General features: G+C 48.0%; 1 protein-coding gene across 1 annotated transcript; it reads left to right on the top strand.

Annotated features, from left to right (window-relative positions):
* Positions 1-23513: 23513 nt before the first annotated feature.
* Positions 23514-87587, top strand: cfap161 (cilia and flagella associated protein 161). Its single transcript, XM_041175236.1, has 7 exons — positions 23514-23601; positions 67583-67672; positions 73000-73238; positions 82484-82565; positions 82739-82897; positions 84165-84238; positions 87034-87587. Exons 1-7 carry the CDS (start codon positions 23533-23535, stop codon positions 87251-87253), a joined length of 933 nt encoding a protein of 310 aa, XP_041031170.1. The 5' UTR covers positions 23514-23532; the 3' UTR covers positions 87254-87587.
* The last annotated feature ends 56592 nt before the right edge of the window (positions 87588-144179 follow it).

The following is a 144179-nucleotide window of genomic DNA, read 5'->3' on the forward strand; positions in this document are numbered from 1 at the left end:
GCCATCCTTCTTCCCCTTCCACTCCCTCTCTACCTGCCCTCTCTCCCCTCCATCTTGCCCCTTCCTCCCTCTCTCCCCCATATCCCTCCCTAGCCCTGTTCCCTTTCTCTCCCTCTTCCCTACTACCTAGTCCCCATCCCTCTCAACCTTTCCTCACCCGCATGCTCTCTCCTCCTTTGCCCCTCCACATTCCCTCTCTCTCCCTCCATCTACCGCCATCCCTCTACCCCTCCCCACCCTTCCTCCCACCCCTCCCCTCTCTAGCCCTCCGTCTCCCCTCTATCCCTCACTCACTCCAATCTCTATCCCTCCCTCGCCCCCACCCCTCTCCATCCCTCCATCTCCCCCTCCTCTTTCTATTCTTCTCCCCCACCTCTCAACCCTCCCTATTCCTGCCTTGCTCTCCCCATCCCTCTCAACATCATTCTCCCCCAATCCCTCTTCCCCTTCCCCCTTCATTTTCCCCTGCCCCCCTCCCTCTCCCCATTCCCTCTCCCACTTCCGTCTCTCCTTCATCCCCCTTCTGTCTCCCCCCACCTCCGTCGGTCCTTCTCCCCCCTGCTTCCCCACTCTTCCCTCTCCTTCTGCCCCTCCACTCTCTCCCTCTTCTCCTTCTACCTCCTCCACCTCCCCCTCCATTTTCTCTTCCTCTCTCCCATCCCTCTCCCCTCCACCCGCTCCCTCGGCCCCTCCTCTCTCTCTCTCCACCTCGCTCTCCCTCTCGTCCTCCCCCCACATCCCTCTCCATGCTCCCTCTCCCCGTGCCTCCCTCCCTCTCTTCTCTGTCTATCCCTCTCCCCCCCACCTCGCTCTTCCCCGTCACACTCCGACCATCCCTCTGCCTCTACTTCTCCACCCTCTGTCTCTCCCCTCCACCATTCCTTCTCCCCCCTCCATCTCCCTCTCCCTGTCAATCCCGCTCCTCCCTCCCTCACCCCTCCCTCTGCCCCACCCCCCTCTCCCTGTGCCCCCTCTTCCTCTCTCGCCCCCCTCCCCCCTCCTCGCTCCCCTTCCGCACTCCTTCTTCTCCCTCTCGCCCCCTTCCACCTCCTTCGCCCACTCCCTCTCGTCCCCTTCCCTCTCCCACTTCCCCTCTCGCCACTCCCTCTTTCCCCATTCCCCTCTTCCCCCACGCCCTCCCTCTCCCCCCTCTCTCCCTCTCCCCCTCCCTCTCTCTCCCTCTCCCCGACCCCTCCTCTTCCCCTCTCTATGCTCCGTCTCCCCTCTCTCACTCTCTCCTCCCCTTTCTCACTCCCAACACTCCCTTTCCTCCTCCCCTCTCTCCCTCTACACCCTGCCCCTCCCCTCCCCTTCCTTCTCCCCCCCATCTCACTCTTGCTCCTCACCTCACTTCTCCCCCTCCCTTCCCTTCTCTACCCCTCCCCTCTCTCTGTCTCCCCCCTCTACCTCTACCCTCCGCTCTCACTCTCCCTCTCTCCCCGTCCACTCTCTCCCTGTCCCCCTAGCCCTCTTCCATTCCCCTCTACTCCTCTCCCCATCCCCACAATCCCCTCCTCCTCCATCTCCCCCCTCCCGCTCCCCTCTCTGCCCTCTGTCTCCCCTCCCTCTGCCCTCCCTCCCCCTTGCCTCTCCCCTACCTGCCTCCTTCTCTCACCCCCTTCCCCCCACCCTCTCTCTCTCCTTGTTGCTCCCTTCCCCTCTCACCCCACTACATTTCCCCCCTTCCCCACTCCCCTCTTTTGACTCCCTCTCTCCCCATCCCTCCTCCCCTCCCCCTCTCCCCCCTCTATCCATTATGCCATCTCCCTTCCCCCTTCCTCTCTCCCCATCCCTCCTACATTCTCCCCTCTTCCTTCCTATCCCCCATTCCTCTTCCTCTCCCTTCCTTCACCTCCTCCCTCTCACTCCTCCTTCTTTCCCGCTCTCCCCCCCCTCTCTTTCCTTCTCCATCTCTCCCACACCTCCCTCCCCTACACTCCCCCTCTCTCACCCTCCTTCTCTCTTCCCTCCCTCTTCCTCCCCCTCCCTCTGCACCTACCGCCACCCCTATTCCCCTCCCCTCTCTATTCCTCTACGTGCTCCCTCTCCAACCATCAGTCTCCTCCTTCCTCCACCCACTCTCCTCTCTCTCCCCTACCCTCTCCCCGACTGTCTTTCCTTCTCCCCCCTCCCTGTCTGTCCCACTCCCCTTCCCTCCCCTCTGTCTCTTCCCGCTCCCTCCTCTCTCTATCCCTCTCCCCCTCCCGTCTCTTTCCCCTTCCCCTCTCTCTCACCCCTCCCCACTTTCACCCTTCCCCTTTCTCACCCACACCTTCCTCTCTATCCCCCCTCCCCATTCTCCCGCTTCCAAAACTCCCCCTCCCATCTCTCTCTAATCCTTCCTCTCCCCCACCTCTCCTCCCTCCATCTCCCCTTCGCCGCTCAACCCTGCCCCTCTCCCCATCTCACCCCCTTTGCCTCCCTATCCCCCGCCTCTTCTCCCCCTCCCTCCCTCAGCCTCTCCTCCCTCTGTCTCCCCCTTACTCTCACCCGTCCCTCCATCTCCCCTCAACCCCACCCCTCTCTCCCCGTCCCCTCTCTTTCCAGCTAACGCTCTCCCCCTCCCTCCAATCTCCCCCAATTCCCCTACTTCTCATCACTGCCTCGCCCCTCACCTGCCCCTCGCTCCCTCCTCCCACTCCCCCTGTTCCACTCACTCTCTCCCTCCCTCTCACTGGCCTCCTCTCCACTCCCCCTCCCTCTCAGCATCTCCACCCTCCGTCTCCCCCTCCCTCTCCTCCCAAACCCACCGCTCTCCCCCGATCACGTCCCTCCCCCTCCTCCGATCTCTCCCTCCACCGTCGCTCCCATCACCCCCGCTCCCCCACTCTCATCTCTCCCTCCCTGCCTCCCAACTCTCATAGCTACCCCGTCCCTCCCATTTCACCCTCTCTCCAATCTCACCCTCCCTACGTCCCATATCTCTCCCCCTCCCATCTCTCTCTCTCTCTCCCGCTCCCTCCATCCCTCCCATCTCTCTCTCCCCCTCCCTCTCCTCACCCCCCTCCCCCTCTCTTCCCCCTCCCCCTCTCTACACCTCTCCCTCTCTCCCCCCTCTCCCCCTTCCCTCTCGCTCCCCTCTCCCCTCCCCCTCTCCTGCCTCCCCCTCCATCTCTCCCCTCCCTCTCTTTACCCCTCTCCCTCTCTCTACCCCTCTCCCTCACCTCCCTCCCCCTCCCTTTCTCTCACCCCCTCCCCCTCCCTCTCTCCCACCCCCTCTCTCAACCCCCTCCCTCTCTCCCCCACCTCTCCCCCCTCTACCCCCTCCCTCTCTCTCCCCCGCCTCCCTCGGCCCCTCCTCTCCCTCTCCCTGTCCCCTTCCTCCACCCTCCCTCTCCACCTCCCTCCCTCCTTCTCCCACCCTCTCCACTCCCTCTGCCTTCCCTCTCCCCCTCCCTCTCTCTCCCCCTCCCCCTATATCCCCCTCCATCTGTCTCCCCCCTCCCTCCCGCTCCAACCTTCCCTCCCTCCGCCTCCCTCTCCACCTCCCCCTCCCCTCTCCCCCCTCTCTCCCTCTCTCTCCCCCTCCCCTCCCTCTCCCCACCACCCCCCGCCCTCTCCCTGTCCCCACTTCCCCTCTCCCCTGCCCTCCCCCTATTTCTACCCCCCATATCCCCCTCGCTCTTCCCCTATATCTCCCCCCATCTCCCCCTCGCTCTACCCCCATCTCCCCATCCCTTCCCCATCACCCCCTCCCCCTCACCCCACTCTCCCCTTCCCCACATCTTCTCCCCGCCATCTTCCCCCTCCTCACCTTCGCCCCACCCTCCCACCCTCCCATCTTCCTCCCCCCTCCCCCTCTCCCCCCATCTTCCTCCCCCCTCCCCCGTCTTCCTCCCTCCTCCCCCATCTTCCTCCCCCCTCCCCCCATCTTCTGCCCCCCATCTTCCTCCGCCCTCCCCCGTCTTCCCCCCATCTTCCTCCCCCCTCCCCCTATCTTCCTCCCCACATCTCACTCCCCCCATCTGGCCCCCCTCAATCCTCCTCACCCTCCCGCCCCATCTTCCTCCTCATCCCCCATCTTCCTCCCCCTCCCACCCCCATCTTCCTACCCCCTCCCCCCATCTTTCTCCCCGCCTCCGCCATCTTCCTCCTCCATCTTCCTCCCCCATCTTCTTCCCCCTCCCCCCATCTTCCTCCTGCCCCATCTTCCTCCCCCACATCTTCCTCCCCCTCTCAACATCTTCCTCGCCCCTTCCCCATCTTACTAACCCCCATCTTCCTCCCCCTCCCCACATTTTCCTCCCCCCTCCCCCATCTTCCTCCCCACCATCTTCCTCCCCCTCCCCCCCAACTTCCTCTTCCCCCTCCCCCATCTTCCCCTCCTCCCCCATCTTCCTCTCCCCCATCTTCCTCTTCCCCCTCCCCCATCTTCCTGTCGCCCCTCCCTCCATCTTCCTCCCACGTCCCCCCAACTTCCTCCGCCCTCCCCCATCATTCTGCTCCCTCCCCACATCTTCCACCCCTCCCCCATTTTCCTCCCCCCTCCCCACATCTTCCTCCCCACCATCTTCCTCCCCCTCCCATCATCCTCCCCCTCCCCTCATCTTCCTCCCCACCATAATCCTCCCCCTCCCCCATCATCCTCCCCCTCCCCTCATCTTCCTCCCCACCATCTTCCTCCCCCTCCCCCCATCATCCTCCCCCTCTCCTCATCTTCCTCCCCACCATCTTCCTCCCCCACCCAACCAACTACCTCTCCCTAGCTTCCTCTCACCCCCTCCCTCACATCTTCCTCTCCCCCCCTACCTTCCTCTCCCCCCATCTTCCTTCCTCCCACGCACCATCCTCCACCCCTCCCCCCATCTTACTCCCCCCTCCCCCCATCTTACTCCCCCCTCCCCACACCTTCCTCTCCGCTCCCCCCATCTTCCTCTCCCCCATCTTCCTCTCCCTCCTCACCACATCTTCCTCTCCCCCTCCCTCCATCTTCCTCTCCCCCTCCCATCTTCCTCTCCCCCTCCCCCTATCTTCCTCTCCCCTCCCCCCATATTCCTCTACCCCCTCCCCCTATCTTCCTCTCCACCTCCCCCTATCTTCCTCTCCCCCTCCCCCCATCTTCCTCTCCCCCTCCCCCTATCTTCCTCTCCCCCTCCCGCCATCTTCCTCTCCCACTCCCACATCTTCCACTCCCTGTTTTCCTCTCCCTCTCCCCCTCCCCCCCATCTTCCTCTCCCCCATCTTCCTCTCCCCCTCCCCCATCTTCCCCTCCCCTCATCTTCCTCTCCCCTCCCCCCATCTTCCTCTCCCCCCTCCCCCATCTACCCCTCCCCCATCTTCCGCTCCCTCACTCCATCTTCCTCCCCCACCCAATCACCTACCTCTCCCCATCTTCCTCTCCCCCCTCACCTCATCTTCCTCTCCCCCTCACCTCATCTTCCTCTCCCCCCTCACCTCATCTTCCTCTCCCCCTCCCCACCATCTTCCTCTCCCCCCTCACCTCATCTTCCTCTCCCCCTCCCCACCATCTTCCTCTCCCCCCTCACCTCATCTTCCTCTCCCCTCCCCCATCTTCCCCTCCCCCATATTCCTCTCCCATTTTCCTCTCCCCCAATCCGCATCTTCCTCTCCCCCCATCTTCCTATCCCCCTCCCCCAATGTTCCTCTCACCCTCCCCCATCTTCCTCTTCCCACTCCCCACACCTTCCTCCCCCCCTCACCCCATCTTCCTCTCCCCCCCATCTGCCTCTCCCCCTCCCCCCATCTTCCTTCCTCCCCTCTCCCCCCATCTTCCTTCCTCCCCCCTCCCATCTTCCTTCCTCCTACTCCCCCCATCTTCCTTCCTCCCCCTCCCCCATCTTCCTTCTTCCCCCTCCCCCATCTTCCTTCCTCCTCCCTCCCCCCATCTTCCTTTCCCCCTCCCCCATCTTCCTTTCCCCTCCCCCATCTTCCTCTCCTCCCTCCCCCCATCTTCCTCTCCCCCTCCCCCCAACTTCCTCTCACCTCTCCCCCCATCTTCCTCTCCCCACTCTCCCCCACATCTTTCTCTCCCACCTCCCCCCCAACTTGCTCCCCACCTCAGCTTCCTCAACCCCTCCCCCATCTTCCTCTCCCTCTCCCCCCATCTTCCTCCCACCCGTCCACCCCCATCTTCCTTCCACTTCCCAACCCCATCTTCCACCCCAACAACGTCCTCCCCCCTCCGCCCACATCTTCTTCCCCCACATCCCCTAATCTTCTGCTTCCCCCAACTACCTCCCCCTCCCCATTTTCCTCTCCCTCCCCCATCTTCCTCCACCCTTCCCATCTTCCTCCCTCTCCCATTTCCTCTCCCTCCCCCCATCTTCCTCCACCCTACGCCCATCTTCCACCCCCATCTTTCTCACCCCTCCTCCCATCTTCCTCCCCCTCCCCCATCTTCCTTGCCCTCCTCCCATCTTCCCCTCCCCCTATCTTCCTCTCCCTCCCCCCATCTTCCTCTCCCCCTCTCCCCCCTCCTACCTCAACCCCGCATCTTCCTCTCCCCCTCCCCCCATCTTCCTCCCCATCTTCCTCTCCATCCTACCCCCATCTTCCTCTCCCCCTCCCCCATCCCCCTCCCCCCATCTTCCTCTCCCCTCCCCCCCATGTTCCTCTCCTTCCTTCCACCATCTTCCTCTCCCCCTCCCCCCAACTTCCTCTCACCTCTCCCCCATCTTCCTTTCCCCACTACCCCCATCTTTCTCTCCCCACTCTCTCCCACATCTTTCTCTCCCACCTCCCCCCCAACTTCCTCCCCCCCCAGCTTCCTCCCCCACTCCCCCCATCTTCCTCTCCCCCTCCCCCGTCTTCCTCTCTCCCCCCGTCTTCCTCCCCCTTCCCCTCTCCCCATCTGCTTCCCCATCCTCTCCCCCCATCTTCCTCCCACCCGTCCACCCCCATCTTCCTTCCCCTTCCCAAACCCATCTTCCTACCCCCCATCGTCCTCCCCCCTCCACCCACATCTTCTTCCCCCACATCCTCTAATCTTCCTCTTCCCCCAACTTTCCCCCCCTCCCCATTTTCCTCTCCCTCCCCCATCTTCCTCCCCCTCCTCCCATCTTCCTTCCCCTTCCCCCATCTTCCTCCCCCTCCCCCCATCTTCCTCCACCCTACGCCCATCTTCCTCCCCCCATCTTTCTCACCTCTCCCCCCATCTTCCTCCCCCTCCCCCCATTTCCTCTCCCTCCCCCCATCTTCCTCCTCCCTACGCCCATCTTCCTCCCCTCTTCCTCCCCCTCCCGCCATCTTCCTCTCGCACCCCCCATCTTCCTCACCTCCCCCTTCTTACGCCCCCCCCATCTTCCACCCTCCCCTTCTTGCTCCCCCTCCATCTTCCTCGCCCTCCCATCTTCCCTTCTCCCTATCTTCCTCTCTCTCCCCCCATCTACCTCTCCCCCTCCCTCATCTTACTCTCCCCCCAAGTGCCTCTCTACCCTCATCCCCATCTCCCTCTCCACCCTCATTCCCATCTTCGTCTACCCCCTCACCCCCATCTTCCTCTCCCCCTACCCCCATCTTCCTCTCCCCCTCTCCCCCCACCTTCCTCTCCCAATCCCCCCAACTTCCTCTCCTCCCTCCCTCCATCTTCCTCTCCCGCTCCCCCCATCTTCCTATCTCCCCTCCCCCCATCTTCCTCCCCCATCTTCCTCTCCTTCTCCCCCAGCTTCCTCTCCTCCCTCCGCCCATCTTCCTCTCCCCCTCCCCTGTCTTCCTCCCCCTCCCCCTATCTGCCTCCCCATCCTCTCCCCCACATCTTCCTTCCCCCCAACTTCCTCCGCCCTCCCCCATCATTCTGCCCCCTCCCCACATCTTCCTCCCCCTTCCCCCATCATCCTCCCCCTCCCCCCATCTTACTCCCCCCATCTTACTCCCCCCATCTTCCTCCCCCCTCCCCACAGCTTCCTCACATCTCCCCTCATCTTCCTCCCCCACCCAACCAACTACCTGTCCCTAGCTTCCTCTCACCCCCTTCCACACATCTTCCTCTCCCCCTATCTTCCTCTCCCCCTGCCCCTCCCCCCATCTTCCTCTGCCCCTCCTCCCATCTTCCTTCCTCCCTCCTCCCCCATCCTCCTCCCCATCCCATCATCCTCCCCCCTCCCCGCATCTTTTCCGCCCTCCCCCCATCAACCTCGCCCACATCTTCCTACCCCCTCCCCCATCTTCCTCTCCACCATCCTCCCCCCTCCCCATACCTTCCTCCCCTCTCCCCCCATCTTCCTACCCACCATCTTCCTCCCCCACCCCACCACCTACCGCTCCCCCCATCTTCCTCTCCTCCCTCCCCGCATCTTCCTCTCCCCCCTCACCTCATCTTCCTCTCCCCCTCCCCACCATCTTCCTCTCCCCCTCCCCCGCATATTCCTCTCCCCCTCCCACCCATATTGCTCTCCACCCTCCCCCCATCTTCCTCTTCACCCTCTCCCCCCATCTTCCTCTCCCCCTCCCCCCTTCTTCCTTCCTCCACCTCTCCCCCATCTTCCGTCTTCCCCCCATCCTCCTGCCTCCCCCCTCCCCCCATCTTCCTCTACCCCCGCCCCATCATCCTCTCCCCCCTCCCCCCATCTTCCTATCCCCTCTCCCCCAATCTTCCTCTCCCACCATCCCCCATCTTCCTCTCCCCCCCATTGTCCTCTCCCCCTCCCCCATGTTCCTCTCCCCCTCCCCCCAAATTCCTCTCCCCCACCCCCCCCATCTTCCTCTCTCACCTCCTCATCTTCCTCTCTCCCATCCTCCTCTCCCCCGCCCCCCATCTTCCTCTCCCCCTCCCCCCATCTTCCTCTACCCCCTCCCCCCATCATCCTCTACCCCCTCCCCCCATCATCCTCTCCCCCCTCCCCTCATCTTCCTCGGCACCTTCCGCCCATCTTCCTCTCCCCCTCCCCCCATCTTTCTTCCTTTACCCCTCCCCCTCCCCTTATCTTCCTCTCCCCTCCCCCCATCTTCCTCTTGCCCTCCCCCAAATTCCTCTCCCCCCGATCCCCCAACTTCCTCTCCCCCCTCCCCCATCTTCCTCTCCCCCCATCTTCCTCTCCCCTATCACAACCCTCTTCCCCTCCCTCCTCTCCCCCCCCCATCTTTCTCAACCCCGCATCTTCCTCTCCCCACTCCCCCCATCTTCCTCCCCACCCATCTTTCTTTCGCCCCTCCTCCCCATATTCCTCTCCATTCTCCCCCATCCCTCTCTTGCCCCTCCCCCCATCTTCCTCTCCATCATACTCTCCCCTTCCCCCATCTTCCTCCCCCCTCCCCACAGTTTCCTCACACCCTATCTACCTCTGCCCCTCTCCATCTTCCTCTCGCCCCTCCTGCCATATTCCTCTCCCCTCCCCCCATCTTCCTCTCCCCCCTCCCCCCAAATTCTTCTCCCCCACCCCCCATCTTCCTCTCTCACCTCCTCATCTTCCTCTCTCCCATCCTCCTCGCCCCACCCCCATCTTCCTCTCCCCCTCCCCCCATCTTCCTCTACCCCCTCCCCCCATCATCCTCTAGCCCCTCCCCCCATCATCCTCTCCCCCCTCCCCTCATCTTCCTCGGCACCTTCCGCCCATCTTCCTCTCCCCTTCCCCCACATCTTCCTTCCGCTCCCCCTCCCCCCATCATTCTTCCTTTACCCCTCCCCCTATCTTCCTATCCCCCCTCCCCATCTTCCTCTTGCCCTCCCCCAACTTCCTCTCCCCCCGACCCCCCAACTTCCTCTCCCCCCTCCCCCATCTTCCTCTACCCCATCTTCCTCTCCCCCCCTCTTCCCCATCTTCCTCTCCCCTATCACACCCCTCTTCCCCCCAATCTTTCTCAACCCCGCATCTTTCTCTCCCCACTCCCCCCATCTTCCTCCCCACCCATCTTTCTTTCGCCCCTCCTCCCCATATTCCTCTCCATTCTCCCCCCATCCCTCTCTCGCCCCTCCCCCATCTTCCTCTCCACCATCTTCCTCTCCATCATACTCTCCCCACCCCCCATCTTCCTCCCCCCTCCCCCACAGTTTCCTCACACCCTATCTACCTCTGCCCCTCCCCATCTTCCTCTCGCCTCTCCTCCCATATTCCTCTCCCCTCCCCCCAACTTCCTCTACCCCCTCCCCCTCATCCTCTCATTCCTCCCCATCTTCCTATCCCCCCTCCCCAATCTTCCTCTCCCTCCTCCCCCCATCTTCCTCTCCCCCTCCTCCCATCTTCCTTCCTTCCACCCTCTCCCCATCATCGTCACCCCTCCCCTTGTCTTCCTTCCACTGCCCCCCATCTTCCTTCCTCCCACCTCCCCCCATCTTCCTCTCCCCCACCCCCTCCCCCATCTTCTTTTCTCCCCCTCCTCCCATCTTCCTCCCCCTCCTCCCATCATCCTCTCCCCCCTCCCCCACATCTTCCTCTCCCCCCATCTACCACTGCCCCTCCCCCCATCTTCCACTCCCCATCTTCCTCACCACCTCCCCAGCCCCCCATCTTCCTCTGCCCCCTCCACCTCATCTTCCTCACAACCCTCCCCCCATCTTCCTCTCCCCCTCCCCCCATCGTCCTCCTCCCACCCCCCATCTTCCTTCCTCCCCCCTCCCCCCATCTTCCTCTCCCCCTCCCCGCCATCTTCCATTCCCCCCTCCCCCCATCTTCTTCTCCCCCTCCCCCATCTTCCTCTCCCCCCACCATCTTCCTTCCTCTCCCCCACCCCCCAACTTCCTTTCTCCCCCCTCCCCCCATCTTCCTTCCTCCCCCTCTCCCCCATCTTCCTCTCCCCACCATTTCCCTCTCCCCCACCCATCTTCCTCTCCCCCTCCCCTCATCTTCCTTCCTCCCATCTTCCATTTCCCCTCCCCGCATCTTCCTTCCACACCCCTTCCCCCCATCCTTCCTCCCCACTCCCCCCATCTTCGTCTCCCCCTCCCTATCTTCCTCCCCCTCCCCCCATTTTCTTCCGCCCTCCCCCCATCTTCCTCTCCCCCTCCCCCCATATTCCTCTCCCCTCCACCCATATTCCTCTACCCCCTCCCCCTCATCATCCTCTACCCCCTCCTCATCCTCTCACTCCTCCCCATCTTCCTATCCCCCTCCCCAATCTTCCTCTCCCTCCTCCCCCCATCTTCCTCTCCCCCTCCTCCCATCTTCCTTCCTCTCCATCCTCTCCCGATCATCGTCACCCCCTCCCCTTTTCTTCCTTCCTCCGCCCCCCATCTTCCTTCCTCCCCCCTCCCCCAATCTTCCTTTGTCCCCCATCTTCCTTCCTCCCCCTCCCCCCATCTTCCTCTCCCCCCACCCCCTCCCCATCTTCCTTCCTCCCCCCTCCTCCCATCTTCCTCTCCCTCCTCCCATCATCCTCTCCCCCCTCCCCCACATCTTCCTCTCCCTCCTCCCCCCATCTTCCTCTCCCCCTCCTCCCATCTTCCTTCCTTCCACCCTCTCCCCATCATCGTCACCCCTCCCCTTGTCTTCCTTCCTCTGCCCCCCATCTTCCTTCCTCCCACCTCCCCCTATCTTCCTCTCCCCCACCCCCTCCCCCATCTTCTTTTCTCCCCCTCCTCCCATCTTCCTCCCCCTCCTCCCATCATCCTCTCCCCCCTCCCCCACATCTTCCTCTCCCCCCATCTACCACTGCCCCTCCCCCATCTTTCTCTCCCCTCTCCCCCCATCATCCACTCTCCCTCGCCCCATCTTCCGCTCCCCATCTTCCTCACCACCTCCCCAGCCCCCCATCTTCCTCTGCCCCCTCCACCCCATCTTCCTCACAACCCTCCCCCATCTTCCTCTCCCCCTCCCCCCCATCGTCCTCCCCCCCCATCTTCCTCTCACCCACCCCCATCTTCCTTCTTCCCCCCTCCCCCCATCTTCCTCTCCCCCCTCCCCCATCTTCCTCTCCCCCTCCCCCATCTTCCTTCTCTCCCCCACCCCCAACTTCCTTTCTCCCCCTCCTCTCATCTTCCTTCCTCCCCCTCCCCCCCAGCTTCCTCTCCTCCTCCCCCCATCTTCCTCTCCCTTCTCCCCCCATCATCGTCACCCCCTCCCCCTATCTTCCTTCCTCACCCACTCCCCATCTTCCTTCCTCCCCCCATCTTCCTTCATTTCCCCTCCCCCCCATCTTCCTCTCCCCATTTTCCTCTCCCCGACCCATCTTCCTCTCCCCCTCCCCCATCTTCCTTCCTCCCCCCATCTTCCTTCATTTCCCCTCCCCACATCTTCCTTCCACACCCCTTCCCCCCATCCTCCTTCCTCCCCACTCCTCCCATCTTCCTCTCCCCCTCCCCATCTTCCTCCCCCTCCCATTTTCTTCCCCCTCCTCTCCCCCTCCCCCATCTGCCTCTCCCCATCTTCCTCTGCCCCCTCCCCACCATATTGCTATACCCCCTCCCCCCATCTTCCTTCCTCGCCCCTTACCCCCATCTTCCTTCCTCCAGCTCCCCTCATCTTCCTTCTCCCCCCTCCATCTTCCTCTCCCCTCCCCATCTTCCTCCCCCCTCCCCGCCCATCTTCCTCTCCCCGCTCCCCGCCCCCCTCCAGCCCCATCTTCCTCTCCCCCTCCCTCCAATCTTACTCTCCCCCTCCCCCCATTTTGCTCTCCCTACTCCCCGCCCCATCTTCCCTGTCCCGCTCCCACCACATCTGCCTCTCTCCCCTCCCGCCCCATCTTCCTCTCCACCCTCCCCCCCAGTTCCCTCTGCCCCCTCCCCCCCATCTTCCTCTCCCCCCTCCCCACATCTTCCCCTCCCCCCATCTTCCTTCCTCCCCCCCATCTTCATTCCTCCACCTCCCCACATCTTCCTCTCTCCCTCCCCCTCCCCCCATCACTGTCACCCCACTCCCCTATCTTCCTTCATCCCGCCCCCATCTTCCTTCCTCCCCCCTCCCCCATCTTCCTCTTCCCCTCCCCCCATCTTCCTCTCCCACCTCCCCATCTTCCTCTCCCCCATCCTCCTCTTCCCCTCCCCCCATCTTCCACTCCCCCTCCCCCCATTTTCCTCTACCCCCTCCCCCATCATCCTCTCACCCCTCCTCCCATCTTCCTATCCCCCCTCCCCAATCTTCCTCTCCACCCTCTGCCCATTTTCCTCTCCCCCTCCACCCATCTACCTTCCTCTCCCCCTCCCCCCATCTACCTTCCTCTCCCCCTCCCCCCATCTACCTTCCTCTCCCCCTCCCCCATCTTCGTTCCTCTCCCTCTCGGCCCAACTTCCTCTCCCCCATCTTCCTCTCCCCCCCATCACCTTCTCCCCCTCCCCCCAATCTTCCTCTGCCCCTCCCCCCATCTTCCACTCCCCCTCCCCCCATCTTCCTCTACCCCCTCCCCCATCATCCTCTCACCCCTCCTCCCATCTTCCTCTCCCCCTCCACCTCATCTTCCTCTCCCAACTCCCCTCCCCATCTTCCTCACCCACCCCCCCATCTTCCTTCCTCCCCCACCCCCCCATCTTCCTCCGCGCCTCCTCCCCAATCTTCCTCCCCCCTCCCCCCATCTTCCTCACCCCCTCCCCACCACCCCCACATCTTCCTCTTCCCCTCCCCCATCTCCCTCTCCCCCCTCCCCATCTTCCTCACCCCCTCCCCACCCCCCCATCTTCCTCACCCACCCCCCCCCATCTTCCTTCCTCCCCCACCCCCCCATCTTCCTCCGTGCCTCCTCCCCAATCTTCCTCCCCCCTCCCCCCATCTTCCTCACCCCCTCCCCACCACCCCCACATCTTCCTCTTCCCCCCCCCATCTCCCTCTCCACCCTCCCCATCTTCCTCACCCCCTCCCCACCCCCCATCTTCCTCACCCCCTCCCCACACCACCTTCCTCACCGCCTCCCCACCCCCCCACATCTTCCTCTCCCCCCTCCCCATCTTCCTCACCCCCTCCCCACTCCCCATCTTCCTCACCCCCTCCCCACACCATCTTCCTCACCGCCTCCCCAGCCCCCACATCTTCCTCTCCCCCCTCCCGCACAATCTTACTCTCCCCCCTCCCGCACAATCTTACTCTCCCCCCTCCTGCCCCATCTTACTCTCCTCCCTCCCCCCCAACTTCCTCTGCCCCCTTGCCCCATCTTCCTCCCCCCTCCCCCCATCTTCCTCGCCCCCTCCCCACATCTTCCTCTCCCCCTCCCCACATCTTCCTCTCACCCTCCCCACATCTTCCTCTCCCCCTCCCCCCGAACTTGCTTCCTCCCCCCTGCCCCCGATCTTCCTCCCCCCCAATCTTCCTCTCCCCCCTCACTCCATCGTCCTCTGCCCCCTCCCCCAATTTTCCTCTCCACCTCCCCCTCCCCCCAGCTTCCTCTGGCCCCCACCCCTATCTTCTTCATCCCGCCCCCATCTTCCTTCCACCCCCCCATCTTCCTTCCAACCCCCCATCTTCCTTCTCTCCTCTCCTCCCCCCATCTTCCTCTCCCCCTGCCCCCATCTCCCTTCTTCCCCCCTCATCACCCATCTGCTCTCCCCCCTACCCGCATTTTCCTCTCCCACCACCCCCATTTTCCGCTCCCACCACCCACCTTCCTGCCTCCCCCTCCCCCCATCTTCCTTCCTCCCCCTCCCCCCATCATCCTCTCTCCCCTCCCCCTATCTTCCTATCCCCCCCCTCCGCCCATCTTCCTCTACAACCCTCTGCCCATCGTCCTCTCCCCCTCCCCCAATCTTCCTTCCTCTCCCCCTCCCCTATCTTCGTTCCTCTCCCCCTCCCCCCATCTTCCTCTCCCCCATCTTCCTCTCCCCCACCTCCATCTTCTCTCCCCCTCCCCCCATCTTCCTCTCCCCCCCAATCTTCCTCTCCCCCTCCCCCCTTTGTCCTCTCCCCCCTCCCGCCCCATCTTCCTCTCCCCCCTCCCCCCAGCTTCCTCTGCCCCCACCCCTATCTTCCTTCATCCCGCCCCCATCTTCCTTCCACCCCCCCATCTTCCTTCCAACCCCCCATCTTCCTTCCTCCCCTCTCCCCCCATCTTCCTCTCCCCCTGCCCCCATCTCCCTTCCTCCCCCCTCATACCCATCTGCCTCTCCCCCCTACCCGCATTTTCCTCTCCCCCCACCCCCATTTTCCTCTCCCCCACCCACCTTCCTGCCTCCCCCTCCCCCCATCTTCCTTCCTCCCCCTCCCCCCATCATCCTCTCTCCCCTCCCCCTATCTTCCTATCCCCCCCTCCGCCCATCTTCCTCTACACCCTCTGCCCATCTTCCTCTCCCCCTCCCCCAATCTTCCTTCCTCTCCCCCTCCCCTATCTTCGTTCCTCTCCCCCTCCCCCCATCTTCCTCTCCCCCATCTTCCTCTCCCCCACCTCCATCTTTCTCTCCCCCTCCCCCCATCTTCCTCTCCCCCTCCCTCCATCTTCCTCTCCCCCTCCCCCCATCTTCCTCTCCCCAATCCACCTCTCCCCCTCCCCCCATCTTCCTCTCTCCCTCCCCCCATCTTCCTCTCCCCCTCCCCCATCTTCCTCTAACCCTTCCCCCCATCATCCGCTCCCCCCTCCCCCTATCTTCCTATCTCCCCCTCCCCCATCTTCCTCTCCCCCACCCCCCAAATTCCTATCCCCCTCCCCCCCATCTTCCTCTCCCAACACCCCATCTTCCTCTCCCCCATCCTCCTCTCCCCCTCCCCACATCTTCCTCTCCCCCTCCCCACATCTTCCTCTCCCCATCCCCCAATCTTCCTCTACCCCCTCCCCCCATCATCATCTCCTCCCTCCCTCTAACTTCCTATCCCCCCTCCCCAATCTTCCTCTCCACCCTCCACCCATCTTTCTCTCCCCCGCCTTCCATCGTCCTTCCTCTCCCCCTTCCCCATCTTCCTTACTCTCCCCTCCCCCATCTTCCTTCCTCTCCCCCTCCCCCCATCTTCCTTCCTCCCCCCTCCTCCCATCTTCCTTCCTCCCCCTCCCCCATGTTTTTTCCAACTCCATCGCCCCATCTTCCTTCCTCCCACCTCCTCCCATCTTCCTTCCTCTCCCCCAATCTTCCTCTCCCCCTCCCCTCATTGTCCTCTCCCCCTCCCGCCCCATCTCCCCTCATCAGCGTCATCCCCTCCCCTATCTTCCTTCCTCCCCCTCCCCATCTTCCTTCCTCACCCTCCCCCCATCTTCCTCTCCCCCTCCCTCCATCTTCCTCTCCCGGTCCCCACCATCTTCCTCCCCATCCCCCATCTTCCTTCCTCCCAAACCCCCCATCTTCCTCCGCCCCTCCCCCCAATCTTCCTCTCCCCCCCCCATCTTTCTTCCTCCCATCTCCCCCCATCTTCCTCTCCCCCCTCCCCCCATTTTCCTCTCCCCCTCCCCCATCTTCCTCTACCCCCTCCCCATCATCCTCTCCCCCCACCCCCCATCTTCCTCAACCCCCCATCTTCCTCTCCCCCTCCCGTCTTCCTCTCCCCCCTCCCCCCAAATTCCTCTCCCCCTCCCCCCATCTTCCTCTCCCCAATCCACCTCTCCCCCTCCCCCCATCTTCCTCTCTCCCTCCCCCCATCTTCCTCTCCCCCTCCCCCATCTTCCTCTAACCCTTCCCCCCATCATCCGCTCCCCCTCCCCCTATCTTCCTATCTCCCCCTCCCCCATCTTCCTCTCCCCACCCCCCAAATTCCTCTCCCCCTCCCCCCCATCTTCCTCTCCCAACACCCCATCTTCCTCTCCCCCATCCTCCTCTCCCCCTCCCCACATCTTCCTCTCCCCCTCCCCACATCTTCCTCTCCCCATCCCCCCATCTTCCTCTACCCCCTCCCCCATCATCATCTCCCCCCTCCCTCTAACTTCCCATCCCCCCTCCCCAATCTTCCTCTCCACCCTCCACCCATCTTTCTCTCCCCCGCCTTCCATCTTCCTTCCTCTCCCCCTTCCCCCATCTTCCTTCCTCTCCCCCTCCCCCCATCTTCCTTACTCTCCCCCTCCTCCCATCTTCCTTCCTCCCCCTCCCCCATGTTTTTTCCAACTCCATCGCCCCATCTTCCTTCCTCCCACGTCCTCCCATCTTCCTTCCTCCCCCCTCCCCCATCTTCCTTCCTCTCTCCCTCTCCCCCAATCTTCCTCTCAACCTCCCCTCATTGTCCTCTCCCCCCATCCCGTCCCATCTTCCTCTCCCCCCACCCCCCAGCTTCCTCTGCCCCCTCCCCTATCTTCCTTCATCCCGCCCCCATCTTCCTTCTTCGGCCCTCCCCATCTTCCTTCCTCCCCCTCCCCGCATCTTCCTCTCCCCCTGGCCCCATCTCCCTTCCTCTCCCCCACCTCCATCTTTCTCTCCCCCTCCCACCATCTTCCTCTCCCCCTCCCCACCATCTTCCTCCCCATCCCCCATCTTCCTTCCTCCCCCACCCCCCATCTTCCTCCGCCCCTCCCCCAATCTTCCTCTCCCCTCCCCATCTTCCTTCCTCCCACCTCCCCCCATCATCCTCTCTCCCCTCCCTATCCCCCCCTCCGCCCATCTTCCTCTCCCCCTCCCCCCATCTTCCTTCCTCTCCCCCTCCCCCTCCCCCCATTTTCCTTCCTCCCCCCCCACCCATCTTCCTTCCTCCACCTCCCCCCATCTTCCTCTCCCCCTCCCCTGTTTTCCTCTCCCCCTCCCCCCAAATTCCTCTCCCCCTCCCCCCATCTTCCTCTCTCCCTCCCCCCATCTTCCTCTCCCCCTCCCCCATCTTCCTCTAACCCTTCCCCCCATCATCCGCTCCCCCTCCCCCTATCTTCCTATCTCCCCCTCCCCCATCTTCCTCTCCCCCACCCCCCAAATTCCTCTCCCCCTCCCCCCCATCTTCCTCTCCCAACACCCCATCTTCCTCTCCCCCATCCTCCTCTCCCCCTCCCCACATCTTCCTCTCCCCCTCCCCACATCTTCCTCTCCCCATCCCCCAATCTTCCTCTACCCCCTCCCCCCATCATCATCTCCCCCCTCCCCCCATCATCATCTCCCCCCTCCCCCCATCATCATCTCCCCCCTCCCTCTAACTTCCTATCCCCCCTCCCCAATCTTCCTCTCCACCCTCCACCCATCTTTCTCTCCCCCGCCTTCCATCTTCCTTCCTCTCCCCCTTCCCCCATCTTCCTTACTCTCCCCCTCCCCCCATCTTCCTTCCTCTCCCCCTCCCCCCATCTTCCTTCCTCCCCCCTACTCCCATCTTCCTTCCTCCCCCTCCCCCATGTTTTTTCCAACTCCATCGCCCCATCTTCCTTCCTCCCACCTCCTCCCATCTTCCTTCCTCTCCCCCAATCTTCCTCTCCCCCTCCCCTCATTGTCCTCTCCCCCCTCCCGCCCCATCTTCCTCTCCCCCCACCCCCCAGCTTCCTCTGCCCCCTCCCCTATCTTCCTTCATCCCACCCCCATCTTCCTTCATCCCCCCTCCCCATCTTCCTTCCTCCCCCTCCCCGCATCTTCCTCTCCCCCTGGCCCCATCTCCCTTCCTCTCCCCTCACACCCATCATTCTCTCCCCCCTCCCCCCATCTTCCTCTCCACATCCCCCCATCAGTGTCATCCCCTCCCCTATCTTCCTTCATTCCCATCTTCCTCTCCCCCACCTTCATATTTCTCTCCCCCTCCCACCATCTTCCTCTCCCCCTCCTCACCATCTTCCTCCCCATCCCCCATCTTCCTTCCTCCCCCACCCCCCATCTTCCTCCGCCCCTCCCCCCAATCTTCCTCTCCCCTCCCCCCATCTTCCTTCCTCCCACCTCCCCCCATCATCCTCTCTCCCCTCCCCCTATCTTCCTATCCCCCCCTCTGCCCATCTTCCTCTCCCCCTCCCCCCATCTTCCTTCCTCTCCCCCTCCCCCCATTTTCTTTCCTCCCACCTCCCCCATCTTCCTTCCTCCACCTCCCCCCATCTTCCTCTCCCCCTCCCCTTCCCCCGATCTTCCTCTCCCCAATCCACCTCTCCCCCTCCCCCCATCTTCCTCTCTCCCTCCCCCCATCTTCCTCTCCCCCTCCCCCCATCTTCCTCTACCCCTTCTCCCCATCATCCTCTCCCCCTCCCCCTATCTTCCTATCTCCCCCTCCCCCCACCTTCCTCTCCCCCTCCCCCCAAATTCCTCTCCCCCTCCCCCCATCTTCCTCTACCCCTTCTCCCCATCATCCTCTCCCCCTCCCCCTATCTTCCTATCTCCCCCTCCCCCCACATTCCTCTCCCCCTCCCCCCAAATTCCTCTCCCCCCCCCATCTTCCTCTCCCACCTCCCCACCTTCCTCTCCCCCATCCTCCTCTCCCGCTCCCCACATCTTCCTCTCCCCCTCCCCACATCTTCCTCTCCCCATCCCCCCATCTTCCTCTACTCCCTCCCCCCATCATCATCTCCCCCCTCCCCCTAACTTCCTATCCCCCCTCCCCCAATCTTCCTCTCCACCCTCCGCCCATCTTTCTCTCCCCCTCCCCCCATCTTCCTTCCTCCCCCCTCCTCCCATCTTCCTTCCTCCCCCTCCCCCATGTTCCTTCCACCCCCATCGCCCCATCTTCCTTCCTCCCCCCTCCTCCCATCTTCCTTCCTCCCCCCTCCCCCATCTTTCTTCCTCTCCCCTCCCCCCATCTTTCTCTCCCCCTCACCCATCTTCCTTCCTCCACCTCCCCCATCTTCCTCTCCCCCCTCGCCCCATCTTCCTCTCCCCCTCCCACCATCAGCGTCACTCCCTCCCCTATCTTCCTTCATCCCCCCAATCTTCCTTCCTCCCCCTTCCCCCATCTTCCTCTCCCCATCTTCCTCCCCCTCCCTCCAATCTTCCTCTCCCCCTCCCCCATCTTCCTCTCCCCCTCCCCCTCCACCTTCCTCTCCCCCTCCCCCCTCCACCTTCCTCTCCCCCTCCCCCCTCCACCTTCCTCTCCCCCCTCCCCCCATCTTCCTCTCCCCCTCGCCCCTTCCTCTCCCCCTCCCCATCATCGTGACCCCCCTCCCCTATCTTCCTTCATCCCACCCCCATCTTCCTTCCTCCCCCTCCCCATCTTCCTTCCTCCCCCCTCACACCCATCTTCCTCTCCCCCCTCCCCCATCTTCCTTCCTCCCCCCATCTTCCTTCCTCCCCCCATCTACCTGCCTCCCCCTCCGCCCATTTTCCTCTACTCCATCCTCTCCCCCCTCAACCCCATCTTCCTATCCCCCCTCCCCCAATCTTCCTCTCCCCCCACCCCCCATCTTCCTTTCCCCCTCCCCCTTCTTCCTCTCCCCCTCCCCCCATCTTCTTCTCCCCCTCCCCCTTCTTCCTCTCCCCCCACCCCCCATCTTCCTCTCCCCCTCCCCCCATCTTCCTCTTCCCCTCCCCCATCTTCCTCTCCCCCTCCCCTTCTTCCTCTCCCCCCTCTCCCCTCCCCCCATCTTCCTCTCCCACATCTTCCTCTCCCCCTCCCCGCATCTTCCCCTCCCCCTCCCCTCATCTTCCCCTCCCCCTCCCCCCATCATCCTCCCCCCTCCCCCCATTTTCCTCTCCCCCCCATCTTCCTTCCTCTCCCCCTCCCCCATCTTCCTTCCTCTCCCCTCTCCCCATCTTCCTTCCTCTCCCCCCCTCCCATCTTCCTTCCGCTCCCCCTCCCCCATCTTCCTTCCTCTCCCCCTCCCCCCATCTTCATAACTCTCCCCCTCCCCCCATCTTCCTTCCTCTCCCCCTCCCCCCATCTTCCTCTCCTCCCCATCATCCTCTCCCGCTCTCCCCATCATCCTCTCCCCTACCCCCATCTTCCTCTCCCCCCTCCCATCTTCCTCTCCCCCCAATCTACCTCTCCCCCTCCCCCATCTTTCTCTCCCCCATCATCATCTCCCCCTTCCCCCATCTCCCCCTCCCCCAGGTTCCTCTCCCCCTCCACCTTCATCTCCCCCTCCCCCCATTTTCCTCTTCCCCCTTCTCCCCATCTTCCTCCCACCATCTTCCTCTCCCCACTACCCCATCTTCCTCTCCCCCTACCCCCATCTTCCTCTCCCCCCTCCCCCCCATCTTCCTCTGCCCCCTCACCCCCATCTTTCTCTTCCTCTCCCCCCATCATCCTCTCCCCCCATTCTCCCCCCCCATCTTCTCTTCCCTCCCCCATCTTCCTCTCCCCCTCCCCAATCTTCCTCTCCCCACTCGCCCCATCTTCCTCTCCCCTCATCATCCTCTCCCCCTCCCCCATCTTCCTCTCCCTCTCCCCCATCCTCCTCTCCCCTCCCCCGCATCTTCATCTCCCCCCCCACGATCTTCCTCTCCCCCTCCCTCCCATTTTCCTCTTCCCCTCCCCCCATCATCCTCACCCCCTCCCCCCATCATTCTCTCCTCCCTCCCCACCATCATCCTCTCCCCCTCCCCTATTTTCCTCTCCCCCCAATCTTCCTCTCCCCACTCGCCCCATCTTCCTCTCCCCTCATCATCCTCTCCCCCTCCCCCATCTTCCTCTCCCTCCCCCTCCCCCCAATCTTCCTCTCCCCCTCCCCCCATCTTCCTTCCTCCCCCCTCGCCCCATCTTCCTTGCCCCCTCCCCCCCATCTTTCTTCCTCCCCCTCCCAATCTTCATTCCTCCTCCTGATCTTCATTCCAACCCCCTCCCCCCTCCTTCCTCCCCCCATCCTCCATGTTCCTTCCACTCCCCTCCCCCCTCCTCCCATCTTCCTCTCCCACCCCACCATCTTCTTCCCCCTCCCCTAATCCTCCTCTCCCCACTCGCCCCATCTTTCTATCCCACCATCTGGCTCTCCCCCCTCCCCCATCTTCCTCTCCCACCTCCCCTTCCTTCCTCCCCCTCCCCCCATCTTCCTCTCCCCACTCCCCCGCAACTTCCTCTCCCACCACATCTTCCTCTCCCCCATCTTCACTCTCCCCATCTTCCTACCCCCTCCCCTCATCTTCCTCTCCTTCCTCCCCCCATCTTCCTCTCCCCCCTTCCCCATCTTCCTCTCCACCCATCATCCTCTCCTTCCTCCCCCCATCTTCCTCTCCCCCCTTCCCCCATCTTCCTCTCCCCAATCCCCCCATCTACCTCTCCCCCTCCCCTCATCTTCCTCTCCGCCCATCATCCTCTCCTTCCTCCCCCCATCTTCCTCTGCCCCCTCCCCCCCATCGTCCCCTGCCCTATCTTCCTCTCCCCCTCCCCCCCATATTCCTTTCCCCCCTCCACCTCCATCTTCCTCTCCACCATCTTCCTCTCCCCCTTCCCCCATCTTCCTCTCCCCACTCCCCCCATCTACCTCTCCCCCTCCCCTCATCTTCCTCTCCGCCCATCATCCTCTCCTTCCTCCCCCCATCTTCCTCTCCCCCCTTCCCCCATCTTCCTCTCCCCAACTCCCCATCTTCCTCTGACCCCTCCCCCCCATCGTCCCCTGCCCTATCTTCCTCTCCCCCTCCCCGAATATTCCTTTCCCCCCTCCACCTCCATCTTCCTCTCCCCCTCCCCCATCTTCCTCCCCCCTCCCCCATCTTCCTCACCCCTCCCGCCATCTTCCTCCCCCCTCACCCCATCATCCTCTCCCCCCTCCACCCATCTTCCTCCCCACATCTTCCTCTCCCCCTCCCCCCAGCTTCCTCTCCCCCCTCCCCCCCATCTTCCTCTCTCCCTCCCCACATCTTCCTCTCCCCCTATCTTCCTCACCCCCTCCCCTCCACCTTCCTCTCCCCCCCACCCATCTTCCTCTCCCCCTCCCCCCCATCTTTCTCTCCCCCCTCCCCGCATCTTCCTCTCCCACCTCCCTTTCCTTCCTCCCCCTCCCCCCATCTTCCTCTCCCACCTCCCCTTCCTTCCTCCCCCTCCCCTATCTTCCTCTCCCACCTCCCCATCTTCCTCTCCCCCTCCCCCACCATCCTCCCCCTCCCCCCATCTTCCTCACCCCTCCCCCCATCTTCCTCCCCCCTCACCCCATCATCCACTCCCCCCTCCCACCATCTTCCTCACACCTCCCCCCATCTTCCTCTCCCCCTCCCCCTCATCTTCCTCTCCCCACTCCCCCATCTTCCTCTCCCCCCATCTTCCTCTGCCCCTCACCACATCTTCCTCTCCCCCCTCCCCCCATCTTCCTCCCCACCTTCCCCATCATCCTCTTCTTCCTCCACCCATCTTCCTCTCCCACCTCCCCTTCCTTCCTACCCCTCCACCCATCTTTCTGCCTCCCCCTCCCCCAATCTTCCTCTCCCCACTCGCACCATCTTTCTATACCCCCATCTTCCTTCCCGCTCCCCCCATCTTCCTCTCCACCCTCCCCCCCATATTCCTCTCCGCCCTCCGCCCCATCTTCCTCTCCCCCTATCTTCCTCTCTCCACTCCCCCATCTTCCTCTCCCACCTGCCCTTCTTTCCTCCCCCCTCCCCACATCTTCCTCAGCCCCTCCCCCCATCTTCCTCCCCCCAAATTCCTCTCCCCCTCCCCCCATCTTCCTCTCCCACCTCCCCATCTTCCTCTCCCCCTCCCCCATCTTCCTCACCCCTGCCCCATCTTCCCCTCCCCCATCTTCCTCTCCCCCTCCCCATCTTCCTTCCTCACCCCTCCCCCTCCCCCCCCATCTTCCCCTCCACTATCTTTATTCCTCCCCACCTCCCCATTTCTTCTTTCCTCCTCCTGTTGCCATGGGAACCGCCGAGGCGGATGTTTTCCGTTCGCGGGGTCAAAGGCCGCCGGTTGCCATGAGAACGGGTCTGTTGTTCAGACGCTGCGGTCTCGGCATTTTGTGAAGTGAAGGCGGCCGGAGAGAGAGAGGCTGAGGATGGGCCAGAGAACTTACAACCCCTCGGTGCTGCTCCATAACTGGTTTGAAGATCTCACCTTGGACCAGGTGAGGAAACTGAGACCCTGGGGAATCCGAACCCGAATCCATCAGACCCCCACCCCCCTCATCCCGACCCCCACCCCCCCAGACCCTGACCCCCCCACCCCCCTCATCCCGACCCCCACCCCCCCCAGACCCTGACCCCCCCACCCCCCTCATCCCGACCCCCACCCCCCCCAGACCCTGACCCCCCCACCCCCCTCATCCCGACCCCCACCCCCCCAGACCCTGACCCCCCCACCCCCCTCATCCCGACCCCCACCCCCCCCAGACCCTGACCCCCCCACCCCCCTCATCCCGACCCCCACCCCCCCCAGACCCTGACCCCCCCACCCCCCTCATCCCGACCCCCACCCCCCCAGACCCTGACCCCCCCACCCCCCTCATCCCGACCCCCACCCCCCCCAGACCCTGACCCCCACCCCCCAGACCCCCACACCCCACCCCCCTCATCCCGACCCCCACCCCCCCAGACCCTGACCCCCCCACCCCCCTCATCCCGACACCCACCCCCCCAGACCCTGACCCCCCCCACCCCCCTCATCCCGACACCCACCCCCCCCAGACCCTGACCCCCCCACCCCCCTCATCCCGACCCCCCACCCCCCCCAGACCCTGACCCCCCCCACCCCCCTCATCCCGACCCCCACCCCCCCAGACCCTGACCCCCCCCCACCCCCCTCATCCCGACCCCCACCCCCCCAGACCCTGACCCCCACCCCCCAGACCCCCACACCCCACCCCCTTCATCCCGACCCCCACCCCCCCAGATCCTGACCCCCACCCCCCAGACCCCCACACCTCACCCCCCTCATCCCGACCCCCACCCCCCCAGACCCCGCCCCCCCCACCCCCCTCATCCCGACCCCCACCCCCCCAGACCCCGACCCCCCCCACCCCCCTCATCCCGACCCCCAGACCCCGACCCCCCCACCCCCCAGACCCTGACCCCCACCCCCCAGACCCCCACCCCCCAGACCTTGACCCCCCAGACCCCGACCCCCTCCACCCCCTCATCCCGACCCCCAAACCCTATTTGCAATCCCAATCCTCATGTTCTTAATCCTGATCCCATTCCCTTGACCCTGACTTTAGCATAACTCTTTTCCCCTTATCCAATCTCCTAACTCTACCCTCAATTTTAACTCCCTAGCTATGGTTGGGATTTTCCTTTCCCTCCCACGGCAGGAACCGTCACAGGCAGGAATGAAAAATTGAGAGAGGCAGCCAAGAGTCCATTGACTTTTAGCGCAACCGGAAAATCCCAGCCGCGGACAGTAATGGAAAAATCCCGCCCTATATCTGCTCTTACAAACCCCCCTAACTCTATGCACTAGCACTATCCCCCAACCTTATTCCCCCATCCTGACTCTAACTCCAATCTCACTGATCCTGTCCACCTAACCTTATTCCCCAATCCCATCTCCAACCCTAAACCTACCTTTTCACCCAAACCAAAACCTCCCTCTAACCCTTTTCTCCAATCCTGTGCCTCCTGACCTATCCCCAAATCCTGGCACTGTTCCTCTAACCCAATCCCCTTACCCTGACCTACTCATGAACTTTCCCCTTAATCCTATTGTACTTACTTGATTCTACCTCCTAATTCTATCGCTCAAAACTTGACCCTATTCCCAACTCAAACTCCCTAGTTATACAATCTTGCTAATCCCCTATTCCTATGTTTTAAACTTATTCCCTAACCCTATATCCTAATTTTATCCCCAATAATAAACCTAATCTCATTCCTTAACCTTATTTCCACCCTTTTCCCCAACCCTAAACCCCACACTAACCCCCTATCCCCATACTATCAATACTGTAACCCCTAATTCTAATTAAAGGATGAGACTGGGGAATTAATGATAGGAAACAGGAAAGACTTTGAACAAGGATTTTGTATCTGTCTTCACAGTAGAAGACATTAAAAAGCATTCCACGAATAGTAGAAGAGCAGGGGACAAAAACGAAGGAGGAAATTAAAACAATCATGATCACTAGAGAAGTACTGGGAAAGCTAATGGCTCTGAAGGCTGACAAGTCCCCATGGACTGGATGTTCTGCACCCTAGAGTCTTAAAAGAAATGGGTGCAGAGATAGTAGATGCATTAGTTGTAATATTCCAAAATTCCTTAGATTCTGGAAAGGATCCAGCGGATTGGAAAACCACAAACGTAATTACGCTATTCAAGAAAGGAGGGAGACAGAAAGCAGGAAGCTACAGGCCAGTTAGCCTAACATCTGTCATTAAAAAAAAATGTTGGAGTCCAGTTTTAAGGAAGTAGCAGCAGGATATTTAGAAAATCATAATACAATCAGCCGGAGTCAGCATGATTTTTATGAAATGGAAATCAGGCTTGACAAATTTACAAGAGTTCTTTGAGGACGTAACAACAATTTTCAGTCATTTAAACTTGTGTTACTCACAGGTGATGGATTGACACTGTGATTTGAAATTCTTATTTTGTGTGATAACCCTATTTTCAGCTGTATTAATCAAACCTCAGTTCCAAGTTACCACTCTTAAAATATGTGGATAAAGGGGAGCCAGTAGATGTAGTATATTTGGATTTCCAGAAGGCATTCAATAAGTTGCCACATAAACGGTTACTACCAAGATAAGACCTCATGCTGTAGGAGGTGATATTTTAGCATTGATACAGGGTTGGCTAACTAACAGTAAACAGAAAGTCGGGCCAGGTCATTTTTAGGTTGGCAAACTGTAACTAGTGGAGAGCCACAGGGATCAGTGCTGAAGCCTCAGCTATTTACGATCTCTATCAATGATTTGGATGAAGGGACAGACTGTATTGCAACCACATTTGCTGGTTATAGTAAGGTAGGAAGGAAAACAAATTATGAGGTGGATGCAAAGAGTCTGCAAAGGGATATAGATAAGTAAGTGGACAAAAGTTTGACATAGAGTATGATGTTGGAAAATGTGAGTCTATCCACTTTGTCAGGAAGGATAGAAAGAGATAATATTATTTAAATGGAGGGAGACTGCAGAATGCTGGGGTACAAAGGGATCTGGGTGTCCTTGCACATGAATCACAAAAAGTCAGCATGCAGGTACAGCAAGTAATTAGGAAGGCAAATGAAATGTTGGCCTTTATTGCAGGGAGGATGGAGGTGCGTGTTAGAATTGTACCGGGCATTGGTGAGACCACACCTAGGGTACAGTTTTGGTCTCCTTACCTAAGAAGAAATATATGTGCTTTTGAAGCAATTCAGAGAAGGCTCATTCAGTGGATTACTGGAATGAGGGTGTTATCCTATGAGGAAAGGTCAGACAAGTATCCATTTGAGTTTAGAAGAATGAGAGGTGATCTTATTGAAACATATAAGAACCTGAGAGGACTTGACAGGGTGGATGCTGAAAGGATGTCTCCCCTTGTGGGAGAGACTAGAACGAGGGGACACATTAAAAATAAGGGTTTCCCATTTATGAAGGAGATGAGGAGAATTTTTTTCTCCCAGAGGGTCATGAGCCTGTGGAACTCTCTTCCTCAGTGAATGGTGAAGGCAGGGTCATTGAATATCTTTAAGGCTGAGTTAAATGGAGTCTTGATTGATAAAGGAGTCAAAGGGCATAGTTTAAAAATATTCTTTGACATATTTTAAGAGTGGTAACTTGGGACTAAGGTTTGATTAATACAGCTGAAAATGGGGTTATCACACAAAATAAGAATTTTAAATCAGTGTCAATCCATCACCTGTGAGTAACACAAATTTAAATGACTGAAAATTGTTTTAAACATATAACTATAAACAGGTTATGTATATTGGGGTACAGTAGTCAGTTTCTTTCAAAACCTTTCAAAATGTTCCTATTAATTAGTGTCCTCTTACCCGGAAGAACCAGCTGAATATTTAGAGCCTTCTCAAAGGGCTGCAATTAGACACCATTTGCGGAAACTCCTGATATTGATTAATTTATCCAGAGGGCATGGCCAGTTTTGGGGCCTGCTTCTAGTGTGATTTTTTAAAAAATCAATGCAAAAGTAGGTGGAAACTTGAATTATGCTCAACCTACTTGCACTTAAAATTATGTAATCTTTTGCATTGGCTATGCTGTTTGAAGCTGAATTACACCGTAAAAAAGATGCATACTCAAGTGGAAACTGCGTTCCAAATCGTGGTTAATAAGATGCATGCAGTCACAACAGCATTGCCAGAAGTGGTTTCTGAGCTTAACCATTAAACCCCAAAACTAAACCACATTGTGTCAATTGGCATCTTCGCTGATACAGGCTGGTTGCATTGTCAATATCCACCAATATAAAATGGCTATAATATAGTCAGGGGACCTAATTCCTATGCAGATAATGTATTTCACTTCACTAGGAGTCTCTGCAAAGCAAAGTGCTCCTGAGGCAAATATAACTGGCAGTGCTGGCAGCAATTGGAGGCTAATTTTTCCTGCCTGTGTGCCTCAGTTTTTTGCTGACCATTTCCTACCACATCTAATGGGAAGATTTGCAGCCTGAAAAGTTTTGATCAAAACCATAGAGTTGTTGAGCATCTTAAATCATCCTTGTGCAGTAGTTTTAGTGTTGGCCCCAATGTTCTTGATTCAACTGGTAATATAATGAATATTATTCAGGGGAACCGGTGGTATTGTGGTATTGTCACTGACTAGTATTCCAGAGACCTGGGTTCAAATCCCACCACAGTAGATGGTGAAATTTGAATGCAATACAAATCTGGAATTAAAAGTCTGATGTTGTGAAAATCCATCTGGTTCACTAAAGGGTTGTCAAGGAGGGAATTTTGGAGTTTAAGGACCTAGACAGTTGAAAGCCAATGGGTAATATGGCCAGTGGCCAGCCAGGAAGGGGTTGGAATTGATGCTGAAATTGTGTCTGATCCAAAACTGGATATTGGGCACAAGCAGGCTGATAAAATGGAGGCAGTTGAGGGAGGTAATGTAGAGCTCAATGTAATCAGCATATATCATGCCCTCAGATGATGTGGTTGTGGGGAAGCATGCAGATGATAAATAGGAGGGAGCCAAGGATAGATCCTTGGGCAAAAACAAAAATACCTGGAAAAATTCAGCAGGTCTGACAGCATCTGCAGAGAGGGATACAGTTGACGTTTTGAGTCCGTATGATCCTTCATCAGAATCCTTGGGCACTCTGGAGGTGTGGGAGTGGGAAGAGAAGTAGGAGATCCTTTGAATGTGACTGGAGTTTTAAGAATGGAAGCAGTTGCCTCACCAGTTGAAGATAATGGAGATGAGGAATTGGAGAAGGTTGGTGCACACAGAATGAGAAGGATCAAGAAGGATAATGTACCACAATCACAGTCATATAGGATATCAATTGTGACTTTCATTAGGGTTGCTTCAGTGCTGTGGCAATGATGCAGACCTGATTGGGGCGATTCAGTCATGGTGTTGTGGGAAAGATGGCCACAAATTCAGGAGGCAATAACATGTTCAAGGATCTTAGAAATGAAAGCGAAGTTGAAGATGAGGAGGTAGGAGCTAGGATGAAATTAGAGAAAGGTGTGGGTTCAGGACTAGAGGATGGAGGAAACTTGGGAGAAGTTTACCATGATGGAGAAGAGGAAGAGAGAGATGCAGCAGAGGCAGCTGAATGGATATGAACATACGAATTAGGAGCAGGAGTAGGCCACTTAGCCCCTCGAGCCTGCTCCGCCATTCAATTAGATCATGGCTGACCTGATTGTAACCTCAACTCCACAATCCCACATGCCCCCAATAACATTTTACCTACTTGCTAATCAAGAATCAGTCTAGCTCTACCTTAAAAATATTCAAAGACTCTGCCTTTTGAGGAAGAGAGTTCCAAATACTCTCAATCCTCAGAAAAAAATTCTCCTCATCCCTGTCTTAAATGAGCGATCCTTATTTTAAACAGTGACCCCTAGTTCTAGATTTTCCCACAAGAGAGAACACCCTCTTCCCTTCACCCTGTCAAGACCCCACAGGATCTTAAAGGTTTCAATAAAGTCGCCTCGTACTCTTCTAAGCTCTTCTCAACCTTGGTGACAAAGAAGTAAAGAAGTCCATGAGCTCCTCACACTTGTCATTTGAGGTGAGGGTGGAGTGGATAGTGGAGAGTTATACAGGAGAAATTAATTCACCAGCAACCATGTTGCACTGCCGAAACCAATGGAAGTGGTTTTGCAATTATCTAAAGCTGATAATGCTTTGAATTTCAGTTAATGAGTGATTTAATTTACTAATATAGCTGGTCCCTGTACTTATCAACAATAAGTAAGTAAAAGCCATAGTGCACAAAGAACTGTAGCCATCTCTTTCGATTAGCGAGTGACAGTTGGATATATATAGCTTGGGGGGTACCACTCCTATAAGAACAGAATTAAGCATTCATTTTGGTATTTTGAAGAAGTGTCTTCAACATCATCATCATGTCACTGTGATCACTGTCCATTTCAAACTCCACTATGTGTTTCTTGATTCAATTGTGTTTTAACAAAACGCACATAGGAGAAAATGTTCAATCCAATTTCCTTCAATTTGATCCAATTTCCTTCAACCTCAATTTGTGCAATTCAGTCAAATCCACTAATGCATATTCAATTCGTCACTTCAGTTTTTTGGAATGTGTTAAAGAGTTTAAACAGCAAACAGTTGTTCATGCACCAACCACAAGTTATTTAAGGAACACACCTATTACTAAATGTTCAAACCATCAAGTTTGCCTAATGGCATATTTGATGATAGAAACAAGTGAGCACTTAGTGAAATGTAAAGCTTCCCTGACTGTATTCATCTGGCCAAGATGTACTTTGTATGTTTTGAATTTTGATAATTTTACATCATCAATGTGTGAGTGCACTTCCTTGTATGAGTACAATTTGGGATGTTTAAAAATTCATTCGTGGGATGTGGGCTTCACTGGCTGGGCCAACATTTATTGCCCATTCCTAGTTGCCGTTGAGAAGATGGTAGTGAGCTGCTTTCTTGAACCGCTGTGGTCCATGTGGTGTAGGTACACCAACAGTGCTGTTAGGAAGGGAGTATAAGATTTTGACCCAGCGACAGTGGAGGAACACCGATATATTTCCAGGTCAGGATGGTGAGTGACTTGGAGGGGAACTTCCAGGTGGTGGTATTCTCATCTATCTGCTGCCCTTATCCTTCTAGATGGTAGTGGCCATGGGTTCAGAAGGTGCTCTTGAAGGAGCCTTGGTGAATTCCTGCAGTGCGTCTTGTAGATGGTACACACTGCTGCCACTGTGTGTTGGTGGTGGAGGGGGTGAATGTTTGTGGATGTGGTGCCAATCAAGTGGTTGCTTTGTCCTGGACAGTATCCAGCTTCTTGAGTGTTGTGGGAGCAGCACTCATCCAGGCAAGTGGGGAGTATTCCATCACACTCCTGACTTGTGCCATGTAGATGGTGGACAGGCTTTGGGGAGTCAGGAGGTGGGCTACTCATTGCATGATTTCCTAGCCTCTGACCTGCTCTTGTAGCCACAGTATTTATATGACTGGCCCAGTTCAGTTTCTGGTCAATGGTAACCCCCCAGGATGTTGATAGTGGGGGATTCAACGATGGTAATGTCATTGAACATCAAGGGGCAATGGTTGGATTATCTCTTGTTGGAGATGGTCATTGCCTGACACTTGTGTGGTGCGAATGTTACTTGCCACTTGTCAGCCCAAGCCTGGATATTGTCCAGGTCTTGCTGCATTTGGACATGGACTGCTTCAGTATCTGAGGAGTCGTGAATGGTGTTGAACATTGTACAATCATTAGTAAACGTCTCCGCTTCTGACCTTATGATGGAAGGAAGGTCATTGTTGAAGCAACTAAAGATGATTGGGCCGAGGACATTACCCTGTGGAACTCCTGCAGTGATGTCCTGGAGCTGAGATGACTGACCTCCAACAACCACAACCATCTTCCATTGTGCTAGGTATTACTCCAACAAGCAGAGAGTTTTCCCCCCGATTTCCATTGACTCCAGTTTTGCTAGGGCTCCTTGATACCACACTCTTGTCAATTGCTGCTTTGATGTAAAGGGCAGTCACTCTCACCTCACCTCGGGAGTTCAGCTCTTTTGTCCATTTTTGAACCAAGGCTGTAATGAGGTCAGGAGCTGAGTAGCCCTGGTGGAACCCAAACTGGGCATCAGTGAGCAGGTTATTGCTTTCCTGCTACACTTTATTGAATGTACGCTAGTTTCATTAGGATTGTGACATCATGTGGAGTGCCCGGTGTTTATGCAAATGCCTCCTGGAACCAGAGCCTTCACTCAGTTAGTGAGTCTGTGCAACATTGGAAGTTCTCTGTCAGGGCTTCTTTCTTTTCCATGCAAATGGCACATTAGCCAACCCATTTTCTCCACATCCAACAGACTAGGCTTTTGTGTTACAATGACCTTTATTAATGTGGACAGGTTGTTTGCTTAACTCATAACTTGCTACCAGAAGATCCAGCTAGGTGTCATGGGGGGAGTGGGGACTCTGGTTTCCGCTTGCCAGGGCAATCAAATGTGGCTTTGAATCAATATCTTTTCAGTGGGAATGCAACTACTGAGTCAAGCATTACTCTCACCTTGATGTCTACTTTTAACCAGCATATGTTCTCAACTGTACAAATGTTATCCATTCCATTTTCTCTTGTCACAGAAGCTTTAAATTTCTAATGTTTGTGCAGTCTTGAAGTTATTTAAAACCTTTTCATATGTGGCACTGTTAACCAGAATTTAACTATGTACTTGAACACAGACTCCATCTAGTGGCTGTTATTGCATAATATTATGGCATAATGAAAAATGATTTGGAGGGAGACTTTGGATTAAACTTGCACCAGGTAACCAGGGTCTCTCCCACCAGCTGGAGATGGGAGATGGGAAATGTCTCCTTTGGGAAAGACCCGCTGTATTAAGTGCCAATCAAGTATTAAATGACCAGTGGTGGGTCTTCCTCAGGACCAAGCACGCTGGGGGTGAAAACCCTGCCATTCATGAGTTGTCAGCGGCTCTCCATTGCAGGCAGCTCTACCGGGAGCAGTGGGTCATAACTGCTGGCATTGCGCCCACGAGAGACCCAGGACCAGCGAGGGACTCCAGGCGAAAGAGGAGTGAGTGTGGGATGGGGTCGTGGGGAGGGGGTTCGTGGCTAGGATGGGACGTTGGAAGAAAGGGTAAGGGGTGGCTCTCAGTGGGCCCACCTTTCCGATGCCAGATTTCTTGATAAGGTACTGAGTGCTTGATAACAAGAGACCGCCTGCCCCTCCCTCCCTACAGGAGTCCTCAAGCAAATCTGACAAGTGTTTGCTATTTGGGCTACTTACATGGTGACTGCCTCGCCCGCTGCTGTTTGAAAACCAGTGGCAGCTGAATGAGGCCCTTAAATGTGCAATAATTTCCAACTTAAGAGCCTCAGAGGATGTCCGGATGGGAAGACCATCCACGAGCCTTCCCACCTTGGACTTAATTGATGCAGAGACGGGAAGGTGGTGGGGTCCAAATCCCATACCCTCTAGCTTGACTAAATGCCCTCCCCCACCTCCAAACCCTCAGGGGAGGGCATTAAGTTCTGCCCATTTTCTGAGCACTTAAAGACATAAGAATGTGTTTCATTTCTTGACTACTGGGCATCCCAAAGCACTTCACAGTCAATGATGTACTTTTGACGTGTAGTCACTGTAGGAAATGTTGCAGCCAAATTGTTCACAACAAAGTCCCTCAAACAGCATTGAGATAACTTGATAATCTATGTATGTTTGTAACTGACTGAGGGATAAATTTGGCCAGGACATCAAGGATAGCTACACTGTGCACTTCAAATAGTGTCTAGGGTTCTTTTATATCCACCTGAGAAGGTGGACAGGGCTTCAGTTTAACATCTCATCCAAAAGACTGCACTTACTAGCAGTTAGGGACCTAGCCATTCACCAACAGCAGAAACATTCAGAGCTGCTGCTCAGATATTCCAATGTGTGCTGGTACAGCTGAGATTCTCATTGCCTGCACATACTCGGTAAAACATTCCCATCTGCTTTTGATACACAACTGATGTGTATGCCACGCATACTTGATTAATTTTAACATCATTTGATTGTCTGAAGATTGAATATAAACAATGATTACTGATAACTGCACTGGGAGAGGTAATTTAGTGCCATTTCCAGCTGAACATTATTATAGAAACCACAGCCCATAAATTACTATGATCATACAAATTCTTCTCTTCTCTGTTCTAACAGAGGCATAATTCCATTGAAAATGAATAGATAATGCACAACAACATGTTAACCTGTCTGGAGGTGATGGTGTAGTGGTATTGTCACTGGACTAGTAATCCAAAGATCCCAGGGTAATTCTCTGGGACCTGGGTTTGAATCCCGCCACGGGCTAATGATGACCATGGAACCATTGTCGATTGTTGTAAAACCCATCTGGTTTACTAATGAAATCTGGCTGTCCTCATGGAACACCTGACAGATAATGTCCCAGACCAATGCCCCCTGAGTGGCTCTAAAATGGCTTAGTAAGCCACCACAAAAAAGGAATAAAATCCACCTAGGCACCGGAAACGACAATGGCAATCCCAGCCCTGCAAAGTCCTCCTTACTAACATCTGGGGGGGCTAGTGCCAAAATTGGGAGAGCTGTCCTCATGGAATACCTGACAGATAATATCCCAGTCATCACCATCCCTGGATATGTCCTCTCCCACCAACAGGACAGGCCCAGCAGAGGTGGAAGGGAGTTGCCCTGGGTCCTCAATATTGACTCCAGACCCCATGGCATCAGGGAAAACATAGTCAAGGAAACCTCCTGCTGATTACCACGTACTGCCTTCCCTCAGCTGATGAATCAGTGCTCCTCTAGGTTGAACAGTAAGGGTGCAGAATATACTCTGGGTGGGGGACTTCACCAACAGTGGCTCGGTAGCACCACTATTTACTGAGCTGACCGACTGCTAGGCAGGTGGTGAGGGAATCAACAAGATGGAAAAACATACTTGACCTCATCCTCTCAATGAAGAGTGCAGGAGGGCATGCCAGGAGCAGCACCTAAAATGGCATACCTAAAAATGACCTGTCAACCTCGTGAAGCTATAACACAGAAAAACTTGCATGCCAAACAGCAAGTGATAGACAGGGCTAAGTGATCCCACAATGAACAGATCAGATCTAAGCTCTGCAGTCCTGCCACATTCAGTCTTGAATGGGTGGTGGACATTTAAACAACTCACTGGAGAAGGAGGCTCCTCAATGATGCAGGAGCGCAGCACATCAGTGCAAAAGACATTTGCTACAATCTTCAGCCAAAAGTGCCGAGTGGATGATCCATCTCGGCCTTCTCCGGAGGTCTCCAGCATCATATATGCCAGTCTTCAGCCAATTTGATTCACTCCATGTGATATCAAGAAACAGCTGAAGGCACTGGATGCTGTAAAAGCAATAGGTCCTGACAATATTCCAGCAATAGTACTGAAAACTTGTACTCCAGAACTTGCCACACCCCGAGCCAAGCCGTTCCAGTAATTCTACAACACTGGCATCTACACGGCTATGTGGAAAATTGCCCAGGTATGTCCTGTACACAAAAAGCAGGACAATCCAACCTGGCCAATTACTGCTCCATCAGTCTACTCTCCATCATCAGTAAAGTAATGGAAGGGGTCATCAACAATGCTATCAAGTGGCACTTGCTTAGAAATAACCTGCTTACTGACGCCCAGTTTGGGTTCCGCTAGGGCCACTCAGCTCCTGACCTCATTACAATCTAGGTTCAAACATGGACAAAGGTGCTGAGCTCCCGAAGTGAGTTGAGAGTGATTGCCCTTGACATCAAGAACGCATTTGACCAAGTGTGGCATCAAGGAACCCCAGCAAAACTGTAGTCAGTGGGAATCAGGGGGAAAACTCTCCGCTCGTTGGAGTAATACCGAGCACGAAGGAAGATGGTTGTGGTTGTTGGAGGTTAGTCATCTCAGCTCCAGGACATCACTGTAGGAGTTCCTCAGGGTAGTGTCTTCGGCCCATACATCTTCAGTTGCTTCATCAATGATCTTCCTTCCATCATGAGATCAGAAGTGGAGAAGTTCGCTAATGGTTGCACAATGTTTAGCACCATTCACGACTCCTCAGATACTGAAGTGATCCATGTTCAAATGCAGCAAGACCTGGACAATATCCAGGCTTGGTCTGACAAGTGGCAAGTAACATTTGTGTCACACAAGTGTCAGGCAATGACCATCTCCAACATGAGACAATCCAACCATCGCCCCTTGATGTTCAATGGCATTACCATCACTGAATACCCCACTATCAACATACTGTGGGTTACCATTGACCTGAACCTGACTTGGACTACCCATATAAATACTGTGGCTACAAGAACAGGTCAGAGGCTAGGAATCATGCGACGAGTAACCCACCTCCTGACTCCCCAAAGCCTGTCCACCATCCACAAGGCACAAGTCAGGAGTGTGATGGAATACTCCCCACTTGCCTGGATAAGTGCTGGTCCCACAACACTCAAGAAGCTGTACACCATCCAAGACAAAACAGCCCGCTTGATTGGCACCACATCCACAAACATTCACTCCCTCCACCACCAATGCACAGTAGCAGCAATGTGAACTACCTACAATATGCACTGCAGGAATTCACCAAGGCTCCTTCGATAGCACCCTCCAAACCCATCAGCACTACAATCTAGAAGGATAAGGGCAGCAGATAGATGGGAACACCGCTACCTGGAAGTTCCTCTCCAAGTCACTCACCATCCTGACTTGGAAATATATCGGTGTTCCTTCACTGCCGCTGGGTCAAAATCCTGGAACTCCCTCCCCAACAGCACTGTGGGTGTACCTACACCACATGCACTGTAGTGGTTCAAGAAGGCAACTCACCACCGCCTTCTCAAGGGCAACTAGGGATGGGCAATAAATGCTGGCCCAGCCAGCGAAGCCTACATCCCATGAATGAATAAAAAAATTTACTTCTTATCAGATACCTTTGGTGGCCTGAATCTATTACCACTTTTGGTTTAGGTGAGAAAGCCTGAATGCCTATAGGGGTATAAAATTCAAGCAGAACAATTCTTTCATCCTTATTTGTTTTGGTCAGCTGTGTTTCAGCACAGCACCTCCAACACAATTAATTGTGAACTCTACACAGGTTGAATTTTTGTTTGTTCATTATGGAGCGTGCTGTCACTTCAGTGGAACACACTCCAACCAACACAAGCCTAGAGATATTACGTATTGGTTAGGAAAATTCAAGGCTGAGGAACCATTAAATACTTGTATGGCTACTGTTGGGATTTAACCAGTTAACTTTGCACACATAGCCAGCACAAAGCATTTGTGCCTTCCCATTTTCCAGTTAACACCCCATTCTTGAGGACATTGACTCGTGAGGCTATCTGGCGCTGAGCAGGAACAATCCCAGTACCCAGCAGAAAAAAGGCTATCAAGATATGCAACAATAAAAACATTGGAAGATTTTGGATACATAGGAAACGTTTTACAGTAAACTTTATCTAAGTGCTAAAATTTGTATATTTTTATCGCCAAAACAGTCACGCACTTCCTTGCAAGAATTTCAGGGCCACCTCTTCACTGCTGCCTGCTGCTCCACATCCTTTTAAATACCCTCGCAACTTTTAAGGCCAGAGGTGTTCTCAAACTTTCTGTCGCTGCAGTGATCTGCTCTGTTTGTGTATCTCCATAAGTGCACAAAGGCCATCCCAAGGAGTGTCAGTTCTTGCCACTCAGATAATCCAAAGAAGGGCATCCCTTGGAAAATTGGCACAAACAGCTTATTAATTCCAGATTTCTTGGAGCATTATCTTTAACTGGTTCCACCCCATTGCTAGTGGACACATCTAGTGGCAAGCCATCCATCCAACTGAACCAAACAACCTCCTAAGAAATCCAAGTTGCTGTGGCAACATGCATTTCAACATTCATGGTGTAGCTTGGAACTATGGGCAGTGATGGTAAATACTCCGATTTTCTTTCCATTACACGGTTGATTGGGAATCTCTCCCACTCTTATCGCCTGCCATTGGTGTATTTTGGAAGGATTTACAGATTGATACTCAACTTGTTAGTTGGGACTGTTTTCCTTGGAGCAAAGAAGGCTGCGAGGAGATTTGATAGAGTCACTCAAAATTATGAGGGATCTGGACAGAGTAGATAGGGAGAAACTGTTCCCACTTGTGAAAGGATCGAGAAGGAGAGGGCACAGATTTAAAGTAATTGGTAAAATAAGCAAAGTGACATGAGGAAAAGCTTTTTCTCGCAGCGAGTAGTTGAGGTCTGGAATGCACTGCCTGAGAGTGTGTGGAGGCAGGTTCAATTGAATCATTCACAAAGGAATTAGACAGTTATCTAAAAAGGAATAATGTGCAGGGTTATGGGGAGAAGCTGGGAGAATGGCGCTAAGTGAGTTGCTTTCTCGGAGAGCCAATGCAGACACAATGGACCAAATGGCCTCCTTCTGCACTGTAATACTTCTGTGACTCTGTTTGGCCACTTGTGAATGCACCTCCTTGACCATCAAGTCCTGGAGTGGGACTTAACCAGAGCTTCTGTCTCAGAGGCAGAGATGCTTCCACTGCACCGTAAGACCTCCTTACCCAGTTTCCTATTGCCTGTAAATTTAACTAGTTACAATTGTTAGTGAGTTTCTGAATCCAAGTTGAAGTAATGACTGGGAGGGTGGTCAAGGTAATCACATGGGATTTTGGGCAAGGCAGTGATCAGGAGTGGGTTTGGGGCAGTGATTTGGCAGAGTTTGGGGTAGTGACAGGAGCATAATTTAATGTTCTCCCCTGAAGTGGGTTCAGAAGTGGTAGGGCATTTAATTGAGCGGGAGAGTGCCAGTTGGGGATCCCACTACCTTCTTGATTAAGTCAGGGCCTGGAAGGCTCGTGGATGGCCTTTATCACCAATTTAGGCCCTTAAGTGGACAATTAGGAGACGGTGGTGTAGTGGTAATATCACTGGACTAGAAATCCAACAACCAAGGCTAATGTTTTGGGGTCTGGGGTTCAAATCCCACCATGGATTCCATGATGGAATTTAAATTCAATTAATTAATATTTTAAAAAAATCTGGAATTGAAAGCTAGTCTCAGTAATGGAGACCATGAAACTATCATCGAATGTTGTAAAAATCTAATTCACTGATGCCCTTTAGAGAAGGAAATCTATATTAATCTGGTCTGACCTACATGTGATTCTAGACCCACAGCAAAATGTGGTTGATTCTTAACTGCCCTCTGAAATGCCTGAGCAAGCCATTCAGTAGTTGCAATTAGGGACGGACAACAAATGCTGGCCTTGCCAATGATGCCCACATCGCATGAAAAGAATAACGAACGATAAGGGTCTCTTCCTGCTACCACTGGCATTCAACCAGCAGTGGGCGAGACAGTCAGCATGCAGGAATCCCAAAAAGCAAATCCTGTTGTGTTTGCTTGCGGGCTCCCAGGGGAGGTCCTTTGTTCTTATAAGGCATTCAGTCCCTGATCGAGAGACCCAGCATCAGGAAAAGAGGGCCCAATGAGAACCAGCTGCCTGCCCTTGCTGCCGACCCCACCCTTCCACTGCACAACCCCTGCCCCATGACTATTCTGCCCTCACTCGCTTGTGGTCTGGGTTCCTTGCTGGTCCTGGGCCTCTGGTGGGTGCATTGCTGGCAGCAGCCACTGCTCCTGCTAATGCTGCTGGCAATGGAAAACTTCCAGCCTCTGATTGGCCAGCAGCTCTTGGGGATTGGATTTCTGCCCCCAGGATCCTTGATCCCAAAGAAAGTCTGCTGCTGGCTACTTAATTTGGCGGGCTTTCCCGAGAGGAGGTGATGCGGGGCTGATTTTTAAAAATTTATTCATGGGATGTAGGTGTCGCTGGCTAAGCCAGCATTTATTGCCCATCCCTAATTGCCCTTGAGAAGGTGGTGGTGAGCTGCCCTCTTAAACCGCTGCAGTCCATGTGGCGTAGGTACACCCACAGTGCTTTTAGGAAGGAAGTTCCAAGATTTTGACCAGCGGCAGTGAAGGAACAGTGAAATATTTCCAAATCAGCATGGTGAGTGGCTTGGAGGGGAGATTGCAGGTAGTGGTGGTCCCATGTGTCTGCTGCCCTTGTCCTTCTAGATGGAAGTGGTCATGGGTTTGGAAGGTGCAGTCTAAGGAGGCTTGGTGAGTTCCTGCACTGCACCTTGTAGATGGGACACACTGCTGCTACTGTGTGTCGGTGGTGGAGGGAGTGAATGTTTGTGAATGGGGTGCAAATCAAGCTGGCTGCTTTGTCCTGGATGTTGTCAAGCTTCTTGAGTATTGTTGGAGCTCCACTCATCCAGGCAAGTGGAGAGTATTCTATCACACTCCTGATTTTGTGCCTAGTAGATGCTGGACTGGCTTTGGGGAGTCAGGAGGTGAGTTACTCACTGCAGGATTCCTAGCCTCTGACCTGCTCTTATAGTCACGGTATTTATATGGCTAGTCCAGTTCAGCTTCTGATCAATGGAAACATCCAGGATGTCAATAGTGGGATTTCAGCAATGTTAATGCTATTGAATGTCTAGGGGTGATGGTTAAATTCTCCCTTGTTGGAGAGAGTCATTGCCTGGCATTTGTGTGGTGCTAATGTTGCTTGCCACTTATCAGCCCAAGCCTGGATATTGTCCAGGTCTTGCTGCATTTGGACATGGACTGCTTCAGTCTTGATATCACATGGAGTGAATCGAATTGGCTGAAGACTGGCATCTATGATGTTGGGGACCTCCGGCGGAAGCCGAAATGGACCATCCACCCGGCACTTCTGGCTGGAGATTGTTGCGAATGCTTCAGCCTTATACGAACATATGAAATAGGAGCAGAAGTAGATTGTTCGGCTCCTCGAGCTTGCTCCACCATTCATTAAGATCGTCTGATCTGTTGTGTTTTGAATTCCACATCCCCATCTACCCCTGATAACCTTTGATTCCCTTGCCTAACAAAAAACGTTCTACCTCCACCTTAAAAATAATCAATGACCCCGCCCCCACTGCCTTCTGAGGCAGAATGTTCCAAAGTCGCACACCCCTCTGAGAGAAAAAAGTCCTCCTTATCTCTGTCACAATAGGGCGATCCCTAACTTTAAAACAGTGCCCACTGGTCCTGGACTCACTCACAAGAGGGAACATCCTTTCCATGTCCACCTTGTCAATACCGTTCAGGATCTTATATACGTCAATCAAGTCACCCTCACTCTTCTAAACTCCAGTGGAAACAAGCCCAGTCTGTCTAACCTTCCCTCATAAGACAACCCACTCATTCCAAGTATCAATTTAGTAAACCGCTTCCAAACCTGCCTCTAATGCATTTACATCCTTCCTTAAATAAGGACACCAAAACTGCACACAATATTCGAGATGTGATCTTACCAATTCGGTTATACATAAAATCCTTACTTTTAAGTTCAATTCCTCTCGTAATAAAGGATAGCGTTCCATTAGCCTTCTTATCTTTTGCACCCATGTGCTGGGCTCCTCCATCATTGAGGATGGGGATATTTGTGGCGCCTCCTCCTCCAGTGAATTGTTTAATCATCCGCCATATATGACTGGGTGTGGCAGGACTGCAGAGCTTAGACCTGATCCGTTGGTTGTGGAATCGCTTAGCTCTGTCTATCACTTGCTGTTTATGCTGTTTGGCATGCAAGTAGTCCTGTGTTGTAGCTTTATCAGGTTGACACCTCATTTTTAGATATGACTGATGCTGCTCCTAGCATGCCCTCCTGCGCTCTTTATTGAACCAGGGTTGGTCCTCTGGCTTGGTGCTAATGGTAGAGTGTGGGATATGCCAGGCCATGAGGTTGCAGATTGTGATTGAGTACAATTCTGCAGCAGCTGTTGGCCCACATTGCCTCATGGTTGCCCAGTCTTGAGTTGCTAGATCTGTTTGAAATCTATCCCATTTAGCACGGTGGTAGTGCCACACAACACGATGGAGGGTATCCTCACTGTGAAATCGGGACTTTGTCTCCACAAGGTGGTCACTCCTACCGATACTGTCATGGACAGATGCATCTGTGGCAGGCAGGCTGGTGAGGATGAGGTCATGTTTTTCCCTCTTGTTAGTTATGCACTTTGGCAAAGTTACGCACTTTGGTAGGAAGAATAGAGGAGCTGAATGTTATTTAAATGGAGAAATACTACAGAAAGCTGCAGCGCAGAGGGATTTGGGGATCCTTGTGCATGAATCACGAAAAGCTAGCATATAAGTTTAACGGATAATAGGGAAGGCATTGGATTGTTGGCCTTTGTTTCAAAGGGAATGGAGTATAAAATTAGAGAAGTCTTGCTAAAACTATACAAGGCACTAATTAGACCACGCCTAGAATACTGTGAACAGTTTTGGTCCACTTATCTAAGGAAAAATATACTGGCATTGGAGGCAGTCCAAAGAGGGTTCACTAGGTTGATTCCGGGTATGAAGGGATTTTCTTATGAGGACGGTTTGAGTAAGTTGGGCCAATATTCATTGGAGTTTAGAAGAATGAGTGGCGACCTTATTGAAACACATAAGATTCTTAGGGGGCTTGATGGTAAATGCTGAGAGGTTGTTTCCCCTACTGGAAGACCCTAGGACCAGAGGGCATAATCTCAGAGTAAGGGGTTACACATTTAAGATAGAGATGAGGAGGAATTTCTTCTCTCAGAAGGTAGTGACTCTGTGGAGCTCTTTACCGGAGAGGGCTGTATAGGTTGGGTCGTTAAGTATATTCAAGGCTGAGATAGACAGACTTTTAATCAGTAAGGGAATCAAGGGTTATGGGGAAAAGGCAGGAAAGTGGAGTTGAGGATCTCATTGAATGGCGGAGCAGATTTGATGGGCCGAATGGCCTACTTCTTTTCCTACGTCTTATGGTTTCTTCACCACCTGCTACAGACCCAGTCTAGCAGTTATGTCCTTTTGGACTCGGCCGGCTTGATCAGTAGTGGTGCTACTGAGCCACTCTTAGTGATGGACATTGAAGTCCCTATCCAGACTATATTCTGTGCCCTTGCCACCCTCAGTGCGTCCTCCAAGTGGTGTTCAACAGGAAGGAGCACTGATTCATAGCTGAGGGGGGAGGGTTGGAGGGGCATTATAGAGCCATAGAGCACAGAAACAGGCCCTTCGGCCCATTGTGTCTGTGCCAGCCATCGAGCGCATTTTCCAGCACTTGGCCTGTAGCCCTATATGCTATGGCATTTCAAGTACTCATCTAAATACTTCTTAAATGTTATAAGGGTTTCTGCCTCTACCATCCCCTCAGGCAGTTTGTTCCAGATTCCACCCACCCTCTGGGTGAAATCTGTTTTCCTCAAATCCCATCTTAACCTCCTGCTCCTTACCTTAAATCTATGCTCCTGGTTATTGACACCTCATGGTAATCAGCAGATCTGTGAGACAGTCTCCCAATTTTGGCACTAGCCCCTAGATGTTAGTAACTTTGCAGACTCAACAGGGCTGAATTTACTGTTGTCGTTTCCGGTGCCTAGGTTGATCCATCCAGTTCCATTCCTTTTCGACTTTATAGAGCTGACCATATCGCTGTGGGTCTGGAGTCACATGTAGGCCAGATCAGATAAGGATGGCAGATTTCTTTCCCTAAAGAGCATTAATGAACTAGATAGGTTTCTTGGTCATCGCTAGGCTTTTAATTCCAAATTTTTATTGAATCCCACCATCACAGATTCAAACCCGGTCCCCAGAGCATTACCCTGGGTCTCTGGATTACTAGTCCAGTGACAATACCACCATGCCCCTACCTTCCTCTTACCAGCTCTTTAACAGATGGGTGAAACCCTTATCACCTGGATTAAATACCACTTCAGGAGTGATGTGGAGCATCAAGATAGTGATCAGGCTTGTGGTGGAGGCGGGGGGTCGTTAGCGATTGGAGGAGAGGGGAGGCAATGAATGGGAAGTGAGTGAATTGACGTACTATCAGTGTCCTGTGATTTTAACGTGGAGCATTCTGATAAGTATTTTTGCAGCTGGAGTCCAGTGGTCCCTCTCAGGACTGTGTGTAAACTGGTTTTGCTGATTATAGCCGGTATATGCAAAGGCCCTAATATCTGTTTCTGGCGCAAGCCCTGGACACCTCATTTGATGCCTATATCAATATGGATGCGCTTCCATCTCAGAAGTTGTGTATGCCTTTCCCTATTTTAGACGTTTTATATGTGTCATAGAGTCATTACAGCACAGAAGAAGGCCATTTAGCCCATCGTGTCCATGCTGGCTCTCCTAAGGGACAATTCACATACTGCCACTCTGCTGCCCTCTCCCCACATCCCTACACATTCCTTCCTTTCAGGTATTTAGAAAATACATAAAAGCGTAGAAAAAAATTACAGCACAGAAGGAGGCCACTTGGCCCATCATGTCTGCGCCGGCTGAAAAATGAGCCACCAGCCTAATCCCACTTTACAGCCCTTAGTCCGTAGCTCTAGAGGTTATAGGACTTCAGCTACGTAGCTGAATTTAAATGAGTTGAGGGTTTCTGCCTCTGCTACCCTCTCAGGCAGTGAATTCCAGATCCCTACAACTCTCTGGCTGAAAATATTTTTCCTCAACCCCCTCTAATCCTTCTGTCAATCTCTTTAAATCTATGCCCCCTAGTCACTGACCTCTCTGCTAAGGTAAATAGGCCCTTTCCATCAGCTCTATCCAGGCCTTGTACACCTCAATCAAATCTCCCCTCAGCCTCCTCCATTCCAAGGAAAACAACTCCCCTCTCCAACAAAGACAAAAATTGCTTGAAAAATTCAGCAGGTCTGACAGCATCTGTGGAGAGGAAGACAGAGTTAACGTTTCGAGTCTGTATCACTCTTCATCAGAACCAAAGAGAAATATCAATGACCCCCTGACCGTCCTCTTTCCAAGCCTTCCTCATAGCTGCAATTTTCCAGTCCTGGCAACATCCTCGTAAATCTCCTCTGCACCCTCTCTGATGCAATTACATCCTTTCTGCAATGAAATGACCAGAACTGTACACTGTACTCAAGTTGTCCAACCACAGCATTATTCGGTATCTAGGACACTGTTTCAGGATATTTAGAATCTCTTTTTTTTTGAAGATACGCATGATATAAAATTCTGCCTTGATGACCTTGTAAAGCTCCAACCTGGGTTAGTCTTTGTTCACTATTTGACCCAATTCTGTGAAAGGTGACAATGCTCTGATTATTGAGTGCTTAATTTCTTTCTTGGAGCAAAAACGTTTGAGTCATTCGTCTGAGCCTGGATAGACATGCAGCCTTTTAAATGTAAATGTGCTGCTATTATTTAATTTGAGAACAGCCTTATACTGATGCAAAGCCAAAAGGGACAAGCTCTTTAACTATAGCCTCTGCCTGCATTTGTTAACAATGGTACCTCTTTGCATTCTTAAAGCACAATATGAGGATATGCATAATTCATGGCTGATTGGAGGAAGAAAGGCTGTCATCATCAGTTGGCCAGATTGCTTGAATAATTATGAATGGATTGATCACTTCAAAATGGCACTTTGAACTTTTTCACCTCCTTATCTTTATGCTTGTTACCTCTTCTGCTCACAGTGTATCCCTTTATGTGACGAATGCAACATTGCCTTTGAACTGTATGAATACCCTTTTTAGATCAAATGCTATCTTTTAAAATGGTCTATTTTATTATTTTTTCATTCAAGTAATGCAGAAGAATAACCTGTAAATACTAGAATTCTGTAAAGAGAATAAGACAATTCTGGAAATATACAGCAGGTCAGTTATCAAATAGGCAGAGAGCAAAGAGGTCATAATTTTAGACCAGGCTACTCAGAGCACAAGTCCTTCCACTGTGATCTGTTCTGGGAAAGATTTTTTTGTGTTATTGAAATAAAAGCATAGAAAATAGGAGCAGGAGTAGGTCATTTGGCCCTTTGAACCTGCTTTGCCATTCAATATGATCACAGCTGGTCCTCTATCTCCTGCGTACTCCCGCTCTCTCCCCATACCCTTGACACCTTTAGATTCTATAAATCTGTCTATTTCCTCCTTAAGTATATTCAATGACTTGGCCTCCACAGCCTTCTGTGGTAGAGAATTCCACAGGTTCACCATCCTCTGAAGAAGTTTCTCCTCATCTCAATCCTAAATGGCCTTCCCCGTATCCTGAGACTGTGACCCCTTGTTCTAGACCTCCACCCGTTCCCCCCCCCGAAGAAACATCATCCCTGTCAAAATTTTATACGTTTCAATGAGATCCCTTCTCATTCTTCTAAATTCCAGTGAGTACAGGCCTAGTCAACCCAATCTCTCCTCATACGACAACCCTGCCATCCCAGGAATCAGGCTGGTGAACCTTCACTACACTCCCTTTATGGAAAGTATATCCTTTCTTAGGTAAGGAGAACAAAACTGCACATATTACTCCAGATGTGGTCTCACCAAGGCCCTGTACAGCTGCAGTAAGGCATCCTTGCTCCTGTACTCAAACCATCTTGCAATGAAGGCCAACATACTATTTGCCTTCTTAACAGCTTATTGCACCTGCATGTTTGCTTTCAATGATTGGTGTACAAGGGTACCCAGGTCCCTTTGTACATCAAAATTTCCCAATCTATAATCATTTAAATAATACTCTACCATTCAGCTTTTCCAACTGAAGTGGATAACTTCACACTTATCTATGTTATACTGCATTTGCCATGTATTTGTCCACTCACTCAACCTGTCTAAATTGCCTTGAAGCCTCTTAACATCCTGCTCACCACTCACATTCCTACCAAGTTTTATGTCATATGTCAATGCATACATTCATTCCTTAATTACTATCCATTGCCTATCCACTGTCGTGCGTTTTAATGAAGTTCTCCAGTCTACCATAGGCAACTCATGCCTCATACCTTTGTGGTTTCCTTTGTTTAGATTTAGGACCCTTTTTTCAGATTGGACTATTTCACTTTCCATGCTAATGGAGAATTCTATCATGTTATGATCACTTTTCCCTAAAGGACCCAACTCAACAAGGTTATTAATTAAACCCTTCTCATTGTACAATACCAGATATAAGATAGCCTGTTCCTTAGCTGGTTTCTAGACAAACTGGTCTAAAAACTCCATCTTGTATATACTCCAAGAATTCATCTGCCACAGTATTATTGCTAATTTGGTTTGTCCAGTCTTTGTGTAGATTAAAGTCACCCATGATTACTGTAGCACCCTTGTTACATGCATCTCTAATTTCCTGTTTAATGCCATCCCCTACCTTACCACTACTGTTTGGAGGTCTATAGACAACTCCCACTAATGTTTTTCACCCCTTGTTGCTTCTTAGCTCCACCCAGACTGATTCTACATCTAGATTTTCTGAGCCAATAACCTCTCTCACTATTGCGCTGATTTCATCCTTAATTAACAACGCCACCCCACCTCCTTTTCCTTTCTGCTATGTTTTCTAAATACCAAATATCTTGGATATTCAGTTCCCAGCCTTGGTCACCCTGCAGCCATGTCTCCATAATCGCAATCATATTGTACCCATTTACATCTATTTGCACTGTTAACTTGTCTACCTTATTGTAAATGCTCCGTTCATTCAGATACAGTGCCTTTAGACTTGTCTTTTTAACATTTTTACAAATCTTTTTATGTACTATGGCCCTATTTGCTGCCAGCCCTTAGTTCCTCCGCCTTCTACTTTTGCTTTCTACTTTTTTATCTTTCATTCCTATCTTGGTTTCACTCTCTTGTGACTCCCCGCTCCAGTTCCCATACCCCTGCCAATTTAGTTTAGAGATGCTTCAACTTGCATATTCATTACTTTGCCTATATCCACCCTTACATAAGCCCATCAGCTTTTTTTATTCCTTCACAAGATGTGGGCTTCACTGGCTGGGCCAGCATTAATTGCCCATCCCTAATCGCCCTTGAGAAGGTGGTGGTGAGCGGTCCTCTTGAACCGCTGCAGTCCATGTAGTGTAGGTACACGCATGGTGCTGTTAGGAAGGGAATTCCAGGATTTTGACCCAGCGACAGTGAAGGAAAGGCGATATATTTCCAAATCAGAATGGTGAGTGGGAAATTCCAGGTGGTGGTGTTCCCATCTGTTTGCTACCCTTGTCCTTCTAGGTGGTAGTGGTCATGGGTTTGGAAGGTGCTATCTAAGGAGCCTTGGTGAATTCCTGCAGCGCATCTTGTAGGTGGTACACAGTGCTGCTACCGTGCGTCAGTGGTGGAGGGAGTGAATGTTTGTGGATGTGGTGCCAATCAAGCGGACTGCTTTGTCCTGGATGGTGTCCAGCTTCTTCAGTGTTATAGGAGCTGCACTCATCCAAGCAAGTGGGGAGAATTCCATCACATTCTTGACTTGTGCCTTGTAGATGGTGGACAGGCTTTGGGGAGTCAGGAGGTGAGTTACTCATCACACGACTCTGACCTGCTCTTGTAGCCACAGTATTTATATGGCTCGGTCAATGGTAACCCCTAGGATGTTGATAGTGGGGGATTCAGTGATGGTAATACCATTGAACATCAAGACGTGATGCTTGGATTCTCTCATGTTGGAGATGGTCATTGCCTGACACTTGTGTGGTGTGAATGTTACTTGCCACTTGGCAGCCCAAGCCTGGATATTGTCCAGGTCTTGCTGCATTTGGACATGGACTGATTCATTACCTGAGGAGTCGCGAATGGTGCTGAACATTGTTCAATCATCAGCAAACATCCCCACTTCTGACCATATGATGGAAGGAAGGTCATTGATGAAGCAGCTGAAGATGGTTGGGCCTAGGACATTACCATGAGGAACTCCTGCAGTGATGTCCTGGAGCTGAGGTGACTGACCTCCAACAACCACAACCATCTTCCTTTGTTTGCTAGGTACGACTCCAGCCATTGGAGAGTTTTCCCCCGATTCCCATTGACTCCAGTTTTGCTAGGGCTCCTTGATGTCACACTTGGTCAAATGCTGCTCTCATGTCAAGGCAGTCACTCTCACCTTACCTCAGGAGTTCAGCTCCTTTGTCCATGTTTGAACCTCCCTACCAGCATTTTGCATGTACTTACACCACATGGGCTGCAGCAGTTCAAGAAGGCAGCTTAACTGCACCTTCTCAAGGGCAATTAGGGATGGCCAATAAATGCTGGCTTAGCCAGCGACACCCACATCCCATGAATGAATAAAAAAGTAATACACCGTATAGTGGATGAATAGACATGGAAGTCCCATAGCTTGGCATAGGGAGTATGAGGGGCCATTGGGGTGGGTGGAGGGGCATAGGTTTTAATAGGGGGCATGAGGGGTGGGTGGGGACATAGTTTGGCATTGGGGTCTGAGGAGTCATGGAGATGGGTGGGGGCATGGCATGGCACTGGGGGCATGCGGGGGGCATGGTGGGTGGGTGGAGGGACATAGCTTGAGATTCGGGATACGAGGGGCCATAGGGGTTTGTGGGCAGAAAACCTGGCCCATCGGCATAAGGAAGACCTTTTGAACTCACTTTTTAAAAGGTCCCCTCATGCAGACTATGGTTCCCAACTCCTCTGAGGGGCTGTGAACAATGACTCTTTAAAAATCTGGCCCACCTCCATGAAAATTGCAGACATGTCTATCTTCGCAATGGAGCTGGCCAAGTCAGGAATGCTAAATGCAGGCTTTTGACAGGAATCAAGGCACTCCCAAAAATCAGACAGTCCAGGAACGGGGCTGGGAATCCTGGAATTGTGGCCTGCCCACCATTTTTAAAGGGCTCCTTAGTCATCCCAACTTGGTGAAAATTCAGCTCACTGTCACGCATTTTACACTTTTGCATAAAGTCAAGTTCGATCCCATTGTGTGGTGGGTTTTGATCACATTGGGCAGAATTTCCCCCCCCCCAGTTGGGGGGAAAGTTTCGGAGTGGGCGCGTGGAGGCACGTCTCTGATTGGCACACCACCATTTTACGTGGGCAGGCCAAATAAGCCCGCCCAGCGAGACATCCACCAGGAAGCACTATGCACTCCCTGTGTGGGCGGGGTGGGGGGGGGGTGTTCCTTAAGCCAAAGAGCGCACTCATCTCCCTGGGGCTAAGTGCTGCCTCAGGGAGATCGACTCCACACTAAAGAATCTTAAAAATAGAAAAAAAAAATTTCCCTGTCATGTCCCCTCATGTGACAATGTCACATGAGTTGGCACATGTCCATCAAAGACGCTTTTATTACATCTTTAAAAACCTACATGAAACATCATGAGGTTTGATGCTTTTTCTAATGCCCGCCAGGGCTCCCGGCCTGCCCACCAACCTTAAGGTTGGACGAACATGTCCATTAATTACTTTAATGAGTTTATCAATGGCCGCATAGCTGATTCTGCTGAGCCCTTAACAAAAACAGAATTACCTGGAAAAACTCAGCAGGTCTGGCAGCATCGGCGGAGAAGAAAAGAGTTGACGTTTCGAGTCCTCATGACCCTTCGACAGAACTTGAGTGAGTCCAAGAAAGATTTGAAATATAAGCTGGTTTAAGGTGTGTGTGTGGGGGGCGGAGAGATAGAGAGACAAAGAGGTGGGGTGGGCGGGGTGTGTGGTTGTAGGGACAAACAAGCAGTGATAGAAGCAGATCATCAAAAGATGTCAACGACAATAGTACAATAGAACACATAGGTGTTAAAATTAAAGTTGGTGATATTATCTAAACGAATGTGCTAATTAAGAATGGATGGTAGGGCACTCAAGGTATAGCTCTAGTGGGGGTTTTTTTTTATATAATGGAAATAGGTGGGAAAAGGAAAATCTTTATAATTTATTGGGAAAAAAAAGGGAAGGGGGAAACAGAAAGGGGGTGGGGATGGGGGAGGGAGCTTACGACCTAAAGTTGTTGAATTCAATATTCAGTCCGGAAGGCTGTAAAGTCCCTAGTCGGAAGATGAGGTGTTGTTCCTCCAGTTTGCGTTGGGCTTCACTGGAACAATGCAGCAAGCCAAGGACAGACATGTGGGCAAGAGAGCAGGGTGGAGTGTTGAAATGGCAAGCGACAGGGAGGTTTGGGTCATTCTTGCGGACAGATCGCAGGTGTTCTGCAAAGCGGTCGCCCAGTTTACGTTTGGTCTCTCCATTGTAGAGGAGACCACATTGGGAGCAACGAATGCAGTAGACTAAGTTGGGGGAAATGCAAGTGAAACGCTGCTTCACTTGAAAGGAGTGTTTGGGTCCTTGGACGGTGAGGAGAGAGGAAGTGAAGGGGCAGGTGTTGCATCTTTTGCGTGGGCATGGGGTGGTGACATAGGAGGGGGTTGAGGAGTAGGGGGTGATGGAGGAGTGGACCAGGGTGTCCCGGAGGGAGCGATCCCTACGGAATGCCGATAAGGGGGGTGAAGGGAAGATGTGTTTGGTGGTGGCATCATGCTGGAGTTGGCGGAAATGGCGGAGGATGATCCTTTGAATGCGGAGGCTGGTGGGGTGATAAGTGAGGACAAGGGGGACCCTATCATGTTTCTGGGAGGGAGGAGAAGGCGTGAGGGCGGATGCGCGGGAGATGGGCCGGACACGGTTGAGGGCCCTGTCAACGACCGTGGGTGGGAAAACCTCGGTTAAGGAAGAAGGAGGACATGTCAGAGGAACTGTTTTTGAATGTAGCATCATCGGAACAGATGCGACGGAGGCGAAGGAACTGAGAGAATGGGATGGAGTCCTTACAGGAAGCGGGGTGTGAGGAGCTGTAGTCGAGATAGCTGTGGGAGTCGGTGGGTTTGTAATGGATATTGCTGGACAGTCTATCACCAGAGATTGAGACAGAGAGGTCAAGGAAGGGAAGGGAAGTGTCAGAGATGGACCACGTGAAAATGATGGAGGGGTGGAAATTGGAAGCAAAATTAATAAATTTTTCCAAGTCCTGACGAGAGCATGAAGCGGCACCGAAGTAATCATCGATGTACCGGAGAAAGAGTTGTGGAAGGGGGCCGGAGTAGGACTGCAACAAGGAATGTTCCACATACCCCATAAAGAGACAGGCATAGCTGGGGCCCATGCGGGTACCCATAGCCACACCTTTTATTTGGAGGAAGTGAGAGGAGTTGAAGGAGAAATTGTTCAGTGTGAGAACAAGTTCAGCCAGACGGAGGAGAGTAGTGGTGGATGGGGATTGTTCGGGCCTCTGTTCGAGGAAGAAGGTAAGGGCCCTCAGACCATCCTGGTGGGGGATGGAGGTGTAGAGGGATTGGACGTCCATGGTGAAGAGGAAGCGGTTGGGGCCAGGGAACTGGAAATTGTTGATGTGACGTAAGGTGTCAGAGGAATCACGGATGTAGGTGGGAAGGGACTGGACAAGGGGAGAGAGAAGGGAGTCAAGATAACGAGAAATGAGTTCTGTGGGGCAGGAACAAGCTGAGACGATCGGTCTACCGGGGCAGTTCTGTTTGTGGATTTTGGGTAGGAGATAGAAGCGGGCCGTCCGAGGTTGGGAGACTATCAGGTTGGAAGCTGTGGGAGGGAGATCCCCAGAGGAGATGAGGTCAGTGACAGTCCTGGAAACAATGGCTTGATGTTCAGTGGTGGGGTCATGGTCCAGGGAGAGGTAGGAGGAAGTGTCTGAGAGTTGACGCTCAGCCTCCGCGAGGTAGAGGTCAGTGCGCCAGACAACAACAGCACCACCCTTGTCAGCGGGTTTGATGACAATGTCAGGGTTGGACCTGAGAGAATGGAGTGCAGTAAGTTCAGAGAGAGACAGGTTAGAATGGGTGAGAGGAGCAGAGAAATTGAGACGACTAATGTCGCGCCGACAGTTCTCAATGAAAAGATCAAGAGAAGGTAAGAATCCAGAGGGAGGGGTCCAGGTGGAGGGAGAATATTGGAGATGGGTAAAAGGATCCGTTGAACTGGGAGAGGACTCCTGCCCAAAGAAGTGAGCCCGGAGACGAAGACGGCGGAAGAAGAGTTCAGCATCATGCCGAGCCCGAAATTCATTGAGGTGAGGGCGTAAGGGTATGAAACTAAGTCCTTTGCTGAGCACTGAACGTTCAGCATCGGAGAGGGGAAGGTCAGGGGGTATAGTGAATACACGGCTGGGGTTGGGATTGGAAGAAAGGGTGGGGACGGAGGAACAGGCAGGGGTGGAGGGTCCTAGATGGGTGTTGGTGTCGATGAGTTGTTGCAGCTTGCGTTCCTTAGCACTTGAGAGAAAGAGAAAAAGTTTCTTGTTGAGGCGTCAGATGAGCCGAAGGATAAAATGAAACTGGGGGCACGCGCAGCTTTGAAAAAGGGTACGGCGGTGCTGCTGGAGGGAGAGGTCGAGTGTGTTCATATGGCGGCGCATGGCACTGAGTGTGGATTTCAGAATGTGACGGGAACAGCAGTTCGAGAAACGTTTTATGTCCCGGAGATACCTGTAATCCTGGGTGGGTTCGAAACATGAGGGGTGGAATTTCAGTTGAAATCCACGTGGGGTAAGTAGGAGACGGAGACAGTCACTGAGAAAGGAGATATGGCTGTGAAAGTGGGTTTTAGTAAACACCTTGTCAAACACTAGGAGGGAAATGGAAAGCAAGGAAGGTGAGCAAGACAACAGAGAGATACGGAAATCTTGTCGCAGAGAGGAACAGAACTTCTTCAAGGAGGGAGGCATTTCTTGAAGAGAAGTGGCAGTCAATTAAACACAGAGATAAAAACAAAAAAACCGCGGATGCTGGAAATCCAAAACAAAAACAGAATTACCTGGAAAAACTCAGCAGGTCTGGCAGCATCGGCGGAGAAGAAAAGAGTTGACGTTTCGAGTCCTCATGACCCTTCGACAGAACTTGAGTGAGTCCAAGAAAGATTTGAAATATAAGCTGGTTTAAGGTGTGTGTGTGGGGGGCGGAGAGATAGAGAGACAAAGAGGTGGAGGGGGGGGGGGTGTGGTTGTAGGGACAAACAAGCAATGATAGAAGCAGATCATCAAAAGCTGTCAACGACAATAGTACAATAGAACACATAGGTGTTAAAATTAAATTTGGTGATATTATCTAAACGAATGTGCTAATTAAGAATGGATGGTAGGGCACTCAAGGTATAGCTCTAGTGGGGTTTTTTTTTATATAATGGAAATAGGTGGGAAAAGGAAAATCTTTATAATTTATTGGGAAAAAAAAGGGAAGGGGGAAACAGAAAGGGGGTGGGGATGGGGGAGGGAGCTTACGACCTAAAGTTGTTGAATTCAATATTCAGTCCGGAAGGCTGTAAAGTCCCTAGCCGGAAGATGAGGTGTTGTTCCTCCAGTGAGCGTCAACTCTCAGACACTTCCTCCTACCTCTCCCTGGACCATGACCCCACCACTGAACATCAAGCCATTGTTTCCAGGACTGTCACTGACCTCATCTCCTCTGGGGATCTCCCTCCCACAGCTTCCAACCTGATAGTCTCCCAACCTCGGACGGCCCGCTTCTATCTCCTACCCAAAATCCACAAACAGAACTGCCCCGGTAGACCGATCGTCTCAGCTTGTTCCTGCCCCACAGAACTCATTTCTCGTTATCTTGACTCCCTTCTCTCTCCCCTTGTCCAGTCCCTTCCCACCTACATCCGTGATTCCTCTGACACCTTACGTCACATCAACAATTTCCAGTTCCCTGGCCCCAACCGCTTCCTCTTCACCATGGACGTCCAATCCCTCTACACCTCCATCCCCCACCAGGATGGTCTGAGGGCCCTTAGCTTCTTCCTCGAACAGAGGCCCGAACAATCCCCATCCACCACTACTCTCCTCCGTCTGGCTGAACTTGTTCTCACACTGAACAATTTCTCCTTCAACTCCTCTCACTTCCTCCAAATAAAAGGTGTGGCTATGGGTACCCGCATGGGCCCCAGCTATGCCTGTCTCTTTATGGGGTATGTGGAACATTCCTTGTTGCAGTCCTACTCCGGCCCCCTTCCACAACTCTTTCTCTGGTACATCGATGATTACTTCGGTGCCGCTTCATGCTCTCGTCAGGACTTGGAAAAATTTATTAATTTTGCTTCCAATTTCCACCCCTCCATCATTTTCACGTGGTCCATCTCTGACACTTCCCTTCCCTTCCGTGACCTCTCTGTCTCAATCTCTGGTGATAGACTGTCCACCAATATCCATTACAAACCCACCGACTCCCACAGCTATCTCGACTACAGCTCCTCACACCCCGCTTCCTGTAAGGACTCCATCCCATTCTCTCAGTTCCTTCGCCTCCGTCGCATCTGTTCCGATGATGCTACATTCAAAAACAGTTCCTCTGACATGTCCTCCTTCTTCCTTAACCGAGGTTTTCCACCCACGGTCGTTGACAGGGCCCTCAACCGTGTCCGGCCCATCTCCCGCGCATCCGCCCTCACGCCTTCTCCTCCCTCCCAGAAACATGATAGGGTCCCCCTTGTCCTCACTTATCACCCTACCAGCCTCCGCATTCAAAGGATCATCCTCCGCCATTTCCGCCAACTCCAGCATGATGCCACCACCAAACACATCTTCCCTTCACCCCCCTTATCGGCATTCCGTAGGGATCGCTCCCTCCGGGACACCCTGGTCCACTCCTCCATCACCCCCTACTCCTCAACCCCCTCCTATGGCACCACCCCATGCCCACGCAAAAGATGCAACACCTGCCCCTTCACTTCCTCTCTCCTCACCGTCCAAGGACCCAAACACTCCTTTCAAGTGAAGCAGCATTTCACTTGCATTTCCCCCAACTTAGTCTACTGCATTCGTTGCTCCCAATGTGGTCTCCTCTACATTGGAGAGACCAAACGTAAACTGGGCGACCGCTTTGCAGAACACCTGCGATCTGTCCGCAAGAATGACCCAAACCTCCCTGTCGCTTGCCATTTCAACACTCCACCCTGCTCTCTTGCCCACATGTCTGTCCTTGGCTTGCTGCATTGTTCCAGTGAAGCCCAACGCAAACTGGAGGAACAACACCTCATCTTCCGACTAGGGACTTTACAGCCTTCCGGACTGAATATTGAATTCAACAACTTTAGGTCGTAAGCTCCCTCTCCCATCCCCACCCCCTTTCTGTTTCCCCCTTCCCTTTTTTTTCCCAATAAATTATAAAGATTTTCCTTTTCCCACCTATTTCCATTATATAAAAAAAAACCCCACTAGAGCTATACCTTGAGTGCCCTACCATCCATTCTTAATTAGCACATTCGTTTAGATAATATCACCAACTTTAATTTTAACACCTATGTGTTCTATTGTACTATTGTCATTGACATCTTTTGATGATCTGCTTCTATCACTGCTTGTTTGTCCCTACAACCACACCCCCCCCCCACCTCTTTGTCTCTCTCTATCTCTCCGCCCCCCACACACACACCTTAAACCAGCTTATATTTCAAATCTTTCTTGGACTCACTCAAGTTCTGTCGAAGGGTCATGAGGACTCGAAACGTCAACTCTTTTCTTCTCCGCCGATGCTGCCAGACCTGCTGAGTTTTTCCAGGTAATTCTGTTTTTGTTTTGGATTTCCAGCATCCGCAGTTTTTTTGTTTTTATCTGCTGAGCCCTTGCCTACTTGACAATTGAAATGGGGCGCGGTGATGTCGGGAGTTCTGCCCAACGTCATCCTGCATAATTTTACGCGTCGGTGAGCAGGCCCCTCCCCCCACTCGCCGACTGGGAAATCCTGGCCATGGTCACAGCTTTGTGAACCATTACATTCAGTTGAGGTTAGATATACCCTTCATGCTTAGTACTTGAGCAATGTGGGCACTGTTACTGAAATTCTGAACAATTCTGTTCAGCTTCATTCAGAATTTAGAAATTCTGCTGAACTTTCCTTTTGTTAATGAAAATATTGAACTGCAGACAATATTCATTTAATAAATTGTAGAGCATTAGGCAAAGAAAAGACCATTTTGCCTACTTAAACTTGCCCTTTAGCACTTCAACTACCTAGCATTCAAATCCATTTTGAACACCTTTAGTGTATTTGACTCCACTGCTTTACCTGGCAGAGTATTCTGAACATTTGATACCTTTTGATTAAGAAGAATGTAGAACTTGCATTTATATAGTATCGTTCACATCCCCAGGTCACCCCAGAATGCTTCACAGTAGTCACTTTTGTTTTGTAGGCATATGCAGCAGCTAACTTGCATATCACAAGGTTCCACTAAAGCAAAATGGGATTGATGATCGATTCATTGATGTTGCTAGTGTTGATTAATGAATGGATATTGTCAGAACATCAGGAGAGTTTCCTGTTCTTTTCCCACCTACCAGCAAGCTTCCTTCCAAGTCACACAGCACATGACATCTTTTAACATCACCAAAATAAGCTGATAGGGCCTCAGTTTAATGTCTCATCTAAAAGAATGTACCTCAAATAATGCAGTGCCTTTTCAATACTGCACTGAAATGTCAGGTGAGGTTACATGCTCTACCTCTAAACTGGCGATTAAACCTAAAGTCGTGTGACTTAAAGACAAAAGCACAACCATTGAACCAAACTGACACTGAAGACAGTTTTTCCAATATCTTTTAAATGTTACTTTTCAGTACTTTTATGTCCTCGAGACCCCACTGGCCTGATTTGCCTTGGAGTAATATTTGGGGTTTGCCTAGCTTACTGTTAATTTTCTTAACTCCATGAGGTCCTTCTCAGATCCTATCCACCACCTTAAACATTCACTCCCTCCACTACCAGTGCAACATGGCAGCAGTCTGTTCTATCTACAATATGCACTGCAGCAGCTCACCAAGGTTTCTTCGACAGCACCTTACAAATCTGTGACCTCTATCACATGGTAGAACAAGGGCAGCAGAGATGCATGGGAACACTCCCACCTATCAGCAAGCTCCCCTCCAAGTCACACACCATCCTGACTTGGACTATATCACCGTTCCTTCACTGTTGTTAGGTCAAAATCCTGGAACTCCCTTTTTAACAGCACTGTGGGTGTACCTACACCACATGGACTGCAGCAGTTCAAGAAGGCTCACCAACACCTTCTCAAGGGCAATTACAGATTGGAAATAAATGCTGGCCTAGTATGTTCCATGAACAAATTTAGGGGAACAAATGCTCTTTTTAATGTATGCTGCTCTGAATTACCTGCTGCCTTAGGCAGTAAGGAGAGAAAAATGCATTCCGAAAAGTTCCAGGTAAAATCCTGTACTTGAATACTTCTGCTAAAAACGTGGAAGTTCCTTTTTAGCACCACAAGTCTACCCTGCTACATTTAAATGGAATCAAGGGGGTGTGGTTAGCTAACTTCCGACCCCTATTCCTGTCCTTAACCTTGGTACAAATACCCAGTTCATGGTTCACAGTAATATTTTAGAGGCAATTTTAGTTCTGGGAAGATTAAAGTTTAACTGTAGAAAGTGGGATAAATGCAACTAAAGCAGCTTGAAGGCTATTACACTTAAAAGGTTGGGGCTATGTTGACTTAAGGGGTTAACAGCTAGAAAGGTAAGATATTAAAACAGCAGGTGGGCTTGCTTAGCTGGAAAATTGGAAACGAAGTGTCAACACTGCTTGCAAAGAAATGCAGCCAGAGAGTTATTTTGTTTTGGAGTTAGAGCTACAATTAACTTTAAAAGCATTCAGTGAGCCCTGGAAAGCTATGTTGTCATGGAGATGGTTGGAGCTTAAGAAGATTCTAAGGTTTTAATTTATCTGTGTTTGCTGGGGGAGAGTGAGTGTTCTGCAGCAGGGGAAAAGGCCATACTGAAAAGGAGCTACTGTTAATAGCTTCCAGGCAGCAAAAATATTGCTGTTAGTTGGCTCTGTGTAGTCGAGTTTCAGAAGAAGTCCCAGGAGCCATTTGATAGCTCACTGCAGTTAGGGCTCAGGAGAAGTCATGGGGAGCTGAGAAGGTGGCAGAAGGTCACTGGCTGCATGCTGGGAAGGATTAGGATTCAGAAGAAGCCCAGGAGCTATCGATAGCTTGATGTAGCTGGGGAGAATGGAGCTTGGTGGAATCCAAGGACAGTACCAGCCCAGTGAATCTAGCTGGATATTAAAGAGCTGAAATTGCCTCAGTAAGTAGAGGCTGGAATGCAGACTGAAATCCAGGGGAATGGTGTCTCGGGAGACGAGATTGAAAACTTTTGAGGTGTGCAGTCATTGGGCAGTTGGAGCAGCTTTTGAGAGAAATTTGGGGCTTGATCTTCGAAAGTGAAAAGTTTGGAGTCCCTACCACGGGAGACAGAGTTTCAGCTAGATTGGTTGACTCAGTGTTTACTGATGTCTGGCTTGCCAAGAAATCTGTGGGATCTGTCTTGGTCACATTTGCCATTTATTGTAAAGTGTGGTGTATTTGACCACAGTTTACCTCATATTAACCCTGAATGTTAGAGGAGAAGATAGATATTGAGAATTGTTTTCTCTTTTTGACCTTGTATAGTGCAGTTTATTTTTGTTTGTCCAAAACCCGTGGAATCTGGTGACTTTATTCTCTTAGCAACTGTCTTGAATCTCAAACTTCATCTACTTTAAACAAATAGATACTGGTCCCTAACCAGATAGTATCAAACATTGGGGGGGCCTGGTCAGGGATCATAACAACCTGCCACATATTACCACCACTGTACCTGTGACAATATCCCTGATAATGCAATAAAGAGGCAGTTTTGTGCAATGAAAAAGTCTCACCAGAGATTGGGAGACAGGGAGAATGTCAGGGGCAGAAACAAGCAGCCTCAACTGAGGACCTTGGGGACTCAGATCTACTGAAGGTTGATGACTCTCTGTCTGCATAATAATCATTTTAGTACAGTTTGATTGTATTTCTGGATGATCTGGTAGAACTGCCTTCAGGGCTGGAAGAGAGGGGAAAACAGCAAGGGAGAGAGCAGTGGGAGCTGCCACAGAAGAGACGAGGAGGCCAATGCACTGAAGGCCATACCCACTGCAGATGGTTAGGGAACACCTCTCCTACATGAAGTTCAATGAGGAGCAATATATAAGATGCCTTTGTTTCACCAAGCTATGTCACCTGCTCTCATCTACTGCTTGAGCCTTGCACTGCAACATGGTCTTTCCACTGATGATAGAGCTGTCACTTGGCTGGGGTGCAGGGGTGTGGAAGGAAATCTCCTTCCTCCTGTCCACTGCTGCACTGGGATTTCCAAGGCAGCATCAGAGAACTTTAGTCCTTCCTCAGCACCTGCTGCACCCATTTGTCTGTTCAGCCAATGGACAGCTCCACCCCCATAGTTTCTGGAGTGCTCAGCAAATCATGAACTTTTTCCTGCAATGTGTTGCATTTGCTCTTACTTGCAAAAGAGACCCACGTCCTGAATCATTGTTATTTTAAAGATTGGGCTGTATAGATCTGAATCCGCAGGGTCCTCTGTTGAGGCTGTTTGTTTCTGCCCATGACATTCTCCCAGTCTCCCAATCTTTGGTGAGACTTTTTCTGACTGTCTAACTAATTCCTTGCAAGTGGATGTCCCATTGCTGGTGGTTATGCAAATAAGACACCAGGATTAAGAGATGGTAAGAACGTGGCAGTTGCTGTTAATCTGGAGGTGCCCAGAAGGTCATTGGAGTAGCTAACCCCTTGCTCAAAGGTACCACAATGGTATGAGAGACACAAGGGGATTTTCCGCTCGGTGTGGGGGTATCTCGCCCAACCACCCAAGTGTGAAATAGCGCGTGATGATGTCAGGCGAACGTCCCGACGTCATTGCGCAGTCGTGCACTATTTTGGTCGATGGGCATGCGCGAGAGTCGGCAGCGCACCTGCCGACAATTAAGAGGCCCGTTAAGGCCATTAATCAATTAATTTACCTGTATTTTTCACTGCCTGTCCAACGTTACAGTTGGCGGGCGGGTGAATTGACCATCTGAGGAAGGGATAAGGTTTCTGTAATTAAATAATAAAAAATGTTTAGGCAGAATTTTTCAAATGTACATGTTAAGATGAGTGAGTCCATTATGTGGACATTTTTTCCACAATTTTGAAACTTGATTCATTGGTTTAAAATTCTTCAGCTCCCTAAGGCAGCTCTGTGACTTCAGGAAGCTTTCATTGCGCTCTTACCCCGCACCTGCACTGACTTCAGTGCTCTCCCTCCTTCCGATCCCCCCCCACCCGAGCAGCGCTGAGCTTCTCAGCGTGCCTTTCTCGCTGGCTGGCCAATAAATGAGCAGCCGGGGTGAAATCGCAGTCGGGGGTCGATCGCGGGCGGCGAGCCATTTCCCGGGCACTCCTGGGCCCGCCAGTCACGCCCGCCTGACCACCCGAAAATCCTGCCCAAGAGCTAGCTTAGCTATAGTAGGAGTGTTAGTGAAGGCATTGCAATACTTCATTCTTCTGTGGCAGCTCCCACTGCTCTCTTCCTTGCTGTTTTCCCATCTCTTCCAGCCCTGAAGGCAGTTCTACCAGATTATCCAGAAATACAAGAAGCACTGAGCATTATCCAGCCTTCTCTTGCCAACTCACCTCCAACTACACCCTCTGCTACACTCTCACTTGTCCACCTTCCTATTATTTTTTTTTCATGGGATGTGGGTATTGCTGGCTAGGCCAGCATTCATTGACAATCCCTTATTGCCCAGGAGAAGGTGGTGGTGAGCCGCCTTCTTGAACCGCTGCAATCCATGTGGTGTAGGTACACCCACAGTGCTGTTAGGGAGGGAGTTCCATGATTTTGACTCAGCCACAGTGAAGGAACGGCGATATATTTCCAAGTCAGGATGGTAAGTGGCTTGGAGGGGAACTTGCAAGTGATGGTGATCTCATATGTCTGCTGTCCTTGTCCTTCTAGATGGTAATGGTCGTGGGTTTGGAAGGTGCTTGTCTAAGGAGGCTTTGTGAGTTCCTGAGGAGCATTTTGTAAATGGTACATACTGCTGCTAAGGTGCATTGGTGGTGGGGAGAGTGAACGTTTGTAATGGGCTGCCATCATGTGGGCTGCTTTGTCCTGGATAGTGTCGATCTTTTTGAGTATTGTTGGTGCTGCAGTTATCCAGATAAGTGGAGAGCATTCCAACACAATCCTGACTTGTGCCTTGTACATGGTGTTCGGGCTTTGGGGAGTCAGGAGATGAGTTACTCACTGCAGGATTCCTAACCTCTGACCTGTTTTTTTTATCACAGTATGTATATGGCTAGTCCAGTTCAGTTTCCTACTCTCTGTTTTCCGTCTGCTATCAATTCTCAACCCATGCCAATATATTACTCGAATCCTATGTGCTTTAATTTTGCACACTAACCTCTTCTGTGGGACTTTATCATAAGCTTTCTAAACATCCAAATACACCACGTCCACTGGTTCTCCCTTATCTATTCTGCTAGTTACATCCTCAAAAAAAACTCCAGTAGGTTTGTCAAACTTGATTTCCCTTTCATAAACCCTGTTGACTTTGTCTAATCCATTTGATAATTTCCAAGTGTCCTGTTATCACATCCTTTATAATAGACTCTAGCATTTTCCCTACCACTGATGTTAGGCTAAACAGTCTGTAATTCCTTGTTTCCCCCCCCCCCCTCCTCTTTTAAATAGTAGGGTTACATTTGCCACTCACCAATCTGCCAGGACTGTTCCAGAATTTACAGAATTTTGGAAGATGACAACCCCAACACTATTTCCATTGCCACCTCCTTTAGTACCCTGCTTTGTAGGTCATCAGACCCTGGGGATTTATCAGCTTTCAGTCCTATTAATTTCTCCAGCACTTTTTTTTTAGTAATACTAATTTCCTTCAATTCCTCCTTCTCACTAGACCCTCAATTCCCTAGCATTTCTTGGAAGTTATTTGTGTCTTCGTCTGTGAAGAAAGAACTGAAGTAGTTGTTTGATTGCTCTGCCGTTTCCTTGTTGTCTAATATAAATTCTCCCGTTTCGGATTCCTACATTTGTCCTCACCAATCTTTTTTTTCTTACATACTTAAAGAAACTTTTACAGTCCTCTTTTATGTGTTATGTCACAGCAGATGGTAAATGCTGAGCCACTCAAATCCCAGAGGGAAACTTGAAATAGTTACCACACTGTTTTTGCAATTTGTATTTTTATTTCAAGATGCATGCCTTGAATTCAGTAGTAATAAGACCACCGAGTCTTAGAGGTTTTTTATAAAACTAAATTAAATACTTATTAATAGAAGAAAAGATTTCAAGCACATAGATAGGTCTACAAATTACTACTATGATAACTCCTAGCTCCCCGAATTAATCTGACTCCCAGTCACACTCCTGTTAAAGCAACAGTTAAACAACATAGATTTCAACAGACCCAGGCAAAATACACAATACTCTGGACGGTGATATTTAAAATGATTTCTCTTATCTTCAGTTCCTGGAGACAGCAGCTTGGTACATAGAAACTGGAGGTTTTTCACACTTGTTGGATCTTAGAATGCCTTCTTTCCTTACACATAACCTCACCTCCTTTATACATGTTTCTTCCTTTTCAATGTAAATCTCATTGTTTCAATATTTCTTTGCAACTTTACTTTTTCCATAATATAAATCTTTCCTAGTGCTCATATTATCAGTAACTTTTGGGAAAAATAAACACATTGTTTGGCTTAGCCTCTGTTGGCTGGGTGTAACACCTTATCATCTCTTTGAGATTCAGGACTCTAGTTTATCTAAAAATGCAAATGTCCTTCACGCCTCACATTCCAAATCTTCAGCCATGTTTATGTATTTAGCATTTCATACTTAGTTTCCCTTCAGATACATCAGAGCATCCAGACCAGTTGCCTTCAATTCAGTTAAATCCCATAAACACACCTACACACAAACTAATCCAAGCCCCACTATTAACCTACATTTACAATAAATCACAATAATATGAATAATGTTATATTTTCATGACAACGTTCCTTGCAAGTTTACACTCATACTCAATTTTTCCCATCTTAATCAATCTCTTGATCCTCCTTTGCTGAATTCTAAACTGCTCTCATTTCTCAGGCTTGCTAATTTTTCTAGCAACTTTGTATGACTCCTTTGGATCTAATGCTATTGTTGACATCAAGGCAGTATTTGACTGAGTGTGGCATCAAGGAGCTCTAGCAAAACTGGAGTCAATGAGAATCAGGGGGAAATGTCTCCACTGGTTGGAGTCATACTTAGCACAAAGGAAGATGGTTGTGGTTATTGGAGGTCAATCATCTCGTTCCAGAGCAACACTGCCCTCAGCCCAACCATCTTCAGCTGCTTCCTCAATGACCTTCCTTCCATAATAAAGTCAGAAGTGATGATTTTCACTGATGATTGCACAATGTTCAGCACCATTCGTGACTCCTCAGATACTAAGCTGTCCATGTCCAAATGCAGCAAGACCTGGACAAAATTGAGGCTTGGGCTGACAAGTGGCAAGTAACATTCACACCAAACAAGTGCCAGGCAATGACCATCTCCAACAGGAGAGAATCTAACCATTGCCTCTTGACATTCAGTGACATCACCATAGCTGAATCCCTCACTATCAACATCCTGGGGATTACCATTGACCAGAAACTGAACAGGACCAGCCATATAAATATTGTGGCTACAAGAGCAGGTCAGCGTCTAGGAATCCTGCAGCAAGTAACTCACCCCTTGACTCCCCAAAGTCTGTCCGCCATCTACAAGGCACAAGTCAGGAGTGGCATACTCTCCACTTGCCTGGATGAGTGTAGCTCCAACAGCATTCAAGAAGCTTGACACCATCCAGGACAAAGAAGCCTACTTGATAGACACCCCTTCCACAAACATTCACTCTCTCCACCACTGACAGTGGCAGCAGTGTGTACCATCTACAAGATGCACTGCAGAAACTCCTCAAGGCTCCTTAGGCAGCACCTTTCAAACCCATGACCGCTACCATTTAGAAGGACAAGGGCAGCAGATGCATTGGAACACCAATACCTGCAAGTTCCCCTCAAAGCCACTCATCATCCTGACTTGGAAATACATTGCAGTTGCTTTACTGTCACTGGGTCAAAATCCTGGAACTCTCTCCCTAACAGCACTGTGAATGTATCTACACCACATGGACTGCAACAGTTCAAGAAGGCAGTTTGGCACCACCTTCTCAAGGGCAATTAGGGATGGTCAATAAATGCTGGCCTAGCCAGTGATGCCTGCATCCTGCAAATGAATAAAAAAAATACTTGCCACTTGACAGCTCAAGCCTGGATATTGTTCACATCTTGCTGCATTTGGACATGGACTGTTTCAGTATCTGAGGAGTGCGAATGGCGCTGAACATTGTAAAATCATCACCGAACATCCCCACTTCTGACCTTATGATGGAAGGAAGGTCATTGATGAAGCAGCTGAAGATGGTTGGGCCTTTGACACTACACTAAGGGATTCTGCAGTGATGTCCTGGAACTGAGATGATTGATCTTCAACAACCACAACCATCTTCCTTTGTGCTCGGTATGACTCCAACCAGTGGAGAGTTTTCCCTGATTCACATTGAATCCAATTTTGCTAGGGCTCCTTGATGCCACACTTGGTCAAATGCATTTCTGATGTCAAGGGCAGTCACTTTCACTTCACCTCTGGAGTTCAGCTGTTTTGTCCATGTTTGAACCTAGGCTGAGCGGCCCTGGCAGAACCCAAATTCAGAATCAGTGAGCAGGTTATTGCTAAGCAGGTGCTGCGTGAAAGCACTGTTGATGACCCCTTCCATCACTTTACTGATGATGGAGAGTAGACTGATGGGATGGTAATTGACTGGGTTGGATTTGTTCTGCTTTGTATGTACAGGACATACCTGAGCAATTTTGCACATTGCTGGGTAGATACCAGTGTTGTAGCTGTACTGGGACAGCTTGGCTTGGGGCGCAGCAAGTTCCGGAGCACAAGTCTTCAGTACTATTGCCGGAATGTTGTCAGGGCCCATGGCCTTTGCAGTATCTGAGTGCCTTCAGCAGTTTCTTGATATCATGTGGGGTGATTCGAATAGGCTGAAGACTGGCATCTGTCATGCTGGGGACCGCTGGAGGAAGTCGAGATGGATTATCCACTTGGCACTTCTGTCTGAAGCAAATGCTTCAGCCTTATCTTTTGCATCAATATATTGGGCTCCCTCATTATTAAGGATGAGGATATTTCTGGAGCCTCCTCTTCCAGTGAGTTGTTCAATTGTCCACCACCATTGACGACTGGATGTGGCAGGTTAGCAGAGCATGTTGGCTTTGGGGAGTCATGAGGTGAGTTACTAGCCGCAGGATTCCTAGCCTCTGACCTTTGCAGAGTTGACAGTGCTGAGTTTGCCGTTGTCATTCCGGTGTGTGCTTGGTCTGTCTGGTTCCATTCCTTATAGGCTTTGTAGCAGTTTGATATAACTGTGTGACTTGCTAGGCCATTTCAGGGGGCATTTTAGAGTCAACCGCATTGCTCTGAGTCTGAAGTGACATGCAGGCCAGACCAAGCAAGGATAGCAGATGTCCTTCTCTGAAGGGCATTACTGAACCAGATGGGGTTTTCCGACAATCGACAATAGTTTCATGGTCATCATTAGACTTTTAATTCTAGATTTTTATTGAATTCAAATGCCACCATCTGCTATGGTGGGATTTGAACCCAGGTCCCTAGAGCATTATTCTGGGTCTCTGACAATAATACCACTATGCCACCGCCTCCCTGCAATTAAAAAAGTCTGCTATTTCTGTGGACTTGGGATTGAATTTGGACATGTTGGGCAGATAAACAAGTGGTGTCAGGTCGGTCACTCATTAGCTGGCCTATGTACTGTTCCATTGGATTCAATAGAACAGAATTTCAGGCCTATTGTATAGGAGGCAACAAAAGCGATTCCAGTTGATTTGATGACTGCTAATGTCAGATTTCAGTCACAGTGGTTTCAGTGATGGTGGTCCTCCAGCAGTTGCCCTTCTCACCTGGTAATGTGCAGTCTTTTGCTTTGGAGGGACAGGAGATAATTTTAAAACCTGTGTGTCATGGAGATTTGGCCCATGTGATGTCACACTTGCTATAATAATGAGATCAAGCTGCCTTTTTAAAATAAATTGTGTCCTTGAGTACTTGAGTAAAAGAAGTCCTTATGACAGTGAAAATGATTTGAAAGAGTGGTTTTGAATAAAGAAGATGTTTTGAGTGTTGGAGAAATTGCCTTTAAGCAAATGTGAGTTCCATGACACCCATTCGCTGACAGTGAAATGTGGAAGGCGGTGAGTGAAGCTGTTGGGATGCTAGAAGACCTGTATTGACACTCGAGCCTCTACTTATCTTGGTCACCCTTGTGAGGTCAGTAAATCTTTTCCTACGCTGTTCTTGGAATGATTAAGGTTTCACTAACTGTCTCTGCTACCTTCCTCCAAACAGCCTGCACCATTTTGCTATGGAGGATGCTGGTTTCTTCACAAATATATTGGAAAACCCGGAGACCCTTCCACTTTCTCACATTCCTGAGCTGCTTCTCCTTCATCTATGGCTCAGTCCATGGCACTCTCACCTCTGAGTCAGAAAGTTTATTCTTTCATGGGATATATTGAAAGTTTCAAGTCACACCCGACTTGTGCCCAAAAATCAAAGCTGACACCTCAGTGCAATACTGAGAGAGTGCTGCATGGCCAGAGGTACTACCTTTCAGATGAGTCTGTCATCTCGGGTGGTTCATAAAGAACCAATAGCACTATTTCAGAGAAGAGAAGGTGTGCTCTCCCTGCTCTCCTGGCCAATATTTATCCCTCAGTCAACATCATTAAAGTACTCCATTAGCTGTAAAGTGCTTTGGAATGCCCCATGGCCTTGAAAGGGGCTATATAAATGAAAGCATTTTTCTTCCGCCATCTTTGTTGAGAAGTGATGTTTCTCTTTAACAGGCTAAAGGTGGTACCATAATTGTATCACACCCCAGTTCCTCTCTCCTTATTCCTCCCGCAGCAGCAGAAAACCAACATGGTGAGTTTCTGGTCAACTAGCCTGAATGGCTAATGAAGGTCTGGGAGGGATTATTGGCAGTTTCAAATGATTAGGTATTAGGACCTGGCATAAACCTGTCAGTAGGAGAGACATCCAAACATGGTGTGCAAAATTCTGCTCTGAAATCTAAGTGGTGTGATGTTTACGCATGGGCCCAAAAATACAAAAATAACTTTTTTTTGTATCTGACAGGATGTTATTAAAGACTTCATTGCGAAGAAAGAACGTGGGGAGCTTCTGATACAGAAGATGGGATCTTACAAAGAAATTCTACTGGATAAGGTAAGTTATCTAGTTTGAACGTTAAGATTTTTTTTCCAAAAAACAATCATTTTTCATCAGTTATTGACCACAGTAGGATTGTCTCATGGTACCTGTGTCAAATGCAGCAAAGTAATTTATATTATACTTTGTAACTCCATAGTTTGATATGATTCAGTGTTATTCACTAAAGCAAGATGCTATTTCATCCATTTAGTTTTGAAGGAATTAAAATGGGCGATTATATGTCAGCTGGACATCTGTTGGCATTGCAATTTAGCAGGTCCAGGATCAATGCTTGTATTTTTAAAATGTTTGAAGTCAGGCTTTATATCTCCTTTTTTTCCCTTTATTCTTTCATGGGATGTGAGTGTCGCTGGTAAGGCCAGATTTGTTGCCTATCTCTAAATGCTCTTGAATTGATTGGCTTGCTAGGTCATTTCAGAGGGCAGTTAAGAGTCAACTACATTACTGTGGGTCTGGAGTCACATGTAGGCCAGAACGGGTAAGAATGGCAGATTTTCTTTCCTGAAGGACACTAGTGAACCAAATGGGTTTTTATAACAATCGATGATAGTTTCGTGGTCACTGGCCAGAATTTTCCAGCACCTTCCATTGGCGAGATCTTCTGGTCTTGCCTCGGGCAGTGGACTTTTGAATGGCTCGCCGCATTTTCTGGCCCTGCCCCTGCCACAACAGGGTTGGAAAATTCCATGCACTATTACTGAGACTAGCTTTATAGTCCAGATTTATTAACTGAATTCAAATCCATCAGCTGCTGTGGAGGATTTGAACCAACATTAACATTAGCCGGCATTAGCCTGGGCGTCTGGATTATTAGTCCAGCACTATTACCACTATGCCACCGTCTCCCCATTTGGTATAGGACGTATGCACTGAAACCTGTGCCATGAAAAAATACCATCCCAGGACTAATATTTACTCTTAAATTGCAGAAGAATGTACCAAAGGCCATGTGGGATACCCATCCTCCTTTGCTGCCTACTCCTAAAGGTGTAAATAATACACTGACATTGACTTTCAGTACCCTCGGCAGGAATTCACGTTAACAAGAAAAGTGGTGCTGGCAAGCTACTCATTGGTCAACTGATGCCACAGGCTTGGACAATAATAAGAGAAAAGTGAAATGATTCGCAGCCCCAACGCTTTTGTGGTTTTCCAGGCCACTCCCCGGGACCCGGCAGTGGGTCCCACCCCTGTAACTGAGCTGCCCTCCATGCTGGGTTACATATGAACATACGAATTAGGAGCAGATGTAGGCCAGTCGGCTCACTGAGCTTGCTCCTCCATTTAATAAGATCATGGCTGACCTGATTATAATCTCAACTCCACTTTCCCACCTACCCCCAATAACCTTTCACCCTCTTCCTTATTAAGAATCTATCTAGCTCTGTCTTAAAAATATTCAAAGACTGTCCTTCCATTGCCGTTTGAGGAAGAGAGTTCCAAAGACTCACGACCCTCTGAGAGAAAGAAGTTCTCCTCATCTCTGTCTTAAATGGGCGACCCCTTATTTTCAAACAGTGACCCCTAGTTCTACACTCTCCCACAAGAGGAAACATTCTCTCCACATCCATCCTGTCAAGACCCCTAAGGATTTTATATGTTTCAATCAAGTCACCCCTTACTCTTCTAAACTTCAGCGGATACAAGCCAATCCTGTCCAACCTTTCCTCATAAGACAACCCTCCCATTCCAGGTGTTAACCTAATAAACCTTCACTGAATTGCTTCTAATGCATTTACATTCTTCCTTAAATAAGGAGACCAATACTGTACACAGTACTCCAGTATGGTCTCACCAATACCCCATATAACTCAAGCATAACCTTTGTACTTTTGTATTCAATTCCCTCACAATAAACAATAACATTCTATTAGCTTTTCTCATTACTTACTGTATCTGTATGCTAACCTTTTGCAAGCCATGCATTAGGACCCCTAGACCCTTCTGCATCTCAGAGCTCTGCAATCTCTCACCATTTAGATAATATGCTTCTTTTTTAATCTTCCTGCCAAAATGGTCAATTTCACATTTTTCCACATTATGCTCCATTTGCCAGATCTTTGCCTGCTCACCTACTATGTCCCTTTGTAGCTTCCTTGTGTCCTCTTTACAATTTACTTTCCTACCTATCTTTGTGTCACAAGCAAATTTAGCAACCATACCTTTGATCGTCTCATCCAAGCCATTTATATAAATTGTAAAAGGTTGAGGCCCAAGCACTGAACCATGTGGCACACCATCTTATACCAACCAGAAAATGACCCATTTATGCCTGCCCTCTGTTTCCTGTTAGTTAGCCCATCTTCTGTCTATGTCAATACACCATGAGCTTTTATTTTCATCTGTGTTCAGATCACTTGGCAGCTGGGAGGCTAAGGTGAAATCAGCTTGTAGTGGGAAATCTTTCAACCTTCCTCCTGCCTTCTCCAACATTATGAACCGTGTTTGGATCTGATGAAAGTTGTATTCACCACAGGGAATTACCGGCACAGCGTATTTCTGGTGGAAACCTGTCATTTTCAACTTCGTCTCCATTGGCCTCCCTCTGCCCAACTCCCACCAGGAATTTCCTGTTAGGGCCAAAGATTTTGGTTCCAGCAAATTACAGATGGTATATATATTTTGAAAACAACAAAGACTGAGTCAATTCTCATGAGGTTAAAACATATATACAGAAATATTCCGGACGTGATACAGGAGGAAAATTAGATGCCATGTATCAATTTGGGGCAGTGGGGTTGGTGGTGGGGGGTGCAGTGGGGAGTCAAACATTGGATGATTTATCTTTTAAAATGATTTCAGATGTTTTTGGAATGTTTAGAACAATTTGGTTCCTAGCATTCCCCCTTCCTATTGTTTAATAACAGATGTAACAAGGAAATTTATCATTTCATTTACTTTATACTGAACTCAACAATTTGTGTCTTAAATGTGTCTTTTAGAATTTGCTTATATCATTTAAAGATCTCCAATTTTAAACAGATGACATCATACATCTGGATCTAACATGATTTTTTGAAGTTATAATATATTTTATGAGGAAGTAGAGAAGAAAGGTGTAATTGAAGCACATGATACACCATAAAAGGGTGGGATATTTACTATAATCTTTCATAGATAGGATAGTATTCATTTGAGTGACCATTAAAGTGTTTGTACTTATGCCAAAAAGTTCAACCCAAACTCCTCGATTGCTCAACTGTTTATAGTGTGAGCAACTATGCAACACAACCACAACAGGCCTCCAGCTCAATCTGAGTGCTCTCAGAGAAAGTATCGTCGATTGTTGCAAAAACTCATTTGATTCACTAATGTCATTTAGGAAAGGAAATCTTACCTTGTCTAGCCTACATGTGACTCCAGATTCACAGCAATGTGGTTGACTCTTAACTGCCCTCTGAAATGGCCTTGCAAGCCACTTAATTCAAGGGCAATTAGGGATGGACAACAAATGCTGGCCTTGCCAGCGACGCCCACATCCTGTGAAATAATTTTTTATAAGTGTTGAAATTGGACTTTTCATCCTTGGGGATACATCATCTGTGCCTCCCTCTTCTGGTAGGGCAGCAGGGGTATGGGAGAATTTTAATCCTTCACACAACAGAAACCAGATGGGGCTGAAGTCAGCAAAGATCAGGGGAAATCTCTTTATTAGCTGGAGGCATAAAGGAAGAAGGTTGAGGTTATTGGAAGCCAATCATCTCAACTCCAGAACATGGCTGCATAAATTTCTCAAGGTTAGGTCTTAGCCTTAGGTCTGACTATCTTCACCAACAATCTTTGGTCTGTTAGAAGGTCCAAAATGAGGACTGATGGATTGCACAGTGCTGAGCTCCATTTCCAATTCCTCAGATAATGAAACAGTCCATGCCCATATGCAGCAAAGACCAGGACAACATTCAGGCTTGGACTAATAAATGACAAGTAGCATTTAAGGTACACAAGTGTGACGAAATGACCATCTCCAACAAGAGAGAGCTTAATCATCTCCCTTTGACCTTCTTTGGTTTTATCATCATTGCCTCCACGCCTCAAACTATCAATAGCTTGTGGGTCACCATTGACCGAAAAATGAACTGGATCAGCCACATAAATGCCATTGCTATTCAAACAGATCAGAAGCTGGGTATTCTACAATTGACTTCAGGGCCTACTTGGCCCATAGTGACAACCTAAGTATTATCTTAGAGGATTAATTATTACGGACAGAATCTTTGGATTGGCAAGTGGGGGCGGGTCCCACTTGCCGACGCATAAAATGACGTGCGGTGACGTCGGGCTTCACCGTGAGTCATTCAGATTTTGAGTTCGGCAGGTGCGCACCAGAGTCGGCTGCTCGCCCGCTGAACTGTCAAAGGCCTGTTTAGACTAATTAACTGAGCTGCTCATCCAACCTTAAGGTTGGCGGGCAGGCGAAGAGCCCAGGCGGCCTTCGCATTTATCATGAAACCTCATCCACGGGAGGGATGAAGTTTCATGAAGGTTTTTGAAGCTTAATAAAATTTTTTAATAAAATTCATTGACATGTCCCAGCTCACATGTCACATGAGGGGACATGTCTTAAAAATGTTTTTTTCTCTATTAAAATTTTCAAAAATCAGACTAATCTCCCTGAGGCAGCTTTGTGCTTCTGGGTAGGCATCGCGCTGGGAGGGCCTTAATTGAGCCACCCACCTAAAATTGCAGCGTGCAGTCGATCATGGGCAGCAATCAGCTACGCGCCTGCTCCCGCCCAAAACACCCCCCACCCCCCCACCACCCACCCCGACGGGGAGAAAATTCTCCCCAAGGCATTGCAACCATGTTACATACCCAAGACTATCTGTGAGAGATGTTGTGGAAAACCGATTACTTATTTATTATATCTGTGTTAGATAGTTTTCTGCTTTATGTGTACCTTTTAAATGTAATGGAAATTATTTGTGAAGTAGTAACCATGGCAGGCCCCGCCATGACGGGGCTGGAAAATCCCACCCATTATCTCGTAATTGACTGCTAATGATATGATTGAATAAACTTGCTATGATCACAATAATTAATCCTTCACGATAGACATTATCATGCACCAACAGTACAAGGGTGTTTAATGAGCCATCACTTTCTAAACTCTGACTGCAATTAGGGAATCAAAGGATTCAAAAGCAAATGAAATGAACCATGAAATTTATATTTGATAAAACTAAATAATAATCCAGGCTGCACTTCTACGATTCCTAACATCATGTGACAGTAAATCCTTGTAATAAATTCCAGACAGCCAATATTTTAGATTTATTTATCAGTGCTTAAATTAACAAATAGTTTTCATCTAACTTCTTTAGACTGAGCTTGCCAAAAGCTGCGATGGATATGTTCATTTTGGTGATGCAGTTATACTTATTAATCCTGGTACTGTAGACAAAAATGCAGCCAACATCCATCCATTTCGTCATCCCATGTCATTGACTATGAACGTTGATCAAAGCAGATTCCTGACAAGTACAAAAATTGATTCACCGTGTGAAGTGAGTGGCAGCCTGGAGTTAGGCCCCACTATTAGAAATACTTTTGTTATTTCAAGGTAAGGAGACTGGTTTTTAATTTGGTTTAAGAGTGTTTATTCTTAATTAATGTCAGATATGATTGTTCAGCTGCATTTTATTAACAGTCAATCTTTTCAACTTTTTGTTTTGAAATTTTAGAAATATATCTTATAGTCTGTGAGCCAGACAATCCAGCTCAAATCCAATGTATTAGAAGTAATTCACACTTTGTTTGTTTCATCCAAACATATATTTTTTAAACTTTAAGGCAGCCAGAGTCTCAGTCTGAGCAAACTGAAGGAGCTGCGGGCTGACAAGTCTCTGGGTCTAGGACTTCATCCTAGGGTCTTAAAAGAGGTTGCTAATGAGTAGTAGATGCATTGGTGTTAATTTTCCAAAATTTACAATATTCTGGAAAGGTTCTATCAAACTAGAAAGTAGCAAATATAACCCCTCTGTTCAAGAAGGGAGGGAGGCAGAACAGGAACCAAAGGCCAGTTAGCTTGACACCTGTCATGGGGGATGGTGTTAGAATCCATCATTACAGAGATTATAGCTGGGCACTTAGAGAAACTCAAAGTAATTGGGAAGAGTCATCATGGCTCTGTGAAAGGGAAATCATGTTTAACCACCTAATTGAAGTTCTTTGAAGCAGTAACATGCGCTGTGGATAAAGGGGAGCTTCTAGATGTGCTGTACTTGGATTTCCATAAGGCATTTGATAAGGTGCCACATCAAAGATTATTACGGAAAATAAAAGCTCATGGCATAGGGGGTAACATATTAGCATGGATATTGACTGGCTGGCAGAAAACAGAGGCCAGAATTTTCAGCTTGGCAAGCGGGGCGTAAAATGACACGGGGTGACGTCAAGTGACTCGGCTGCGCACCTGCTGAACTGTCAAAGGCCTATTAAGGCCATTTAAAAACTAATTAGACCAATAAACTGAGCTGCCTATCCAATCTTAAGGTCGGTGGGCAAGCAAAGAGCCCAGGCTGCCTTTGTACTTTTCATGAAACCTCACCCACGGACGGGATGAGGTTTCATGAAGTGTTTATAAATTGAATAAAATTTTTTTAAAAAATTCATTGACATGCCCCAGCTCATGTGACACTGTCACATGAAGGGACATGTCTTAAAATTTTTCTTTTCTTTATTCAGCTTTTTAAAACTTAAACTAATTTCCCTGAGGCACCTCTGTGCATGCGCGGAAAAGAGCGCAGGCCCTGATTCAGGGAATACCCACCCTCCCCCCACCCCGGACAGGGAGTTCTCAGCGCTTCCAGGCGTGCGGCACGCTGGGAACGGCTTAATTGGCCCGCCCACATAAGATGGCGGTGTGGACCCAATTGAGCTCATGCCCGGCCCGCACAACCCCTCCAATGGGGGGGAAATTCTCCCCAGAGAGTATGCATAAATGTATCTTTTTCTGATTGGCAGGATGTGACAAGTGGAGTCCCTCAGGGGTCTGTGCTGGGGCCTGAACTTTTTATACTTTATATCAATTATTTAGATAAAGGTAGTGAAGGCATGGTAGCTAAATTTTCAGATGACACAAAGATAAGTAGGAAAGTATATTGTGAAGCAGACATAAGGAGGTTACAGATAAATATTGATAGGTTGAGTGAATGGGAAAAAATCTGGCAGATATAAGGCTGAATTTTCCCCCTGTCAGGGGCGAAGTTGAATGACGGGCGTGCACAGGCACGCTTCCGATCGGCGCCCCTGATCGGGGGCATGGTGCCATTTTACATAGGTGGGCTAAATAAGGCTGGCTCAGTGTGACGTTTGCACAGAAGCGCTATGCGCTCAATGTGTGGATGGGGGGAATCCAAAAATCAAGAGTGCGCTCTTTCGCGCATGCGCACAAAAGTGCACACTCATCTCCCTGAGGCTAAATGCAACCTCAGGGAGATAGGCTGTAAATGTCAAAAACCTAAAATTGAAAAATAAAATTTCCCTAAAATGTCCCCTCATGTGACAATGTCACATGAGTTGGGACATGCCCATAATTTTCACAAAAACTTTATTAAGATTTTTTAAAACCTACATGAAACCTCATCCCACCCATGGATGAGGTTTGATGCTTTTTCTAATTCACGCTGGGGCTCCCGGCCTGCCCGCTAACCTTAAGGTTGGACGGGCAGGTCCTTTAATTACTTAATTGCCTCTGACAATGGCCTCAATTGGCCATTGACAGGTCGGCGTCTGCACAGCTGATTTCGCTGCGCCCCTGCCTTCCTGAAAATTTAAATGGGGCGCGGTGACATTGGGAGTTCCTCCCAACGTCACCATGCGTCATTTTATGCATCAGCGAGCGGGCCCCACCGCCGCTCACTGGCGCATAAAATCCTGCCCATAATGTGGGAAAATGTGAAGTTGTTCACTTTGGCAGGACTTAAACGGAGAATGGCTGCAGAATTCCAAGGTGCAGAGGGATCCAGGTATTCTAGTGCATGAGCTACAAAAAGTTAGTATGCAGGTACAGCAAGGAATTAAGAAGGCTAATGGAATCTTATCCTTTATTAAGAGAGGAATTGAAAATAAAAGTAAAGATGTTATGCTTCAGTCATACAGGGCATTGGTGAGACCACATCTCGTATGCCACGTGCAGCTTTGGTCCACTTATTTAAGGAAGGATATAAATGCATTGGAGGTGGATCAGAGGAGGTTTACTAGATTGATACCCTGGAATGAGCAGGTTGTTTTATTAGGAAAGGGTAAACAGACTGGATTTGTCTCCAATGGAGTTTAGAAGAGTGAGGGGTGACTTGATTGAAGTATATAAGATACTGAATGGTCTTGACAAGGTGGACGTGGAAAGGATGTTAAAAGCAAAATACTGTGGATGCTGGAAATCTGAAACAAAAAAAAAGCTAAAAAAACTCAGCAGGTCTGACAGCTTCTGCGGAGAGGAACACAGTTAACATTTCAAGTCCGAATGAATCTTCATCAGTACTAAGGAAAAATAGAAAAGCGGTGAAATATAAGCTGGTTGTGGGGGGTGGGACAGGTAGAGCTGGATAGAGGGCCAGTGATAGGTGGAGGCAAAGAAGAGATTGCCAAAGATATCGTAGACAAAAGGACAAAGAGGTGTTGACGGTGGTGATATTATCTAAAGGATGTGCTAATGGGGACATTAAGGGTAGAAAGCAGGACGAGCAAGTGACAGATAGCCCTAGTGGGGGTGGGGTGGGGGGAAGGGATCAAAATAGGCTAAAAGGTAGAGATAAAACAATGGATAGAAACAAATTTAAAAATAATAGAAATAGGTGGGAAAAAAAATTATAAATTATTGGAAAAAGGGGGATCGGAAAGGGGGTGGGGATGGAGGAGAGAGTTCTTGATCTGAAGTTGTTACACTCAATGTTAAATCCGGAAGGCTGCAAAGTGCCTGATTGGAAGAAGAGGTGCTGTTCCTCCAGTTTGCGTTGAGCTTCGCTGGAACATTGCAGCAAGCCAAGGACTGATATCTGGGCATGAGAGCAGGGTGGTGTGTTGAAATGGCAAGTGACAGGAAGGTCTGAGTCATGCTTGCGGACAGACCGAAGGTGTTCTGTAAAGCAGTCACCCAGTCTGCATTTGGTCTCTCCAATGTAGAGGAGACCGCATTGGGAGCAGCGAATATAGTAGACTAAATTGAGGGAAGTGCAAGTGAAGTACAGTTTCACTTGAAAGAGTGTTTGGGCCCTTGGACGGTGAGGAGGGGGGAAGTAAAGGGGCAGGTGTTGCACCTTCTGTGGTTGCATGGGAAGGTGCCGTGGGAGGGGGTTGAGGTGTAGGTGGTGATGGAGGAGTGGACCAGGGAGTCCCGGAGGTAATGGTCCCTACGGAATGCCAACAAGGGGGGTGAAGGGAAGATGTGTTTTGTGGTGGCATCATGCTAGAGTTGGCGGAAATGGCAGAGAATGACCCTTTGAATGCAGAGGCTGGTGGGGTGATGAGTGAGGACAAAGGGGACCCTATCATGGTTCTGGGAGGGAGAGGAAGGTGTGAGAGCGGATGCTCAGGAGATGAGTTGGACACGGTTGAGGGCACTGTCAACCACCGTGGGTGGAAAACCTCGGTTAAGGAAGAAGGAAGACAGGTCAGAGGAACTGTTTGGAAAGTGGCATCATCAGAACAGATGTGACGGAGGCGAAGGAACTAAGAGAATGGGATGGAATCCTTACATGAAGCAGGGTGTGAGGAGCTGTAGTCAAGGTAGCTGTGGGAGTCAGTTGGCTTGTAATGAATATTGGTGGACAGTCTATCACCAGAAATTGAGACAGAGAGGTCAAGGAAGGGAAGGGAAGTGTCAGCGATGGATCGTGTGAAAATGATGGAGGGGTGGAGGTGGGAAGCAAAATTAATAAATTTTTCCAGGTCCAGATGAGAGCATGAAGTGGCACTGAAGCAGTCATTGATATACCAGAGAAAGAGTTGTGGGAGGGGGCCTGAGTAGGACTGGAATAAGGAATGTTCCACATACCCCATAAAGAGACAGGCATAACTGGGGCCCATGTGGGTACCCATAGCCACACCTTTTATTTGGGGGAAGTGAGAGGAGTTTAAGGAGAAATTGTTCAGTGAGAGAACAAGTTCACCCAGACAGAGGAGAGTAGTGGTGGATGGGGGTTGTTCAGGCCTCTGTTCGAGGAAGAAGAGGAGAACCCTCAGAACATCCTGGTGGAGGATGGAGGTGTAGAGGGATTGGACATCCATGGTGAAGAGGAGCCGGTTGGGGCCAGGGAACTAGAAATTGTTGATATGATGTAGGGCGTCAGAGGAATCGCGGATGTAGGTGGGAAGAGACTGGACGAGGGGAGAGAGAATGGAGTCAAGATAGCAAAATGAGTTCTGTGGGGCAGGAAGAGGCTGACTTGATCGGTCTCCCAGGATAGTCCTGTTTGTGGATTTTGGGTAGGAGGTAGAAGTGGGCAGTCCAAGGTTGGGAGACCATGAGGTTGGAAGCTGTGGAGGGAAGATCTCCAGAGGAGATGAGGTCAGTGACAATCCTGGAAACAATGGCTTGATGTTCAGTGGTGGAGTCACGGTCCAGGGGGAGGTAGGAAGAAGTATCTGCAAGTTGACGCTCAGCCTCTGTGAGGTAGAGGTCAATGCGCCAGACAACAACAGCAACAGTTTGAATATTTTTAAGGAAAGGATGTTTGTGGGGGAGTTCAAAACTAGGGGACACTGTTTTAAAATTAGGGGTTGCCCTTTTAGGACAGAGATTTGGAGAATTTTTGTCTCTGAGGGTTGTGCAACTTTGGAACTCTCTGCCTCAGAAGTCGGTGGAAGTGGGGTGTTTGAATATTTTTAAGGCAAAGCTAGATAGATTCTTGTTTGGCAAAGGAATCAATGATTATTGGGGGTAGTTGGGAATGTGAAATTTGAAGCACAAACAGAATAGCCATGATCTTATTGACTGGCGGAGCAGGCTTGAGGGGACAAATGGCCTACTTCTGCTCCTATTTCATATGTCTGTATGTTCACATGAATTGGGTGTCAGTCTTTGACTGTCACACAGACTGCAGCAGTTCAAGAAGGTGGCTCACCACCACCTTCTCAAGGGCCATTAGGTAATAAAAACAAAAAAACTGCGGATGCTGGAAATCCAAAACAAAAACAAAAACAGAATTACCTGGAAAAACTCAGCAGGTCTGGCAGCATCGGCGGAGAAGAAAAGAGTTGACGTTTCGAGTCCTCATGACCCTTCGACAGAACTTGAGTTCGAGTCCAAGAAAGAGTTGAAATATAAGCTGGTTTAAGGTGTGTGTGTGGGGGGCGGAGACAGAGAGAGGTGGAGTGGGGGTGTGGTTGTAGGGACAAACAAGCAGTGATAGAAGCAGATCATCAAAAGATGTCAACAACAATGGTACAAAAGAACACGTGTTAAAGTTAAAGTTGGTGATATTATCTAAACGAATGTGCTAATTAAGAATGGATGGTAGGGCACTCAAGGTATAGCTCTAGTGGGGGTGTTTTTTTTTTAAATAATGGAAATAGGTGGGAAAAGGAAAATCTTTATAATTTATTGGAAAAAAAAGGAAGGGGGAAACAGAAAGGGGGTGGGGATGGGGGAGGGAGCTCACGACCTAAAGTTGTTGAATTCAATATTCAGTCCGGAAGGCTGTAAAGTGCCTAGTCGGCAGATGAGGTGTTGTTCCTCCAGTTTGCGTTGGGCTTCACTGGAACAATGCAGCAAGCCAAGGACAGACATGTGGGCAAGAGAGCAGGGTGGAGTGTTAAAATGGCAAGCGACAGGGAGGTTTGGGTCATTCTTGCAGACAGACCGCAGGTGTTCTGCAAAGCGGTCGCCCAGTTTATGTTTGGTCTCTCCAATGTAGAGGAGATCACATTGGGAGCAACGAATGCAGTAGACTAAGTTGGGGGAAATGCAAGTGAAATGCTGCTTCACTTGAAAGGAGTGTTTGGGTCCTTGGACGGTGAGGAGAGAGGAAGTGAAGGGGCAGGTGTTGCATCTTTTGCGTGGGCATGGGGTGGTGCCATAGGAGGGGGTTGAGGAATAGGGGGTGATGGAGGAGTGGACCAGGGTGTCCCGGAGGGAGCGATCCCTACGGAATGCCGATAGGGGGGGGTGAAGGGAAGATGTGTTTGGTGGTGGCATCATGCTGGAGTTGGTGGAAATGGCGGAGGATGATCCTTTGAATGCGGAGGCTGGTGGGGTGATAAGTGAGGACGAGGGGGACCCTATCATGTTTCTGGGAGGGAGGAGAAGGCGTGAGGGTGGATGCGCAGGAGATGGGCCGGACACGGTTGAGGGCTCTGTCTTGGGGTATGTGGAACATTCCTTGTTCCGGTCCTACTCCGGCCCCCTTCCACAACTCTGGTACATCGATGATTACTTCGGTGCTGCTTCATGCTCTCGTCGGGACTTGGAAAAATTTATTAATTTTGCTTCCAATCTTCACCCCTCCATCATTTTCACGTGGTCCATCTCTGACACTTCTTTTCCCTTCCTTGACCCCTCTGTCTCAATCTCTGGTGATAGACTGTCCACCAATATCCATTACAAATCCACCGACTCTCACAGCTATCTCGACTACAGCTCCTCACACCCCGCTTCCTGTAAGGACTCCATCCCATTCTCTTAGTTCCTTCGCCTCCGTCGCATCTGTTCCGATGATGCTACCTTCAAAAACAGTTCCTCTGACGTGTCCTCCTTCTTCCTTAACCGAGGTTTTCCACCCACGGTCGTTGACAGGGCCCTCAACCGTGTCCGGCCCATCTCCCGCGCATCCGCCCTCACACCTTCTCCTCCCTACCAGAAACATGATAGGGTCCCCCTTGTCCTCACTTATCACCCCACCAGCCTCCGCATTCAAAGGATCATCCTCCGCCATTTCCGCCAACTCCAGCATGATGCCACCACCAAACACATCTTCCCTTCACCCCCCTCTATCGGCATTCCGTAGGGATCGCTCCCTCCGGGACACCCTGGTCCACTCCTCCATCACCCCCTACTCCTCAACCCCCTCCTATGGCACCACCCCATGCCCACGCAAAAGATGCAACACCTGCCCCTTCACTTCCTCTCTCCTCACCGTCCAAGGACCCAAACACTCCTTTCAAGTGAAGCAGCATTTCACTTGCATTTCCCCCAACTTAGTCTACTGCATTCGTTGCTCCCAATGTGGTCTCCTCTACATTGGAGAGACCAAACATAAACTGGGCGACCGCTTTGCAGAACACCTGCGGTCTGTCCGCAAGAATGACCCAAACCTCCCTGTCGCTTGCCATTTTAACACTCCACCCTGCTCTCTTGCCCACATGTCTGTCCTTGGCTTACTGCATTGTTCCAGTGAAGCCCAACGCAAACTGGAGGAACAACACCTCATCTTCCGACTAGGCACTTTACAGCCTTCCGGACTGAATATTGAATTCAACAACTTTAGGTCGTGAGCTCTCTCCCCACTCCCCCATCCCCACCCCCTTTCTGTTTCCCCCTTCCTTTTTTTCCAATAAATTGTAAAGATTTTCCTTTTCCCACCTATTTCCATTATTTAAAAAAAAAAACACCCCCGCTAGAGCTATACCTTGAGTGCCCTACCATCCACTCTTAATTAGCACATTCGTTTAGATAATATCACCAACTTTAACTTTAACACCTATGTGTTCTTTTGTACCATTGTTGTTGACATCTTTTGATGATCTGCTTCTATCACTGCTTGTTTGTCCCTACAGCCACACCCCCACTCCACCTCTCTCTCTCTCTCTCTGTCTCCGCCCCCCACACACACACCTTAAACCAGCTTATATTTCAACTCTTTCTTGGACTCGAACTCAAATTCTGTCGAAGGGTCATGAGGACTCGAAATGTCAACTCTTTTCTTCTCCGCCGATGCTGCCAGACCTGCTGAGTTTTTCCAGGTAATTCTGTTTTTGTTTTTGATTAGGTAATAAATGTTTGTCTTGCCAGCAACACCTACATCCATTGAATGAATTTAAAAAAAAGCCTGCAGTTGGTAAATATAGAGCTTTTGTGTAGCACTTAATATATTATCCCCAGAACAATGCTATTTGAACAAGTATAGCACAACATAATGGGATCTATGAGTGCAGGCATTTTGTGAATGTCATAGTTGCTCCCTATTTGATTTAGTTTCTTTTGCTAATGACATATATCATTACGGATGTTAATGCTGTATTGCATTATAGGACACATTCTTTTCTTGTTTCCAACAGCCATTGGGAAAACTTACTGTGAGGCCAGTATGGATCAGTCCACTATGAGTTGCATTATAAGCTTTTAAATTAACAACATATTTATGGTGCATGATATAACAGAAAAATTGTAGATTGGATAATAATATAGCTTAGTTTGTAACAATTTTAAATAAAATCCTGTGATAATTGATAAACACTAACAACAACTTGCATTTACATGGAGCCTTTCAAATTGTAAAACCTCCCAAGGCCCTTCACAGGAACGAAACCAGAGCAAATTTGACACTGAGTCTTATAAGAAGATATTGGGGCAGATGACCAAAACTTGGTCAAAGAGTTATATTTTGAGTAAAGTCTTAAAGGAAGAAAAAGAGAGGCAGAGAGGTTTAGGGAAGGAATTTGAAAGTTTAGGGCCTTAGCAGCTGAAGGTGGAGCAATTAAAACCTGGGATGCTCCAGAGATGCAGCAGAATTTGGGATGACCCCAAATTTACTGATGTGTCAGGAGTGTGTTGGAATACATAGTAACATTATATTATAATTGCCTTTATGAAATATTTTGCACAATGTTTACATTTAATACACTCATACTAATCCTTCCTTTGGTTAGTGTTGATGGCAGTTGTGATGGTGATCCTCTCCGATACGGACAGAGCTTTGCCCTCAGAACACTGGAAGGAGTTGCTGGGCAGGTACGTTAACTGATGATTTGCAGTAGATTTCGGATCAGCTTCTAAAATATATCTTGCAAATAACAAATTGATTGTTGCCTATAGGAATAAACAGAGAATCCAGGTGTGAATGTTTGCTTTATTATTTATTCTCCTGATCATTGTGTTAAGCCGCAAACCATTTTCTTTTGCAGCTATACTTGACAAGTGATATCAAATTATTTCTGAAATTTGCCAGAAAATCTCGGATGCAGCTAGTGAATCTGACAGACCAGCTCTCATTCCTGAGCTGTTGGCAGGTCTTATACTTGGATCCACAGATGCGCCTTGAATATGATGGATACCCAGTGCAAGTATGGATATTTTAAAATTGTATTGTGTTTTATTAAGGGCTGTTCTTTAAACTAATCTTTATAATTCACTCTAATATTGTAAATAATGAATATTTTCTTTGGTTTACAATTTGTATTTTAGGATTCCCAAGTAGGATATTCTATAAGGATACTGTCACTGGACTCGTAATCCAGAGACCCAGGGCAATGCTCTGGAGACCCGGATTCAAATCCCACCACAGCAGATGGTGGAATTTGAATTCAATAAATATCTGGAATTAAAAGTCTAATGCTGACCATGAAACCATTGTTGATTGTAGGCAGCGACGCCCACATCCCAGGAGTGAATTTAAAAAAAGATTCTGTAAGGTAATCAGCCATAATAGGCCCAACCATCTTCAGCCACTTCATCAATGATCTTCCATCCATTATAAGGTCAGAAGTGGAGATCTTTGCTGATGATTGCACAATATTCAGTACCATTCACAATTCTTCAGATACTGGAAGAGCCCAGGTCCATATGCACCATGACTGATAATATTCGGGCTTAATAATTAGCAAGTCATATTCGTCGCATCCAAGTGTCAGACAATATCCAATAGCAGTGAACTCTTTAACCATCTCCCCTTGACATTCAATGGCATTACCGTTGCTGAAACCCGAACCATCAATGTTCTGGGGGTTAACATTGACCAGAAACTTAACTGGACCACCTGTATAAAAACTGTGGCTACAAGAGCACATCAGAGCTGGGAAGTCTGCAATGAGTACTCACCTCTTGACTCCCCAAAGCCTATCCACCATCTATAAGGCACAAGTCAGGAGTGTGATGGAATACTCCCCGCTTGCCTGGATGAGTGCAGCTCGAACAACACAGAAGAAGCTGGACACCATCCAGGACAAAGCAACCCGCTTGATCGGCAGTTCACCACCACCACCTTGCGTGAAAGAGCACAGGCCCCGACTCTTCCTCCTTCCCCCTGCCCGCGCAGGTAGCGCTGAGCATTGAGTCCAATTAAGGCCTGCCCACGTAAAATGATGACATGCAGCTGATCGCGGGCGGCGATTGGCTACGGACACGCCCTACCCACTCCCACCCAACCACCCAACACAGATAAGTTTCTGGACCTAATTTCTTATGACAAAAGGAGGCCATTCAGCCTATCGAGTCTGTTCAATTTCCCTGCTTTTCTGCTTTTCAACCCTCCAGGAATGAACCATAGTGCTTTGTTTGCTTTTGATATGACCTTATTAATATGTGTAATTTTATTACTTTGGATTTTTCCAGGCAAATGTAAAAGTACTTATCAGCCATACCCGTACAAACCAGGCTTTAGCTGCACTTCCAAAATACTCCTTCTGGTAAGGATTTGTTTAGTAAAAGACCAACTAATGAGTAATAATTTTAGAGATTTCCTTTTATAAATTCATTTGTATTAATTGGCAATGTCAATAAGAACATAGGGAAAGGAGTAGGCCATTCAGCTCTTTAAGCCTGTTCTGTCATTCGTGATCCGTATGTTAACTCCATCTACCTGCCTTGATTCCATAACCCTTCATACCCTTACCCAACAAAAATCTATCAACTTCAGTTTTGAAAATTATGATCCCCCATGGAGACCAACGAACTAAACAAGCTGAATTTACCAAAGGACCCCAATGAGAAAATGAATGGAAAAGATTTCACTCTTTATAATTTTTACTTTAACAATCAAACTAAAATCAACATAAATTAAACATGAATTAACAGGCAAATTGCAGTTAATATAAACCACAAATTACACATTGGGCAAAATTTTGCCCTTGGTGCACTGCCCGCTATCGGTACCGCACCGCGATTTCACACTGGCGGGCCAGTTAAGGCTGAGCGCTGCCTGTGCGGGGCGGGGGGGGGTGGGACTGGAGCGCGAGCGGGCCGAGCACGAACTTCGCGCATGCACATGAATGAGCACTGCAGAGTCTCCCTGAGGCACGAAGCTGCCTCAGGGAGATGAAGAGATATAAAATATAATAAAGAAAATAAAAATGTAATAAAACATATCCCCTCATGTGAATCTGTCACATGAGTAGGGACATGTTATTAATTCAATTGTAAAACTTCTTTTTTTTAATTATTTGCTTTTGGAAACTTCATCCCGCCCATTGATGACGTTTCCAACAAAATGCAAAAGCTGCTTGGCCTTTTTGCCTGCCCGCCAACTGTTAGGTTGGACAGGCAGCGAAAACTCTAGCTTAATTGATTATCTAATGGCCTTAACAGGCCTTTTAATTGTCAATGGGCGCGCTGCTGACTCCAGCTAGTGCCCGCCGACTGAACTATCGCATGACTGTGTATTGACGTGGGCACGCTCAGCCAACGTCCATGCACGTCATGTCATGCTTGATCGGGTCAGGTGTGCGCCCGCCGAGCGAACATTTCTGCCCTTTAAATAGCAAATACAATAAAGATTGCAGATTTATCAGGCTGTCCACTGAGAATGTGGTTGGCTTTTAACTGGCCTCTGAAATGGCTTACCAAGCTACTCAGTTCACAGGTTATTAGGGATGAGCAACAAATGCTGGCCTTGCCAGAGATGTCCACATCCTGTGAAAGAATAAATAAAATACATGGCACCAGTTTCAGTCCTTCAAAGCCTGTAGTTCCTCAGGTAGAATTGCAATTCCTTTCCTTTGATTCAATTCTCACCTGACAGCAGCTCCCAACCAACCCGTGTTCCACAAGCACATTTTTCACAAAAATGACGCACTTTTGTAGAATCTCTTCAACTCTGGTCATGACAGACTTGATGGCGTGGATCCCCCGTAACCAACTTTATCTGAATCTTCAGTCACAACCCTGTGCACTGAATGGCCAGTTCAGCTCAATCAGTTCTTTTATAAATAACTGAGACAGCAGCAGTAACTTTACTTTGCCCTTATCTCTGCTGCCAGACCTAGCCCCTGTTTACCTTCTTTCAACTGTGCACAATCTCTTCTACCTTAAGCAAAACTTTGTCATATGTCAATTTTTGTACCAGCCGGTGTCATGTAGGCCTAAATTGCGTCCCACCCCTCCAGGTTTAAATTAGCATGAATCACCAAAGATTCTGGAATGTCCCTGCAAGCCCTACAGCCCAGAGAGGTCACCAATGCCAGATCAAGTCCTCCTCTCAAATCCACAGCATCTCCCAAAACCTGCACTCTCACCCCGGCCCTAATTGTACCTACTCTAAAATGAAGAGAATCCTCATCCAGCTCCCAGACAGTAGAGCACCAAACAGGGAGCAAGCACACTCTCGACTCTGACTCCGTATAGAGCAGCGCTGGCCTGAACCCGCTATCACAAAACTTTCTGTTGAATTAACCTCAACAGCATTTTGGGGAAAAAATTCCACATTTCCACTACCCTTTATGTGAAGAAGTACTTCCAGACATCGCACCCTTAATAGTTTAGCTCTTTTGTTGAAGGTTATGCCCCTGTGTATTCTAGCCTCTCCCACCAGAGGAAATAGTTTCAAACTAATTACCCTGTCAACTCCTTTAATCATCTTAACCACCTCAACCAGATCATCCTTTAATTTTTATACTCTGCCGGGGTATACTGTCCTAGTATGAAATCTGTCCTTATATAATTTAATCCATTTAGCCCCAGCATTATTCTGATGAATCTGTGCTGCATCCTTCAAGGCCAAAACATCCTTGTTAAGGTATGATGCTAAGAAGCTACATATATTCACACACTGGGCGCTGTCCTTTTCAAACAGAAAGAACATGTCCACGCATTCAGCCTTTTTCAACTAAACAAAAGCTTGGGAGACAGCCGTTCCCCGGTTCATTCCCCATGATAATGCTTTGACTAATCAGAGTCGATTTGCCTGCTTCGAATTTAAACAAAAGCTTGGCGGTTAACTGTTTGCTAGTGCATTTCCATGGCAATGCCTTCTCTACCAATTAGAGTCCATTTGCCAACCAATTAGCACCCTTTCCTCAAGCAGTATGAGGTTGTTCCCTTTGAGATTTGGTATTTTTGCAGTTATGTCCAGATGAGTGCAAGATGAAAAGCTTTGACAGCAGTGTCTCTTCTTTTTTCAGCAAAATCAATGCCATTGAGCTCACATGACAAGGGACTGAATGGTCAAACCTAAACCGCTCAAAAATATTTTCTGTACTATTTGCAGGACAGCGTTTGGAAGAGAGTATGAAATCACTGCCAACACCTTCTATGATAGCCATCGAGCTGAAGAAGACTTGAACCACTGGGTTATTGTCACTGGAGATCCTGGTGTCCCACATGGCACCTTGTTTCAGGCACCTCAGCCTATTTGTAAGGATGAAAACTCAAAGGAAAAGCATCCTCGGGCATCACCTGACTACTCAACTCAACAGCCCACTTGTTAATTTAATGAGCTATAACTAATGAAACTTCTGATCTACCATTAGGAAAGTATCATTTCATCTTCCCCATTCCCCCAGCTTGAAAGTCTGTAAATAATATTGGCAATTCCATACATGAGCCTTATTTGAACCAATGAGAAATATCAATCACAAAATATTTGGAAAAGCTGCAAGCTTATGCCATTTTATGCAAAATGTCATCACATTCAATGTTAAACTTTTCTAATGTGATCAAAATGCGACAAAATATAGGGAATGACAGACAAAGGTTAAATTCTGACCAATGTAGGAGTGTATGATTGTACTTTTAATAAATCAGCTAGCTTTTCAAGTTAAATTTTGTTTTGCGTTCTTCAACTCATACAAATTGAGTAGCTAAATACACACCAAAGGAATGGAGTAAAATGGGATTTGACTTTGTCAATAATGGGCTGTGAGTGAGGATTTCTTATAATTCACCTTGGTGCATTGGGCTCTTAAGAGTAACCATTAATTATGTTCCCCGCTGCTGATTGCTATCAAGTGAATATAACCCCTTCTCCCACTGGAAATTATGTATGTCTCAGAAGAGGGTAGAATTGACTGGAAGAAGCAAAAACAAAACAAGATTCTTATCGCTTGATCCATCAATCCTGCATTCCCCGTTAAATAGAATTACATGGAGTGTACAGTGGTAAAATAGGCTATTTGGCCCAACAGATTCACTGTAGTGTTTATGCTGCCGTTGAGCCTCATCCTATTCTTTTTCAGCCAACCCTTCTATAACATTTTATTCTTTTCTGAATTACCTTCTATTCTCTTCAAGCATTTATCCAGCATCCCCTTAAATGCACCCATGCTATTTGCCTCAACGACTCCCTATGGTAGCGAGTTCCACATTCTACTCACTCTCTGTGTAAAAAAAGTTTCTCCGGAATTCACTATTGGATTTATTAGTGACTATCTTATATTTATGGCACCAAGATTTGGGTTCCCATTCTCTCATTCCCATTCTCTCAATACTGCATTGGATTATCTGCTAGATTATCTGCTCTAGTTTCTGGGTTGGAACTTGAACCAATTGCCTTCTGACTTGGGTGACAGTGCTACCACAGATGAAAGCTGATTAACAAAATTGTGGTAACATTTAGGCTAATAAATGCTAACATTTCTTCTATACTTTTTCCAGTTAGAATTAATAGGAAGTGACAAAAGCTTTGTTTAATTGCAGCATTTACTAATGTTATAATTAATGGTGCCAAAATACCTGGATGATCATGGCTACCTCAAATCCTCACTTTGCACCAACATGGAACATTAAAACAAGTCACAGCCTATGTTACACGATATGTTGTCAAGGTAGGAATGCTTTCTGCAGTTTCTACTACTCACCACATGATGTTGCCAGTTTCTTGTTTTAGAGATTCAGAGATGGAAATGAGACCTTGAGAAACTGAAGGCATAGAGAAAAAATAGTAACATATGATGACAGAAAAATAAAGAGAGAGAAGAAGACAAAGAATCATAGACTGGAAAGGACAATTACAGGTAGAGAGACACAGCTGAGATAAATTGTCATTGAGTAATTACAGAAAGTTGTTTTACAGTTTAAAGCATTTCTCAACATTTTCTCGTTGATAATATGCATTAGGAAAGGCCAGAAAGCTCAGAGCTGCACAATAAGGATCAGAAAAGTTACACACACCATTGCCAATCTCAGTCAGGATACGTGTAGGGCACAACACTGGTCCCTGCAACTGTCTGGGGGAAAGAGAAAATTATTGATGGTTTTCAGGCCTGAACACTCTCCAGCGACCCCTGCTGGAAGTCTGCATGTGTGAACATTGGATGACGATAGAAACTTGCTCTGTTGTCATGCTGCACAATCTTGAACAGCCTTAGTGGGGTTATGTTGGTGAAAGGATGAAAACAGGCACTAAATGGGTTCTGTATTTATAAGACACTGTTTGAAAGTGTGGACTTAGTCTGCCATATTGATGCTAATTGATGATTACTATGATTTAAATGTGCCTGTAGACATTAAAACAGATACCTGCACTTTTAGCACTCAAATGCTGATTAGGATCAATTTTCTGGAGCATTATATGTAGCCTCCACACACTTCCATTGAGAGTGTTGAGTGCATTGTCTGAGAAAGAGAAGTTTTAGATGGCTCAGGGATCAAGAGAGAGAGGGCACAGGGATTCTTGGGCACGACCCTGGAGGTTCTCTTGAATAAAATACAATGCAGGAGGAATGTCCTTACCTGGCTGAAGAAGGAGGTAACAGATGCAGCTAATTTGGAGCATATGGAAGGAGATCACCCAGGAGATGACTGCTGGGAGCCTGGACCTAGATTGTGGGTCCAATGCCATAAGAAATTTAACGACTTGACCTGAATGGTCAAGGTGAGATCCAATTTCACAAACACCTTGATCAATAACAGCACCACCACCAGCATCACAAACCCAACACACTGCATCCACCATCTAACTCTACACTGTCAGTCCCTTGCCACATTATTACATCTTTTACAACTGACACTTCAGACACATCTCACATCTATTCAACTATGTAAGACATCATACACAATCACCATTCTTTCTGTTGCAGGACAAGATGGCCCATAACAGGCGGCAACAGAACTTGACCAGGGGATGGGAAGCACATCTGCATGAAATCACTCCCCTTGAGGATGCAGGACTGGTGGTAATTGGGGGGAGAATGGGAGACACTGTAGCCATAGACAGAGAAAGGGACATATTGGCTTGAGATATGTGGCCATCTTAGCTTCCTTACAGATCTACAACTATTCCTGACCTTAATCTTTCAAACATATCCTCACGCCTGAGCTCCATATGATCTCGCCACACATATCCTCAGTGGCCTACACACTGACTCTAACCTTTCTCAAAATGATTTCTTGCACTAAATGCAGGCTAAACTGGTGTTGTCCCTCTTGACCACCGTGGAGGTTCTTTAATGCCTAAAGTATCTGGTGTCCAAATCGCACATGAAGACTAGCCACCAAGACAAAGTAATAGAGGGCACTCAAATCTAAACAAGCATAACAAACCAATCAGTAACATACTTGCAATGCCCTACTGATTTATTCTACTGCTTTACAAATGTATTTATCTGTCATTGGGTCATTATGGCTGGAAACCCCGAGAATGGGGTGAGGAATCCTGGAATCCGGTCTCAGCCCCATTTTTAAAGCACTCCCCGGTCATTCTGACTCAATGAGAATCCAGCAATATGTCTCCAAGTTTGTGATTTCGGAAAAGACATTTAATGAGACCAGTTATCCACAAATTAAGTGTGAAATACTGTCATCTATCTCCTGTTCTGTAGTGATGGCTTTGGACTTCCAAAGCAATCTGGTTGGACAATACTAGTATTGGCCATGTGACCAAAACAAGCTTGAGATAACAAGTTTTACCTGAAGATCCAGAGAAAGATCTGGGCAATCTGCAGACGAACACCAGCAGCCAGACTGTAAAATCTTTAAAAACCTCCCAGCATGATTCCAAAACTCCAAGTCCATCTGTAAATACATTTGACCTCCTGATGTGAAAACAATAAGTACCTAGCTTTGCGAGCTACTGAACATTAATTTCTTTTTGGGAAACCTGCAACAATCCGGATATCTGACTTCAGCTATTTGAACCTTTCTGAATTAAAATTCAAGCATGCAAAAATACTCATTTCTTCATTAGGACTGAAATTACTGATTTCCAGTTACAATCCAAACACATGAGCTGTTAACCACTCTTTTTGGTTTTCCGCATGTAAAAGTGCACTTTCATCTTTAATTGTATCTTTCTTGAGTGTCTGGTGTGTGTCTGATGTAGCCCTTAGACTTAGTTGAGTGTGTGAATAAATAATCTTCATTATTTTTGAACTCACAAAGGTCTGCTGCTGTTTACTTAAACTGACCACATGCAAAAGGGGGGCTTAGAAACACCCATATTTACCTTTCTAACACTGATTGAAGACAGTATGGAAAGGGAATTAAGGGTTTCAGTTTATTTCTCCTCCCCTGTCTGACACCCTCCACGGTTTTCATGGGCTGCAGCCCATACCAGGTTCATGGCAGTAAGCGTTTACTGTCACCACAGGCCTTAGTTACAAAATATTACAATGCACAAAGCTCAACAGCTATTTGGTGAAGCTCAGTGTTTACCAATTTAAAATCTCTGCCAATTTCAGAAAAAGTCAGGCCTTCAGGCAGCTTCACTCAGTTGTTTGAACTGTTACCAACTGTATTAATGAGGAGTCCTGAAGGGTGCGTGGGAATATGGAGAGGGAATGAAGGGGGAATGGGGACTGGGTGGAGTGGTGAGGGCTTGAGGGCCTGAGAACCATGAATAGAACTAATTGATATCCCTGTGAATGGATGTGGGTCTTCTAACTTACTGACCTCAGCCTTTATTCTTGCCTCAGAATTCAATCAGATAAATTTACCGTCTACTGTGTATAGTGGGAAAAAACACATTTACATAAATACACTTGTTATACATAATGAGGACCACAACATATTAGTTTTAACTTACATTTTCCCCTTTACTCTGTCCTTTCTCTTAATTCTGATTTTGTTTCATTAGTAGCTTTTGTTTTCCATATTTTAAGAGTGTACCATTGTATTGGTGTCTTATTGAGCTAAAATTGTTCACCGTTCAGTACTGCACAGGTCTTGACTCCCTGTGTTCAACTTCACAGGAAATCAATCAGTTACTTACCAAAAGTCTTGCAAATTGTGCATACTTTCTGTAATGCTTTCTCAAACAGAATTTTTGTCTTCTGTTTGGGAAGCATGAGTCAGGCCATTTCCTGGGGTCCATTCCCAATTTAAGAAAGTCAACCCATTCACTGGAATTTTGGCCGGGTGCAGGCTGGAGTCATGGCCGCCACCATCTTCCAAGGCGGGAGCAGAGGCTGAGGCCAGCAAGTTAGAAGACCCACCTCTGTTCACAGGGATATCGGCTCAGTTCTATTCATGGTTCTTAGGCTATCAAGCCCTCACCCCCGCATTCCCCTCACCCCTCCACCCAGCCCCCATGTCCCCTTATATCTCCTATGCCCTCTCCATATCCCAATCCATGCCCTCTCCATATCCTTATACCCCTTCCATGCTGCCTCAATGCTCCCATGCTCCTTCCATGCCCCATCTATGACTCCATGCCTCTTCCATTCCTCCATGCTTCCTCCATGCCTATACCCAGTATCCACTATGTAAGAATTCATTGACTTATAATAAGAAGGTCTTTGAAATGTTCAGGAAATATAGGAAAAATACAATAAACCATTAAAACTTCTCTTGAAAAAAATTCTCTTTGAAACTCATAAAACTGTCAAACACACAGCCATTGAAACTCCCCTTGAAAAACACTCTCTTATTTGAAATGCACATTAATCTGTCAAAAAGAATAAACTTCCATTTAAAAACCTCTTCAAAATATTTAATCTTAGTATAGGCTCATAAGAGAGTCGATCCGCAAAACACCTTACAAATAATGTCCCAGACTCCACCATCACCATTCCTGGGTATGTCCTGTCCCACCGGCAGGACAGACCCAGCAGAGATGGCTGCACAGTGCTATACTGTCGGGAGGGAGTTGCCTTGGGAGTGCTCAACATCGACTCCGGACCCCAAGAAGTTTCATGGCATCAGGTCAAACATGGGCAAGGAAACCTCCTGCTTATTATCATGTACCGCCGTCCCTCAGCTGATGAATCAGTGTTCCTCCATGTTGAACATCACTTGGACAAGGGCGCCGAATCTACTCTGGGTGGGGACTTCAATGTCCATCACCAAGAGTGTCTTGGTAACACCGCTACTGATCAAACTGGCTGAGTCCTAAATGACTTGGATGCTAGACTGGGTCTGCAGCAGCTGGTGAGGGAACCAACAAGAGGGAAAACAAATTTGATCTCATCCTCACCTGCCTGCCTGCCACAGAAGCATCTGTCCATGAGAGTACCGGTAGGATGACCACCGTACCGTCATTGTAGAGATGAAGTCCCACCTTCACGTTAAGGATACCCTCTATCGTGTGGCACTACCACCGTGCTAAATGGGATAGATTTTGAATAGATCTAGCAATTAAAGACTGGGCATCCATGAGGTGCTGTGGACCATCAGCAGCAGCAGAATTGTACTCAAACACAATCTGTAACCTCATGACCTGGCATATCCCCTACTCTACCATTACCATTAAGCCAGGGGATCAACCTTGATTTGATGAAGAGTACAGGAGGGCATGCCAGGAGCAGCACCAGGTATACCTAAAAATGAGCTGTCAACCTGGTGAAGCCACAACACAGGTCTACTAGCCTGCTAAACAGCATAAGCAGCAAGTGATAGACAGAGCTAAGTGATCCCACAACCAATGGATCAGATCTAAGCTCTGCAGTCCTGCCACATCCAGTTGTGAATGGTGGTGGACAAGTAAACAACTCCACAAATATCACCATCCTCAATGATGGAGGAGCCCAGCACAGCAGTGCAAAAGATAATGCTGAAGCATTCGCAACAACCTTCAGCTGCAAATACCGAGTGGATGATCCATCACGGCCTCCTCCAGAGGTCCCCAATCTTCAGCCTGATCGATTTACTCCACATGATATCAAGAAATGGCTGAAGGCATTGGATACTGCAAAGACTATGGGCCCTGACAATATTCCGGCAATAGTACTGAAGACTTGTGCTCCAGAACTTGCCGCACCCCTAGTCAAGCTGTTTCAGCACAGCAACAACACTGGCATCTACCCGGCTATGTAGAAAATTACCCAGGTATGTCCTGTACTCAAAAAGCAGGACAAATCCACCCGGCCAATTACTGCCCCATCAATCTACTCTCGATCATCAGTAAATTAATGGAAGGGGTCATCAACAGTGCTATCAAGCAGCACTTGCTTAGCAATAACCTGCTTACTGATGCTCAGTTTGTATTCTGCCATGGTCACTCAGTTCCTGACCGCATTACAGCCTTGGTTTAAACATGGACAAAAGAGCTGAACTCCTGAGGTGAGGTGAGAGTGACTGCCTTTAACATCAAGGCAGCATTTGACTGAGTGTGGCATCAAGGAGCTCTAGGAAAACTGGAGTCAATGGGAATCAGGGGGAAAACTCTTCGCTAGTTGGAGTCATACCTAGCACAAAGGAAGGTGGTTGTGATTGTTGGAGGTCAGTTATCTCAGCTCCAGGAAATAATTGCAGGAATTCTTCAGGGTAGTGTGCTAGGCCCAACCACCTTCAGCTGCTTCATCAATGGCCTTCCTTCCATCATAAGGTCAGATATGGGGATGTTCGCTGACGATTGCGCAATGTTCTGCACCGTTTGTTATGCCTCAGATACTTAAGCAGACCATGTCCAAATGCAGCAAGACCTGGACAATATCCTGCACTGACAAGTGGAAAGTGACATTTGTGCTGCACATAGATTAATATCTGATCTTCCAATCAATTGAATTTGGAAAAAGGACTTTATCCACTGGATAAAGTACTCAATTGCATCTGAACATGTGCTGGTCAATTTAATGGTCTAATACCTTTTAAGGAAAGAGCCCCATGATTAATCGCTGCATTGATAATATATTTAATTTTTCAAACAGCATCTTATTCTGGCAGTTGAAGTTGGCAAAAGCTTTTATACCTACCTTTGAAAAGGCACCAGACTCCACAGCAGGCTTCACCGAAGGTTCATGAACTGACTTACTTAGCGTGGTAATACAGCCTTTGGAACCCACCCACCTAAAAAAAGAATAGAAATCTAAGCGAAAATTGTGTTTTTTTTGTTGAGGCATGGATGACCATGTCCATCATCTTGGGCATTTGGTCAGGTTCCATTGGATATGTAGGTGACTGCACTCAGAAGTCTCTGCCGCAAATAGAACAGGATACCTCAAACGATTGAGTTTTGGATGAACTGCTGACTTTGGATTTGGAGCAGGTATTTTACTGGCGAAACCAACATCATTTTAAGTGCATGCCAGGTTGCAACCCACCATGTTTCCTGATTCCAGGAAAATGGCAGGTGGTGGGAATTGCCTGGCAAGTATAAAATTATGGCCCCGCATGCCTCCCGTTTCGTCCTCCTGACATGGGTTTGCTCAGTATTGGGAAGGGAAAATCCGGCTCCCTTTCTCTGTCACACGTTAGGCTCAATTATACAGGGTGTCAGATCGCCAATCTCACGGCTAAAAGGGGAGGCCTGCCAAGGGGAACACTGGATGCCCTGATGCCATTTAGCAGCCAATCAATGTGTAATAGGTAGGAAATGGGAGTTCCATTCTTCTGGATCAGGATGTTCCACCTCAGGGATCTGCTGGCCAATCAGAAGCTGGCAGCTCTCCAGCTCCTCAGGACAGAGGTGTCCGGTACTGGATTGATTTGGGTCAGTGTTTAGGGGTTGTGGGGGTGGTGGGGAGGCTCACCAGGTGCTAGGCCCCGAAGAAGGGGTTGAGGCTGGTGGGAGGGCTGTGGTTTGAGAGACCAAGGGGACAGGGCAACCTGGTGGGGTAAAATTTTGGGTGAGCCCTTTGATGGGCCAAAGTGGTCTGTTAAGGACCTGCTGGGCTGGATGCTTGGTGCGAGCATGTCCCACCGCTGGTTAAGTCCCAGCGGCGGTGGGATGAGGCCTTTAATTGTACATTAATTGCTCACTTAAGGGCTTCATTTGGCCCATTGGCAGGTGAATCACCTGATGTCACCCTTGCTACTGTTTTAATTGCAGTGCGGGGAGGGGTGTGTGGTAAGCGGTGGACAGGTCAGCCATTGGGTTTAATGTGCCCCGCTTGCCTTCAAGCCCACCGGCAGGGGAGCGTTAAATCCAGCCCATTGTTGATTGGCTGAAAATGGAGCAGCCGTAAAGAACATCTGACCCGAAGGTGAGGCAAACAGTTGGAAAACCATCAACAAGAAACAACTCTGAAAGCAACCAATATGAGTGTCCCGCTTGGAGAACCTATCAGTGAAAGAAAGCAGCCAATCAAATTACTCAAAATGTGATAGAAAAATTGATTCATTGTTTGATGGATTGTTAACAAGATTTTGACAGAATAGAAGTTTAAGTCAAAATTGGCTTTGGGACAAATGTTGCAGCTTCAAGTAGCTTTCCAGCACAAAAATCTAGACTGACACTCCCAGTGCGGTACTGAGAGAGGGCTGCACTGTTGGAGTGGTGTCTTTCAGATCAATTGTTAAACTGACCTCTCTAGTGGATGTAAAAGATCCCAGGGCATTATCTTGAGGAAGAGCAGGGGAGTTTATCCCTCATATCTTGGCCAATGTTTTATCCCTCAATCAACATTACTAAAACACATGACCTGGTCATCATCATATATCTGTGAGATCTTGCTCTGTGCAAATTGGGCTGCCATGGTTCCGACATTACAACAGTGACTATATTTCAATGAGTGCTTCTTAGCCATACCCCACTTTGGGATATCCCGAGATTGTTAAGGGCACTGTATAAATTCAAGCCTTCCTTTTCTTTTTAAAACTGGCTATTGTCTCAGGCTTCACAAAATGGTTAAATACATAGTCAGAATCGTCAGTGCAAATAAAGGCAGTGTTAAGAGAGAGCTTTTTGATGACTGTGCTGCCAGAGAAATGTTATGGTCGAAATGTCCCGTCACAGGGTGTGACTAGATAAAAGGGCAGAGTTATCCTATCACAGGTAAGGTGTCTCAAATCTGGCTGTCCAAAACGCGGAATTATCTGAAAACCGAACATTTTAATAAGATGCCATGCATCAATTTTAATTGTTTTTAAATGAATAAAGTAACTAACCAGGACAATTTGGCTAGGTGTTGCATGGGTGCTGTGATGCACCGGACTAGTTGTCGACTTCACAAGCCGGGCTTTTCCCACGCTCTGAGTGACCCTTGACCCCATCCAAAAACACCTGCGGTATTCCCACACATACAGGAAGCTGCAGTTCTCTGGCGCATACTTTGAACCCAGCACAGCCAGCGACTCAGCCTTACTTGCTTTATTGTTTACATTTCTTCAAATGTTATATGTTCGCTATTACATTTTTTTCAAACTTTAATAAAAAGGAAACTTATTTACTTGATTTCACGTGTTTCCTATTAATTGAATTAATGTTCCAATTTTTTTCTCCAAAAACCAGCAAGATCTGAAATCTGACATTAACTCAGTCCCGAGGTAGCCAGTTTCGAGACATTGTACCTATAAATCTGATGCCAACTCTCTGACTTCAGCCGCAACCACTGCAAATCTACCCAAGACACCAGAAAGTTCTAAAAGAAAGAAAAGACTCGCATTAATATAACACCAATAGGTCATTCCACTAAAAAAGCAGTTAGAGCTGGCAGAAGGGCAGGCCGTTCATCTATGCAACTAATTAGTCAGAAACTGAGTTAGACTGAATGCCTGAAACTGTGATTGACAAGAGTTCCTGAAATTGAGAGCCAGAATGCTTACAAGGAAAGATAGAGGACCCGAAACTGAGTGAAACTGATGTGAAACTGAGAGCCAATTAGGACGCCTGAAATTAACTGATCAAGTTATGCTAACTGGAAACGAGCAGAGGATTTAAAAAAAAAATCAAGCTTGAAAGCAAACACAAAGAACTGCATGAGACAGATAGTACTAGAGTAAGATGAAGTGCAATAAGACCTAAGCTGAATTTAGTGTGCATTTACGTGAATGCATGGAGTGTGGTAAATAAGGTTCATGAGCTGCAGGCGCAGGTAGCCATATGTGAATATAATGTGGTGATCATGTAGACCTGGTGTACAAAAGGACAGGAGGGGTATTGGGCACAATATATTCCTGGTACAAGGCGTTTGGGGAAGAAAGAAAGGAGGAGGGATGGAAGTATTGATTAAGGTTAATATTACAGTGCTGGAGAGGGATGATGTCCAAAAGGGGTCAAGTTCAGAATCTATTTGATTAAAGTTAAGAAACAATGGAGGTACCATTATGCTACTGTATGTACAGACAGAAACTAGTGGGAAAGATATAGAGGTACAAATTTGCAAGGAAAGTACAGAGAGGTAGAAAGGCTATAGAGTGTTTTATGTGTGGGATGTGAGTGTCACTGGCAAGGTCAACTTTTATTGCCCATCCCTAATTACCCTTGAACTGAGTGGCTTGCTAGGTCATTTCAGAGGGCACTTAAAAGTCAAGCTGTGGGTCTGGAGTCACATATAAGCCAGAACAGGCAAGGACAGCAGATTTCCTTCCCTAAAGGGAATTAGTGAACCAAATGGGTTTTATGACAATCTGGTAGTTTCATGGTCACCATTACTGAGACTAACTTTTTTTAAGTCACATTTATTAATTGAATTTAAATTCTCCCAGCTGCCATGGTGTCTCCAGAGTATTAGTCCAGGTCTCTAGATTATTAATGAAGCAACCTTACCACTATGCTACCATCCCCTTATAATGGGGGACTTTAAATAACCTAATGTAGATTGGAGTAGCAGCAGTGTAAAGGGCAGAGAGGGGGAAGAGTTTGTGAAGTGTGTTCATAAGAAATTTCTAAATCGTATGTTTCCAGTTCGATGTGGGAGGAAACATTGCTGGATCTGGTTCTGGGGAACGAGGTGAGACAAATGGATCAAGTGTCAGTTGGGGAACATTTAGGGCACAGGGATTATAGTATCATATGGTTTAGGTTGGCAGTGTAAAAGAACAAGAAGTGAGCCAGAGTAAAAATAATTAATTGAAGGAGAGCTAATTTCAATGGCGTGAGAAGGGAACTGACCCAGATAAATTGGATTCATAGATTAGCAGGCAAAACTGACACTGAACCATGGGCTGCCTTTAAAGAGGAGATAGTTTGGATACAGTCAAGGTACATTCCCATGAAGCAGAAAGATAGGGCAAACAAAACCAGAGCCCCCGGGTTGATGAAAAGATTGAGAGTAAGATGAAGCAGGAAAAGGGTATGTATGCAGGTGTCAGGTTGATAAGACAAGTGAAAACTAAGCTAACTGTAGAAAGTCCAGGAAGAAAGTGAAAAAAGAAATATCAGCAGCAAAGGGAGGATATGAGAAGAAACTAGCAGCCAACGTAAAAGGAAATCCAAAAGTCTTCTGTAGGCATATAAATAGTAAAAATATGTTAAGAGGAAGAACAGGGCAGATTAGGGACCAAACTGGGGACTTGCACATGGAGGCAGAGAATATGGCTGAGGTACTAAATGAAAACTTTGCATTTGTCTTTACCAAGGAAGAAGATACTGCTAAAGTTGCAATGAAAGAGAAGGTGGTTGAGATATTAGATCGCTGAAAAATTGACATAGAAAAGTGTTACAAACTATAGTTTAAGTTATATTGGTATTTGTGGGTGTTAGGAATGAGTTTTAGCTTTAATGTTTAAGCTTGATTTATATTTCTGTATCTGTGTTCAGAAAAAGTCAAGCCCAGTTTTAGTTTCACATTAAAAGATGCCTGCATTTCTAGTGAGAGTTTATGACTGTAAGAGGAGTTAAGCGAACACAAGAGTAGGAAAACTGGGCACAGGGGTCCAGAGAGGTAGGTCCCTCCCACAGACATACTCAGAAGAAACTAGAAACAGCAGTTTTTTGAGTTCAGTTTTGAAGACAGCTGGCAGGCAAGAGTAGCCTAGAAGGGACAGATAGCTAGTTCCAAGCTAAAGTTGGTTGAAAGAAACTGCCAGGGAGAGACCGGAGCAAAGGGGACAGACAGCTAGTCCCAAGCTAAAGAAGAAAGTCCCCAAGAATCCAGAATATTGAAACAGGAAAAAGTCTTTTGAAATGATGTCATGGGGCCAGATTCTTTCCTTTCAGGCAATTTGGAGTGAGTTCATTTCCTGACTTTGCAATCCCGCCTCCTGAGTGGCCACCATATTTTCAACCCCCAAAGTCAGGGTTGGCTGGAGTTGGGGTCGTCACTTCTTGAAGCAGAGCAGAGGCCAAAGTGGTGGTGATTGCATGCCGAGGCAGGTAGGTTAAAAGGCCCACCTCCGTTCGCTGAGACATCAGCGTAGTTCTGTAGAGCCGTGTGAGGCCTCCTAATCCTCATGCCTCCTACTCTCTCGCCCATGCCTCACCTCCATATCCCCCTTGCTCCATGCCTCCCAATATGCCCTCCATATCCCCCACACCTCCATATCCCATCCATTTCCCAATTCTCCATTTCTCCCATGCTTCCCTCACTCTGATGTTCCCCATGGCCACTCATGCACCCCACATACCCCCTCAGCCCCCAGGCTCACTCACCCACTGCCCCCATGCCCACTCACCCAGTATCTGCTATGTACAGAACTCTTGACCCTATTGGGAAGTCTTTGAGATGCTCATAAAACTGTCAAGTTAAACAAAGTCATTTAAAAATTACTTCAAAAATACAATCCTATTAAATGGTCGTAAAACTGGCAAGATAAACAAATTCACAGTTCCCTTGACAGCTGTGTCAGCAATACATTGGGATGTGGGATTCAGAGCTCAGTCAAGCATTCATAATTGGATTCTGTTGTGAGCTGTATAAATAAAACTTCCAGAGTTGAATACATTACAACCTTTAAAGTCATTGAAAGAGCTCAGCCATCTGTTAAAGCTTTAAATCAATGGAACAGATGTCTGAGCTGTCAATCAAAGAGCTCAGCCATCTGTTCAATCTTTAAGTCAGTGGTTCAGATGTCTGAGTTGTCAATAAAATGGCTCATCCATCTGTTAAAGCTTTAAAACAGTGAAACAGATATCTGAGTTGTCAATCAAAGGGCACAACCATCTGTTCAGACTTTAAAACAGTGGAATAGATGTCTGAGCTCTGAATCAAAGGGCTCAGCCATCTGTTCAAGCTTTAAAACAGGGTAACAGATGTCTGCTGTAAATCAATGAAAAGATTAAATCACAGGGGCCAACTGGCACAATCAAATCTGAATATCACTGTTCAATATGGAAGAGCACTTTATTCATTAGATAATATGCTCTAAAGCGCTGGAATACTTTTATACTTTCAAAATGGTGGTCAATTTAATGGTCACTTACCTTTTAAGAAGAAAGCCCTATCATCAATCTCTGCATTAAAAACATATTTAACAATTATACCGCATTTTGTTCTGACATGTGAAGTTGGCAGCACCTTTTGAACTTACCTGTCATAAGGTTCCTGACTCCAGACTAGGGATCCCCCATAATTCACAACACCACTGAGCTGGCTTGAACCAGGTCACTTTTAGAAACTGGCCTGATTCCATCAAAAAGATCTAAAATGCTCACTCCTGTACTGGAGTCGACAAGGTTGGGACGGCTGCGTGCGGGTTTGTGACCTTCACAATTCAAAATTGCTGGTTTGGGAATGGGGGCACCACCTGCCTGTATCTTTTTCTACCCACCTGACCCAGGCCTGCTCCACATCAGGACAGAAAAATTCACTCCATTATTAATGTACAGAAACAAAGCAGCCAATTATCACAGACCAAGGTTCCATATACATCTCTTAGGTAATGACTACCTAAGCTGCCTTTGTGGTGTGGATAGAGGGAATAATATTATGCAGGATGTTGCGAACAACGCCACTGCTTTTCTACAAAATAGTGCCATGGGATCTTTCACATGGATGCAAGAGGATAGCTGGAGGCTCAATTTTACTTCTTATCCAAAAAACTGCGCCTCTGACACTATTTCACTCCCTCAGTACTGCACTATAGAGTCAGCCTAGATTATATGTTCAAATGTCTAACCTTGGATTTGAACCTACAGCCTGTTGTCTCAGAGGCAAGATTGAGCCATAGATGTTGAAGATAAAGGCAATCTAAAGAGATTTAGCATTCAAGGGGTTAACTCCATGATGCACTTAATTTATGCAGAAATCTAATAATCAAACCATTATAAGCTAACATAAACATTTCTAGGGACAGAACGTAAATTACGTGCAAAAGGAATTCAGGGGATTTGACGTTTTTCCACTTGACTGTGTGCTTTATTCTGTAAATTAATATTAGCCATTCCTTTAGGAAGTAGAACATTGTGCATGACGCTTTACGCTGTGTATTTGCTTCAGTACATTAAGTTCCACACAGCACTGTGAGAATATTCTCACGAACAGTACACTTGATGCTGAAAACTAACACAAAGACAGGCCTCATGTTGATTTTCACCTGAGGCAGTTCTGACACTTTTAAACAGTAAAGTCTTTATGATCATCTCACGCTATTCATTGTATGAGGCATCTTTCGATTTGATGTAATTCCTAACCTCTGCTGCCCCAGCTCCTTTTCCACCCTGTCTCTGCATCGGGCTTGTCCTTGCTGATCTGCATTGGCTACCTGTTGCCCAATCCTTCAAAGCTAAAATTCTTAGCTTCATGTTTTAATCTCTTTGCTCTCTCCCAAGTTCTGTAGCCTCCTCCAGCTCTACAACTCTCCCAAACTTGACTCCTGCCACTTTGTGGATACTCCCCCTCCCTTTGCCCCATCATTAGTGACTCTGGCAGGATTTTCCCTTACATGCACTAACTGCAGTGGTGGGCGTGAAAAGCGTCGCTTTTCCCATCGGGAGCAATGGCATGTTTACCCACTGTATTGTCCGCTTCCTGCTTCATTAATTATGAATCAGCAGGAAACAGCAACCTCTGATTCACTCGCTCCGCTGTGACCTCAGTGGATCTTCGTTTCAGGTGCCATATTTCATCTGCACCCATGCACAGCCTTCTCAACTGCTGCAGCCATTGAAGACATTGATCCCAAAGGGAAGAATCATTCTGCTCCAAAATTCAGTGACGCCTCGCTGGGCTAACTGCTGGGCGCTGTTGAGACCCATTGTGATGTCCTCTATCCCCCTCATGCCCGGAAGAGATCCACCAATGCTACCACTCCACCTTGGCAGGTGGTGGCAGTGACGGTCAGTGCTAATGCCGCACAAAAGAGGTCAGCCATCCAGTGCTGAACAAGGATGAATGATGTCATCCATTCTCATCATTCTCAACTCACAGACTCACAAGCCCATCAGACATTCGCAGGATGACATTCCACACACTGCCAGCTCAAGGGTTATCACCGTTCACTCTCTCACACACACTTTCACATCTGCATCTGGGCTCATACCCCATGTAGACTGTGTCCTCATCCTGTGCACGGCCCCACTCACCACCCACACAAGGCTGGCATCCTTATCCTCTGCCTTGGCATACATCCTGCTCACACACAATAGGAGGGAGAGGGCCAAGAACGGGAGTGGAGAAGCCAAAATTAAGCCCTCATTCCCTATGGGGAGCGTGCCATCACGCTGAATGGAGGGGAACGGGACCGCGCCTGTGGCAACAGTGAGATTGGCAGCGCACACCCGAGCCTGGGCCCTGCACCAGCTCATTCTTCAGACAACCAAACTGTGAGCCCATTGTCATGTGTTCCACTCGCCTGCCATGCATTAGTTATCTCGACTTTCTTTCACAGGCACCTTTGGAAAGTGCCCGAGGGCATCAAGAGTCCAAGCCCTCATCTCCAGCCCCGAGGGCACATCGGGTGAGGAGCCAGAGGATAGCACCATAGAGCACGTGTCATAGCGCTCACCCACACCCTCCACCAGCTCAGAGACACACATTCCAGTGGGATATGGCTCTAGAGCAGGCTCGGGTCACAATCTGGTGAGCACAGCACAGAATCCAGTCCACAGCAGGTGGAAGCAGGGACATCCAAGGTAGGTGGCACTTGCAGGACAGCTGGAGGCCAGGATTCTGCTAAGTCTGAGTCTGATGACGAACCTCCGGACTTGGTCCTAACTCAGTCAGTGGAGCTTCAGTGAAAGTCAGGGGAACATCAGGAAGGATCGTCGGCTGCTTTCCTCAAATTACAATGTACGATGGATGAGTCCATGCGTGTTCTGTCTGAAGTAATAGCATCACCATGCCGATGCACAAGGTCTACACTGGTAGGATGGTGGCCTCCATGGACATCAATCCCACACTGCACCAGGAGCTACACTTCATCAGTGTAGGCATTGGTGGCATCCATCAGTGGCTACATGGGAGGGGCTGGGGCAACTCAATCTCACTCCACCTGCACCTTCTCATCAAGGAGTCAGCCTCAGGCATCCATAGGGATGAGGAGCACCAGCTGGACACCCCAGAGCCATCCACCCAGGTGACTCTGAGAGTGTTCAGCCAATCCGAATCCCCTCTTCCTGTGACCCCATCAGATTCAGCTCCACAGGCCCAGGAGGGTGCACCTGCCCCACAGCAGGAGATCCAAAGCAGGCCAGGGCCCTCCAGGTCTCAGCCCTCCAGAGGACACCCACCAAAGTCAGCACACACAACAGGGCGAAGCAGTCAGCAGTCAGCCTCCACCTCCACTGTGGATGTTGGGGATGCACCAAGGGTTAGGAAAGTTGAGAAATATTAGGAACACAATGGTGGCACGGGTGTTAATCACACGTATATAAATTTCCCCACTGTAAATAGAATCACACCTATTTCGCATCTCCTCTGGTGTGTGCCTCCTCTTTATGGTGAGCTGTGTTGTTGTCAATCAGGTGTTGCATCATTGTCCCTCCCAACACTTATCGCAGATGTTGCTATCATGGGCCTCTGGTTGATGTTGTCAGCTTCCATATTACCACAGTGTGTGTCTGTTCTCAGATCATTTCCAACATCGGTGATGCCTTACCCTCACTGTAAAGTGTGCTTGTGGAAGGAACCTCGTTCACATGCTTTGCTGTTTATTCTCATGTTTATTCTTGGCTCAGAGCTCATGTGTGCTCCTGTCTGTCTGACTTGTGCATTGCTGACTCTCTAAGTGTACATCTACTAAGCCCAAGGGTCTGAGCACTTTCTCGGCTCACTGCGCTGGAACTCTGCCCTCACAGCCATATTGTTCTGTTGGTGCTTGAACCTACAACCCTGAGCATTTCCCACCTTGCAGTTGTCTGTATTGTGGCCACAAAGCTCTCATCACAATGTAGCGATGCAGCGCTGGGCTATACATTCCATGTAGCATCCCTTCAACTTTAAACCCTCGCCGAGGTCAGTGTGGATAAATCCAAATAGTGATGTATGGCAGTCAACGGAGCCTTTGAACATGCTCTGGAAGCACAAATGGTAGTGTTAGACAATGCTGAGCAGAGCAAAGGGATAGGAGCGAGGATGTCATGAAGCTGAAGTGTGCTTTTTATTATCAACGAAGTGTGACTTTGAGGGCCTCATGGTGTCCTAGCATTTTGGAGTTTGCAAGGGCCAGGTCTGGCTTTAACTGTGTTAAAGAGGAGGTATTTTAATGTTTGCCAGTTAAGTGTGTGAATGTCATCATCCTCAAGAGATCCATATTCATAGGAAGGTGAGGATAAATGCAGGCCAACATCCCTAGCTGAGAGTGCAGGCTGTCAATGTGATGGAGAAGAAGCTGACACAGAGACTGAGTGATCTCAAGATGGACCAGTATCCTAGGCTGCCTTGACCCAAGTGAAACCTTTCAACATCGCCATCAAGGTGACACCGAATGTGTTGTCCCATCAGTGGAGATGGATCTCCTTGAGGAGCTTTGTCAGATTGAAAGCATACAGCTATGAGTCCACTGAGGATTGCAGAACAGCTCCTGCTTTTACTGTGTTGCTGTGGCAACTGGGATGCTGGAGAGACACGTGAAGAGGCAGCACCTCCTGATGTCCGATGCTGGGACGCCATTCTCCTGTTAGGACCTCATCTCAGCAAGGACACATGTTCTTGAGGCTTCATCATCCTTCAAAGGATCAGGACAATGGTGAGCCTGATACGTAAGTATCCACTCTCAGATTGGTTGCAATGAGAGGGATAGCAACCAACGATGATCCATGAGACCCTCTGGGGAGTGTACTGGAGAGCTCCCCCGGATCTGTCCAGGCATCGGAATCACATCTTCCAGGATGGGGCTATAAATGCTGCAGAAAACAATCATTAAGGAAAAGGTGATAAGGCACTGCAATTATGACATAATATACATGAGGAGTGAATTTCCTTGGTGTATTTCTGGTCAATAATCTAGGCAAAATAACATTTTGTGGCAGCAAGATTAGGCAGAAGCTGTTTGCACCTTTGGGGCTGAATTTTCCCCCAATGTCGGGGGTGAAGTAGAACGGTGGGCGTGCACAAGCGGGCTTCCGATTGGCACCCCCAATTGGGGGCATGGTGCCATTTTACGTGGGCGGGCCAATTATGGCCCACCCAGCGTGACATCTGCACAGAAGCGCAATTCACTTCCTGTGCGGCGGGGGGTTGGGGGGTGGGGCGGGGGGGGGTGGTGCCAGGGGGGTGAAATCCCAAAATCGAGTGTGCGCTGTTTCATGCATGCGCACGATAGACTGCACTCATCGCCCCGAGGCTAAGTGCTGCCTCAGGGAGATCGGCTCAAAACGTAAAAAACTTAAACATAGAAAAGTAAAATTTCCCTAACATGGCCCCTCATGTGACAATGTCACATGAGTTGGGACATGTCCATAATTTTCACAAAAACTTTATTAAAAATTTTTAAAACTTACATGAAACCTCATCCCACCCGTGGATGTTCTGTGATTCTGTGATTTTGTGAAATTAGAGATAGTATTAGATCCAAGGAAGAGGCATACAAATTGGCCTGAAAAACAACAGACCTGAGGATTGGAAGCGGTTTAGAATTCTGCAAAGGGGGACCAAGGGATTGATTAAGAAGGAGAAAATAGAGTATGAGAGTGAGCTTGCGGGGAACATAAAAACGTTTCTATAGGTATGCAAAGAGAAAAAGATTGGTGAAGACAAATGTAGGTCCCTTACAGTCAGAAACAGGGGAATTTAAAATGGGGAACAAAGAAATGGCTGACCAACTAAATGCATACTTTGGCTCTGTCTTCACAAGGAGGACACAAATAACATCCCAGAAATGTTAGGTTAGTGAGAGGGAGGAACTGAAAGAAATCAGTATTAGTAGGGAAATGGTGCTGGGGAAATTGATGGGATTGAAGGCTGATAAATCCCCAGGGCCTGATAATCTACATCCCAGAGTACTTAAGGAAGTAGCCCTAGAAATAGTGGATGCATTGTTGGTCATCTTCCAAGATTCAATAGACTCTGGAACAGTTCCTACAGATTCGAGGGTAGCTAATGTAACCCGACTATTTAAAAAGGGAGGTAGAGAGAAAACAGGGAATTATAGACAGTCAGCCTGACATTGGTAGTGGGGAAAATTCTAGAGACAATTATAAAAGATTTAATAGCTGAGCACTTGGAAAACAGTGCCAAAATCGGACAGAGTCAGCATGGATTTACGAAAAAAAATTATGCTTGACAGATCGACTGGAATTTTTCGAGGATGTAACTAATAGAATTGATGAGAGGGAGCCAGTGGATGTGGTTTATTTGGACTTTCAGAAGGCTTTTGAGATTGGTGCGTAAAATTAAAGCACATGGGATTGGGGGTAGTGCATTGAGATGGATAGAAAACTGGTTGGCAGACAGGAAACAAAGAGTAGGAATAAACGGGTATTTTTCCAAATGACAGGCAGTGACTAGTGGGGTACAGCAGGGATCGGTGCTGGTACCTAGCTATTCACAATATATGTTAATGATTTACATGAGGGAACTAAATGTAATATCTCCAAATTTGCAGATGACACAAAGCTGGCTGGGAGGGAGAGCAATGAGGAGGATGCTGAGATGGTTCAGTGTGATTTGGACAAGCTGAGCGAGTGGGCAAATGCATGGCAGGTACAGTATAATGTGGATAAATGTGAGGTTATCCACTTTGGTAGCAAAACAGGAAGGCAGTTATTATCTGAAAGGCTATAAATTGATAGAGGGGAATGCGCAACGAGACCTGGGTGTCCTTGTACACTAGTCGCTGAAGGTAAGCATGCAGGTGCAGCAGGCGGTAACGAAGGCAAATGGCATGTTGGCCTTCATAGTGAGAGGGTTCGAGTACAGGAGCAGGGATGTCTTGCTACAATTATACAGGGCCTTGGTGAGACCATACCTGAAATATTGGAATATTGTGTGCAGTTTTGTTCTCCTTATCATAAGAAAAGATGTTCTTGCTATAGAGGAAGTGCAGCGAAGATTTACCAGGCTGATTCCTGGGATGGCGGGACTGACATATGAGGAGAGATTGAGTCGGTTAGGATTATATTCACTGGAATTCAGAAGAATGAGGGAGGATCTCATAGAAACCTATAAAATTCTAACAGGACTAGACAGGGTAGATGCAGGAAGGATGTTCCCGATAGTGGGGGAGTCCAGAACCAGAGGTCGCAGTCTGAGCTAGACCATTTAGGACAGGGATGAGGAGAAATTTTTTCACCCAGAGAGTGGTGAGCCTGTGGAATTCCCTACCACACAAAGCAATTGAGGCCAAAACAATGTATGTTTTCAAGAAGGAGTTAGATATAGTTCTTGGGGCAAAAGGGATAAAAGGATATGGGGAGAAAATGAGAACAGGCTATTGAGTTGGATGATCAGCCATGATCATAATGGCCAGGATTTTTCCCTCAGTGATTTGGGGGCGGAGCCCTGTCGCCAAGGGGAAAATGACGCGGGATGATGTTGGGAGGAATCCCCGATGTCATCCCGGGCCATTTAAATTTTTAGGAAGGCGGGTGGACAGCGAAATCAGCTGTCCACCTGCCAACCTGTCAATGGCCAATTGAGGCCATTGACAGGCTAGTTAAAGTACTTAAAGACCTGCCCGGCCAACCTTAAGGCTGGCGGGCAGGCCAGGAGCCCCAGCGGGATCCAGATAATTCATGAAGCTTCATCCACTGGCGGGATGAGGTTTCATGTCTGTTTTGTACAAAAATAATAACGTTTATGGGTTCTTTATTAACATGTCCCATCTCGTGTGATATTGTCACATGAGGGGGACATGTTAATAATTTTTTAATATTTCTATTTTTTGACTTTTCTCACCTGTCAGTAAACTCCCTGAGACAGGACTTTGCCTCAGGGAGCTGTGCTCTCTTTTGTGTGAATGCATGAAAGAACGCACTTTGACAGATGGGGAATACCTCTCCCCCACTACGCACAGGAAATGCATATAGCGCTTCCCGCCGGGGATGCCGCTGGGTGGGCCTTAATTGGCCTGCCCACTAAAAATGGCATCGAGCCCCGTTTCAGTGGCGGGCGTTGGCTGCCCGCCCACCGCCAAACTGGTGAGGCCAGCCCACCATCCAAAGGCAAGATTCTGCCCAATGAATGGTGGAGCAGCTCGAAGGGCCGAATGGCCTACTCCTGCTCCTAGTTTCTATGTTTCTATACGAACATACAAACTAGGAGCAGGAGTAGGCCATTCAGCCCTTCAAGCAGCCATTCAGTAAGGTCATGGCTGATCTGATTGTAACCTCCCACCTACCCCGATAACCTTTCACCCTCTTATTAATCAAGAATCTATCTAGCTTTGCCTTAAAAATATTCAAAGCCTCTGTTTCCACTGCCTTCTGAGGAAGAGAGTTCCAAAGACTCACAACCCTCTGAGAGAAAAAAGATTCTCCTCATCTCTGTCTTAAATGAGCGACCCCTTATTTTTAAACAGTGACCCCTAATTCTACATTCTCCCACAAGAGGAAACTTCCTCTCCACATCCACCCTGTCAAGATCCTTTGGGATCTTAAAAGCTCAACATGTTCCCTCTAGGGTGATAGGAAGGAGTAACAAGCCCAGAGAACAATGGATGACCAGAGATATTCAGGATACGATGAGAAGGAAAAGAGAGGCTTTTAGCAGGTACAAGGGAAGCAAATCAGCAGAGGCGTTAGTGGAGTACTGAAAGTGCAGGGTGGAGCTTAAAAATGTAATTAGGAGAGCAAAAAGGGGATATTAGAAATCGCTGGCTGGTAAAAGTAGGGAAAATCCCAAGATATTCTATAAGTGTATCGATGGGAAGAGGATAACCAAGGAAAAAGTGGGACCCATAAGGGACCAAGGGGGCAATTTATGGGTGGAGCCAGAGGACATCGCTAGAGTGTTGAATGAATACTTCACATCCATCTTCACCCAAGAGAATGAGGATGAAGGTATCGAACTCGGGGAGAGAGACTGAGAGGTTCTTAGGCAAATTGATATAGGGAGTGACAAGGTATTGGAGGTGTTGGCAGGTTTAAAAGTGGACAGATCTCCAGGCCCAGATGTTTTGTGTCCCAGATTGCTGAGGGAGGCAAGAGAGGAGATAGCAGGGGCTCTGACCCAAATTTTTAATTCCTCTCTGGCCACGGGGGAGGTGCCAGAGGACTGGAGAACAGCTAATGTGGTTCCACTATTTAAGCAGGGTTGTAGAGATAAGCCAGGGAACTACAGGCCAGTGAGTCTCACGTCAGTGGTAGGGAAACTATTGGAGAAAGTTCTGAAGGAGAAAATCTATCTCCACTTGGAGAGGCAAGGTTTGATCAGGGATAGTCAGCATGGCTTTGTCAGAGGGAGGTCATGCCTAACAAATTTGATTGAATTTTTTGAGGAGATGACCAGGTGTGTAGATGAGGGTAGTGCAGTTGATGTAGTTTATATGGATTTCAGCAAAGCCTTTGATAAGGTCCCACATGGGAGACTTATAAAGAAGGCAAGTGCACATGGGATACAGGGTAATTTGATAAGGTGGATTCAAAATTGGCTTAGTTGTAGAAGGCAGAGGGTGATGACAGAAGGATGCTTTAATGACCAGAAGCCAGTGTCCAGTGATGTACCATAGGGATCTGTGCTGGGTCCCCTATTATTTGTCATTTATATAAACGACATAGATGACTATGTGGGGGGTAGGATTACTAAGTTTGCAGATGACACAAAGATTGGCTGCCTGGTTAACAGTGAGTTTGAGTGTCTTAGACTACAGGAAGATATAGATGGGATGGTCAAATGGGCAGATAAGTGGCAGATGGAATTTAACCCTGAAAGTGTGAGGTGATACACTTTGGAAGGAGTAATTTGACAAGGAAGTATTCAGTGAACGGCATGACACTAGGAAGTTCTGAGGAACAAAGGGACCTTGTTGTGTGTGTCCATAGATCTCTGAAGGCGGAGGGCATGTTAGTGGGGTGGTGAAAAAGGCATATGGAACGCTTGCCTTTATGAATTGAGGCATAGATTACAAAAGTAGGGAGGTCATGCTGGAGTTGTATAGAACCTTGGTGAGGCCACAGCTGGAGTACTGTGTGCAGTTCTGGATGCCACATTATAGGAAGGATGTGATTGCACTGGAGGGGGTGCAGTGGAGATTCACCAGGATGTTGCCTGGGATAAAACATTTAAGTTATGAAGAGAGGTTAGGTAGACTGAGGTTGTTTTTGTTGGAGCAGAGAAGACTGAGGGTCAACCTGATCGAGGTGTACAAGCTGATGAGGGGCATGGACAGGGTGGATAGGGAGCAGCTGTTTCTCTTAGTTGAAGGATCAGTCACAAGGGGGCATAAGTTCAAGGTGAGGAATAGGAGGTTTAGGGGAGATGTGAGGAAAAGCTTTTTTACCCAGAGGGTGGTGATGGTCTGGAATGCACTGCCTGGGAGGGTGGTGAAGGCAGTTGCCTCACATCCTTTAAAAAGTACCTGGATGAGCACTTGACACGTCATAACATTCAAGGCTATGGGCCAAGTGCTGGTAAATGGGATTAGGTAGGTAGGTCAGGTGTTTCTCACGTGTCAGTGCAGACTCGATGGGCCGAAGGGCCTCTTCTGCTCTGTGATTCTGTGATTCATTCAGGTCACCTCTTACTCTTCTAAACTCCAGTGGATACAAACCTAACCTGTCCAATCTTCCCTCATAAGACAACCCGCCCATCCCTGGTATTAGTCTGGTAAGCCATCTCTGAACTGCTTCTAACACATTTACATCTTTCCTTAAATAAGGAGACCAGTACTGTATACAGTGCTCCAGATGTGGTCTCACTAGTGCCCTGTACAGTTGAAGCATAACTCCCTGCTTTTGTATTCAATTCCCCTTGCAATAAATGAAAACATCCTACTAGCTTTCCTAATAACTTTCTGTACCTGCATACTAGCCTTTTGTGATTCATGCACTAGGACACCCAGATCCCTCCGCACCTCAGAGCTCTGCAATCTCTCACCATTTAGATAATAAGCTTCATTTTTATTCTTCCTGCCAAAATGGACAATTTCACATTTGCCCACATTATACTCCATTTGTTAGATCTTTGTCCACTCACTTAACCTGAGTTTGTCACTTTGTAGCCTCCTTACATCCTCTTCACAACTTACCTTCTGTCTTATCTTTGTGTCGTCACCAAGTTTAGCAACCATACCATTTGTCCATGCTTCAGTTATACAGGACACTGGTGAGACCACTTCTGGAGTACTATATGTACTGCATTGGTCCCCTTGTTTAAAGAAAGGTGTAAAAGCATTAGAAGCAGTTCAAAGGATGTTTACTAAAAATAATCAACAGAAATGGCTAAATAGATAATTGGACTTTCTCAGAGTGACAGTGCAGGTGTTGGTGTCAGCAATATGTCACTGAACTCACCATCTCCCCTCGTAAGAGCAGAGTATCTCCCCATAAGCCTTCTCCTAGGGCGTGAGTTTAAAGGTGGGTTTGTCCTTCTGCTGGCCGAATGCTCTCAGGCATGGTGTATCATTTTCTTCTGCAAAAAGATAGAGTAAATGAGATGAGGGCCGACATGTGAGCAAATCCCCAGAGCCTGTCCACCATCCACAAGGCACAAGTCAGGACTGTGATGAAATACTCCCCGTTTGCCTGGATGAGTGCAGCTCCCACAACACTGAAGAAGCTGGACACCGTCCAGGACAAAGCAGTCCACTTGATTAACATCACATCCACAAACATTCACTCCCTCCACCACCGATGCACAGTAGCAGCAGTGTGTACCACCTACAAGATGTGTTGCCGGAATTCACCAAGGCTCCTTAGACAGCACCTTCCAAACCCACGACCACTACCATCGAGAAGGACAAGGGCAGCAGATAGATGGGAACACCATCATCTGGAATTTCCCCTCCAAGTCACACACCATCCTGACTTGGAAATATATCGCCGTTCACAGTCACTGAGTCAAATTCCTGGAACTCCCTCCCTAACAGCACTGTGGGTCTACCTACACCATATGGACTGCAGCGGTTCAAGAAGGCAGCTCACCACCACCTTCTGAAGGGCAATTAGGAATGGGCAATAAATGCTGGACTGGCCAGCAACATCCACACCCTGTGAATGAATAAAAAAAAACTGCCCCAAGTGACATGGAAGAGCAGAAGTAAGTGATATCACTCTTTTAAAGGGAGGAATGGATTTAAGTGTCATGTGTGTAGGGAATCTGGGGGCCTTAATGCATGATTCTGAATTCAAGCCCCTCTTAGCCAAAGTTCATTATGAAAAGTTACTTGTTCAAGTGTTTCTTTAAGAGGCTGAAGAGTTTTCTGCTGCTCCCGATGGGAAACAAAGGCAAATGTTCAGAGATATTACCTTGCCTGGCCTGATGATGTAATTGAACTCTTCATGGCACTGGGCTGCAGTCCTGGTGGAGTGGAGGGGGCGGGGTAGGTGGGTGGTGGGGGTGTGGGGCGGTGACTGAATTAGCATTCTGTGGCATAAATGAGTTTTCTTGCAATTTTGCTGGCCCAAATACAGGCAACTATGTTTCCTAAGCTATGTTTTATCCAGGAAGGTTTGGCAGTCAGAATCAGTAACACTGTGTTCTCCTGCCTGGGTGCCAGTGCCTGCTGCCTTGTTTGGCTGATTTTTCCAGCGGTTCCAACTTGATTGAAAAGTGTGAGTGAAGGATTGACGAAACATGCATTGATGTTAGCTGAGAGTCAGGTGAGTGAGAGAGGTCCCACCCCTTCCTGTTCACCCCCCCTGTCTGCTTTTGCTGAGTTTTCTAATCTAACTGTCTTTGTAAAGGTTGGACTCTAATTTTTATGCAATTTAGCTAGTGATGTTTGACATGGAATTTTACACCGATCACTGCTTGAATTATGAAGTCAAATGAACAGCCCAGGAATGATGTTTTACCCGCCGGCCGCGATGGTGGGTTTTCACACCGTTTCGTCCCAAACCCTCCACATTATTTATGCATTCCTGGGAAACACACCGTTTCCATGGCGAGCGGGGTCTCATTCTCCCGTCCGCCATCACCTCACCGCTTCATCACACCAGGCGCCATATTTAAAGTCCAGCCGCAAGCGCACATCTCAGTGTTTACAGCTCATCACTGCTGAACGGAAGACATGACCCTGAAACTGAAGAAGACTGCAGCCCCCAGGTTCAGTGACATGTCCCTCAAGCGCCTTTTGGATGCTGTGGAGGCCCGCCGGGATGTTCTCTACCCCCGCTCTGGCCGCAGGATGGGCAGCAACAGCACTAACCCAGCTTGGGAGGCGGTGGCAGCGGTGGTCAGCGCCAATGTCCCTCAGAAGAGGACAGCCACCCAGTGCTGCAAGAGGATGAATGATCTCCTCCGTTCTACCAGGGTAAGGCACTCTTCTCATCACTCTCAACTCACACGCTCAAACCCATCACACATCTACAGGGACCTCACTCATTGCCGGTTTAAGGGACATCAACATTCACTCTCTCACACTCACCTTCATTGTCCTCATCCCATCTATAGGACCACTCACCACCCACACAGGCCAGGCATACTTATCGTCTGGCCTGGCAGGCATCCTGCTTACACTCTCTCCATCTCTATTCATGCAGGACAAGCTGGCACACAGCAAGAGGGAGAGATCGCAGACTGGTGGCAGAATGCTCAAAATTAAGGCCCTCGCGAATTTGAAAACAGAGCCATCCAGCTGGCCAGTGAGGTCTAGACTGTTTTTGTGCTGATGGTGAGGTCACGCTGCTCTACCAAGTGAGGATCCTACAGTGCAACATCCATCAGACAACCATGCTGTGAGTGATGTGTCCTGTTTCACAGGCCACTGCCATACACTAATTATCTCCCCCAGCTTTCACAGGCACATCTGCCAAAGAGCCAATGGAGTCCATGACCCAGGGCCTCCAATCAAGCCCCAAAGAAACCTCTGAAGAGGAATCTGAAGGCTTCCTCCTTGGAGTCCTGTCACAGCGTCACCCACACCCTCCCCCAGGGCACAGACACACACCTCGGTGGGACCTAGCTTTAGCATAGCCTCAGGATCACAATCTGTTGAGCACATCGCACTGTCTGATCCCACAGCAGGCAGTGGCAGGGACTTCCCAGGCATCCGGCACTCGGAGGACTGCTGGAGGCCAGAAATTTGCTGAGTCCGAGTCAGATGATGAGCCTCAGGACTCGGTCATGTCACAGTTGCTGCAGCTGCAAAGGCAAACTCGGGAACATAAGGAAGGGATGTCCGCTACACTCCTCAGATTGTAAGGCACAATGGGGGAGTCCGTCCACCTTCAGACTGAGGTGATAGCAATGGCATGCCAACGCATTGAGATCAACACTGGTAGGGTGGCAGCCGCCATGGAGACCTTGGTCCAGAACATCACTGCTGCACTGGCTGAACTCTATCGTTGATGCCACAGTTGGCCTCCAACAATATGTACAGAAGAGAGGTGCCAGGCAGCCCGACCTCACACCAGCTACCCCTGCTCCTTCGAGAAGTCAGCCTGGGGCCCCCAGGCACCCACAGGGAGGAGGATCAGCAGATGCATACGCCAGACCCATCCATTCAGGTGACTCTGGGAGTGCCTGGCCCTTCCAAATCCCCTCTTCCTGTGACCTCAGCAGCTCCAGCTCCACAAGCTGAGGAAGGTTCCCCTGGCCCACTCCAGGACCCTGAAAGTAGGCCAGGGCCCTCCAAGTCTCAGCATTCAGAGGATGCCTGCCAAGGTCATGACAGACAGGGTGTAGCAGTCAACAGGCTGCCTCTACCTCTGCTGTGGATGTCCAGGGAGCACCAAGACATAGCGGCAGGGTTAGGGCAGTTAAGGAGAATTAGTTGCACAGCCTGGGCATGGGTGTTAATCACTTGTACATAATGTTCACTATTATCATTAAACTCCCAAGAATGTCTCCCTGCCTATGGGTCCTTGTTCTGATGAGCAGTGTTCTTGTCACTCAGATGTGAAACCTTTCTGTACAAGATAAAGGCAGGTGTCTCAGCCCAGGGCCTCTTCCTTGTGCTCTGTGCAGCCTTCAGACCAAAGTGATGGTCCGGCCTCACACTCCCTGGACACATTACTGATACCTGCACCTCGATGGTGCTGGTCATTGCTGCCAGAATGTCTCAGAATGTCACAGAGTTCCATCATTCTCTCTGTGTGCTCTCAGCACGTTTAAAGTGGGGCTGGCTCCAATCTCTTCAGCATCTGTGACCAGTGATGCTGTGCTCCTAAAGGGCTCAGGTGCTGAAGGCGGGAAAGGGTCAGATGCTTCTAAAATTTCATGGCTACGTCTCTATGATATGACCCTGATCACAGAGCACAAGGGACCTTCCCTTGGCCAGACAGGAGTCAGACATTCTCAGAGGCTGTGTGAAGATTTATGGAGTGTCCTCACTGCATGTTGTCATCGTCCTCCTGGAATCAAGTGAACATTAGGGCCTCCACTGTGTCTCCATTATAGGAGCATTATCACAGAGGGTATTCACGATGCCAAAGTCAGACAGGTGTCAAACATTCACAAATGCGATGTGAGGATCCATGGGGTCACCTGACTGCCTGTTGTCATCATCCTCCACAAATCTAGCAGCTATGAGAGCCTCCTGAGCCTGCCTGCCTGATCTAACCAGTGTGGGGCCCTCATCCCCATCATCGTCGCTTCTGAGGACCTCCTCAGCCTCATTCCCATCAGCGTCCTCCTCATCAGAGGAGACCTCCAGCTCCTCTATCTCCTCCTCAGCCAGCTCCTCTCCCCATTGCAGTGACAGGTTGTAAAGGGTGCAGCAGGTGACAATGATGCGTGACACCCTCTGCGGACTGTATCGCAGGGCTCCACGTGGTCCAGGCACCTGAACCCCATCTTCAGCCTCCCAATGATCTGCTCCACCAAGTTGCGAGTTGCAGCATGAGTCTCATTATATCGTTGTTCTGTTGCAGTCTGAGGCTGCTGCACGGGTCATCAACCACAGCTTCTGCAGGAGCCAACCCTGCAGCTTCTGTGGACTCTGGAAGATTCCAGGGATCTGTGACCGACTGAGGATGTAGGTGTTGTGCACACTCCCTGAAAACCGTGCACACACCTGCAGGATGTGTTTCTGGTGGTCGCACACCAGCTGAACATTCAGTGAATGGAACCCTTGCGGTTGATGTAGTCCACTGTGTGTTGCGATGGAGATCTGAGTGCTACATGGGTGCAGTCGATCGCACCCTGCACCTGTGGGAAACCCGAGATTTGGGAAAATCCAATCGCTCTGGCATCCTAGCTGTCCTGGTCCCAGGTGAAATGCATAAAGTTGTGTACCCTCGCAAAGATGGCATCTGTGACCTCATGGATGTGTTTGTAAGTGGAGGCTTGGGAGATCCCACAGAGAACACCTGTGGAGCCCTGAAAGGAGCCACTGACATACAAATTGAGCACTACGGTCACTTTCACAGCCACTGGCTGTGGGTGCCCTCCATGTCCCTTTGGCACCAAATCCTGCAGCAGCTGGCAGATGTGACTGGCCAGTACCCTAGACATGTGCAGTCTTCGGCGACACTGGTTCTCAGTCACCTGATGTTAGACTAACCGGTTTGTAATTCTCTGTTTTCTCATTCCCTCATTTTTTAAATAGTGGGGTTACATTTGTTCGCCTTCAATCTGCTGGGACTGTTCTAGCATCTACAGAATTTTGAAAGATGACAACCAACGCATCCACTATTTCCATGGCCATCTCCTTTAATACCCTGGGATATAGATTATCAGGCCCAGGGGATTTAACAGTTTTCAATCCCATTCATTTCTCCAGCACTATTTTTTTTAGTAACACTAATTTCCTTCAATTCCTATTTCTCATGAGAGCTTTGGTTCCCTAGCATTTCTGGGAAGTTATTTGTGTCCTCCTCTGTGAAGACAGAAACAAAGTAGTTGGTAATTGCTCTGCTTTCTGCTTGTTTTCTATTATAAATTCTCCTGTTTCGGACTGTAAGGGACCTATATTTGTCTTCACTAATCTTTTTCTTTTTTACATACTTATATAAGCTTTTACAGTCCACTTTTATGTTCTTTGCAAGTTTACTCTCTTACTCTATTTTTCCCCTCTTAATCAATCCCTTGGTCATCCTTTGCTGAATTCTAAACTGCTCCCAATCCTCAGGCTTGCTACTTTTTCAAGTAGCTTTCTATGACTCCTCTTTGGATCGAATATTATCCTTAATTTCTTTTGTTAGCCATGGTTGGGCCACTTTTCCTGTTGTGTTTTTGTGTCAAAAACAAATGTATAACTGTTGCAATGTATACATTTGTTCCTTAAATATTAGCTATTGCCTATCCGCCTTTTAATGAAATCCCCCAATCTTAGCCAACACACATCTCAGACCTTTGTAGTTTCCTTTGTTTAGATTTAGGACAATAGTTTCGGATCGGACTACTTCACTTTCCATCCTAATGAAGAATTCTATCATGTCATGGTCAAGGTTCCCTAAAGGACCCTGCACAATAAGGGTATTAATTAACCCCTTCTCAATGCACAATACCAAATCTAGGATAGCCGATTCCCTAGCTGATTCCTTGACATATTGGTCTAAAAAAGCCATTTCGTATACACTCCACGAATTCATCCACCACTGTATTATTGCTAATTCGGTTTGCCCAGACTATATGTAGATTTAAGTCACTCATGGTTACTGAAGCACCCTTGTTACATCTCTAATTTCCTACTTTATGCTGTCCCCTACCTTATCACTACTGTTTGGAGGCCTATAGACAACTCCCACTAATATTTTCCGCTCTTTGTTGCTTCTTAGCTCCACCCAGACTGATTCTACATCTAGATTTTCTGAACCAATATCCTCTTTCACTGTTGAACTCATTTCATCCTTAACCAACAGTGCTACCCCCACCTCCTTTACCTTTTTGCCCGTCTTTCTTAAGTATCAAATACCCTTGGGTATTCAGTTCCCAGCCTTGGTCACCCCGTGGCCATGTCTCCATAATCACAATCATATTGTACCCATTTACATTTATTTATATTGTTAATTCATCTACCTCATTGCAAAGGCTCTGTGCATTCAGATACAGTGCCTTTAGACTTGTTTTTTTTAAAAACATTTTTGCACATTTTTTTGTACTATGGTCCTATTGACTGCCAGCCCTTGTTTCCTCTGCCTTCCACTTTCGCCTTCTAGTTTTCTGTCTTTCATTCCTATATTTGTTTCCCTTTCTTGTGTCTCCCCACGCAGGTTCCCATCCCCCTGCCACTCTAGTTTAAAGCCTCCCCCACAGTACTAGCAAATACCCCTATGAGGATATTGGTCCCGGTCCTGCTGGGGTGCAACCCGTCCAGCTTGTATAGGCCCTATCTTCCCTAGAATTGGTCCCAATGCCTCAGGAATCTAAATCCCTCCCTCCTACACCATCTCTCCAGCCACACATTCATCTGGTCTATTCTCCCATTCCTGATCTCACTAGCACGTGGCACTGGCAGTAATCCTGAGATTACTACCTTTGAGGCCATGCTTTTTAACTTATTTCCTAGCCCCCTATATTCTCCTTTCAGGACCTCATCTCCTTTTTATCTATGTCATTGATACCAATATGGACCACAACCTCTGGCTGTTCACCCTCCCCCTTCAGAATGTCCTGCAGCCACTCAGTGACATCCTTTACCCTGGCACCAGGGAGGCAACATACCTTCCTGGTGTCATGTCTGCGGCTGTAGAAAGATCTATCTGTTCCTGTTACGATAGAATCCCCTATCGCTATTGCTCTCCCATTCTTTTTTCTCCTCCACTGTGCAGCTGAGCCACTCGTGGTGCCACAGAGTAGCTGTTGCTGCATTCCCCAGAGAAACCATCTCCCTCAGCAGTATCCAAAATGGAAAATCTGTTAGAGAGGGAGATGGACCCAGGGGACTCCTGCACTACCTGCCTAGTGCTTTTACTCCATCTGACGGTCACCCACTCCCTTTCTGCCTCTGTGAACACCTCCTCACTTGCCAAACAGCATTGTCCATGGACATGAGGGAACATGGCTTGAAAGAAATCAGAGCCAACAACTACCAGTCGTCTGCCAAAGTAAATAAGCTGCAGCTAAGTAAGCAGAGGTACGACAAAGGTCCTGTTACTGGTGCTTAGGGCATCATTGGGCACAGGATTGTCCATTTCTGAAGACAGAGTACTGCAGCTGCAAGAGGAAGAGTCATCTTGCCAAGGCATGTTGAAAGAATGTAAACAGAGAAAAGGCTGGCTGGAGGAATTGGCCATCGCTGTATACGATTACTGAACAGCAGCAGGTCGATGAGGGGTCCACTGAGACCAATACGATCTAAAGCACTAGGGTGTCCAGTGGAAATTCACAGGACACCGTAGTCCAGTTAGTGTTAGATGAAGATCCAGTAAACATTGAGTTCGATCAGTCAGCGTGATTCCTGAATGGCTACGGCATGAAAAGTTTTTTAAAATTTTTTCACAGGGTGTTGGCTAGTTACAAATTGGTCTCTATTAGCTATCCAGGCAAGCAAATAAAAAGAAGACTTACATTTATATAGCATCTTTCAAAGCTCAGGATCACCCAAAGTTTTTCATGGCCAATTAAGAATTTTCTATTTCTTTAATTCATTCATGGGATGTGGGTGTAGCTGGCTAAGGACAACATTTATTGCTCATCCATAATTGCCTCTTGAGAAAGTGGTGGTGAGCCACCTACTTGAACCGCTGCAGTCCATGTAGTATAGATGCCCCTACAGTGCTGTTAGGAAGGGAGTTCCAGGATTTTATCCAGTGACAGTGAAGGAACAGCATTGTATACTAAGTCAGGATGGTGAGTGGCTTGAAGGGGAACTTCCAGTGGTGGTGTTCCCATGTGTCTGCTGCCCTTGCCCTTCTAGATGGTAGTGGTCATGGGTTTGAAATGTGCTGTCTATGGAGTCTTGGTGAGTTCCTAGTAGATGGTACACACTGCTGCCACAATGTGTCGGTGGTGGAGGGAGTGAATGTTTGTGGATGGGGTGCCAATCAAGCAGGCTGCTTTGTCCTGGATGGTGTCAAGCTTCTTGAGCGCTGTTGGAGCCACACTTATCCAGGCAAGTGGAAAATATTCCATCACACTTCTGACTTGTGCCTTGTAGATGGTGGACAGGCTGCGGGGAGTCAGGAGGTGAGTTATTCTCTGCAGAATTCCTAGCCTCTGATCTGCTCATGTAAACATAGCATTTATATGGCTAGTCCATTTCAGTTTCTGGTCACTGGTAACCTCCACAATGTTGATAGTGGGGGATTCAGAAATGCTAATGCTATTGAATGTTAAGGGGAGATGGTTAGATTCTCTCTCATTGGAAATGGTCATTGCCTGACACTTGTGTCCTGTACATGTTACTTGCCATTTGTTAGTCCAAGCCTGAATATTGTCCAGGTCTTTCTGCATATGGACATGGACTGCTTCAGTATCTCATGAGTTGCAAATGTTGTTGAACATTGTACAATCATCTGTGAACATCCCTATTTCTGACTGGGAAGGAAGGTCATTGATGAAACAGCTGAAGATGGTTGAGCCTAGGACACTACCCTGAGCAGCAGCGACATCCTGGGACTGAGATGATTGACCTCCAGCAAAAATATCTTCCTTTGTGCTAGGTATGACCCCAACCTGTGGAGAGTTTTCCCCCGATTCCCATTAACTCCTGTTTTGCTAGGGCTCCTTGATGCCACACTCGGTCAAATATTGCCTTGATGTCAAGGGCAGTCACCTTTACCTCACTTCTTGACTTTAGCTCTTTTGTCCATGTCTGGACCAAGGCTGTAAGGAGCTGAGTAACCCTGGCGGAATCCAAACTGTGCATCAGTGAGCATTGAATTTGCTAATTATAAAAAATGTTCAAGTTAGGAATAAAGGCTGTCTGACTGACAATCAAGATTCATCCAATCGGATAATAAAGAATCTGCTCAGTTTCCATTTGGTTGTGGGAAGAGACAGCATCACAGGGATGGAGATGGTGGGTGACCAATGGCAGGAAGATGGAGGCGAGGCAGTGGGAGGTTAAGTGATGACACCTCCAGGAACATGTTCAATCAGAGTTGCTGAACTTATCTCTGGAGTAGGGGAAGGAAGAGAAAAAGGTGTGTACAAGAGAAGACATTGGGTGCTCTCAGATTTGGCTAAGGTAGGTCAAGGAATTGCAAGGGAGATGGATTCATATTCTGGCTAAAATTTTGCATCAGTCTTGCTTCGAGAAGACACAGTGCTAGTGAAGGAGGCCTAGCACTGGCAAGCTATAGGTAGCATGTGAGGAATGAGAAGATATCTGACAGAATAGATTGGCCTGGAGTCTCCAGGAATTGAAGATCAATCTCCAGGATACTGCAGTGCAGCCCTGGAGCAAAACCATCAGGACATTAAAATAGATTTTTTTGCATTATTTTCTTTGGGCATTTCTCTTTACTGTCTCTAAAAATATTGAAAATGGGAAAAAAAGGCTAATTGTCCAGCAGCCAGGCATCATCCAATTGGGTAATGAGTCGTTTAGCTTTCCAATTGGCGTAGGAAGGCAGTGAGTCACAAGGATGGATGTGTTGGCCAACTAATGGCTGGAGTGTGAGGGCAAGTCATGTGATGAAACCTCCAGGAACACATTTAATCACAGTTGGCAACCTTACACTCCGGCCTCAAGTGTGAAACTCTTTCTCTTCAAATGGAGAGTCTCACAGCATATAGACCCCACAGACAGTGACAGCAAGCCCACCTAAATGTAATTTTAACCAGAAGCACAGGGGTAAATATTAGTGCTGGCAGAGGAATTTCATGTTATTTTACTGGCAAATTTTCTTTTGCAACTGCCTCAATCTGCAAGCAGTCTGCTGAAACGTTCCTACAAAGAGTAATGAGGAGACTCAAAAACAAGTCTGTTAATCAGGATGTCGAGAGACTTGGAATGTTTGATAGATGACCTTGTGTAATCATGACCGGATGGGCTGATGTGAGAGGAGCCACCTGGACAAGGATCCATAGACATCAAAGCACAATGAACTTTTAACAGAGCTGAGGCAGGTGTTAATAGAAGTTTGATAGGCACAACGTTTTTCAAGTGTGGTCTGGCAGTTAACATAACATTACAGTTAAAGCCATGAATACCCTGGAAAGCAATGAAAATGTACACTACTGGGCCCAAACCTACTGTGGACCCAAATGATCCTATCTCTAACGATATAACTTGAATCTGTTATAGTCTGCAGCAACCAACTAACAATCAATACAAGTGGGTGAATGACATGTTAAACTGAGGCTCCAGCTCTCCTCTGAGGTGGACATAAAAGATCCTGTGACCCGAGAAGAGTTTTGGCTGATATTTATCCCTCAGTCAAAACCCCTAAAAAAAAAATGATCTGATCGCTATTTGTGGGAGCCAGCTGTACACATATTGCTCTCTTGTCTCCTAAATTATAAGAACGACTACACTTCAAAAATGACTGCATTGGCTGTAAAGCATTTTGGGACATCTTGGGAGCATGCAAGGTGCTATATAAATGAAACTTTTTTTTTTCTCCAATCATCAGTTTAGGAGCCATTGAATATCCCAAGAGTAAACTTAAAAAAAACACATTTAATGGAAAAACAGTGATAGACACAGGGCAGCATGATATAGTCACTATTACAGAAACTTGGCTTATGGAGGAGCAAAAATGGCAGCTCAACATCCCTGGACATAGAGTTTTCAAGCAGGATAGGGGGGGGGATAAAAAAGGTGGGGGTGTAGCATTATTGGTTAAAGAATCAATTACAGCTGTGAGAAGGGAGGATATACTAAATGAAGCATCAAATGAGGCCATTTAGGTTGAGCTCAGAAATAAAAAAGGGGCAGCCACACTGGTTGGAGTGTACTAGTCCCCAGATAGTGGAAGGGAGTTAGAAGAGCAAATATGCAGACAGATTTCTGGGTGCAAAAACAATAGGGCAGTAATCGTTGGGGACTTCAACTACCCTAACATCAGTTGGGATAGGAACAGCATGAAGGGCACAGAGGGAGCAAAATTCTTGGATCGCATTCAAGAGAACATTTTTAGCCAAGATGTAACAAACCCAACAAGAGGGGTGTGATTCTAGATTTAGTCTTAGGAAATGAAGCTGGGCAAGTGGACGAAGTAGCAGTGGGCTGCCATTTTGGAGATAGTGACCATAACATAGTTAGGTTGACTATCATTATGGAAAAGGACAAAGATAGAACAGGAGTAAAAATTCTAAATTGGGGGAAGAAAAATCTTACAAAGCTGAGAGATGTGCTGGCGAGAGTGGACTGGATACAGCTATTAGAAGGAAAGACTGTCAAATCAGTGGGAAGCATTCAAAGGTGAGATTCTACATGTCCCCACAAAGAAAAAAGCTGGTACTGCCAAATCTAGAGCCCCCTGATTATCCAGAAGTATACAGGGTAAGATAAGCAGAAAAAGAAAGCTTATGGCAGACACAAAAGACTTAATACTGCAGAAAGCCTAGAGGAGTATAGGAAGTACAGGGGTGAAGTAAAAATGGAAATTAGGAAAACAAAGAGAGGACATGATAAAATATTGGCAAGTAAAATCAAAGAAAATCCTAAGATGTTTTACCAGTAAATTGAAAGCAAGAGAATAACTGAGGAAAAGGTAGGGCTATCAAAGATGTACATAGTAACTTGTGGGGTGATGCAGAAGATGTTGACAAGGTTCTCAATGAGTACTTTGTCTCTGTCTTCACTAAGGATAGGGATGATGCAGAAATTCCAGTTAAAGAGGAGGAGTGTGAGATATTAGATACAATAAGCATAGTGAGAGAGGAAGTACTGGAGAGACTGGCATCCTTGAAGCTGGATAAATCCCCAGAGCCGGATGGATTGTATCCCAGGCAGTTGAAGGAAGCCAGGGAGGAAATAGCGGATGCTCTGAGGATCATTTTCTAATCCTCACTAGATGCAGACAAGGTCCCAGAGGATTGGAGGTCTGCGAACTTTGTATCATTGTTTAAAAAGGATGTGATAAATAGGCCAGAAAATTATAGGCTGGTCTGTCTGACTTCGGTGGTGGGAAAATTATTGGAAACAATTCTGAGAAACAGGATAAACTGTCACTTAGGAAGGCACGGATTGATCGGGGATAGTCAGCATGGTTTTGTTAGGAGAAAGTTGTGTCATACTAACTTAATCAAATTTTTTGAGGAAGTAACACAGAGGATTGATGAGGGTAGTGTAGTGGATGTTGTCTACATGGATTTCAGTAAGGCATTTGGCAAGGTCTCACATATTAGACTGTCAGGATTGTGAGATCTCATGGGATACAGGGGAAGGTAGCAGGTTGGATCCAAAGTTGGTTCAGTGACGGGAAACAAAGGGTAATGATCGATGGATGTTTTTGCAAATGGAAAACCATTTCCAGTGGTGTTCCACAGGTCTCAGTGTTAGATCCCTTACTGTTTGTTGTAGGTATTAATGATTTAGACTTATATGTGGGAGGCATGACTGGGAAATTTGCAGATGACACAAAAATTGGCCGTGTAGTTGATAGTGAAGAGAATAACTGTCGACTCCAGAATTATATCAATGGTTTGGTTGAGTGGGTGGAGAAGTGGCAAATGGAATTCAATCTGGAAAAGTGTGAAGTAATGCAGTTGGGGAGGGCAAACAAAGCAAGGGAATACTGAATATACGGGAAGTTAATGAGGGGGGTTGAGGAAGTGAGAGAGCTTGGCGTGAATGTCCACAGGTCCTTGAAGGTCATACAACAGGTGGACAAGGTGGTCAAGAAAGCATATGGAATGCTTTCCTTTATTGGGCGAGGAGTTGAATACAAAAGCAGGGATGTAATGATGGAACTGTACAAAAGGTTGATTAAGCCACAGCTGGAAGTTTGTGTACAGTTCTGGTTACCATATTACAGAAAGGATATAATTGCACAGGAGAAAATGCAGAGGAGATTTACAAGAATGTTGCCAGGGCTTGAAAATTGCAGCAATGAGGAAAGATTGGATAGGCTGGGGTTGTTATCCTTAGAACAGAGGAGGCTAAAGAGTGATCTAATTGAGGTGTACAAGATTATGAGGGGCCTAGATAGGATAGGCAGGAAAGACTAGCTTCCCCCTAGCTGAAGGGTAAACTATCAGGGGGCATAGATTTGAGGTGATTGGTTGAAGGATAAGAGGGGACACAAGGAAAAAATTTTTCACCCAGAGGGTGGTGGGCATCTGGAATTCATTGCCTAAGTTGGTGGTTGAGGCTGAAACGCTCAACTCACTTATAACTCACTTGGATCTGCATCTTAAGTGCTGTAACCTGCAAGGCCATGGGTCAGATGCTGGAAAATGGGATTAAAATGAACGGCTAGATTCTTTTTTCTCTTTCCTGGTCAGCGCAGGCCGATTGGCCTCTTTCTGGACCATGGGCAGGATTTTTAGGTTGGCATGCAGCTGTGATCGGTGGGCCCAGGAGCACCCGGGAAACAGGCCGCTGCCCGCGATCAGCCCCCAACCGCGATTTCACGCTGAAATGCTCAGCGCTGCCAGGGCGGGGAGTGAGGTGGGTGGGGGGGGGGGTGATGGCGGAAAGATGGCGGGAGCTGATGTAAGCACGGGCACGAGTGAGTACTGAGTGAAAGCTCCCTAAAGGGAGAGAGCTGCCTCAGGGAGCTGAAGACTTTAAAACCAATTAACTAAGTTTTTAAAATCCAGAAGAAAATGTCCACACATCACTATCAGTCACCTGAACATACACACGATGAAACTTCTGTCCATACATTTTGTTTTATCTAACAGCGGAAACCTCATGCCGCCCTTGGTTGAGGTTTCATGAAAAATACAAAGTCCACCAGGCTGATTCGCCCGTCCGCCAACCATAAGGTTGGACGGACCACGAAAAATCGGAGACAATTACAACTTTAATTACACCAATTGGCCTCTTAATTGTTGGTGGGCATGCTTCCGACTTTTGCGCCTGCCCGCAGACTGAAATATCGCCTGAAACTGGGTTGATGTTGAGATGCTCACCCGACGTCACCCTGCGCAATTTCGCATCCAATCGGGTTGGGCACGCCGACCCAAAAATTCTGCCTCATAACTTTTCTATGGCTCTATGGAGCTACAGAACCGCTGTTTGACTTGAGGAATTTTTTTGTATCGATGTAACAGCAATGATTCACAATATTGTATATGGACAGTTCTATTTGTGGCCTTCATTCATGATACAGTTAGAACCATAGAACCATAGAAAAGTTACAGCACAGAAGGAGGCTATTCGGCCCATCTTATTCATGCCAGCCCGAGGATACTCAGGTGTCCTTTCTAATCCTATCTTCCTGCACCCGGCCCATAGCCCTGCAGCTTACAGCACTTAAGGTGCAGATACAGGTACTTTTTAAAAGAGTTTAGAGTTTCTGCCTCTACCACCAACTTGGGCAGCAAATTCCAGACACCCACTACCCTCTGCGTAAAAAAGTTTTTCCTCATGTCCCCCCTACACTTTCTGCCACTTATCTTGAATCTATGTCCCCTGGTTCTAAAATCTCCACTGAGGGAAACAATTTTATCCTGTCCACTCTATCAATTCTCCACATAATTTTGTACACCTCAATCAAGTCACCTCTCAGCCTTCGTTGTTCTAAGGAAAATAACCCCAACCTATCCAATCTCTCCTCGTAGCTACACTTTTCTAACCCTGGCAACATTCTTGTAAACCTCCTCTGCACTGTCTCCAGAGCTATTATGTCCTTCCTGTAATGTGGTGACCAGAACTGCACACAATACTCCAGTTGTGGCCTCACCAGTGTTTTATACAATTCCAACATTATATCCTTACTTTTATATTCTATACCTCTGCCAATGAAGGAGAGCATTCCATTTGCCTTCTTTACAACCTTGGCTACTTGAACTGCTGCCTTCAGGGACCTGTGTACTTGTACACCAAGATCTCTCACTTCATCTACCCCTCTTAGTATATTCCCAGTTATTGTGTAATCCCTGTAATTGTTTGACCTCCCTAAATGTATGACCTCACACTTCTCTATGTTAAAATCCATCTGCCACCTTACCGCCCACTCCACCAACCCACCTATATCGTTTTGAAGATTATGGCTATCCTCTACACTTTCCACTACTTGGCCAATCTTTGTGTCATCTGCAAATTTCCCAATCGTGCCCCCCACGTTCATGTCCAAATCGTTAATATATAACACAAGCAGCAAGGGTCCCAACACTGAGCCCTGTGGAACACCACTTGAGACAACTTTCCATTCGCAAGGGCATCCTTCGACCATTACCCTTTGTTTCCTGTTACAAAGCCAACCTTTTATCCAGTTTGCCACATTACCCTGAATCCCATGGGCTTTTACTTTCCTGACCAATCTGCCATGTGAGACCTTGTCAAATGCCTTGCTAAAATCCATGTACACAACATCCACTGCACTACCTTCATCAACCCTTCTTGTCACTTCCTCAAAGAATTCAATCAAATTTGTGAGGCAAGACCTTCCTTTAGCAAATCCATGCTGACCATCCTTGACTAGTCCATGCCTTTCCACATGACAGTTAATCCTATCTCTCAGGAATGATTCTACTAATTTGCTCACCACCGATGTAAGACTAACTGGCCTATAATTGTTTGGCATTTCCTTTGATCCCTTTTTAAACAATGGAACTACGTTTGCATTTCTCCAGTCCTCCGGTACCTCCCCTGTATCTAGTGAAGATTGGAAAATCATCCTCAGAGCATCTGCTATCTCCTCCCTGACTTCCTTCAGCAGCCTCGGAAACAATCCATCTGGCCCTGGTGACTTATCAACTTTCAAGCATTTCAACCCTTCGAGTACTTCCTCTCTCTTTATGACTATCCGATCCAATATCTCGCAGTGTTCCTCCTGGACTACTATATCTACATCCTCCCTTTCCTTTGTAAACACGGAGACAAAATATTCATTCAAAACCCTTCCCACAGCCTGGTCTGCAGTGCTTAGTTCTTTGTGCCTATCGTATGCTTTCTTTTTCTGTTTGATCTTCCCCTGTCTTCCTCTAGATAACCATTTAGCAAGTACCACTCTTATCTTTGTTGGGGACATGTCTACTTTGCACATTAGGATCTCGCTTTTTAGTGCTTCCCACTGCTTTTCCACTGTTTTATCCTCCAGCAGTGCTGTCCAGTCCACCTCAGCCAAGTCCCTTCTCATTTCTGCAAAATTTGCCTTCCTCCAGTTCAAGACTTTTACTCCTGCCTTATCTCTGTCCTTTTCCATGATCATGCTAAATCTAACTGAATTGTGATCACTGTCCCCGATATGGTCGTCAACTGTCACTTCACCCACTTGCCCTTCTTCGTTCCCCAAGACTAGGTCTAGAATTGCATCTCCTCTCATTGGGTTTGTCACTAATTGGTTGAAAAAATTTTCCTGGACACACTGCATGAATTTTTCTCCCTCAGTGCCCCTTATATTGTTTGAATCACAGTTGTTATTAGGATAGTTGAAGTCTCCTACTATTATTGCCCTCTTGTTCTTACAAGCAGAAATTTGCCTACTGTTCTTCTATTTCCCTTTCACTACTTGGGGGTCTGTAGTATATTCCCAGTAGTGTGACTGCCCCTTTTTTATTTCTAAGCTCAATCCATAAAGCCTCGTTTGTTGGCCCATTTAGTATATCATCCCTTCTCACAACTGGAATTGAATCTTTAACTATTAGTGCTACCCTCCCACCCTCCCCCCTTTTACTTTTTTATCTCCTACTCTATCGTGTCTGAAGACTCTATAACCAGGGATATTAAGCTGCTAGTTTTGTCCCTCCCTTAGCCAGGTCTCCATTATAGCAATGACATCCTGCTGCCTGTGCCCTTAGCTCATCTACCTTATTTGTAATACTCCTTGCATTGAAGTATAAACAATTTAACCCCGTCAATTTCCCTTGCTGGACACTTTGTAAACTTTGCTTCTCCTGTAACTCCATGTCTATCACAATGTCCCTCGCTAATGTTCTACCTCCATTTTTCTGATCTGAATCTGACCTCTCTGATCCTACTCCTGGGATCCCATCCCCCTGCCACACTAGTTTAAATACTCCGCAACAGAACTAGCAAAAGCCCCTGCAAGGAGACTGGTCCTGGCTCTGCCTGGGTGCAGCCTGTATGATTTGTACAGGTCCCACCTTCCCCAGAACTGGTCCCAGTGCCTCAAGAATCTGAATCCCTCCCGGCTACACCATCTCTCCAGCCACATGTTCATTTGGTCTATCCTCTTATTCCTGCTCTCACTAGCACGTGGAACTGGGAGTAATCCTGAGATTACTACATTTGAGGTCCTGCATTTTAATTTATCTCTTAACTCCCTGTACTGAGCTTGCAGGTCCTCATCCCTTAGTTTTCCTATGTCATTGGTACCAATGTGTACCACGACCACTGGCTATTTATCTTCCCTCCCCAGAATGTCCTGCAGCCGCTCCGTGACATCCTGGACCCTGGCACCAGGGAGGCAACATACTATCCTTGATTCACCTTTGCGGCAATAGAAGCGTCTGTCTGTGCCCCTAACTATTGAATTCCCTATCACTATAGCCCTGCCGCTTGTTTTCCTCCTGCCCCTCTGAGCTGCAGAGCCACCCACGGTGTTGTGAACTTGGCTGTTGCTGCTTTCCCCTGAGAGGCCATCCCCCCCCCCCCCCCACCTCCCCCAACAGTATCCAAAGTGGTGAGTTTAGGGTGAGAATTCCAAAACTTAGGGCCGAGGCACTGCAAGGCACGGTTCCCAGTGGCGGAGGGATTACAATTGGAAATGCTCAAGAGGCCAGAATTGAAGAAGCGCAGAAATCTCAGAGAATTGGGGCCTGGGGGAGGTGACAGGAAGGACGAGGCCATGGAAGATGTTGAAGACAGGCATGAAAATTTTATAATCGAGGCATTGCTATAACCAGGAGCCATTGTAGGTCAGTGAGCACAGGCCTGATGGGTGAGCAGGACATGGTGCGATTAAGGAGATGGGTAGCAGAGTTTGAATGAGCTCAGGTTTACGAAGGGTAGAATGTGGGAGTTGACCAGGACCAGGAATAGTCAAATTCAGAGGCATGGATGAGGATTTCAGCAATAGATGAACTGAGGCAGGGCCAGAGACGTGTGATTTTATGAAGGTGGAAACAACCTGTGGATAGGCGATCGGAAACTAATCTCCGTGCCAAATACAGCAATGTTGCAAACCGTCTGGTTCAGCCTCAGGCTACCAGGGAGAGAAGTGGAGTTAGCGACTCAGGAATGGAGTTTGGGACGGCTTCCGTTTTCCCAATATTTGGGAAGAACTTCCTGTTCATCCAATTCTGGAAGCCAGACAATTAGTCTGACAGTGGGAGGGGTTATGAAAAGCTACGGTGAGGTCAGTATAAATGTGACAACTGACTCTGTATTCTTGGATGATGTCGCTGAGGGGCAGCACATCGATGAAAAACAGGAGGAGGCCAAGCACAGGTCCTCGGGTGACACTAGAGGTAACAATGCGAGAGCAACCATTACAGAAAGGACGGAGATGGAGATAATGGAATGCAGTCCTTACAGGAAGCAAAAGGCTTAGATGCTGAGGGTCAATTGAAATGTTCAAGATTGAGGTTGATAGATTTTCATTAGTTAAGAGAATCCAGAAAAATGGTGCAAAGATGGGCCCATGGAGTTGAGGTTCAGATTAAGCATTATTGAATTGATTGGTGGAACAGACTCGAGAGAGGGTTTGTTTGCTCCATTGATACTTACATCTGTAAAAAAAAGGCATGGTCTCAAGCTGGTCACTTTTTTGTACATATACAAATATCATTTTAATTACATCACATTCAGGATACAATTTTGTTCTTCCCCTTCTGCAACAATTACAAATGTCCAATTGGTTTGTAAGATTGCAATAAACTTGGTTTGTGAGCTTAGAAGGTTAAGCGGTGTTTGAATTAAAACAATGAAGGTTTGCGATAGGCTAAATCCAGAGTGTGCAAAATTCGATAAGATCTGAAAATGGGCAGCTATTGTTTCTGATGCAGACAACCCACAAGCTTCTGCTACCTGCTTATTTAAATGATTGTCGTGTTAATCGCACTGTTGTCCGGCCTCCATGCTGGAAACAGGGTATACAAAATTGTGAAAGGCTAGCATGAGTTGAAGCTATCCTGCACTATTTAAACCCTGCCTGCACCTCTTAAAGGTGATGCATGTGATGGAAGACATTGTAAAAGTGTCTTTGACATGAGAAAGACAGAGCACTAGCACCACATAGCAGAGGGCAGGCTTCAAGTATTTTCTACGCTGCACTGGAGGTCTTGGTCAATGTGGTGCAGAGGAGGAGAGGGGTGCTCCATCCACTGGGGGATGGGAAATCCTGTAGGCAAACTCCCAAGAGAGAGTGGGACCAGATAGCTGTGGTGGTCAGTAGCTGGGGTCAAGCTCTGAGAACCTGGATGCAGATCTGCAAAAAGCTAGATGAACTCTCAAGAGTGACCAAGATCAGTGAATACACCTTTGAATGTCATATCCCACCAACTGCACCACTTAGCCTCACATACTGCTTAATACATCCCAATCCCATCAGTCACTTATCAACAATCCCTATCAACCACAACTCACACTTAACATTAGCAAAAATACCTGGAAAAACTCAGCAGGTCTGACAGCATCAGCGGAGAGGAACACAGTTAACGTTTCGAGTCCATATGACCCTTCAACAGAACTTAACATTCACACTTAACATTCATAGTTTCACTTCAGTCTCACACTCTTAGCACTGCTGCAAGCCTCACATCTCACAGCTTGCACACGCTGCCAACTATTTAACCATGACAGCCACATCACCCAAAAATATTGCACCACACTCACATCTCTCAGCACGTTCCTCTTTCTAGCAGGACAAGGCGGTTCATAATAGAGGTAGTAAGGGCTAACCAGTGGGACACAGGCATGGCTGCATGTCCTTACCTCCATGGAGGAGATGGTGCTGGACAACTTTGGAGTGACCTGTGACAGGGATGAAACCATCAAAGCTGGCAGTATTCTCATTACTATTCCTCCTTCTTATTCCACTTTGGCCTCATGCCACAATCTCTTCTGATTTACAGATTACAAATGGTGTAAGTTTACATCTCTTGTTTTCCCCTTCACCCATCAGCGCAACCTTACTCTTGTGTTTCTATCCTTTCAAATAGCCAAAAATTACCTCCTGGCCAGGCAGTGGTGGAAGAGAGCGAGGTGGGAGTGTAGGAAGACATGAAGAAGAAACTCTCAATGTCACAGCTGTAGCCATACTCCAGCTACTGGGGTTGAACTGTCTCGGGCCATTGTTACAGGCAAAGCACATGGAAGGCCAGCAATAAGGAAATGCACAAGAGTGCATTACATGACTTCTGTATGCAGTATGGCAATGTCTTGTTTATAAATATGGTTTGGAATGTTTGTTTTGTGGTGGCTTTTCAGCAATATAGCCAAGAGGATGCTCTGATGATCAGTAACTCAGGAAAGGCAAAATGCGGAATTGTATTGAATGGGGGATTGGAGCTATGTTCGCTAGGACTGCAGTCAGATGAATTGATTACAGGTAGCTGGATCAGGAAGGGAATGTATTAAAGTAAAAGCAGAAGAAGAAGAGTCATATGGGCTCAAAACGTTAACTCTGTTTCTCTCTCCACAGATGCTGCCAGGCCTGCTGAAATTTTCCAACATTTTCTGTTTTTATTAAGGGAATGTATTAGTTGCCTTTTCTCGTCCCTCTCCTTTTTCTTCTTCACCACTTTCCCCTCCTCCTCCTCCCCATATTTGGTCATCCAATTCCTGATGGTGAGATTGTGCAGCATGTAGCAGACCATGATGAATGTGACACACGCTGTGCCAAGTACTGCAGAGTTCCTCCAGAGTGGTCCAAGAAGCGTAAGTGTTGTTGAAGTGCCCCGGTTATCTGCTGGATAACTGGCAGTATGGCTTTCATTAGATACCTGTTGTCCATGTGTGCATGTGTTGTGTGCTGGAACCATGAGCCATGAGGTCGGTGGATAGCCCTTGTTTCTTATGGTGGCTCAAATACAGGTGGCACGATGAACTGTCTCAGCATGAAGGCAATACGACAGCTACCAGGATATAAGGCATTGAAACTGTAAGTATGTTTTTTATATCCGTTCATGGCGTGTGGGTGTCACTAGCTAGGCCAACATTTATTGCCCATCCCTAATTGCCCCTTGAGAAGGCGGTGGTAATTTGCTTTCTTGAACCGCTGCAGTCCATGTGGTGTAGGCACACCCATGGTGCTGTAAGGAAGGGAGTTCCAGGATTTTGACCCAGCGACAGTGAAGGAATGGCCACTATAATTCCAAGTCAGGGGCTATGTCACCATGTTGTATCACTGAGTACGCTTGCTCAAGAGCTGGGCGTTGATGGAATGAAATCTCTTCTTGTTGTGGTACATCTCAGAGATGACATGCAGTGCCTGCAAAGCACTACATACGGTCAATGGCACCCTTCATGGGGAAGCCTACAACTGTCACAAAACTACATGCTAGCTTTGCCTGCTTCTCTCTAGCAAGATAGATTGAAATGTATTCAGCTCTTGGAATGTAGCCCTTTGGAGACCTACGCAAATGGTAGATGTTGCAAATATCACTTGTATCAGCCTGGAAAGAACCCGATACATAGAAGTTCATGGCCATGGTCACCTTCACAGCCACTGGCAATGCCATCCTTGCCCTGCTCTGAGGCTGCTGCTGTTGTTGCTGCAGCAGGGGCAGATTTCAGTGAGGACATTCTTAGTGAAACAGCGATGTCTTACAAACTGTTCCTTGCTGAGGTTCAGGTAAAGCATATAGATCCCTGAACACTCTGGGTGGAAATCATCTGTGCTGAAAGCCCTTCTTCCTCTCCTTCTTCTCCCTCTTTGAGCAACTTGTCCTGCTCTGTGTCACCTCTGGTCGTTCTCCCTGTCATGCTGTAGGCCAAGGGCAATGCAAACTACTGCTCCAATGAGCAACTGGCCTGCGCGGAATCCTTGATGTCAGCGCAAAGTCCTGCAGCAGGTACCACGCTACTCCTTGTGACCTTTAGCCATTTAAGCAACTCTGGGAATGATCAAATACCTCCACAATCACATCAACAGCCAGTAGGAATCAATCAACAACTAACCTGAAATGAGATGATGATCCCTTTAAGTTGCAGTGCTGAGGGGTCCTTCCCGCAGTTGAATTGTGTGAGGTTCAGAGAGGGAACTAGCTGATGCATTGACCTTCAAAATGGCAATGCTGATGTCAAATCAGCACACCTTGCTGATCAATGTCATTATCTGCTTACACTGCATACTTCCGCAGATGTTCCCTGTGCATGTTAATGTTCTCGCCAGAAGGATATCCAGTGCAGCCAGCGATGGAAATGTGCCCGTGTACCATGAATACCATATTGGAGGCAAAATGGCACCTGTAGTGGCGAATAATGGAAGTTACACATCCGAATTGTGCAGCTAGTTTAGTCAACTGCAGCCATCATGAGTGTTGGGTAAGCTCGATGGATCACTTAAGCTTTTCCTACACATCATTTCTCATGGGAACACCACCCTACAGTACTACTGACAGGGCATTGAAATGGGTCTTGTTATTGGTCTGCTGCTCATAGTCTACCAAGGGATTAAAATGCACTGGGAATATTCTGTTAAGGTATGAGAAATGGAGTTTTCCACCAAAGTTACAATTGCAGATCAGGAGAAGCTTCAAGGAAATTCCTGTTAATTGTTTGATTGAAACACAAGGACAGTACTGTGTTTGTTCGACAAGTGAAAACACTGGAACAATTCTGCACTTCTTACAATGCACAGCTGAACCATGTCAGAGGGCAGAAAGAGTAAACCTCACTGCTGTCGGATTGGAGTCACATGTAGTGCAGGCTGGTTCCCTTATCTGAAGGACATTAGTAAACCAGTTGAGTTGACAATCTGGCAGCTTCCATGGTCTTTTTTTCCTGGTAGCAGCCCACAATTGACCTGATTTATTGAATTCAATTTCACAACTTAGCATAGTAGGATTTGAACTGACGACCTCTGGAATGATTCCAGCACCCTAAGCATATACTGCTGTAACTGATTAGCAAAACTAAGATGCATCCAACCAAGCCATGTTCACAGTAATGGGAGTACAGCTACAGAAATGATCAATGAATCTTAGATACTCTGCAAATCTGCTCCCTAATTTATCTCTTGTCCTCTCATGCGAAGTACCTGACCTCGACAATGATAGCAACAGAACTATTGCTGTTCTACAGATACATTCCTTTCACTGACACGGATACCAAGTTGATAAAAGCATTTTATTGATAAAGATTGCTTCCTGTTGCTTGACTATTTCTCCCCCGAGAAATTATTGCAGATTTTTATCATCAGCAGATGTAATGAAATAATTATAGAACATGGATTTCTCAGTTGAAACCCATAAACAGCATAATATAAAAGCAAAATACTGCAGATGCTGGAAATCTGAAACAAAAACAAAAATAGCTGGAAAAACTCAGGAAGTCCGACAACATCTGCAGAGAGGAACACAGCCAACGTTTCGAGTCCGTATGATTCTTCATCAGAACTAAGGAAACAGAGAAATTTATTTATTTATTTCTATTTATTTAATTCTATTTCCTTATTTCTGATGAAGAGTCTTACGGACTCGAAAAGTCGGCTGTGTTCCTCTCCGTAGATGTTGTCGGAACTGCTGAGTTTTTCCAGCTATTTTTGTTTTTGTCCCATAAACAACATACAAGGAGTTCAGTGTTTCCCCAGTTCTGATCTCTTGTGTACCTCCCACTCCCTTGCCCCACCAGCACCAGTTGAACTTTCAACTATTAAATCCCTAAACTCTGGAATTTGCACCTCCCCCTTCCCAAAACTCTGCCTCCACCTCTATTTCTTCCTTTAAGAGATTCCTTAAAACCTACCTCCTTTAGCAAATACTCCTCCTAATATCTCCTTGTTTAGCTTGAGGTCATTTTGTTGTCTTATTATGCTCCCATGAAGTGCTTTGGAATGGATTACCAAGTTAAAGGCATTATATAAATGCAAGTTGCTATTGTTATGAGACCTCAAGCCCTGGAAATCCAGCCTCCCTAACCTTACTTGTGCTTCTACTTCTTATTGACTGACTTGAGCCTGGAAGTTTTTGCAATGGATGTCCTTACTACAATAGACAATTAGTGGATAAATCCTGAATCAGAGTGCCAAGGGCAGCAGGTGAATATATGTGAAAATTAGCGGGAACATTGAATTAAAATTATAGAAGTAACATTTCCAGCTGAGAATGTATATTGGACATTCCTCCCAGACCATTATGGACGTGCATTTTTTGGCAGTGTTTACCTGATTTGCTCTCCCAGTAGATGAGGCTTCTAGCCAGGAACACAAAGTTAGAGACTGGGATGTTATGTGAAGGTTGTGGCCCCGCCCACCAGCTGGAAAGTTGGGGAAATCCCGCCTCCACCATTCCTGGAAGCCACAACTCATTTTTACATGGTTCAGGCGATTAATTGCATGAAATTGTGGCTTCTGCCCCTCCAAGATTGGATGTCCTGCCAACAGTGCCACAAGAAGCTGTGGCCACTGCTGGAATTGCAGCAGTCCCCAGAGCAATGATGATGGAGCAGACCCAAGATGCAGATAAGTGGGTTTGGGGCTCACCGGGGCCAATCAGGCAGGTCCCGTGAACATTAACGGGAACATTGAATTAAAACGATAGAAGTAACATTTCCAGCTGAGAATGTGATTGGACATTCCTCCCTGTCCGTTATGGTCATGTATTTTTTGGCTTCCAGGGAAATGTGAGGGGCTGGGATCGATCTCGAGAGTAGGTGGTTGTCTTCTTGCAGGGAGGCCACCAGGTTTTATTCAGCAACCTCCGCAGGTGGCAAAGTGCCCCCCCCCACCGCCATTTTACCAGTGGCAGTGGAACAAGACGCTTGTGTCCATTAATTGGCCACTTAAGGGCCTCAATTGCCGTTAGGGTGCACAAGCTACCTGACACCTACCCTGCCATCAGTGGAGGCGGGGTAAGGCAACTAGCACAGCACCTGCTGCCCACACGCATGATTTTGTGCTCCCAGCCTGCTCTCAAGGTGCATAGAATTCAAACCAGAGGTTCAGCCCTTATTATACGAGCTTTGCAAATCCATGGCAGACATCCCCATGGCCCAACACAGACAAGATATTTAGAGAGATCAGATAAAGAACACCTTGTTGACAGTCATAGCAGCAGGTCAAAAATAGGATGCAAAAGCCATCAAACTAGTTATGAAAGAATGACACAGGGTCATCAGAAGTAGATTAATTCCAGTGGTTGACGGGCAAAGAGCAAGAAACCATAGATACAAAATGAAACATCAAAGGTTTAGGACCAAAACAGCAACTTCCATTTTAAAAATCACCTTTAACAGGTAAAATGCCCCAAGGTGTTTAAGAACTTCCTCATGTTTAGAATTGCTAGGCTACAGACTTCACTTCCAGGGTTAGATTTTTTTTATTCATGCATTGAATGCGGAGATCGCTGGCTAGGCCGGCATATATTGCCCATCCTTAATTGCCCTTGAGAAGGGGGTGCTGAGCTGCTTTCTTGAACCGCTGCAGTCCATGTGGTGTAGGTACAACCACAGTGCTGTTAGGGAGTGAGTTCCAGGATTTTGACCCAGTGACAATGGCTGAGATAGAAAGTGTTGGGAAATTGATCTGCACCAGTCACAAATTGAACCTGTAATAAATCACCACCTGTTTTACCTTGTGCTCAATCTCATCCATTGAAGCCAGTTCAGGTTATGAGCTCAATTTGCTCTACTGGATCACTTCAATTCTACCCACCTGCCCACCACCGCCCCCCCACCACCCCCCCCCCAAACAACCACTTCCAAATGTCAACATTCAAGATTAGATTGGATAGGTGGGTAAGGAAAAGGGGCTGAAAGGAAATGCAACAAGGTATGTAAATGAGATTGGAACCTGGAGGGCAAACCACTGGTGGTTGGGCTGAATAGCCTGCCGCTGTTTATGATTTCTACATATTTCTATGTGAGCTTTTCCTAAGGCCAGCAGTTGGCCTGTGGAAACTTAAAAACATCCAGGAAAAGAAAATGTCTATGTTGTATCTGTTTAACTTTATATTTTTGTTTGACAAGAATATTGTGTTAATTGTGGTTGAATACATAAAGTGCAGTGTGCCGCTGATATGCTTTCAGTAAGATTGTACACTGTGCAGTAACTATTTCTTTTTAAAAAGAATTACATCTCCGAGGAACAATATATCACAAATTGTGTCTTAGGTTAGCAACTGAAGATCATTTTGCTTGCTCAATAACTTGACTTTTTTCCACTAAGGGTACATGCTTGGCTTCAGTGTTCTCCTCTGCATGTGGCAGGCTGACTGAATTAGACCTCTGTGTCAGATCTGTTTGCTTTGGGCTGTCTCTCTATGCTGTAATTCACAGCAGGCATACCGCTACATAGGGTTTATTCAGAAACATCTGCCCAGAAGTGCTCTGGCAAACTCCATGAAAGGTGTTATTTACTTGTGTCAAACAGGCCCAGTTGATGGGAGTGTTTCAAATTCCCAGATGAGTGGTTCTGGCTATGAGGCAGGGATGCAGGTGAGCTTTATACACCCCCTTCAACAAGGGGAGCGACTGTAGAGCAGGAGTGAAAGTTTACAAGTATTCTGAGAAAGTTGACAAACTTTTCCAATCCGACAGTACAGAGTTAAAGCATTTGATATTTTGGAATACGTCAGTGAAAGTCCCAGTCAGAGACTGTGGTCTCCCGTTAACTTGTGCTGTGGAAACAGGACCACAATCCAGGAACTGTAAAATAACAGAGCTCTTTCATATACAGCTATAAGTGCAGAGGGCGGTAATTGGAAGAGCCCGATCTAAATCATACAAAACGTCTGACTAGGGAAAAAAACCTCAATTTCTGTTCAGGCGTGAGACTGGCTTTCTACAACCATCACTCTTAACTGGAGTGTGGCCAGGGGAAAGCAAGCTTCAGAATTGCCCTCAGATCTGCTGCACCAGAGGCCAAACAGAAGCAGGAGAGGAATTACTGCTGATGGTCGGTGAGATTATCCAAATGATGGTAAAGAGAGGGGCTGGTTAAACTCGAGTGCTGCGAGGGTAAGTCAGTTCTCAGTGTTCTCGTATAATATTTACTGCGAGCTATTTACTGTGAAAACTGAGTGAACAGAATCGGTTTATTGTATTACACATATCCCAGTAATACTTAAACCCTATTTTAATGGTGTGAATAGCAGAGTTATGGATCCGAGGATTGGACAGGGTCAGATGGGCTGATTTCAAAGTCCACTGTCCTTTAGTGCTACCTGTCAGAGGATGAACCAAGAGTTCAAGCTGCTTCAAGCATTCTCCTGATTCTTTTAACTGTCTGTTAAAGATTGTTTTTAAAGTGCTTTTGTACATAATTATTCTCTTTTCATATATTGAATTTCACTCTTTTGTTCTGTCTCCTGTCAATCTGTTCTGCTTCTCTTCTGCCTTTTGGATGTGATGTTATTTTGAGTCTCCAACAAACTGTTCAGCTGGGTGTAAAAAAATCCCACGGCACATTATTAAGGAGGAGGATGTTCTCCTGCTTCCCTAGCTAATATTCATCCCTCACCCAGGGAACATATTGACCAGCCTTTCATTTGTTTCTATTTATGGGAGCTTGCTGTGCACGCAAAAGCTGCTCTATTTGCATGCTTCACAGTAACTGCACTTCAAAAGTACTTCATTGGCTTCCTGAGATTGTGAAAGGCAGTATAAGAATGCTAGTATTTTGTTTCCTTTTATCTGTGTGGATCAGCACTACCCACATATGGTTTTATGGGTAGAGGGTGTCTGCTTCATGATGCATTGGCCTCAAAACTGTATGGGACAGACCAAATGGACCAGGTGGTTTTCATATCTGTCCATATCATGTGTTTGCGTGTTCGTGTTTACTTTTTGAGTTACTTAGGGGCTTACAATCTTTACGTTTTGAGCAGATCTCTAGGGTATATCAGAACAGGAGTTCGCCATTTAGCCCCTTGAACCTGTACTGCCACTCAGTTAGGCCACACTGAACTGAATACCAACTACCCACTTTGCCTAACACCCTGTAACACCCTTGCCTAACAAACACCTATTAATCTCAGTTTTAAGATTTTCAATTGACCCCCAGCCTCGACAGCTTTTTGGGCAGAAGGTTTGTGATTTCCGCTAACTTTTTTGTGAAGAAGTGCTTTCTGACATCATCCCTGGAAAGCTCAGCTCTAATTCTAAGGTTCTGCCCCTCTTGTTCTAGGCCCCTCCACCCAAGGACACAGTTCCTCTCTGTCTAAATTATCAAGTCCTTTGATTAACTTGATGTTTGTGCCAAATTTCCACTGTACAACTTAAATCGTCCAACCAATGTTGGCTTGAAAGTTGCAATAAACCATTAGTTTTATATTTGTTAATGCCGGCATTAAAGTGACATCGATTGGAAACTTATTACAAGTTATTGTCATGTCATTTGGTTTTATCTTACTTAACTTTTTAAATTGATATTTAACATATGTTTATGAATCACATCTGGTTAGCATGCCCATTATTCAAACCACAGCCAACTGATATAAGTACAGATGGACAAACATTAACTTATCACTCAGGAGACCATTTGCTGCAGCGTAAATATAGGGGTAGATCTTGACTGTGTGACGGATGATAGTGAATCAACAGCCAGCACTACACTAGGCCAATGGAAATAAACTATCACTCAAAGCCAAGATTGACCCCTTAGACTTTAGCTGCTTAAAGGGACTATTCATTAGTTTTATTCATTCTCTGGGCATCACTGGCAAGGCTGGCTTTACTGCCTATCTGTAGTTATCCTGAGAGGCAGCTTAGTACAACTGCATGCTAGGCCACTTCAGAGACAGGTAAGAGTCAACCACGTTGGTATGGGACTGAAGTCACATGTAGGACAGGCCGGGTAAAGACAGCTGGTTTCCTTCCAAAAGGACATTAATGACCCAGATGTGTTTTTATGACAATCCAACAGTTTCACAGTCAGTTTTCCTGATACCAGCATTGAATCTTCAGGTTTTTAACATTAAATTCGCATTTGCAAACTGCCATGATGGGATTTGAACTCATTTTCTCTGAATTATTTGTCTAGGCCTGTGGGTTACTAGTCTAGCAACACAACCATCACACCATCTTATCCATGTTTAATCTACGTGTCATACGTTGCACTCAGAATAGGAATTAATTACACTTGGCAGAAACGAAACTTGAATTTGGCTGGTTATCACTTTAACACTGCAAAATCGTACACAGTTAATATAGAAATGGGACTTGCAACTGTACTTTTCTAGTAGCAGGGACTGGATTCTGTCCGCTCTCTATTGTATTAACTCTGTGTATATACTAATGACAACTTGCATTTATATAGAGCTCTTAATATGGAAGAATGCTCCATAGCGCCTAAAGCAAAAAGAAATGTTGAGCTAAGAAAGCAATATTCGGGTGGGTGACCGAGAAGGGGGGTCTTAAATGAGGAGAAAGAATTGGAGAGATGGGGAGGTTAAGGGACAGAATTCCAGAACATGAGGCCCAGACAGCTGAAGGGGTCAGGGTGGGGAGAGGGATGGGTGCATGAGAGAACAGAGTCAGAGGAATGGGAGGTTTGAGAGGAGGGAAGAGTTGTAAGGCTGCATGATGTTGCCAAGTTAGACAGGGCCAAGGCCATGTAGTAACTTAAAGTCAAGGATGAGAACTTTAACTTAAGGTGTTGGGGGGAAGGGATCTCAAAGTAGATCAGCAAAGAGTGCTGGGAAGGATAACTTATAAAGAGCTTAAGTTTATGGAGGGCGGTGGATAGAGATTGGCAAGGAGATCATTGAAGTAATCAAGTTTGGAGATGACAACCATTTTAGCTGAGAGAAAACACTGTAATATAATGAGTGCAAGTGTTAGCTGATAGGAGTAAGCAACTCACCAGGCTTTACTCATGGCTATAGTTATACTGCACTGCAAGATAGTGTTCATCTTGCCAGCGTGAGTGTGAAGCTGGTGCTGTGAATTTCCCACCTGTTACTGAAACCACCCACTTTCATTAGAATCAGTAGGAATGGGAATTGACGCTTTTAGAAGGGCAGTTGATCTGCATCGCCAGTTTCGCAACCAAGCACCAAGTTGAAACCTACCCCGAACAATATAAGATGAGCGAGGCAGTGAGCTGTATAATGCAGAGTGTAGCTGGGAGCACAATCAATGTACTGTGGGTTGTACCTGGCCATGTCTATGTGTAAAACACAAACACAAACACCACATGAATACAGTTCCACCCATCCCTGGATACTTGCTGGCTAGGATGATGCTATTGGCAGTATCTATTTTCCCATCGCACTGAACTGAAGTTATACTGCAATTGGTGCCAAGCCTGAGTGCAACAGCCTTTGTGAAGCAACAGCACACAAGTTAACTTTACTGTGTTCTGGGGATAGGCCAGCAAAGAAAGAAGAAGGAAAAAGCTTGCATTTTTATAGCACCTTTCACAACCTCTGGATGTCCCAAAGCATTTTGCAGACAGCAAAATATTTTTGACTTGCAGTTTGTTGATATGTATGAAACAGCTCGCACACAGCAAGATCTAACAGCTACAATGTGATAATGATAGTGATGTTGGTTGACGGATAAATATTGGCCAGGGCATAGGGGAGAGAACTCCCTGCTCTTCTTCAAAATAGTGCCATGGGATATTTTACATCCATCTGAGGGGACAGATGGGACCTCGGTTTAATGTCTCATTTGAAAGACCAAACAGGAGCTGACTCTTCAGTGGTTCTACTGCTTTTGCTCTGCCTAACATTTGTCCTTCAAACAAGATGGGTTAAACAGTAATGCATCTCACTTTACCTTCTGGGATCTTGCTATACATGGCTTGGCCTAGGTAACAACAGTGCAGCACTCTGAGATATCTCAGGGAGATATGATAAGGCATCATTTAAATGCAAGTCTCTGCTTTGT

Source organism: Carcharodon carcharias, chromosome 26 (assembly GCF_017639515.1).
Source record: "Carcharodon carcharias isolate sCarCar2 chromosome 26, sCarCar2.pri, whole genome shotgun sequence".
NCBI classification, from domain to species: domain Eukaryota; kingdom Metazoa; phylum Chordata; class Chondrichthyes; order Lamniformes; family Lamnidae; genus Carcharodon; species Carcharodon carcharias.

What these genes read in the sequence shown, in the direction of transcription:
- cfap161 (XM_041175236.1), top strand. Translation starts at nt 23,533, where the DNA reads ATGGGCCAGAGAACTTACAACCCCTCGGTGCTGCTCCATAACTGGTTT. An exon ending in ATGATGGATACCCAGTGCAA is followed by an intron (nt 82,898 to 84,164) that starts GTATGGATATTT and finishes GGATTTTTCCAG; the next exon opens with GCAAATGTAAAAGTACTTAT. An exon ending in CTTCCAAAATACTCCTTCTG is followed by an intron (nt 84,239 to 87,033) that starts GTAAGGATTTGT and finishes TACTATTTGCAG; the next exon opens with GACAGCGTTTGGAAGAGAGT.